The sequence below is a fragment of the Dipodomys merriami genome, unplaced genomic scaffold (assembly GCF_024711535.1).
Source record: "Dipodomys merriami isolate MVZ:Mamm:240054 unplaced genomic scaffold, mDipMer1.0.p SCAF_1, whole genome shotgun sequence".
Lineage (NCBI taxonomy): Eukaryota > Metazoa > Chordata > Mammalia > Rodentia > Heteromyidae > Dipodomys > Dipodomys merriami.
Window position 1 is genome coordinate 117,171,237 of NW_027202270.1, and position 144,179 is coordinate 117,315,415.

General features: G+C 39.4%; 2 protein-coding genes and 1 long non-coding RNA gene across 7 annotated transcripts; 1 reads left to right on the forward strand and 2 right to left on the reverse strand.

The window, feature by feature from the left end:
• Nucleotides 1-10,472: 10,472 nt before the first annotated feature.
• LOC138804810 (uncharacterized) lies at nucleotides 10,473-34,868 on the reverse strand. Of its 3 annotated transcripts, XR_011365368.1 has the most exons (7): nucleotides 34,482-34,868; nucleotides 34,114-34,236; nucleotides 31,711-32,018; nucleotides 17,437-17,540; nucleotides 15,643-15,750; nucleotides 13,109-13,225; nucleotides 10,473-11,081 (listed from the first exon to the last, which is right to left on the reverse strand). It is a non-coding gene; the product is annotated as an uncharacterized lncRNA (long non-coding RNA). The 3 variants fall into 3 exon arrangements; XR_011365353.1 differs by having other exon boundaries at nucleotides 34,114-34,868; XR_011365357.1 differs by lacking the exon at nucleotides 31,711-32,018 and having other exon boundaries at nucleotides 34,114-34,868.
• A 6,198-nt stretch (nucleotides 34,869-41,066) lies between these two features.
• On the reverse strand, nucleotides 41,067-48,520 carry Gpr65 (G protein-coupled receptor 65). Of its 2 annotated transcripts, none has more exons than XM_070028412.1 (2): nucleotides 48,454-48,520; nucleotides 41,067-43,593 (listed from the first exon to the last, which is right to left on the reverse strand). In XM_070028412.1, exon 2 carries the CDS (start codon nucleotides 43,135-43,137, stop codon nucleotides 42,127-42,129), a length of 1,011 nt encoding a protein of 336 aa, XP_069884513.1. In that variant the 5' UTR covers nucleotides 43,138-43,593; nucleotides 48,454-48,520; the 3' UTR covers nucleotides 41,067-42,126. The 2 variants fall into 2 exon arrangements, with proteins under 2 accessions (XP_069884513.1, XP_069884514.1); XM_070028413.1 differs by lacking the exon at nucleotides 48,454-48,520 and adding an exon at nucleotides 44,432-44,525.
• Nucleotides 48,521-56,899: 8,379 nt separating this feature from the next.
• On the forward strand, nucleotides 56,900-96,472 carry Galc (galactosylceramidase). Of its 2 annotated transcripts, none has more exons than XM_070028414.1 (17): nucleotides 56,900-57,094; nucleotides 61,460-61,528; nucleotides 61,768-61,831; nucleotides 63,997-64,110; nucleotides 66,414-66,553; nucleotides 67,978-68,016; nucleotides 70,856-70,986; nucleotides 73,972-74,127; nucleotides 76,168-76,292; nucleotides 78,516-78,643; nucleotides 82,251-82,340; nucleotides 85,150-85,236; nucleotides 87,341-87,491; nucleotides 88,427-88,607; nucleotides 90,783-90,946; nucleotides 92,469-92,545; nucleotides 94,697-96,472. In XM_070028414.1, exons 1-17 carry the CDS (start codon nucleotides 56,900-56,902, stop codon nucleotides 94,841-94,843), a joined length of 2,058 nt encoding a protein of 685 aa, XP_069884515.1. In that variant the 3' UTR covers nucleotides 94,844-96,472. The 2 variants fall into 2 exon arrangements, with proteins under 2 accessions (XP_069884515.1, XP_069884516.1); XM_070028415.1 differs by lacking the exon at nucleotides 56,900-57,094 and adding an exon at nucleotides 57,568-57,755.
• The last annotated feature ends 47,707 nt before the right edge of the window (nucleotides 96,473-144,179 follow it).

The following is a 144,179-nucleotide window of genomic DNA, read 5'->3' on the forward strand; positions in this document are numbered from 1 at the left end:
GCTTGTGAAATACACACTTATTACTATGAAACAAAGTCCATGGCATGTCATGTAATTCATAATTTTGTCCCTAAGCTCTTTCAGTTTTAATAATCTGTGTCTATACAGGATGTTGGCTACTCCGGGCTGCTGAGTGAAACATGAAAAAGTGCATGACAGAATTCAAATTTCACTGCTTTGTTGAGTCTGAAATCACATTTTGATGCCATATTCAGTATCTGTGTAAAATGTCGGCTATTTCAACAAAGAGGGCGATTATTCTGCATTTGCTATCTTTTCCCTCTACTACTAAATCGCATTTCTCCCATTGGTCCACCTTTTCTTTTTGTTCTTCAGAGCTTTTCTCAATTTGTAGATACTTTTATCCACTCCAGACCAACAAAGTGTGATTCTTCAAGCGAACATCGTGTTTCTTTTAGCACCATTAAAGCATTATCTATGCTGCTTTTCTGAGCAATATCCTGTTGTATTCAGAGCCACCTGCACTCAGCCTTCAGGGAACTGGGCTGCTTTGCTGCTGATTGAGCTATCACCAGGAGGTATAAACAACGCAGGTTGTGTGTATGCTTGGGAAGACGGCTAATTATGCTAACATGAATATTAATGCACGATGCACAAACAAATCTACTCTTGCCAATTCCACGACTTGCTTGTTCCTTTCCTTTGCTATCTCCCTTGCTCCTCACATCCAAAAAGCCTTGTAGCAGACGAAGGCACATCTCCTCCAGCAATTCTGGGATCCTGAAAAGTCAAGAGAAGAACATTGACAATAGCATTATCTTCCTGAGGGCTGGGAAGGTGGCTTAGTGGTAGAGTGCTTGCCTTGCATGCATGAGGCCCTGGGTTCAATTCCTCAGCACCACCTAAGCAGAAAAAGCTGGAAGTGGCGCTTTGGCTCAAGTGGTAGAGTGCTCGCCTTGAGCTGAAGAGCTGAGGGACAGTGCTCAGGCCAAGAGTTCAGGCCCCATGACCGACAAAAAAAAAAAAAAAGCATTATCTTCCTGAGATGTCTTGGAATTGGATTTTCTGGAAGAGTTTTGAAACAGTGGTAGTGCAGGCAGAGATTTGGAGAAGAAAACAACAAAACAACTGAAGAGTCCCTAACCCATTTAAGGTTAGGGCAGGATCTCATCAAATATGTTTGAAGTCACTCCTCTTTAGACAAAAGGAAAGGAAGTCTTGGTGTGTGAGCAGGGCAGGGTTACATCCATTGGAAAGGCCAAGCTCCGCTTTTCTGCCATTGTAAGATCACATATCTGTTTTCAGGTGCTCCTGTCATCTGACATAAAAGAAGCCTAAAGCCCTTAAACAACTTTGACTCCATCATTGGCAGGTTTTCTGGTTAATTATTGTTGCACACCAAATAATCCCCAACGAGTATTTCAAATAAGTGTTATTTGTCATGGTTCTACAGGTTGGTGGATCTTGGATGAGCAGTGACAGTGACAGAGCTAGACCAGAGAAGCACACAGACTGGACAGGTGAGCTGGCCTCACAGGACAGGTCCTTCGGGACTTTTCCACACTGTGTATGAGGCACAGTACCACCCTGTCACATCTGAAGACCACCTCAATCTATCCAGAGAATGGAGTGGCAGGCGGGTAACCAGGAGAAAGGCATTGATGGGAGACCTCTTTGAAGACAAGCTATTACCACTGTAGATTTTTCCCTCTGGGCCTTGCAGGAATTCCTTGCTAGTGAACTTCCTTGCATTGGTTCGCCGCTGACACATCACTTTCCCCGGGTCTCCTTTCTAAGGCTTCATCATGAAATTGTGTTCTATTGCATTTTGCTTCCCTTCCTAGCATTTACCAAATAACAGAATTAATATACATCCTCAACACGTAAGGGCAGATACTGCCGCTGGCCGACTTTCCATAAGGTTCATTCTGCTTAACAAAAGGCTGCCTCTCAGGAAACAGTTATATGGTGTGAATGGGTGGAGGAATGGCGAAAATGAACACAAATGACCTTTCCAGTTGGCTTCCTTGATGCACAGAAGTTCCACCAAGAAGGGCAAGAGTTCTGTTTTATTTTCTCAAAATCAGCGTGCCAAGTGGAGAAATAAGGACAAGTTGGCAGAAATAAACCTCACAGTCTCAAGTCTACATGGAAAGAGAGGTAAGTAAACACACCGCTACAGGCCTGAGTGGAAAGGCAGAGGCAGTGCAGAGGGACCTGGGCTCATTGTGTGTATGCTCTCTCTCTCCCTCGCTCTGCCTCTCTCCCTCCCCCTCTCTGTCACACACCACATACACACACACACACACACACACACACACACACACACACACAGACATTTCATATATAACATAACGTATTCCAGAGTAAGAAGTCTGGTTTAAATTCTGTAGCATAGAACAGAATTTAGGTTTGTGGTTATATTTTATGTGGAAAGACTCAAGAATGTCCTCCTTTGATAAGAAGAGACATAATGGAAAAATCTAGTGTTTGTATCCCAAGAGCTGGGATTTATCAGAGGTAGAAAAATTCTCAAAACATTGTGTCAGAGGTAAAGTTGTTTTGCTTTTGGAAATGGCTGCAGTTACAATTGTATAATTAAAACATAGCATTGAATCTCCTCTGGGTGTGGTCCACACACGTATTTATCAAAACGTGGTAACTATACAGAATGGTTATCCAGCAATGTAAAGATTTTATTGTTCATTATACTCTGAGAATAAGACAGCTCATCAATCATGTAAGGCCTGAGAATTTTATTGTAAATATGAAGTTCTTGAAGAACTGTAAGTGAATGAAAACATGATATCTTTAAACATGGAAATCTGAGATGAGTGGGGTTTAGATTATAGTTTATGAGTGAAGCAAGACCAGTCAAAAAGCTCTTGCAATTGGCTAAGATCCAGAAGTAGCCAGGACTCAACTAATAAAAGCATTTAAAGTCATGTCACATTTGTCAATTAAAAAAGTAGGAGATGCTCAGTTGGGAAATGCCTTCAAATCTGGGACAGGCTGTCATGGGAAAGATGGACTAAAATTATTCTGAGCCCCAAATGGCAGAATCATGGAAAGCAAAAAATCCTGAGGTCTGTGCTCAGGGAAGCATTTGTTCTGAGCTGCGTGTGAATGAAAAGGGCTTCCGGGTGCGACAGCAAGTTCCCACCCCCAAGTGTGTTCCAGGAGAGGCCTGAGACACAGAGCCTGTGAAGCGATCCTGTGTCCAGATGATACTGAGAGAAGATCTCCTCAGAGATCCACCAATTTGGGGAATTCATGCGTTGTACAGCACTGGGTCTCCACAGATCTTCGCAAGTTGGCGTAACACCACAAAAATAGAGAGCATTCGTAATTATGTTGCTCATCTTAGGACTTGTATAGTGAAGTCCTGAGCATGTAATAAACAGTCCGTCCGTCCTACAGGCATTGCTGCTTTGGTGGCAGGACGTAAGTTTTATTTCCACTTTTCCTTCCTACATTGGATTGTAGAATGCTAACTTGGAACACTTTGTCTATACTTTCTAATTGCATCCATGCAGGCAAATTATTTTCTGAACCTTACGCATTAAATGGAGATGACATCTCCTATATTTAGATAATGCTGTGAAAATAATTCATATCATAATAATTTTATAAGAAATAATATGTAAATATATCCCAGCACCTTGTAAGATTTCAGTATATAGGGACCATGCCTGAGGGGTGGGGAATTGTTTTTGAAACAGGGTCTCACTCTGTAGTCTGATCTGACCTTTAACACACTGCATAGCACAGCTGCCCTTGAGCTAACGATGTCCTTGCCTTAGCCTCCTGAGTGCTGAGATTGCAGGCATGCCCGACAATACCCAGAACCACATGCAAAAAATGTTCTTGTGCAATTAAATAGAACCTACTCTTCGTGTATGTGAATTGGGTGGTATGAATCACAATAATTGAAGAGTTAACCAGCAAAAAGGAAATGCTCACTAATTGGACCAATGGTGTCCTAACTCCAGGATATCATTCATTTCCCCTCTCATTTGATTCATCATCAAAGATAATCATTTGCATGAGTTCCTTGAAACTCAGGGAAGTTACCCATATTTCAGAGTAGTTATATATGATGCTTGAAGCTTTCTCCAAATTAAGATTGAGACGAAGGAATGAATAATCTAGCCTCTAAGAAGAGTGCAATTCTTCCTGTGGATACTGGATGGGATGAAATTGGTGCTCAAATGAACATGATTCATAGTTTATTGGAAAAACTGCAAATTTCTCCATGAAAACTGAGTAGATTGTCAGTTCATTATACTGTAGTTATTGATATTGCAATCTGTTCTCAGTGAATGAACTCACAAATCCACTTAATGTTTGACTGAGGATTTTTATAAGTGTTTATTTAACCTTTAGCTATCTGAGCACTACTTTATAAATGAACGGACTTCAACTCTCTGGATTCGATATCCATATCACCATTGCCTGCCCTGGTGTCTGGCATACTGATAGACTTTGCTAATATTTGCTTGATGACTGATAATGTCCTCTTGTCTGACCTCTGTTATGTGTCTACCCCTACAAGAATGATCAGAAGTGGCTTAGAGAGTTGTCTTTATGTGAATATCCATTACAAATGCCCCTAACTCCAGTAACCTTGGTTCAGGTACTGTGAGTTAACCTTGCTAGCCTGGCCAAAAAGTGAATCCCTATCTCAAAAATAACCAGAGGAACAAAAAAGCTAGAAGCATGCTTCAAGCAGCAGAGTTCATGCCTAGCAAGCTCAAACCCCAGTACTTTAAAAATTAGAACATCATGGAAGTGGCACTGTGGCTCAAGGGACAGAGTGCTCACCTTGAGCTGAAGAGCGCAGGGACAGCACCCAAGCCCAGAGTTCAAGCCCCACGACTGACCCCCCCCCAAAAAAATTAGAACATCAGATTGGTATTTCATTGCCCTTTTATGAATTTATTGTAGTCCTCATGTCGCTGAGATCTGCTGATTTTTTCTAGTCATTGTCTATTGTTCAAATTTAGTACCTTCAGTGATTTTTCTATTCATTCATACTTCCACTGAGTACATACATGTAATATATTTTGATTTTCATATATTTTGTTTCCAATATCTATATTTTTTGTTTCTACCTTCTATTTAATCACAGATGCATTCTTTTCCCCTTTGTCTTGCTTGTTGAAGCATTTTTGCACTGGCTGATAAATAATACTAATATCCATGTCATTGGAATTAGTGTCTGTTGCTAGTCTTATTCAATCTGAAATCCTCCTTAGTCTTAGTTAAGTGATTTTCAGTTGAAACCTGGATGTTCTGGTTTTTATGTTATAAGAATTATTATTTAAATTTTTAACTTCATCTGGCTTCTATTGGACTGATGGCTTCAAACTATTCCTACCAAACATTATCTGTGGACATTCCCAAATGACCCCTCACATGTGTGTATGTGGGAGGGGGAGGGGACGATCACAGTGGAGAACTTGCTAGCTGATTTCACTCAACCTCCAGAATAATGACTAAATACATGATTCTTACCACTTTTAAACATTGTTTCAGTATCATTTATCATATATCAGTCAATAGTCTAGCCCTCAGAACATCGCCATCTCCTTCACATGTCTACTTGATGTTAGCTCAGTAGCAGTATTAGCTCAAGAGATCTCACCGAAAAGTTTGTCTCTACCACCTCTGGATTTTTCAATGGTGAGAATCTGCTACCTCTGGTATCTAGATTTGTCTTTACGTATCATTTATAGAAGGATGTGTAAATGATTGTAATATAAATATAGGCATGCCATAGAAACATATGTCTTACATGTAAAATGTGAATAAGCAAATTAACTAAAAACAAAAGGAAAATTAGAAATCACTTGAGAGAATGGGCAAACAATTATTTTTAGTAGGAAATGCTTACTGAATTTTTTTATCTTCCTAAAAACTAAGCAAAGGGGTGACAATGCCCAAAAAGAAGTGTACTCTTCAGATGTACAAAACGTTATGTCGAAAAATGAACTTTACAACTTTGGTGGGGGTGGTGAGGGGGAAGGGGGAACGGAGTAGGGGAGGAGATGGGAAGGGATGGGAAGGGGAAACAAAGGAGGAGGCAACAATGCTTGATAAGAAATGTACTCATTACCTTGCTCATGTAATTGTAACCCCTCTGTATAAAAAAAAGAAATTAGTCAGGAAAAAAAAAAGAAGTGTACTTGTTACCTGATTTATGTAACTGGAACCCTTCTGTACATTACCTTTACAATAACAATTTAAAAAAGGAAAGAGAACTAATCAGAGCACTTTGGTCTTATTATAAACACATTTATGAGTGCTATATGTTTTCTTGTCTCTAAATCTTAAGTCAAGATCTGAAATAAAGGATGGATATTGAATATGTTGTCAACAACAATTTTAGTTTTTTATTTTTTTACAGGTAGAAGGGAAATGCTATGCTCAAGGACCTCATCTGAATCATAGCACAAAAGGAGGAATTTCTGTCAGGGTGAAGCTGATACAGCCCAGGTATTTTGATGACTTAGCAAGCCATGAGGAAAGTAGTTAAAGGAGTTGCTCAACCAAGTAATAGAATTCAAAGATGGGCCAGATGATCAGCAGTTCTATTTCCAGCAAATACAATCTCTTGAGATCATCTGTTAGTTTAAGGCCACATGGTAAGATGCATAGTTCTTCAAAATGATATCATGTATCTATGAAGAAATGCTTACATTTCCTTATATTGTTCTTAGAAAATGGTAAATAAATGAATAGGATCATGATAGTAGTCAAGCATTTTAAAAGGAAAACTAGATTTGCACAATGACTTGCTCATGTGTTTGAGGTTTCATCCAAAGTCCTTTAACTCTTGCAATCAGGTTTGTGGTACAAGACTTCTATTAAAATTTCTAGTAGCTTGACATCAAATCTTTCTGGACATTTTACATGTTCCAAATTCAGTATCAGTGGCTTAGCACTGATAATATGGAAAGTGGATTTTGGTATTATACACTTGCAGCTAAACTGTAGAGAAATACCTAAAGAATAAATCATGTATTTTCTAAGGATGCCAATCACTTAAAACACCAAAGAAACATTTTTTAACTAAAAAAATGTTTATTAGTGATTTCAAGGAAAGTTATCTTGGTCATTAAATTTTAAATTCTTATCCTTGGAGTAATAGTAACCCACATATTTGTTTTTGCAAGAGGTGCATTTTTGACAAAGTTACACGTGAACAGATATTTTTTGCTGGTCGTAGGACTTGAAATCAGGGCCTGAACTCTGTCCCTGAGCTATTTTTGCTCACAGCTATCTGTACCCCTTGAGCCACAGTTCCACTTCCAGATTTTGGTGGTTAATTGGGTATAAGAATTTTATGGACTTTCCTGCCTCGGATGGCTTTGACTCATGATCCTCAGATCTCAGCATCTTCAATAGGAAGGAATATAAATGTGAGGCACCAATGCCTGGAGATTAGATGTTATTAGATCTTACATGTGATTAGATCTTTCAAAATCATTTTCCAAGCTGGGTGCTGGTGGCTCACGCCTGTAATCCTAGCTAGTCAAGAGGCTGAGATCTGAGGATGGCAGTTCAAAGCCAGCCCTGGCAGGAAAGTCTGTGAGACTCTTATCTCCAATGAACCACCAGAAAACCCGAAGTGGCTCTGTGGCTCAAGAGGTTGAGTGCTCGCCTTGAGCTGAAGAGCACAGGGACATCACCCAGGCCTAGAGTTCAAGTCCCATGACCAACAAAAAAAATTCTATTTGATCAATTCTGAGATATATTTTCTATTTTCCACTAAGCCAGTGATGTTATCATATAATTTAAAATGTTTTGATAAAAATAGAATCTTTAATAGCTAAAGGTAAGTATAAACTAAAAATCTTATACATTTACAGCTATTTTCTCCTGAAGGTAAGATAGACATAAATCTAGACTCTAGCACAAGAGTCTGGGATAGTCTTTCTGATTTTAGAGACAAAATGGCAATTGAGGTACCCTATCCTCATTGCCATGTGTGTGTGTGTGTGTGTGTGTGTGTGTGTGTGTGTGTTACTGAAATTTGAACTCAAGGCCTTGTACTTTCTAGACTAGTTCTTTGCCACTTGAGTAATGCTTCCAGTGCAGAATGGCCTTTGAACTATTTCTTTGTCACCACAGAACCAATAAGACTATGGAATAGATAAATCCTGGGATATTGCTATTAGAGAAATCAGAAATCCACTTACATTAAGACTCTGGAGGGCTGGGAAGTTGGCTCAGTGGTAGAGCGCTTGCCTTGCATGACTGAGGCCCTGGGTTCGATTCCTCAGTACCACATAAGCAAAAAGAAAAAAGCTGGAAGTGGCGCTGTGGCTCAAGTGGTAGAGCACTAGCCTTGAGCTGAAGAGCTGAGGGTCAGTGCTCAGGCCCAGAGTTCAGGCCCCATGACCGGACCAAAAAAAAAAAAAGACTCTGGACAGCCAGGTATCCCAGACAAGGGCTCTCTCATCTCTGACTGAGGACAGCCAAGGAAGGATGGGTGGGAGCATGTGTTATTATTTTGGTGTCATGCTTGCATAACAATACTCTGGGGTATCAGCATTACTTCTGGCACAAATGAAGCAGAATAAATTCTACATTAGAAGTCCTTTGCTAAATTATTACTTCTGCCTTACAGGATGACTATAATGAGTGACCTGAGTGAGTCTTAGTTTCTCTTGTTGCTCAATGGGAGACAAATCTGATTGCTCTGCGGATATATTTTGATGATGGTTAAAGATAAAGGACTTTTCCAAGGACCCCTTCCCACAGGTGTTGGAAAGGCCAAGAACCATCAGTGCTTACATATTATGATGTTACAGTGGATTTGAAGATGCAGAGAAATTGGCTCTCTAGACGTATTCCACCCTTTTACTTGCTGAAGGTTGGCAATCTATTTGCCTTCGTGTGGACAAAACTTTGAGAAAGCTTTTGTTATTGCTCTTAAACAGGGTTTTTATTTTAAAATAAGATTTGTCCTCTGAAATATGTAAGTGGCTACCATGGTATGGGTGAGTTTTATTGGGGGAAGTAGAGAGGGGAGAAATGTTTATTTACCAGATGACTCAAAAAAGGGAGGGGGGGCGTGGTTTAAATAGAAGCCCTCTAGTGGAGGCATCCAGAACTACTTGTGTGGTGACTGAAATTTCCAGGAAGAAAAATTGACCAAATGTGAAATGTAGTTCCTATCAGAGGATTAGGCTGGATCAAGGATCTGTATTATGAACACACTAACTGTTAAAAATCTTGTGTTTCTAATTCTTCAAGTTTTCACCAACCTACCTGAAGTAACAATTAGTAATCTCTATGTTTGAGATGGACCAAGGATGTGATGTTCAGTACAATCTGTTTCTAGGTCCTAACATCTAGAGTCACCTTTCATACTGGACCAGCACAGGATCACTGGTTGTGCAGCATTTTTTTTTGTCTGTTATGGGGCTTGAACTCTGGGCCTGGGTGCTGTCCCTCAGCTGTTCAGCTCAAGGCTAGCACTCTACCGCTCAAGGTGTAGCACCATTTCCAGTTTTCTAGTGGTTCATTGGAGATAAGAGTCTCATGGCCTTTCCTACCTGGGCTAGCTTTGAACCATGATCCTCAGATCTCAGCCTCCTGAGTAGCTAGGATTACAGGCATGAGCCACTGGCGCCCAGCTGTGCAGCATTTGTGTGTGTGTGTGTGTGTGTGTGTGTGTGTGTGTGTGTGTGTGTGTGTGTGTGTGTGTGTGTGTGTGACTTCCTATTTTACGAATGAATCCTGTTTCTGGTTTGTTGTTTGACTCCCGGTGATGGTGTTCACCATCTGAAGCAACTTAGCCTGTAAACCACAGTGATGAAGAATGACTCTCTGGAGAGCCTGTTCCTCAGAGCAGGTTGATCAGATGTCACCTGCAAAAGGATTTTTAACATTCAAACCTCAATAACACATTGGTATGCACTAATCCATCTTGATTTCAGCCATTTTGGAATCGGGATATTTAGTCCACACAGAAATAACACTGAGTCAAAAAACAAATCCTTTCAAGCTATAGCCTCAGCGAATCATATTTTGAGTCTTGACTCTTCACACAGTAGCTAAATGACACTGTGTAAGATTTTAATCTCTTTGGTTCAGAGTTCCCTTTTTGCACAATGAGGATAAAAATAGTACTTTCCTTTCAGGACTGTTACAGGAATTAACTAGGTTAGAGTTCTTAGCTCAGTTCCTGGCAACAAGCTCTTGAAAAATATCAGCTATTGTGATTATAAATAATATCGAGGGAGTTGGTAGTAGTCAAATTCAGTTTCCTGTAGCACAAAGATCTGGTAAATTTTCCTATTGTACACAATGGAATCAATGTAAATGATTTGGAATAATAAAAGAATTATGGAGTTTGCAATAATGCATCGTCTTTACTTGAAACACTTCAGATGATAATTTGTAAGGTCAAGTAAAAAACTGAATTAATATGAGGGGCTTTTATTCTCATATTTCCATACCTGCATACAGTATACTTTGAACAAATTCACCTCCTCCACCATATTCGCATTGCTTAGGTCCCTTTAATTTTCTAAGAATGATTCCACATTCACATATACTATTAAGTATAAGCTTTCTAAAGGTAGAACACAATAATAATGCATACACACCTGTGTTTCAGACTGTAAGCATAACCACTTCAATGTGTCTAGTATGTCCATTTTATGAAGGATTTCAGTCTGTAATTGAAGTTCTTCCTCTCATAAACCACTATAAGTTGAAACAAAATCCCTTCATCTGGTTAAATATCAGACAGCATGTTTTGACACAAGCAGAGTCCTACGCTTTTTTTTTTTTCTTGAATTTTAGGTGGTGACTCATCATTGTTCCTTAAAATTATTGTCTCTGGGTTAGATTTCCTGTGAACTTTTCTCACTTGGGCTGAGTGGTAATCATCTTCTCAGTTCCTGTGAAGAACTATGATTTATTTATTATGTTTGAATCACAGACGTAGACAGTCACTTCTAGAGAAACATGAGTTACAATGAAAAGATTCCTCTGGTGGAAAGGCAAGGGCTTTGGGGTCAGCCAGGTCTGGGTTCTGATTCTTTGTGCAGGCTGTGAGGTCAAGGTCAAGTCCTTTGCCATCTCCAAATGTATTTCCTCAGCTGTAAAACAGAAAGATGCCGAATATATAACGATCTCAGAAAATATCGTCCCCTCTCCTCTCCCCCTGCCGTTTGTAGAAGTCTCACAGCTTGTTATCCATTATTAATAGGATTATAATTGCACTTCCAGTCATTGAATTCTGGTGAGGTCATCACAGCAACATTGTGCTACAAACATGCATACAAAGCAAATAATCCTGGTGTCCGGATGCAGAGCAAGCCCTCAGCAAATGAAATACATTAATGCTATCAATAATTGACTTCTTGGAAGAAAGATATGGAAAGAGTAAGTCTGGGATGTTAATATTGCCTCTCAGGATTTTTGAACAAGTCTAGTCTCAGCTGTCTTCACCAGAAGACAAACATAATGGTCATGATGGTGCCCACAATGATAATGGTAATAGCAGACATTTACTGAACACTTACTCTTAACCATATGTGGTTCTTGGTAGTTTCTTGTTTGTTTCTAAACATGTGATGGGAGCATTAGAAGCACTTCCATACCTTAGTTTAGATATCCCTTAGATATACAAAGACGTAAGTTATGGTTCAAGGAGTTCCCTGAGATGTTATCTCAGGAACATGGTAGATACAAGATTAGGAAGTGGTACAGGGGAGGAACAAGAAAGGGGAAGAGAATGAATGAGTCCTACTGTCTTGGGTAACTGAAGCTTAGCAATGCAAATATTCCAGTGTGTCACTACCTGTTATAGTATCAGCCACTGGGTATTAGAGTCTCAGCTTATGGTGAAGAAGGCTACTTGTATCTCTCTTTCTTAATATACAAACCTATGCACTTCAAGTTCTGGGTAAATGGTGCTATATCATGGCCAAGGATTTAAGGACCATCTATCCCAAAGAATGCCTCCAATTTTTGCAATCTGGTGTCTCTACCATCCATTCAAAGCCTGTCCTATTGTTCCAAGTGGCATGATACATGATAGGACCAGTGGGTCCCAGCTCAACATTCACTGTCAAAGGCTGTAAAGTAACTTTGTTGGCTGGACATGAAAAACAAAGTCCACTCTATTTGAAAACTTTCTTAGCTGGAACTATTCTATTCTAATTTGATGTTCATTCTACTTGAAAACTTTCTTGGCTGGAAATGAAAACTAAGTCCACTCTATTTCTCTTGAAATAGAGAGTCCAAATACTATGAGGACATATTATCTATTTCCATCTCCAAATAAGAATTCATTTTCACCAGACTTAAGCAGTGGGCAGACAAGATCTCAGATGGTGGGAAGAGTTATGAATGCAAAGGACAGTGAAAAATAGTGCAGTAGTTCAAGGGGCTGGTTGCTCCTTCTGGTGGTAGAGGTTCCCAGTATAAGAAGTCCAGGAACTGGAGGCATGGTTCAAATGGTAGATCTCCAGCCCTGAGCAGGAGACAGTGAATGAGCAAAGCTCAGCACAGGAATCTTGGTCAAGGCAAAATAAAGAATCCTGGAACTCCAAGAATGGCAAAACAAAGATCATGTCAAAGCTGGGTGCTATGCCCAGGAGCGCCTCACAATATTTTCTCTTTGTGCATGTGTAAATTGTTTTCCATAGTGCAAAAGTTTGAAGTCTGGTCCTCCTACTTCCAGCTGAGGCATGTACCTGGGCATGACCCAATGCTTCCAGACAGTTAGGATGGCAGACACTCACCGCTGCATATGACTCTTCACTAAGAAAGGGTGTCATAACATTTTCTCTTGTCAGAATTGGCTCGAAGCCACAATCTCAAGGAGCTAGGATTTCAGGCATGAGTTGGTGGTGGTCCACTGACATTTATAGTAATAGATAGAAATGGTATGTGAGGCTATGGTTTGATGGGCACTATAAAGGCCACTGTGGAAGGTTTACATGCTGGTGAGATTGACAGTCTTGTGGAGCTGTGTTGTTAAGGGTGAATATCTCAGGCTTGTGTTTGGAAGCACTACTTGCTAAGTGGATTCTCTCTGAACTGCACAATTAAAAAATGAACGTAGGACTGAATGCAGCAGGAACTTCAAGTGTAGGTGGCTCTGTAGGTGTAGACTTACAGTGACTCCGGGAAGATGCAGAAAACATGTAGCTTGCCTGGGTGTCTGACATTGCACCATTGTGACGTTAGCCTTTTCAATGAAGAATGCGTCTCTCACTTACAAAGGTCAGTATGCCTACAGAGACAAAGATAAGCTGTGTTTCCACTTACCAGTCCTTTAGGGTTCATTCATACCTTCATTCATTCACTCACATCTAGTAGTTACTAAGCTGCTGTCACGGGTAAATCCTAAGTGCTGAAAGAAATAGGAAAAGCACCAGCCATAATACTTCCTCTGTAGCAAGCGCTGCTCTGCATGTTCATTGAGTGCACATTATAATATTGACTATTGGAGAATACAGCGACACATAAGAACCAGCTCAAGGCTGTAATGGCTAAATGGGAGAAATGCCTGCCTTACTATAAAAGGAGAATAAAGTAATAGGAGGTTCACACTGAGTTATCTGCCCGGAGCATGAGGGAAGCTCCAGAGCAAGTCTGCAGTCAGAGAAGGTAGAGCATCCCTTCCAGGGGTGGTTAGGGACAGAGGTGAAGATTGGGTCTTGGAAATCAAGATGGCAGAACAACTAGCGAGTGGATAGGGCTCAGCTCAAAATCTTTGCCTCACTATTTAATCCTGCCTGTGTGGTTCATTGATCATGAAGTAAGTCAATCCCATTTTCCCCCTCAGCCTCTGACATTTCCTGGGTTGATCTGGGGTAGGACAAGCCATATCTCCTGATATGGAGGTAGATGAGCTGGAGGATACAAGTGTGATCTGGAAAAGCCTCATCAGGGTCTCCTCACCAAGGTAAAAGTGTTGCTATGGTTCATGATTTTTGTGAAGATATCAGGTTCCATCTTTGTGTGTGCTCATTTCTGCTTCTGCTCAGGGCAAACCACATCTACAAGCAAAGAGATCATCTTCCTGGAACTGGAGAGAGAGAGAGAGAGAGAGAGAGAGAGAGAGAGAGAGAGAGAGAGAGAGAGAGAGAGAGAGAGAGAGAGAGAGAGAGAGAGAGAGAGAGAGAGAGAGAGAGAGAGAGAGAGAGAGAGAGAGAGATCCAGCAACATTGTGTCACTGCAGCACAGTATTACAAGCAAGAAGTGCTGACTTGGTTCTCTAAGGCAATTAGAAACTATCATAATGACTAGCGGGATTAAATTAACTCAGGGGAAATAAAAGGCAACCCTGGGCAGTGATGATTTCTCCTCCAAAGAAACTAAGAGGAGATAAAATCTTGTCAGAAAGCATTTTAACTTGCACATTCATTTTGCAAAACATAGCCTCTGCTTCACAGAGAGGTCTAATCTGATTTAGATAATGGTAGAACATTGAACTGGGGGACTTTCTTGGCTTTACAACAGTCCCAACACGTAGTGGAGATGAAGAACATGTCTCTGTAGCCCTTGGTGTGTGGAATGGGCAGAGGCTAGAATAAGATCCTGTGTCTCCCATTATTTTTCTTTATGGAAAGTCTCCCACATTCAACACATAATAAGACAATGATTTGTGAGAGACAGAATTCAAACTGATAGGTTCCTACGCCACCTTAGTATATGGGTGTAGAGCACATGTTCTGTCTGATCACAGTAAGCACGCATCCATTCATCTCTGAAGCTCCAGATGCTGGCAATTCAATTTTGAACACAATTCCATCCCTATCTTCATTGCTAGCACTTTGCTTTGTAGTGTATATACGTTACACCCATTGGTTTATTGTCTTTCTCCCTAGTCAGACTTTTTGTTGGTGGTGGTGGTCGAGGGGCTTGAGTTCTGGGCCTGGGCACTGTCCCTGAGTCCCTTTGCTCAAGGCTAGGGTTCTACCACTTTGAGTCACAGCACCATTTAAGTTTTGTGGTGGTTAACCATTTAAGTTTTTTGAGGTAAGAGTCTTACAGACTTTCCTGTCTGGGATAGCTTTGAACTATGATACTCAGATCTCAGCCTCCTGAGTAACTAGGATTACAAGCATGAGCCACCAGCTCCAGCAATTTTAATAGCCCTAGTCAGACTTTAATATCCCAAAGGACAGAGAACAGAACACTCACACTTCTGCTTACTGCTGTGAATTCAGTGCCTAGAACATTATTCCTAGATACATTTTTATTGCATTTGATTTTTCTAAATGAATAAAGAAATATATAAGATTATTTCATAATCACTCTTAATTCTTGGATAAAGTCCATGATCTCCATTCAGAACTGTTTTTGTCTCCACTTTCTAAGAATTGGGTTTTGAAAGCATTTATAAAGACAGGATAAACTCAACATGGAAACACTAACATTCTTCGTGTGTGTGTGTGTGTGTGTGTGTGTGTGTGTGTGTGTGTGTGTGTGTGTGTGTGTGTGTCTGTGTGTCTGTGTGTGTCTGTGTGTCTGTGTGTGTGTGTGTGTCTGTGTATAATCTCTACATAAATATGTAATGGGCTACTGAGCTCCATATAAACATTTTATGAGCTTTTCACTTTGAACTTCACTTGAACTGACAATGGTTTACATTTATGTCTTTAGGAAGTTGCAAAAACTTGTCAGCTAAATAAGGTGATTTACCTTTTAATTTTATGAAATAGCTCCTCATCCAAGAGTAGATTCTTTCTGAAGTAAGATGAATCTGTTTGCAATAAACTCCACACATGTTTGAAGCTTGGCTGGCCTATACTGACATTTCAAAAGAAAAAGATGTGAATTCTGAACCATACCAAATAATTGTCCACCTATGAACCATGTGGGCTTAGAAAATAATGTGGTGGTGAAGTTCAGCCTTAGGAACACTGGATATAGAAAGTTATTATGTGGAATGATTGTCTCTTGATGGATGGCATTCCATACTGAAGAATCATTCCTTTGGGTCTCAAATGCTTTGATCTTTTGAGTTTTTCCTTGTATATTTGGGTGTATTAAAATATTTTACATCATTGGTTACTAATTATCTGTCTTTCAGAATTAGATAGGTATTATAATTACTAAAAGAATTAAGGATATGACAAGGAGTTGGGCAAGGTATCCTAGTTGTTGCAAGTAGCAGCTTTAATCTTTTATTTAGAAGGACCATGTAGCTGGATGGGGGTGGAAGTGGATAGGTGAAGAGGTATGGGAAAGAAGAGATGGCCAGGATGGGAAGGTGGCTCAGTGTTAGAGTGCTTGCCTAGCATGCATGAAGCCCTGGGTTCGATTCCTCAGTAACACATAAACAGAAAAGGCCAGAAGTGGTGCTGTGGCTCAAGTGGTAGAGCGCTAGCCTTGAGCAAAAGAAGCTCAGGGACAGAGCCTAGGCCCTGAGTTCAAGACCCAGAACTGGCAAAAAAAAAAAAAAAAAAAAAAAGCAGTGGTGGTATTTCAAGATAAGTTTCTTTAGCAGTTTACATGAAACACCACATCCTCTGTCTAGAAATGGAGATAGGGCCCTGAAGGAAATTATCTGGGAAAGGAAACAAGCAGAAGCTGCCCTAAGACCCACCTTCGTGCTATTACACACTTAGGTGTATTATTAACCATTAAGGTAGTGTTTTGCAAAAGAAAGAAAGAAAGAGAGAGAGAAAGAAAGAAAAAAAAGAGAGAGAGAAAGAAAGAAAGAAAGAGAGAAAGAAAGAAAGAAAGAAAAAGAAAGAAAGAAAGGGAGCAGGGGAAAAGAAGGAGGAGGGAGGGAGGAAGGACTTAACAGTTGTGTTCAGGAAGTTATCTATAAAAACTATCAAATTGGGTGGGAGTTGAAAGATAACATGGTGTCAAAATTTTTATTTTTTTTCTCTTAAAGATGGCAAGTATTGCAAGATGTTCTGCGTATGGATGGGAAGGATCCAGTATAGAGAGAAATTCTGATGGTGCAGGAGAAAGCAGTTGGGGTAAAAATCCTTAAGTAGATGAGAGGAAATGGTGCCCAGTGCACATATGGAGGTTTTGGCTTTAGAAAGCAGCACAGACAATTCACCCAGGAGGGAAGGCAAATTGCATAGGAACAGATGCAGGTGGGCAGTAGAAGAGTTGGTGGGAGCTAATCGAAAGTCTCTCTGATTGCTTCTACTAAAGTAGAATGAAAACTTATTCACCGAGAGGAAGGGGAAGCGGGAAGAACTGGAGATTCGTGGAGACGCGAAAGCATGAGATGACTGGATGGGAGTGTATGAATGGATGCGCTATGTAAATTGGATGCAATTGCTAGGCTATACTATGGCGCTCTATTTTCACACCAGCAGTCAGTTGTGAATTCCAAGTGAAAGAAGTCACAGGAAGCTTGTGTGTCTGTCAGGGGGAAAAGCAGAGTTGGATAAAACCCAAGCTGCCATGAGAAGGGCATGGGAGAGAGACAAGAGAAAGGAGGAGGAGAACAGAGAGATCAAAACTTACTTATGCAAAAGACTCAGCAGAAGGGACTAGTCAATCAAATCTGGCTAAAGGTCTTACAATTAGTGTGGTTCCATTCTAGCCATTCTTGAAAAGTGGGTTCAATTCTGCAAAAGAAACAAAAGAAGCAATGTAACTTTATAATGTGATTAATTCGAGTATTCTAAACTATAGCTAAAATCCAAATTACTGTGACTTAATAAAACACAAAGTTATCATGGCAGTTGTTGAACTGATGGCACATCTTGCTCTCTTCCAGTCATTTAAGGAGCTAGGAGATGATGGTTGCTCTTGCCATCTCAGCGTATGACATCTACAGGTCATCCATGGCTTTACCGCGTCAGTCAGTCAATAGGAAGAAAAGGCATGCTGGGAAAAATGCTCAATGCTTTTATAAGCTAATGTGGAGGTGGCATTTATCACTACAAGAATAGTCTACTGAAGAAAACAGAGCCACGTCCTTGTAGGAGAGGCTGAGAAATATAGTCTGTGTGCCCAGATTCTTGGCAGATAGGTAGTATGGCTATTATACTTCATATAGCCACCATACTTCTTTATGCAAAATGTGTTCAAATACTTCTGGGAAGAGAAAAAAAATAATTAATTTTATTGCATCAATTTCAGGGTCTAGGGTTTCCAAATGCTACTTAGAAATAGCAAAAGCAGGTGCTGGTGGCTCACACTTGTAATCCTAGCTACTCTGGAGGCTGAGATCTGAGGATTGCAGTTTGAAGCCACCCTGGGCAGAAAAGTCCTTATGAGATTCTTATCTCCAATTAACCACTCAGAAAACTGAAAGTGGTGCTGTGGCCACTACCACAAGAGGTAGAGAGCTAGCCTTGAGCACAAAGAGGCACTGAGTTCAAGCCCCACAATCAACAAAAAACAAAAGCAAAAACAAAAAACCTCAAAGGCTAGATTTTATTCTTTAAGATTAAACACCCTTTTAACTAAAAGACAAGTTATTTGATCCTAACTGCCCACCTGGTATGCAAAACTGAACAAGACACAACAATAAGAGCTCTGAAGCAGTCCCTGCTCCTGCCAATGATGGAATTATGTTGCTATAACCAGGCAGTGTCCTCTGCGAGATACTACCTTGCCTATTCCCCGCCCCCTCCCCCCCAGTGGCCTTTGGCTCTTCCTGCTGCAGAATATTCTCACCCATTTTGTTCAATGGCTGCATACATGGTGACTCTGAAGAGCATGGTATGAGGAGTTTTGGAACCCACTTTCTGCTGGTGCATGAGAATAATTCTTGAGGATTGCAGCATTCTCAAAAACCCAGTAGGCTCCTGATCTCCTTGTTCCCAATTTCATGCACTGGTAAGTAAATGGTGAATTATTTGCTAGACCTTTCATAAGCTTTACCTTTCTTCATCTACTTCACCATCCTAGACTCTTCGTCGAAGCCTGTAACAGGCTTGGGTACCAAAGCAACATCACTGATATTATCTGTGCCATTGGGCTGGGTTTCCTTTCCTTAAAAAAAAAACATTTATGAAGCTTATTTTCTAGTACAAATGCCATTGGCTTCCAAGCTCTGGAAAGCCTGGGTTTTTCTTTTTGTGGTTATTTTGCTTCAGCTGGCCAATTCTTGCCTGAGTTTCTCTTTCCTGTAATATCTGGCTAAAAGTAACAAATAGTGACCAGAACACACACTCATATCCTTACTCTTTTCAGCTATCTGCTCAGGAGCTACAGTCCCAATAAGTTCTTGGTCTTCTTTCCTAGTTAACATATAGAATTGTGTGTGTGTGTGTGTGTGTGTGTGTGTGTGTGTGTGTGTGTGTGTGTGTGTGTGTGTGTGTGTGTGTGTGTGTTGAAGTGTGTATGTATTTTCCATTCTTAAATTGAAGCTCTGGCTTTGACGCACATCTTTCTGCTTCAGTTTGAACACACTAAGAACCTATTTCAAGTATGTGTTATCACACGTATTTTCCACTACCTGTTCCCATATTAGTTAAGGAAGATGGTAAACAGAGATCCCTAACATTTGGTGGCCTAAAACTGTGTTTCTCTTACCAGGAGGGAGTTCAAGTCAGCCTCAGCAATGCCATAGTATTTCAGGGAGACAAGTGGGGTGGGAAATTTTCCATTCGTGACCCCTGGCTGCTAGGTTTCCATAAGGTTACCACCTAAGGTAGCCCCAAAGAGCTGAAGAACCATATGTGGTTTAATGGACAAGGCCTGTAAGTAGAGCCTTTTATTCCTGTTCACATTCTATTGACGAAAACTCTGTCAGGAATGGTTGTATGGGACAACAGAGAAACCTACTGTAGCCAGGGATTCATAAAGGAGAAAAGAGTGGCTGTTATGACCAGCTTGTTGTCCTATCACATTGAATGACAAAGGGTAAGAATAAATAAGAGAAACAAATTCTTCCTCCTGGGTGTCTTCTTATCTTTAAAATGTCAGTATTACATGGGGAGAATCAGAGGAGGTTGTAAAATGCATAGAAGCAAGGGCTAAACGCAGGGGATTTTTCTAATCAGTCACTGAAATTACATATAACCGGCACCTGATAAAGATAAAATTTAGTATTTGATTTAATTTGTCACAATAGGAGTAGTAAGTAATTGTAATAGTAAGGGCTATCTTTTGAGGATTATTGCAGTTTTCCATTTCTAAGAGTTGTGATTTCTTTCATTCTGAGACCTTTATTTTGAAATAATCCCCAAATAGAATTTCAATTAGTATTTAGGGGAAAAATAAATCCCAACAGGGGAGCTATTTTAAAAGAGAATCAGTATGTCATACATCTTTATAACATTTCAGGATACAAAGTTAATGCTTTGAACCAATATTCTGAAAATGGTGATATGGCCAAAAGCAGTCTACATGTTCAATGCAGTTCTGTACAAAATTCTGATGTCAGCCTTCATAGAAATAGAAAAAAATCAGTCCTAAAATGTATAGGGAGGCAAAACAGATACTCCCCCAAAGCCAAAGCAATCCTGAGCAAAAATGTAATACTGGAAGCTTTGTAATACTGACTCCAAACTAAAAAGTAGTCCCAGGAACAAGAGCAACATGCTAGTGGCACAAAACAAACATGTAGGACAATGGAACAATAGACAACTGAGAAATTAAGTCCCGAGTTACAGCCAGTTGAATTTTTTTAAGCACACACAAAAAAAAGTATTCCCAGTAAGTGGTGTTGGGAAAATGGGATATGCATTTGTAGAAGGCTGAAACTAGATCCTCGTCTCTTGCATTGTACTTCAATCAACTCAAACTAGACCAAAAATTAAAACTCTGGCAGGAAAACAGAGGAAACACTTGCAGATACATGCATAGGAAACAACTTTCTGAATAGGGCACAGTATCTTAGCAAATAAGATGAAGAACTGACTAATGGGATTGCATCAGACCAAAAAGCTTCTGCACAACAAAGGGAAGAGTTGGTAGAATAAAGATGCAGCCTCAGGCACCTCTTTGTCTGACAAGGGATTAAAAACTAGAATATAAATAGATTTAAAAGAACATGAAACTTGAAAAGAACCTATAATCCAATTAATTAATGGGCAAGTGAACAAACAATTCTTCAAAGAAGTACAAATGGCCAGTAAATACATGGAGAAATGATCACTATTTCTAGCCATAAAGGAAATGTACAACTCATTTCAGTGAGAATGGCAATCATGAAGAACAGAAACAACAAATTTTCTGGCAAGAGAGAGGGGAAGAAAGGAACCAACTTCTGTTGGTGGGATTGCAAACAAAAGCGATTGCTATGGTGGTTTGTTTACATACCAACATTCATTTTCTAATTTACTCTCCTGGTACGACCTGAGAAACCCAGAAGTGAAGAACAGCCCTAGCCCTATATAGGTGATTATCAGGAAGAACCTTGGTGGTACTTCATGTTACAGAAAAGACAAAGAGAGCTAGGGACCTTGTTGTAATGAACCTTATCAACCCCTACTGGAACTCAGTCAGTTAACTGGGTTAACTCAGAAATTGATAACTCAGTGACTCAGTTAACTCAGGAAAGGAAAATGCCTGAATGTTCAGAGAGACAAGATGCTTTCTCTCCCACTAGCTAGTGTATGCTGGCTTAATCCATGGCCCTGGGGAAGGAAAGGAAATGGGGGAGTTTATCCATTTTATAGACACCAATAGACAGAAGAAAAACTAATCTGTGTGGTTCAATGGAGTAAATAAAGGTGCCCCAGGAGTGACTGGTACATCATGAATTCAGAGGGTAGATATACCTACACATAAATAACCAGGAGTTAACATTTTTATAAACGAGACCATGGAGAATTTGGCCAAGGTCACATAACAAAATGTATAGCATCTCTGGGATTAAAATTCAGCTCTCCTGCCTCTCATGCATTTCCATTTCTAGAAAGATACCTGAAAGGTTAGAAATCTCATCTTTTTAACATTCCGTCATGAAAAATCAACTACTTTTCAGTTTGCCTTCAACCAATAGAATTTGATCACAAATCAACCCAAGAAATGTAGCAGGGTGAATCCTTCCATTTCCAGGTTCTATTCCATCCTCACATACCTTCTCCCAACTCTAGCAGGGAGCAATCATCTCTAGAAGTGAAATAAACCTTGCAACATTCGATTAGGTTAGCAATGGGCTGGGGACAAATAGCCACAGACTGCATAAAAGCTTCTGCAGCAGCAACAGCTAGTTTTTGTTGTTTTTGTTTGTTTGTTTGTTTTTTTAAGGATTTCTTTGTAGGAAATGAGATTCAAAAGGTAAACACATTTTTTATCTAAATATTAGGCCAGCTTAAAAGATACCCATATTTATCTGTATGTATTTGTGTTTCCTGGTTATTTCTTACCAAAAAAAAAAAAAATCACACAGGGCAGCAATACCCAACACATAGACTTGCGGAAGTTTTTCCCAAAGTGACTCTCGAAATGTTGTGGGGTTTTGTTGTTGTTTTTTGGGTTTTTTTTTTTAGACATTTAAGGAAAACATCCAGAGCGCTCCAGTCTATATTTCACCTTTTGGCATGTTACCATCTTATTAAATGCTTTGAAATTCTTCCATTTAACCCATTTTTCTAAATTTCTTTGACCACAGGACCCTTGTTAATTTTTCTTTGCCCATGTACTCTCTTGGAATTGAGTTCAATAACATGCTTCCTGGGCATTCTGGTTTATAATTACTCTTCAGGAACTTAATGTTTATAGGGGGGTTTTGGTCGCAGTGTCTCCATGGAGTCTCATAAATGTGGATCTCATTGTGATTCTCTCACCAGAGTGACCTCTTGACATCAGCACCTTCTCTCAACAGTATTTTGCACATGGTCCCATTCCTGAGTGTCTAATATACTCTCTGTGCATGCTAACGGATACTATGTATTTGACCCAGACATCTTCAGAGACCTTCCTGACCCCTAGTTCCCTCTTCCATAACTTCACACGACCCAGAAAGAAACCTTCCCTTCAAAGCATATATCGACAGGAAGTCTTTAGGGCAATCCCAGGTAGCTCAGGTCCAAGGACATTTCGGGGTGAGGGGATGGGGAGGTCCACAGCAGCTTGTTTTGGACTTCTTTCCCTATCCTTTTTGGTTTTTCATGTTCTTACCCACTCACTCAAAAACTTTCTATTTCCTCTCCTTATCATGCACGCACAATTTGGTAACAACTTCGATTTTGAGGATGCTCTTGGATTTGCCTCTTACCCCATAAAGCTTATTAAAGTATTTCTTTTAATGTAATGTTATTCCAAGAAGAATTCCGCCACATGTTCCCCTGTGATTATTATTAAAAATATTTGTCCTTGCTGGGTGCTGGTGGCTCATGCCTATAATCCTAGCTACTCAGGAGGCTGAGATCTGAGAAGACTCTATGGGCAGGAAATCCAGGAGACTCTTAGCTCCAATAAACTGTTCAGAAAAAGTCAGAAGTAGTGCTATGGCTCAATAGGTAAGCACTATGAAGCTCAGGGACAGTACCCCCAGGCCCTGAGTTCAAGCCCTAGGAGCAGCACACCCACACCCACAAAATTTGTCATAAACCATGTATGTATGTGTTTGTGTGTGTTACATTTATACATCTATATGCAGTCCCTGTTCTTGATTGTCAGTCCATCTCCCCACGTTAGCCTTGAGACCAAGTTACACCTCAGGACTCAGAACAAGTACCACTTCTTCAGGGAAGCCTCCCTGCCTCCCCTCTTGATGGCTCCAATAACACTCCAACTCCACCTCTTCCATTCCATGCATTTTCCTACTGGATTCCAGCTCTCCAGGAGCTGCATCTCCTGTCCTAGCCATCTTTGCATCAACAGAACTTGAAGTAATGCCTGATTTAGAGTGAGCCTTGGACATCTCTTTGATCTTCATTTCCTAATTAGATTGCTATTCACCATCGAGCTCAGAATGAGCTTAAGCAATACAATATCCCTTACAAATCCAGTCACTTAACAGAACTCACTTAATCTTATTGTTGGTATGCAGGCAGTAGACCTGAAGCTCTATTTTGATGACACAGCAATTGTAACTCTTACTTTGCTTTTGGGATATAGGGGAAATGGTTACTGAATTGGAGGTCACCGCTGAGCAAGGAAAGTGACAGGGAAAGAGTCAGGTATTGCATCATTGTGTTTAACCAGAACCAAATGAAACCACTTTACTAAACCAAACAAACTGCTTACAATTACCCCAAACCTTCTCAGAATCCCCTGAAACTATTCAGCACTTTTTTTTTGTTTGTTTGTTTTTTTAAGAGACTACTGCTTTTTCCAATATATCCCAGGGCTCTGGAAATCAATCCTGCTGCGTTCTGTGCATTTGTAATGGAAATCCCACAGGAACACAGAGAAGCAGGCCTTGGCTCACTTTTTCAGGAGGCATGAGTCAGTCCCCTCCACAGCTTCTTACAATCGTTCATTAGGAAAGTTTGCAGCACTACATTCACTATGACTTGTTACCAGGTCATAATCTCAATATTCAGGAACTCTTAAGTCCAAACACCGTTGAGTCAGGCAGGGAAGGAGAATGTGTGGAGTGTGCTGGGGGTTAGAGTAAAATTAGTAGAAGCCATTGCAAATGTATGTGTGTGTGTGTGTGTGTGTGTGTGTGTGTGTGTGTGTGTGTGTGTGTGTGTGTGTATACATACATATATGTAACATTATATATTTATATAGCATATTTATAAATGTATATATAGCATTTATAATATATAGCATATATAATATATACATATATTAGTAGAGGGGCCTGCAAATGAGTATATATATATGCATCTTGCATGCTCTGCCTATAGGCATTCACGTTCAAAACTTTTCACTTGGTTCTGACAATGTACAACGTATTCTGGAGGCCAGAGACACAGAGACATTTGATTTCTCTTGTTCTCCCTCCCCGTATCTCTCTCAGTTCCCTTCCTTAAAGAACCCGCTGTACATAATTTCAGGTCCTCCCAGCCTCTCTCACTGACAACCAATTTTGCACAGGCTCTTGACCAATGGGGCAGTGGCAGTAATGCAGTGTTGTGTGCCATCTCAACACTGGACCAAAAAGAAAACAAAACAAAGCAATCACTCACATCTGGTGAGTGTTAACAATCAGGATTGTTAACAAACCCTCATGTTGGCTAATTTCACTTTGTCTTCCTTCCTGATGTCTGGAATTGTCCTCAAGCCCCATGCTTTCAGATGTATTTTCGTAGAGATCCCAAGGCTAAACCGAGTCATCTCCTGAGCAATGATTAAACACTTTCTTGGTAGTGGCCATCCTGGGCCTGCAGAGGTCTGCAGGGACACTAACAATTACTAACACATTTGCTTGAGGTTAATCGAGGTGAGGGTCAGGCAGTAAATGAGGCATGTAGATAGATCATACTTGAAAGATATAAGGGCAATAACTGCAAGAATTTTTGTCTGGGTTATCTATCTTGACTGTAGACTAAACCCAAGAAACAAGAACAAGAATTTGGTGATGGCCAAATATTAAGTCAAAACACTCTATAAAAAGCCAGAGGGCTGGGTGCTGGTGGCTCACACCTGTAATCCTAGCTACTAAGGAGGCTGAAATCTGAGGATCATGGTTCAAAGCCAGCCAGAACAGAAAAGTCCGTCAGACTCATCTCAAGTGAACCACCAGAAAACCGGAAGTGGCACTGTGGCTCAAGTGGTAGAGCTCTCACCTTGAGCTGAAGAGCTCAGGGACAGCACCCAGGCCCAGAGCTCAAGCCCCATGACCGACAAAAAATCAAAACAAAACAAACAAAAAGCCAAAGTGTTCTATGGTAACTTTGAAGGAGAGTTTTATTTCCTGCAGACAGTCTGAAAATTAAGTGTAGGATCTAATTTTACCAGCAGAGCTGCACAGGGGACACAAGTCATAGCTGCCACAGAAGTTAATGCCCTAATAAGAGAACGTTGGGATCCTATGACTTGTTTCTTTGCTTTATTTTTCAGATAGAGTCTTTTTGTTGTTGTTGTTCATGTCAGCCTTGGACTATGAGCCTTCTCCCGTGTTCTGCATAAGGAGGATTTCAGGCGCGCAATAGGGAGTCTTGCTAACTTCTTGTTGTTCCACTTTACTAATCTCAGCTAAGAGTTTTATTTTATTTTTTTAAGATTTTACTTCTGCTTCTTTCCAGTCTTTATTTTGGCTAGTTCCTCCCTCAGTTCCAATAACCCTGAACTGCTTTCATTTCCTTAAAATGGAGCCACTTCCTTGCACGTGCTGGTGTTGGCCTTCAGCCTGAAACACTGTCCCCCATTTTTTCTATTGTGAAAATACTGTACAGAGGGGTTACAATTACATGAGCAAGGTAGTGAGTACTTTTTTTTTATCAAGCATTGTTGCCTCCTCCTTTGTTTCCCCTTCCTATCCCTTCCCATCTCCCCCCGCGTCCACCAAAGTTGTAAAGTTCATTTTTTTGACATAACGTCTTGTACATCTCATTGTTGCAATGAGTCTACCTGTATCCCTATTTAAACAATTTGTTTTTTCCCTTCCCCTCCACAAAATATACCAAGATCAAACCGGGGTTATACTGTGGGGGAGGGACATACAAAGCAACAAAAAAATCACATGGTATCTTATAAATGACATTAGAAACAATAATAAGCAAAAACCACTTGTGTCCCTATCTTGGGGTTCATTTCACTTGACATCATCTTATCTGATCTTTTCTGCTTGTCCCAGACATATATACTAGTTATTGCAAATAAGGGAAAACATGGGACCTATGTTTCTTTGGGCCTGGCTTACTTCACTTAATATAAGGCTTACTTCACTTAATATAATTTTTTCCAAGTCTTTCCATTTCCTAACAAATGGGGCAATGTCATTCTTTCTGATGGAGGCATAGAATTCCATTGTGTTGTCCCCCATTTCATCAATACCTGGTCAGCCTTGTAGTCTCGAAAGCAGCAGTGAGTTTCCAGAGACATTTTCCTGGACCCTGCAAGCTACTATTGCTCATCCCCACTAACCCTTCGTAGATAACTCTTACTAGAATTATCTTGTATTGTCTGTCTTGGAACCCCCTAACAGACTGTCAGCTCCCCAATACTCCTAGCGTGTAATAAAAATCAAGTACTTGAGAATTTTTTGGAAGAATAAGTGGTGTGTTTATCCTTTCTATTAAATTGCTCACTATCTTTTATAACTTCATTAAAAGAAATGAAAGGGAGGTCAGGTGCCAGTGGCTCACACCTGTAATCCTAGCTATGGAGGAGGCTGAGATCTGAAGATCACGGTTTACAACCAGCTTGCACAGGAAAGTCCATGGTACTCTTTGTCTCCATTGACCACCAGAAAGCTGGAAGTGGTAGAATGCTAGCCTTGAGCCAAAAGAGCTTAGGGACAGCACCCACTCCAGTCTTGAGTTCAAGCCCTAGGGGGTTGAGGGAGAGAGATGGGGAGGGAACTATTTCTCATGTATGTCTCCAATATACCGAAGACATAAAATCAAATGACTTATAAATAGCATGAACTTCATTGGGGATTCAGCCAGGGGTAGTTTAACTGATTGGGCTTAATCTATTGAAGTCATTGACATAAATATGTTTCATGTTACTGTGACAGAATACTGGGTCTCAGTAACTTATGAAGAAGTTTCTTTGGCCCAGGGTTCCGGTGGCTCGAGGGCCTAATCAGCATCCAGGGAAGGATTTCTCCTGGCTGTATCTAGCACAACATGACAACAGAGTGGGAAAGAAGGGAGCCAGCCTTGTGAGCCAAGAAGCAAAGAGCACAAGGGGCCAAGCTCATTCTGTAACAACTCATTCCCATGGGAACAAATCGGTGTTGCTCCATCTGACACATCGCAAGAGACAGCATTCACCTGTGCAGAATGATGGAGTTCTCAATTATTTCCCACAAGGTACCTTCTCTAAACATTACCCTACTTCAACACTGTTACTTTGGGGAACTAAACCCCCAACACACAAATCTTTGTGTGTAACAGCCCATTTCCGATTCATAACAGTCAGACATTTAAGGTTACGAGCTGGGAAGGTGGCTCAGTGATAGAGTGCTTGCCTTGCATGCATGAGGCCCTGGGTTCGATTCCTCAGCACCACATAAGCAGAAAAAACTGAAGTGGTGCTGTGGGTCAAGTGCTAGAGCTGAAGAGCTCAGGGACAGCGCCCAGGCCTAGAGTTCAGGCCCACTACCAACAACAACAACAACAAAAATAGGTTACCTTCCAGACAGAGATTTACAATCATTTGTCTTCCTTCTGCATTTTTAGATTCTTCTTTACAAAACTGAGCATGACTACTCTTGCTCACCTGTCTCACTGATGCCTTTGAATCATATGTGACATTATAATTTGAATTTAGTAGAGAACAATAAAGAGGCTCTTTCTCCTCTTGGCTGTTGAGAATCCTTACCATGAAGTGTCATCTACTTACAATTGTGGGGAGGGGGGAGGGCTATGCGCACAGGATCTCCTGAAAAGGAATACTAAGGGAAAGAGTGCAAGGAAAAGCTCCCTTGGCATTTCAATTAAGACCTTTTCTTCAAAAAGTGATTGGTCATATTATACTATAAAGGAGGAAGAAAGAGAGCCTGCTAGAATTACATGGAAAGATAGATCCTCTGTATGACTAAGGTCACAGGCTTTGGACTCAAGACATTGGGGTTCTAATTCCTACTCCATGCTAAGTTCCTCTAACCTTCAGTCTCTTTGTTTACAAAGGGAAAAATAAGTATCTGCTTCCTAAGATCATTGGGGGAAATGAAGTAAACTATCAGATGTGGAACTCTCTGTATATTGCAAACTCTCAGTCCCTTCACCCCCAATATTGGCATCCATCACTGATGAATTCATGAAAACTTGAGACCAAGAAGATATTGGATCACAAAGAACCCCTTTAAGAAGCAGAATGTTCAGGAAGCAATAAGAGTCCAGGGGAGGCCGTGTATGGTCATTTTCTCCAATGTAGTTTTTATTAAACACTAGTTTCCAATCTGGGGTTCAGAAGTACAGGCAGAAAAGTGGAAATAAATTGCGATAAGCCTACTTTTTTTATTGAAAAGAAAACATTCTCGGCAAGCTGTGAGGGAGAGAGAGCAGGAGATGCACAGCCAATGGGCTGCCTTCATAGGACTTTCATAAGTCACTGAGACACAAAGAGATGTTTGTGCTTTTGCCTGGTCATAAACACATAACGAGCACAATGACTCATTTGTCAGACAGAAGACATGATTGCTTTTTTTTCCTGTTAAACACTAAACAGAATCACAGTAAATCATTTCTTGAATGCCAGCCTTGCATTCACTTTCACTCTCACGTAGTTAAAAAAAATGTGGAATGAGTCCCAGGGTCTGTAGACCTATCCCAACATAAGAACTACCAAAAAAACCCACAAAAAACCTTCCAATCCCATCCATAAAATAACATATTGTATTTCATGTGGTCAAAATAAGTTGAAAACCATTATGTAAGGTTAGTACTTTATCACTTGAAAAACACTTTTCTGTTTTTTTCATTGCATAGAATAATGTTTACATTAGAATTTTTTATTTCCACCATTAACTGGAAGGGAAAATATTGGTCTCATGTTAAAGATGAGAAAATAATCTTCTGAGAAATTATCAAATTTGATTGAGGTCATATAGGTCACAAATGAAAGACAGACAGCTGTAACTGGGCTCATGGTGCTATGTCAAGAATTCCAACTGGACCACACTGAATGCTCCCAATGCCCTGTAGTTTGATGTCTACATAGACTTCTGCATTTGTATATGTGTATATGTGTGTATATATGTGTGTGTGCATACGGGTTTGCAGGTGTGTGTTGCTAGGAGCTGAACCCTGGGCTTCATGCATATTTTAAAAAATGCTGTACTAACCAAGTTACACTCACAGCCTAATGCAGGCCATTTTCAACATAGGTGTTTAGCAGGCAATGTTGATGCATATAAATTTACACAGAGCAAGTGCTCCTGCAGAGATATTCTTCTACTCTGGCCCTTGAGTGGAGTCAAATACGGTCTCCTCGACCCTTTGCTTAGCAGCCCTGTATGCTGAACCCTGGCCAGGTTTTTGAAAAGATTCCTTCAGTAAGCTGTCCTTGGGTTGTCTGAATTAGAATGTGTGCTCTATTGCCTACCAGAATCTCTCCTGATGTTGCTTTCCAGAATGAATACTGTTGTGAGCAACTATGGTCTGTGAAAAGAAGTCCAATCTCTACCCTCCTTATAAGAGGAAATAAACCAACATCTCTTTCAAGTGAAAATCATGTTGAGCAGGTGTTTGGTGATACAGGTGTATCTGGACTGCACAGACTGAAAGAGTCACAGAAACAATATCTCTCCCTGACTTCTCTTGGTATCCGCATCCTGGTTTTCCTTGGATAAATGGTTCTCCCTGTCTGTTCAGTTTCTGCATTTAGGATGTGCCTGGCCTTGCTTCCTGGATCAGGCATAGGTTAAAGATGGGAACAGGGCAGAGACACCAGAACTATGGCTTTTACTAGAAGTACCAGGGGATAGACTTTCTTTCCCCTCTGGATTTTCTAAGCTGTGGAGTCTCAGCTGGGAAATGCTGGTAGCCATCTTGGGCTTTGAATAGCAAGAGTGGCAGGATTCTGACCACATGGATAGAGCGTTGAAATGTAACCAAAATTTCCATTAGAATTCCCCACCCCAGTCCAATACTCTTTTTTTACTTTTCTCCACTGATAGTATGATGTGTCATCATCATCCAGAGAGACTGGGGAGGAAAACATCCTGATGGGGAAACATGCAACACATTCTGATCTCTTTTATTTAGAAGTTGTGTAACTTGTGGTAAAGGATTTTGCTTCTCTGAGCACAGAGCACAGATTCTTTATCTCTAAAAGGAGGGTTTTGTACAGGATGTTTTTCAAATACCTTTGTAGAGCTGACTACCAAGGAAGATAAACAGTTGCCAGTCTTGTAACTCAGCTGAGACTAAGGGGAAGCTATGCCGCAATGTGATCTCATTTTGTATTCCACAAACCTTTGCCAGAGCAGTCATCCAGCCACTGCTGTCCACCCAGGGTAGAGTTTATTATGTCTAATGACCATTCAGCCTGCATCATGCCCATCACTACCACTAGGAGATCTCATCTTGTTTTCCCAACCTTAATCAACCTAGCATGCTTTCTGATTTTCTTGGCCTCTCTCTTCAAATCTAATCAGCATATCAAATATCCAAATAAATATTCAATGGTGACCAGGACTAAAACGTGGTGCTGGCTATTACAATTCTTAATGTTCTATCTTTATGCACACTCTCCTTGGCAAAGATAATTCATTTCCATCCAATGAATGTCCAGGGACACACTGAGTTTTGAAGTAAAGATGGAGGAAATTGAAGAGTCTTTAATCTTCCTTCTTATTCATTCATTGTCCATCTACCACCCAATGCGTAGGGCACTGTTTCTAGTAACTGCTTTCTGCTGTTTACCCATGGATGGGAATTTAAATAGACTCTACTTACATAAAGTAAATATAACAGCATACTCTCCAAAAAGTGGCCAAACACTGAGTTGAGAAGTCGTATATTTACACATGATATTTAGATGTGACAAATACTATTGTACTATTGCTCTGAACATCCCATTACCATACATGATGGGAATAAAGCCCAAACTTATTTATGGAAAGTGTTTTTTCTTCTGCTTAGTAAAATACTCTACTAAATACAGACTTCAGGTCTTTTGGATAACATAATTTCTCTTGTGTATTTTCAAGATGGCGTCTTCCACAAAAGTGGCCTTCCCACATAGACACTTTCATAAGACTGCACCTTAGCGGGGAGGAAAGCTTATCTTCCTTTCTGCAGTGAGGAAAGGGATGATGTTTACCTGCCGACCCCGCTGCTTGTCTTTTGGGAAGGTGTCTGCCTGTCTTTGGGCATTCTCTGTACAGAAGCCGTTGATCTCCACAGCCAGTGTAACTTGTGATCTGGTGGCCTGATGGGTTTAGTTCATCTCCCTTTGTTATGCAGCCAGGCTTTGGGTCCCCATTAGAGCTGCCCATCCTCAGGCTCAGATGTGTGTGTGTCTTACCCTGGGCCTAGGCTGTCCACTTACAGTCTCTGCCACAGGGTCTCATTTCTCTTCCACAGTGATGGGATTGGTGGCTTTCACCTCTGTTCCTTACTCTTCTGTTTCTGGGAGCAAATGAGAATGTTTGGACTCTTGCCCTGCCCCCACTGGAGCTGACTTATTTCACTTACTTTCTTATGCTTAATTCTGCAATTCCACGCTTCCTACTTTTCAAATTGGTTCCAATCTCTCCACTTTGGCGCAGGGGGTTCCACAAGATGTGCTTTCCCCTGGAGCTCCAGACAGGAAATGGATCATGAGCCCTCTCTACTTCTGGGTTTCTTGGCTGACTTCTCTTTTTTGACCCTGGGGAACATGGATTCTCCTTGTTCTTGCTTTTTCTACCTCATGTTTTCCCTCTAGAATCAGAAGGGACATCTGTTTCATCCTGCCCAGTGGGACATCACCAAACAATGTCTTCTTTCTAGAATACACAAAACTCTCCATTAGCTACCTGGAGCAGCTACAGGGAGCAGAAATGAGCTCAGTGAATAAAGTGTGATTTCTGCTCTCACATAGCTTAAATCTTATGGAAGAGATGGATGGGAACACCCTTGGCTAATGTATGACATAGGTGTCGGGGCTGTGAGGATCAGAGGATCAGAGAGTTGAAAGGTCAGACAGCTGCCTTAGAAACCCAGCCGGATTTCAGTCTAACTGCTTCTGCTCAGTTCTGAAGATTAGAAACCACTACTTCAGACTCTGTTGTAGTTGTTGAATCGTGACTGTAGTATAAGAATGTGTTGAGGACTGGGGGGGGGGGAGGATGGGAAGGGATGGGAAGGTTAAACAAAGGAGGAGGCTACAATGCTTGATAAGAATTGTACTCGCTATCTTGCCCATGTAATTGTAACCCCTCTGTACAGTATTTTCACAATAAAAAAAAGGAAAAAAAAAAAAAAGAATGTGTTGCCTTAGCAAACAGCCAGGACTGAGTATGGGGATGAGAATGGTCCACCGATGTGCTCCATTGCCTGCAGGTTGCATGGGAGTTGTACCCTTGCTGGGGTGAAGCAGGAGAAACTCCCTTATCTCTCTGGTTGGTAGTAATTAATGCAAGGGCTTCAGGACATTGTGCTGGGGCAGCAGTTTCCCAACATGTGGTCCACTCACATTCAGTGTCATGAGTGAATATGTCAAAAAATGACAAGTTCTCATTAGGCACTTCCACGTCTACTGAGCCCCTGCTAGGATGAGGACCCAGAACTCAAGCTCTCCAAATGATTAACTTATGAAAAAGTCTGAAGACCACTCTTTAGACTCTGAACCATGAAATGCAATGCCTGGACCCTGAGCCAGAAACTTTGACATTCACCCAGGAATTTCTTAGAAATACAGAAGGTCAGACTTTAGGGTTTCAAGTAGGAACTTTTAAACTAAATTTGGAGGTAATTATTACAAACATTCAATCACTCAGAGAGACATTGATCTGGGTGATCTGAGAGTAGATCATGGATGGACAGGATTAAAGAGAGGTGTTTTCTTCTCTCTCTCTCTCTGTTTCAGGTAGATCACCTCCAATTAAAGTTTGGCCATCTGGGAGACAAGGATTAATGCTACCCATTTACTTGTACGCACAAAAATGTAGCTTCATTTTCTGTTATTGGCCTAGTCTTTCTTCTGGCTTGATAACTTGGCAGGAAGCAGGAGCAAAAATCATTGACATTTTAAGTTAAGGATTCCACTGTTTCCTCCTGCTCAAATGGTCTCACTAGGGTATCTCAGTCTCTTTAAGGTAAATAGTCTTCTTCTGCCTCTGTGCAGAAATACTTCATCTGTCCTAGCTCCCTCCACTATAGCTCTGAGGTGGGAGAGGCTCACCTGATCTTGTAGGGGTCAGAGGGCAGAGGGGGGTTACGCTATACAAATTAGAAAAAGACATGTCTGCCTTAAGGTACTTGCCTGTGGAAAAGTGTCATGCTTAACTTACTTTGTTATCACAGCCACTTTCTATACCTATTAACTCTAAAATTGCCATAAGAAATGCATCTACAGTATCTATGAAATGAGTGATACCTTCTTAGACATGGAGTCCTTTCACAGTGTTCAGTCTGCACAACTGCGCACCAGTCTCATTTTTGTACAAATAGTGAAATGTATCAGACTCATGCAGAGTTTCTCTGAAAGGCTTGAAGCACAGTACTGGCATCAACTACTTACCCTGGGAGTTCCTTTAGCTTCTGGCCATGAGGATCAACATTCCCCTCCGACTTCATCTTAACCCTTCCTTGTTTTTCTCCACTTGTTGTACTCACTTGCTCAGGTGGCCAGCCCAAGTCTTGCCTAAGAGGTGAATTTTGGTTACAACAGGACTGGTCTTCCTTTCCTCAGCATGACAGACTCTAAATTTAAGTCATCCCGACCTTCTTCTAAAGACATGGGGATGCTGGATTGCTATTTTTTTCTTTGTTCTTTTTTCCCCCTGTTCTGATTACTGCTGACCCACAAACAATGCTAGCTTTTCCTTATGAGCTAAAATTCCACCATCTTCCTAAAGCATAAAAACACACTTGCTTTGGTGGACTGACCTCTTGAGACAGCAGTAGTTTTCTGAACTTGAAAATAGGAAATCAGAAAGCTCTTCCCCAAATTGCATTATTTTGTCTTCAGATCTTATGGGGGATCTTATTGTAGGCTGTAAGAGGAGATCAAAAGAGTCTAACATTCCTGATTCCCTCCTTCCAAAATAACAAACAAGCCAACCAAAAACTCCCCAACGAAAGTATAGGCATTGCCTAGGTTTCCAGATGTAACAGGAAAATGCTCAAGGTAAGATGTTGCTCCTGTGTAGTGATGGCTGCTAGAGTTGTCTTTACTACCCTCTCAATTGTACTCTCCAACCCTGCTGTTCAACAAGGAGGTCTGTGACATCACCCTCAACTCCATGTCCAAAATTCCATTAGAACCCCTCAGGATTCATTGACAAAAAACAACCCAAACAAACAAATCTGACCCAGACTGAATTAAATAATGAGGTTTTGGTTCATGTGGCAGGGAATATAGCATTTCGTCCTATCATTAGGAAGTGGCTCCAGTGTCTATACTTCACAGAGTTCTTCTTCCTGCGCTGTTTAGTTCATGATAACATAAGGATCACGGCTGAAAAGCACATCCCCTCTGCAGATCACACCATTATGGGCTAAAGGAAGAGCCTTTGTTCCAGCCACTATACCAGTCAGATCACATGTGTACATAAGTCCTCATGGCCAGGAGACTAGTATGCCTTGATTCCTTTAATTTAGCTGCGAATTTACTTACTCCATTCCTGAGACCAACGACCATCGGCATGTGGAAGTTAGGCATCACCAAAAAAGACGCAGCTCTGGAAGCCATAGGAATATTTTTAAAGAATGTGTGCCTGATACACAGGATTCGGTGTCACTTCTCAGACTTGTCAGTGAGCTCCTTGTGGTGTTCAGGAAGGCAACATAGAACCACCCAGATTCAAGGGGCCACTGAAAACCTAGGCAATGGGACTGCCATTGGTGATTGTTAGAGACCATACATTAAAACTCTTCTGCCATTATTTTTTGTTTAGCATCATGTAAATCTCCCCAATTCTGAAGGAGAAGGCAACTCAGTAACGACTGAGCTGGAATTTCCTGTAGCGTGGTGACTTTGTCTATGAGCTGGGAGTTGCAATTAAGTTGGCAAAGAAAATGCAGCAGTATTTGTTGTAGCATTATGTCATCAGAGATAGATGCATATAACAAATTAGGTCAATTTGTGACAATGAGGGAAGAAAATATCCTTAAAAAACATTTCTAAGAGTAAGGAATGGCAGGCGGAAATCATCTTCAGAATTTCTATTACTACCAAGTTATGATAGAAATAATTCATTGATAATAACTGTTTCTACTCTACTTCTACTTTATCAAATGTAAAAGCTACTAATCAAGATACTCCAAAGGGACTTTTTTCTGTAAATCCCATATAATCTTAAAAAAATTTAACGCAAAAATACAAAAAAGGGTTTCTCGAACTGAACCCTGAAGTGGTTAAAAATGGCTCATTCTCAACTGGTTCCATTAATATGCTATTTATTCATTTGACAAATAATTATGCTTAGTAGTGAGAATATACTTAAGAACAGTCCTTTTGGAAGTCAGAACAAAAATTTATAAAATTTACAAATTATAAATGTCCAGTGAAATTTCCAAGTTAAATCATTTTTGAGCATGGATAGATGTTAAGGCAGGGCCAGAAATTTTAGGGTAACTCTGCAAAGAATACTCTCTCAGGATGTTTACAAGATCAATCAAATATACAAGAAGTTTCAAAGAAATGCTGAGAACTCAAGTTTAACATTTCCATAGTGCTGATTAGTCAAGCCATTATAAAATTTCTTGTTTATATTAGACATGAAACTGAGCACATATTTCCCAGACATCAATCTATAATTTTATCCTAGATTGTTCTGAATAATCCTGAGACTTCTCTAGCTCATTCCTCTACTTGTTGTATCCATATGGTTTGCTTTTGGAATCGCTAATTTCCACATTATTTGGGGAATTGAAACCTAGTTTTTAAATGTGCAAATATCCTCTGGTGATTCATAAAAACTTCAGAAAATTATAAGCAAAAAAGAAGATTACAAGACATTATGTTTAGGATATAAGTGATGTCAAATTAGAACATGATTATATTACTATTCTTTGAGAGAGAACAAATTAAAATTAGTAAAAAATAATGTGTAATTTTCATTGGTGTTAAGAGCAAACAATAAATTTGAAAATGAAAACTTTTCATATATTGAATTATATCTTGCAACACTGCTTACAGCTTTAAAGAAAATATCTTATATATTAGCTTGACTCTTATGTAGTTTTGTTTATATGAAAGGTATTTTCATATATACTTTCTCAAATGGGTAAGACAATTAAATAAAGCCAAGTCCCCAAGCTAGTTCCACAATCCAGCAGAAATTATGCAATATAGCCTGCATTTGTGTGAACTGAGTTTTATCTAGCTTGCAGAAAGAAATTCTGGATTGAAATTTAAAGCTTAAAGTAATGACAATGGCTGAGCTTCTATGAAGGTAGACCAATTAACGATGCTAGGGAATTTCTGCCTTCCCCTGCCTTTAATTTCCAGTTCTTTTTTTTTGGGGGGGGCACTGGGGGGAGCTACACCAACAGCCACTCTCGGCTCTTCTGAGAGTAATGAATAAGGTTCTGTGACAGGACATGATTGCCACCTAGTGGCTTCAGCCAGGACATCGGCATATTATTATTATTATTATTATTATTATTATTATTATTATTATTATTATTGTGTATACATATATTTATATATACGTATATATTTGTATACATGCATACATATGCATATATACATATATATGTGGTCAACGACAAGTTATCTAGCAAAAATAGGATCTCTGGAGTAGAAAAACACAATCTCCATCCCACATCATTTCTTTATCCCAACTTTGACCTACTTTTGCCTTTGTTAGACTAGTTCTTTAAGCCAGGTGCATCCAACTAAAGTAACCAAGAACACACACTAATGTCAATGTGCTCCATCATTAAGCTGTTTGAAATGCTGGAAGGTAAGAGCCAATAGTGCTCAAGTATCTTTTCTACTTGAATTGGATCAAGCACTTAAAATATGAATGAAAACCTGTTTGGACAACCCTTTTGCTTTCTTATAATTAAATATTTATTAGCCTCCCCCAGGTGTCTATCTAATAAATGTAAACAATCTTGATCTGAGATAATTTTTCCCAGAATAACACAATAATGATACAAAGTAGATAGGAGTCTTCTTACCACAACTCCTCTAGCAGCCCCTTTCAGAAACAAAGAATGAGAGATGGGAAAAGAATCTCAAAAATGTCCTCCACTCAGGGCCAGAAAAGGTAGTGAGCACCTGTAATCTGAGCTACTAGGAGTTGGAGATCAGGAGGAATACAGATTTAGGCTCTAGGCCTTTATCTTCACCAACAAGCCACACAGGGTAGTGGTACATGTCTATAGCTATAACTGTGCAGGAAATGTAGATAAGAATATCTTGGTCTGAAGCCAGCCTAGGCAAAAACAGAAGCCATTATCTGAAGAACTAAAGCAAAAGGGGCTGAGGGTGTGGCTCAAGTAGTAGGGCACTTGCCTGGAAGGCTCAAAGCCCTGAGTTCAAAGCCCACTATTGGAAAAATTCTTCTGAAGAATTATTTGTTGGTAACAATAAATAAAATCAGATGGTGCATTATTTTAAATACCAAGAAGGTAATCTCTATTCTAGTTAATAATTGTTGATACCTTACAAAACATTCCAGGCATGTGCTCAAAGGGCACAGAGATTTAAAGGAATGTGTGTGTGTGTGTGTGTGTGTGTGTGTGTGTGTGTGTGTGTGTGTGAGAGAGAGAGAGAGAGAGAGAGAGAGAGAGAGAGAGAGTTGAGGCAAATTGTGAGTGTATGTTATGTTTGCTTGTTTCCATTTAAGAAAATCTTCTGATTTCCTGACATGGGCACCTGATAGACAAAGAAGTCTATTGTCACAAAAGCCTGCTTGGGTCAGGATGTTATAGTAGAAGTTGTGTTGCCATAGCAACTAGTGGATGGGATGGGTTTTACCAGAAAAGAACAGGGCCCCACACATGGATGGCAGAATTGTGACTGTGGTTACTGGGTAGAAAGCAGCATTGAAGAAGATGAAAGTGCTGTAAAAAGAAATGGCTACATACACTCTATCAGACACTATTTTAAAATCAAAACCACCAAGCTAAAAATAAGTGAACTGAGTTAACAAAGTGACAACAGGCAAATGGTAAGTAATTATTTATCTAATTATTCCTTTAAAGAATAGATAATATCCTGGAGAAAAACATCAGTCAGTTTAACTTGAAAAAGAAAATAAAAGGAATAAATAAGTTTGGGTAAATAGATTTACTTCAGATGATCCCAGAGATAATATTATCTAATTTAGACAGAAAAAGTTGTTTTTTTTTTAAATGTCTTTTAAATTCCCCTCCATCCATAAATATTTCCCAGACAAGGTAAGAAAACTAGAGTTTTAAAAATCTATATCTAATGTCTTCCTGGATTGTCTGTATAATTAGTATTTGTTACATGCTGAATAACAAATTTCATAGTCAAATGTTTTAAAACATTCCTTTTTTAATATGAATCACCATGTCGTGATAAACATCCAAGTGGATGTTTATCCATGTGCTGAAGTTCACAGTGTGTCTCCTCTCAGAGCAGATGCTACTGAAAAGAGACCCACAGCACCACAAACCATGACAGTCCTTGAGTAAGTTGAATGAATATAGTTAACCTTCTGGAAGGAGTCACTCAAAATAATGTCCTGGGCCAGCTTCTCATAGTTCCTGTCTCTTGGGCAGCTGTCCGACATGCTGATGAAGATAGAGCAATTAAGTAATACTGAGACAGCTCACCACAGGCACAAAGCATTTCTACATCAACTGGTTACAGAAGCAGGTATCCTGCAGCTTACAGAAACTGAGCCGTGAGAAAAATCATGAAACATTTTCAAACTGCTACTAAAGTAAAGGGCCTGCTGCTCCAATTTAGGTCTTCTGACACCAAGATTCCGCATATTACAGCTAGAAGGTGTTTTCTCTTCCAGAAATACCTTCTGTTTCAGGGGGCTATCTATTTATTTACTTATTTTGGGGAACCCTAAGGCACTGTGGAAACTGTGGATGAATGCATGGAGAATGAATGAGGCCATTTGAAAACTTCTGGTTGTGGGATGGCTTTGGCAGAGTGTGTCTGACCTTCTGCAGTAATCCTGTCAAAAGACAGGAATGTGTGCCTCTGTATATTTTACCGATTCCTGGTATTCTGGATTTGTTACTGAAGCTTCTTATCTTACTGCTTCCTGATACCCTGATACCACACAGAATGTACCTTTTTGATCTGTTCCCTTAAACTAGCCCCAGAACAATGTGGCACTATAAAAGCAAGGGTAGAGGCGACATCTTGGGTTTAATCATGCCTGTCCATTAAAATTATTCCTTGTTCATGTTATTACTGTCCATTTAAATTAGTCCTTGTTCCATGTTATTAAAAGATTATGAGATGATAATGCATGGACATCTTTTCATCTGTCACCCCAGTGTATGCTCCTTGGAACTGGAATTTATTAATTTTAAATTTATTTTTTATAAATTTTAATTTGTTGTGTAAAGGGGCTTCATTTCAACATATCAATTATGAATATGATATCTCTTGATCATTATCACCCTTTCTATCTCCCCCGACATTTATTCCAGCTTCCCACCCCCATTTCCTCAAATTACCTGGTTCCATTACTTGGCTGTACATGTACTATTATGACTATGGTCACCCACCATTCCTGTCTCCATTGGTCCTTCTTTCTTCATAAAAGGACATTTTAATGAAGAATCTAAAAGTTTTTTTTTATAATGAAAGAGCTAACTGTCCAATGTTAGTCATTTTAGATATGCCTACCATGTTCTGTCCTGAACGCTATGGATATCCTGTCATATTAGTTCTTCCATGACTGACTCTATTCTGAGAGAAAAGACAGGCTGCTAGAAGTTTTGGTGACTGACTCAATTGGACACTAATCCTGTAACAACTAAATCAATGTTTTGCTGCTGTCACTGATGAGAACATGGGTGTTAAATGGCCCAGATTTGTACTGGCCATGTCTGTTTTCATAGCCAATCAAAACAATTGAATCAGCTTATTATTATCTATATTATTAATTATATTCCCAGAGGGGTTGGTTAAAGAAATAACTCCCTGACAAGTCCAGCAGTTATACTGAACAACTCTTCATGAATATGTTTTTGTTAAGCATATTCTTAAAAAGTCATTTCTGGAGGGAATTCAGGATTCTTGGCTTCAAGATCTCTTCCCTTTCAGCCAGTGGTGCATCCTGGGGTTGCGCTCTTAATCTGACTTTCCATATGTGGGCCCAGTCATTTCTGAATCTTTTACGTTTAAACATATCCAACTTACATGCTGCCGATATTTTACCAGTAATTAATCAAATAGCTCATATTATTTTAATTACTCTGCATTTGCATGCTATATCTCTAGTACCTAAGTGTTGTGTGGGTATGTCTCAGAATGTAGACAGCCTATTAACTTTCTAAAGACGTCATGAACAACAGCATGTGGAGAATAAAGAATGCACCAAAGCAAAGTGGCTTTTTATTGTATACACATTGTCCCAGAAGACCTAAGTGGAAAATTCCTATCATTTATTCATGAACTGATTTTTCACTAGTGAAAGGATATTAATGTTTCTTCTTATCAGGGTTCTCAGGAGCACACCAGTCAGCATCAAGATATTTGTTATCTGATCATTTGTGGCGGAGTTAAAAGGATAAGAAAGAGGTGAGATGGAAGGAAAAAGAGGAAAGATTAGGATAAAAATCTTAAGAAAAATGTTTATCTGGTTCCTATTTAATGAGGCTGGACAATTTCTACAATGAAGAAACAAATAGTATACTTATACTTCCCAACATCTCTACGTTCAAAATTAAACCTCTGAAGATAAATTTTGCTATCACTATTTATCTGAATATGTCTGATAATTTCAACTTTCATATACTCAACTATAATTTAAAACCAAAACAAAGCTCAGAGCTTATTCACATTTTTCATCTTATATAGAAATCTCCCAAGCTTGGTGGCAAAGGTTCTGAATGAGTGGAAACTTCATGAAGGTACCAGAGACAATGCCTTTTGTAAAACTTGTTGTTAATGCAACCCTTTGTATGAGGAGTAGGTTCAATAAACATTAGTGAATGATAATCTTAGAAGTATTTAGTAACTCAGGTTTCTGGACACAGATAAATATCAGTGATAGAACTGATAGGTGACAACCTGAAATACAGAAGCTAACCATAAAGAGAAAGCAAGAAACATCATAAAACCAGAGATGCTACTGATTTAAAAATGAACAATCCTATACAGCTTACTAGCTCAGAAGAATTGTACCACAGATTCAATGATGGATAACATTAATGGCACTGATTCAAAGCCACTAAGAAAATACTAAATTTTGCTTCATATACCTCATTAATAAGTGAAAGAAGTAACTGTACAATATACATTACAAATATTTCCATTGAACAAGACTGAAACATTGACTTAGAACACCTAATCCTTTTCAAAATGGGATTTTGATTACATCACACCCTTAATCTCTCCCACCCCTCAAAATCCTTTATTCTATTCTAGGACTTCTAATTGCATGGTATCTCTTGTAGATGTAGAAAGCATGTGTTTCCTTTGTCTTTGTGCTCTACTATGTCTACAAGCACAGGACTTTAATATATTCCACATATCTGATCTTCCTGTTTCTGTGACAAAACAGTACAGGATTGGATCAGCAACACAGTTTAAACTAGTTAATGCTACAGTGATTCTGTACATTGTAAAAGTCTGCTTTCCAGACTTGTGGTCATCAAAATTCACTTCCCGTTCCAAAATGCAGCGAATCAGCACCATCACATGAAAGGGAGTAAAGCACAGGACAAAGGTCAGTGTGATGCTAATAAGCAGTTTTATGATTCTTACTTTTTCACTGTTTTCTGTGGCTTGATTGTGCCGCACAGCTTGGTAGACTTTCTGGTTGCAAACCATGATGGTAGCCAAAGGTATTACATACCCCGTGCATGTCCTGAACAGGTTGAGGTTGATCTGCCACTTCTCCAGTGGATATTTGTCATAACATAAAGTGAAGTTAGACTTCTCGGCATCGCAATATTCAACAGTTGTCTCATCTTTCCATAAAATGACTGCATTAAAGATGGACTCTAATATCCAGACAGACAGGCTGACCATGAAGGCAAACCTTCTCGTCCGTAGAAAAGTAAACTTCAGAGGGTAGACGACTGCTAAGTAACGATCGATGGCGATGCAGGTGAGAAAAGCTGTGCTGCTGTAAAAATTCAAGTACATCAAAAAGGCACTGCCTTTGCACAGGGCAGGGGAGAAAGTCCAGTTGTCTTTATTCCAAGTATAATCAATCCACAGAGGCAGAGTTAATGCATAGAGCAAATCTGACAGTGATAAACTGAAGAGGTAAATTCCTAGTTCATTTGCCTTCTTTGCCTGCAGGAAAGACACACCAAGAGACCCAATATTGGCAGGAATGCCAACTATAATCACAAATGTGTAAACAATTGGGAACAAGTAGTGATCTAGTTCATGTTGTTCTTCAACACACGTGCTGTTCATGGCTTCTTTTTGTGGTGGCAATTTACATTGGTTCTTAGAAGGTACCCAGGAAAGCAAGGCTTACCTTGTTATCATTTGATAACCTCAATTTCTGATTTACTGAGATTTCTTTTTATTATTATTCAATTTTCTTTTGGTTTCTAATGTTCTAGTCAATTCATCAACACTTTTAAAGGGTGGGCAAAGGGAAGTTTTCTCCAAATCAGTCTTGTGGATGTGACAATCCAGGCTCCGGGCAGTTGGCTAAAGTGAATTCAATGAGCAGGATTCTGCATGTTCGTTGTCACTGAATGCTGACAAATCGCCAGGGTCAGCTGGGGTACCCCTTAGCTTCCATAGAGAATTGGGCCAATTTCTCTTCTTCAGTCTCACAGGAGATTGGGAAATTCATGTAAATATGGATAGGTAAGACTTTATCTTCAGAGTTTGACACAACATTTTCAGGTGTCTTTATTTCTGTAATGAGAGATGAGCTAGAATAGGTTAGATGTTTTCAAGACACAGAATCTCATAACAATTAAGATTTTGGAGCAGTGTTTTATTAAATATGTTGAAAATGTTTTAAGTTACAATAAAGGTATGTAAAGTGGAGAAAATTACTTAGTTGACTTCAGTAAATAAAAATCAAGGTGAGATATTTCACCTAACTCAAAGAAGAATTTCCCCCTGGATGTTGGATTAGAGAGGATATTTCTCACCAGGCAAAGCTATTCTAGCAGTTAAGGTAGAAAATTCAAGTGGGGCCTCCTCATGATGTGGGTGGTTTATTGAGTAGGGATCTTCAAGGAAAAAATTGGTAAGAGCATGAGGAAGGGCATCAGAACTGCTCCCTTTAAGTTCTGTTGAACTCCAAGCACAGAAGACCTGCCTGCACAGAACATGAGAACTATGTCCAGAATCTAGCTCATTCTTAAAACAAAATAGAGAACTAGAAGGTCTCTAATGTTATTGCACCTAGAGATATGAATAAGGTGTGAGAGCCTTTTAAAGTGAAAGACCACGTTCTAAAGAAGAAAAGAAGTGTGATGGAAAAAGGAAGTGTTAGATGAAGGGGATAAGCAGAAAAGCTGTGCTCATTCAGGAGGCACTTGGCTGGCCCACAGGAAAGGGAACTTCTGGATCACAGAACTGAGGCACAAAGTTGGATCTATACAGGTAGGAAGGGGTCATTTGCTATCACATACACACTGGGATTCAGGATCTTCTGTCTCCTAGGAAGAAGCAAATCGGAAGATAACATAAAAATCTTGACAGATGTTAGCAGACAGCAGAGAAAAGTTAGCCAGTTCCTTACATAGTTCTGCCCACTTCAAGGAAACGAATGTGCTCAACTTCATTAGTCATCAAGGAAATGCACAACCACAATGAAATACCATCACACACCCTAGAAGACCTAAAATGGAGGAAAGGCAAAAAATACCAAATGTTGGTAAGAATGCAGACTACTGGGGCTCAGAGATACTGTTGATTGGGAAAGTATTTATGCTTATGCATATCATATGATATAACAATTTTACTTCTAGGTATATGCTTTCTAAAAATATTTACATATGTTTGTTAAACAACACATACAAGAATCAGAATGTCCACGGTAGCAGTATTTGCAGTATCCACTATCTCTAATGCCCCTTAGCAGTAGAAAAGATAAGTAAATTGTGGTATATGAATGTAAGTGAACTCTAGACATCAATGAAAATGAACACATTATCGCCACATGCACTGACCTATTTAGAAGCTCATAGATGTAAAGCTGAGTGAAAGAAATCATATGAAGCTAATCTGAGTATGCTCTGCTTGCTGAAATTTATCAAGTTGTATGTTTAGCACGAATATACTCCATTTGTATATGATGACCAAAATATACAAAGAGTATATACATTCATCTGCATAAATATTACAACTATAAAGTAAAAAACTGGAGTTAAAAGATTGTATGGGTTAGGATGCAAAGCATCTTGGCAAAGAAACAGAATCTATTTGATATTCAGATAGAGTACATATGCCTTGCCTAGAAGTATGACTTTACTTCTCCCCTCATATAAAAGTCAACTCAGAAAACCCAAATAAGCAAATGATTTAATTATTAAATCATCATATAATTAAATCTATTAGTTAAATTTAATCATTAAATTATTTATTTATTTAATGATTACAGAGATACATTTACCAAAGATATAAGTTTATTGCCTAAAGCAATATGCACCTGGAAGAAAGAAATACAAATTTTCCCTTCAGGAAGCATTCCTCAGCTTAGGTTGCAAAGGATCCCAAGAAGTATGACCTTCTTAAAAGAGAGAGAGAGAGAGGAGGGAGGGAGGGAGGGAGAGAGAGAGGGAGAAAGAGAGAGAGAGAGAGAGAGAGAGAGAGAGAGAGAGAGAGAGAGAGAGAGAGAGAGAGAGAGAGAGAGAGAGAGAGAGGGAGAGATAATACAACATGGGAGCTTGAGAAGAAATAAGAAATTTTAAAAAACTAGATCCAGATAGATTTTGAGATTAAATATAGTAGATATGGAACATAAAAGAAGTGTGCTTAGTATGTTTAAAGAAAAAGAATAGGGAATGTGAGCAGAAGAGGAAGGAGCAAGAGAATATAAAAAAGTGATCATGCATATTTAAAAAATATTAACATATACTTTCTAGAAGTAAAAAAAATGCAATAAATGCTTTGGAAATAAACAGATTAGTTCCAACTGACGAGAGACTTGGTGTGCTACAAAATAGAATTAAAGAAATAACCAAATATCAATGTTAACTATATGGGAAAGCCAAGCTCAAATTTCATATCAAAAGTGCACTTAGCTGGGTGCACTTGACTCATGATCATAATTCTAAAAGCTCAGAGAAGTCCACTAGAGTCCATCTCCAAACTAAGCAGCAAGAAAAGCATGGGTGGAGGCTGTGTCTGCCTCAGAGGGATTCATAAATCCTTACATTTATGAAGCCCATCAGTCCTAGATGGGGTTAACAGCAAATTAAAATAGACATGTTTACAACCAAACAGAAACTAAGCAAAAAAGACTTGGAAATGATGGATTGCCTACAAAAGATAAATCTTAAAGTGATAAAAGTCTATCAACAGCAGAAGGCAGAAGATTACTATTTCCAAGTTGCTAAGAAAATATGTCATCCTAGGATTATTCCCAAATAGAACTAAATTGTAAGGACCAGAGGAAAAAAAAAACTAGACATTTTCATACAAATCACTACTGAGAAAATTCTTGATTTAACACAAAGGGTCAAAGTTAGATCTAATTTATAAATATAGATGCAAACATATGCAGTTTATATGCATATATAATACAAACATTAACTGAAGTATGGTAAATGCAGGGGAGTATTCCAATGGCCTAACTCCTTTAAACAAGTTGTTATTACAATGTAACAAAATGCATAACAGGAAGCTGTAATTTGAGGTTCAGAAGTGAAGTCAAGGAGAGTGGGTAGATGAATGAAGAGAGAAAGGGGTGGAGAATTCAGTCACAATATTCAATGTATCTATATCTATATATCTATATCTATATACATATAGATAATGGAACTAGGAAAATTGAGGGGATGGATGGGGTTGGGAGAGATAGAGGAGAATAATAAAAAGATATTTTACTCATCAGCTGATTTGTTGAATTGAAATCCTTTGTACAACTACGTAAAGACAATTTCAAAAATAAATAAAAAGCAACATCTCATCTGAAGGCTGTAACAAAACAGGTAAAGAATGCTATGGCAAAGTGTGAGATACACAAAGAAAGCTTCTGAGGATGGATGGACTCCTCTCATAAATGCTCAACATCACCTCTACAACAAGGCTTATGCAGCTAGCGACAACACCGAACAGCGACAATGAACTGAGAGAATGAACAAGCAGGTGCCACTTCCTCCTTTGCCCGTGTTTAGCACTACGTGTGCTTTTTAAAATCTCTAACAAAGTAAGAGAGAAAAATGATTTTAGGAAGGATGTTTAAAGTTCTCAGTGGAATGAATTTCTTTAGCTGCTGAGATCATCTCCTGCCTTGCCCAAAACAACCACGGACTGAATGGTTTGGTGAAGCAGGGTCCTGGCTGTTGCATCACAGGGTCAGTAGAAGCTTGCAATTATGAGCCTGGATTCTGTCAACAATGATAAAGGCTCTCAATAGCTACTGAGGGATCTATGACCCCGTATGTTTCTTCTCTTCAGTTCCAGTTTCCACATGTGTAGGTTAGCACCCACGTCATAGGGTTGATGTGGAGGTTAAAGAAGACGACCCACACAGCAAAGAATCCAGCACAGGGAAAACTTTTACCATAGAGTAGCAGTTCCTGTTGAGTCAATGACAGTCAGTAATGTGTTGTTCTGTGGCTGTCTGTTACATTTCCTGGAAGGAGATTATCTTTGACCATTTGGGCAGAGCACTCAGTGTGATTTCTGTAGTAACACACTGATACTACTGGTTATATATAATACTCCATAATTTAATGGACATGGATCTTAAAATTCAGAGGAACAGGTAACAACTCCTATTATACATGCTATCTTTTCAAATATCACTTTGGTGACTTTAATCAAATTTTAATAAAAAATGTATTTAAAACCAGCACTAAGAAATTTGGATCCTTTCTATGCTTCTTGTAATTTTTATTAACCAAATGTCCTCCATCAAAGATATTCTATAGTATCTTAAAGCATCTCTAATCTTAGCCAGCTCTAAAAAATAATACAAATCACTGATGACACACAAAAACGGCCTTCCTATACTGTTCTAAAAAAGAAAAATGCTAACTTTCATTTACCAGTTTATTAGCTGCTTATCAAGCCTCTCTGTTTCAGACACTGTGATAGTGACTTAGAAACTTATGATCACAATCAGTACTTATTGATATTGGAAACATCGTTTCCAATTTTACATTTCTTGATGGGTATAAAAAGTATTTTTGTAGATTACTGTACCGAAGAGCAAAACAGTGCTAGAGAGCTTTGTAGCCAGGAGATGGTTGATTTCTTCCTAAATCACGCAGCTTGCCAATTATACCATTTCCTGAGAAGGATGTGGAGGACAAGCATCCTCCTTTTGTATATCCATAGTTTTACCTAACTTGCTCTAAATTTAAATTTTGACATCCTTTTACCACTGACAAAGTGGAGGAAACCATGTGTCTTCCTCATTTCTTTTCCTTTCTCATCAGGCGCGGTATTTCAACACACAGCCTAAACCAGCGAAGATGCCATGATCATTCTCTTCAATTCTAGTTTCCACATGGGTATGTTAGCAACCATAAGCATGGCAAAGAAGCCTCTCCACTTTTAAACCTTATTGAATGTTTCTAATCTTCTACTTACCTGTTTCTTGGAGTGATGGTTTTGTTGAGCGGGGAGCCTGATAAATCGGCTTGCATCAAGAAAAGGAACCAGCATTGTGAAGGGGGCAGGAAATTGCACTCACACTTCGTCACGAACCAATGAAGAAGCTGAGCCTTCGTGAGAAGCCTCCCATTGACCAAGTTTGAAGGAAAGGGAGTCTCTTAAATTATTTGTAACCCTTTTAATTGGTCATTTACTGCAGTACTTTTTATGTCCTTTTTCTCTTTACATCTTTATTACAAATACATTAGACATGTTTTTCTTAACAGAATCTAGACTCAATCATTGTGTATCATATCATCAGGACATTATAGAGGGAAATGGATAGGACTTGGCTATTACTCAAAGAGGAAACTATCAAGTAAAGGAGGGCTATTCAATTATGAGCAGGATGCAATGGAAATGCAGATAAGGACTCTAAAAAATGTAATGTACAAGTAGAGTAAGATGAGTTTGCTTGGATATGTGAGATAGGGCAGGATATTGTAGATGAAGTCAAGGTGATCAGTTTCCTGGGAACAAGACATAAGAGGAAGAACGGGGGTTGGGTGATTTATAGTGGATATTGTGTGGTTTAATAGCAGTATGAGAATGGAGTTTGAAGGAGGTTAAGGTGACCAACTTTGTAGTCCTATGGTTTTTCCTTTTGAGGGATTATTTGGCTCAGCTATATAATATTGGAGAACCATTTTCTCTTTTATTTTGCCCTAAAGCCCGTTGAACAAGTTGGCTTAGGCAAATAATTGTATGAACCTTGAAATTTCACTTGAGAATAACATAGGTATTTAAAAAAAAACCCTGCAGTGATTTGACAAGTTAAAATTTATTGCTAGGTCTATAAGTGGTTTAATACAAAGTGAAATGAGCTCCTAGAACTTCATACTTTTGAAATGTAAAAAGGTAGACATTAGTCTTCAAATGTGTCATCACAAATTTTTATTTAAATTGAGAGGAGACTATTACTTTACAAGGCAGGAATTGACTTGGGATGGATTGTTTTTTTTTTTTTGTGGGGTCCGGTCGTGGGTCTGAACTCTGGGCCTGGGCGCTGTCCCACAGCTCTTCAGCTCAAGGCTAGCATTCTACCACTTGAGCCACAGCGCCACTTCCGGCTTTTTTTCCCCTTGCATATGTGATGGTGAGGAATCAAACCCAGGGCCTGATGCATGCAAGGCAAGTGCTCTACCACTGAGCCACCTTCCCAGCCCATTGGGATGGAAATTTTAAGCTTAATTTTAGACTTAATTGGCTGTGTGTTTGTAAAGAGAGTAAGGCTGTGTGTTTGTAAAGAGAGTAAAGGTTGATACTGGTGGTTTGGCTTTACCCAGGAATAGGAAAGGAGAACTTGTGATATAACCAAGATCTTTCCATTTTGGAGTTAGTCAGGCTATGAAGAATATCAACGTTTCTGAACTTTAAAAATTTTTTTTATTTTATTGTAAAGACACTGTACATTAGTAAGGTAATGAGTACATTTCTTGTTGGGCTTTGCTACCCACTCCTGAAACTCTTTTTTGTAGGTCTTTCTTGACAAGAATAAAATGTAACACATTTAACCAGGTGCTGGTGGCTTGTGCCTGTAAACTTAGCTACTAAAGAGGTTGAGATCTGAGGACTGTAGTTCAAAACCAGCCCAGCCAGAAGCATAGTATGGCTCAAGTGGTAGAGTGCCACTTGAGCAAAAAGGACAAGTGAGAGTCTTGGGTTCAATGGCAGAAAGGAAGTGTAAAGCGCCCAAGAGTTTGCAAAGTATACAGTGACTTAAAATTCAAAATAGGGTATTATTGAAATGATGAAGAATTAATACACAATATGCAAGTTTAGTAACAAAACTTCTAAACATTTACAAACATGAAAGTAATGGCTTTTAGTTTACTCATGACTACAATCCAAACTTTTCATTTTTTACTTGTTTTTTTTTTCACATCTGCTTCCCTGTAGTTTCTATTTATGGGTATTTTATGACTCACACAGCATCGTGTTTTATCTAAATAGACTCTACTTCTGCTTTTAGGGAAAAAAGTATTTTTATACTAATAGGAAATACCTATGTATTTTGCTGTCCAAAAAAAAAAGGATGTAGTTAAAGAACACAAGAAATACAACTAAACTTTAACTTCCCTTTATTAAACAGGAGAAAAATTATGACTAACCTACTATAAAAATGTGATAATTTCACACCATAAGAAATCTAGCAGCTGGTTTCAAATTGGCTTCTTGGGTAGCCCAGAAAAAATTCGTAGTGCTACATCTTTTTTTAAATTTTTAATTATAACATTGATGAATAGAGCCCAGAGGCCCAGTGACATCTGATCAGGTTAAAGGTAAGACCAGACTAATTTTCAGCTGTTCAGATCATGGGCATTATGGAGTCTATCTTCTTGTCCATTCAGTTTTCTGGTAGGCATCAGACTTTGGTCATCAGCAGGGCACTGGGCTGCACACAGGAACAGAGAAAAAGAGTGTGGATCTGCCTGGTTCCAACTTCTCCCCAGGGCAGACAGTGCTGGGGTCCCGTTCTGCTGATGAACGGTCCTTTGTGTGGTCACATCCTCTGTCTGGCGCAATTTCACTTGTGAAAGCATCTAAATAGGAGAGATTTTGAAATACTACATTCTTCTCAGCCTCATTTCTTTGTACCCAGCCCTCACATTCAATGAATCATTTTGTATTAAGAGAGGACATTCTTGACCAGAAGTTAGGAAAAGGGAAAAGAGCATTATGTGAGTTTAGAGTTGCAAAAATTGGAAGCAACCGAGTGGAATAGAAAAGTCTGAGGCAAGTTGGGTGCCAGTGACTCATGCCTGTAATCCTAGCTACGCAGGAGGCTGAGATCTGAGGATCACGGTTCAAAGTCACCAGGCAGGAATGGCCGTGAAACTCTTATCTCTAATAAACCACCAGAAAACGGGAAGTGGCACTGTATCTCAAGTGGTAGAGTGCTAGCCTTGAGCTGACGAGCTGAGGGACAGTGCCCAGGCCCAGAGTTCAAGCCCCATGACCCACCAAAAAACAAACAAACAAAGAATAAAGAAAGAAAATCCTCAACAAAATGCAGTAAATAAAATTCAAGAAGAAATAAAATTCAAGAAGAAATTAAAAGGATCATTTACTGTGATCATGTGAGATTTATTCTGGAAATACAAATGTAGTTTGATAGACAGAAATCTATGAATGTAATCTGCCACATTCTATTGCCCCAAGAGATGTAGGAACTTATATGATAGATTCACATTCTTTTGTGATAAAACTTTCAATTAATTAGGTGTAGAATGAATGTTCTTTAATATGACAAAGGCCATATATAATAAGCCTACCGCAGCAGCACTGTAAGTGGTAAAAATTTGAAAATTTCTCAATAAAATAAAAATGCCTACTATTGTCAGTTCTATTCAACATAGTAGTGCAGTGCTGACCAGAGCAACGAGGCAAGAGAAAAACACATAAAAGGCATCCAACTGGAATTGATGACTTAAATTGTCCCTTTTGGCAGATAACATGGCCATCCATATAAGAAACTCTAAAAAATTCTCCACAAACCTGTTAGAACCAGTAAATAAGTTTAGTAAAGTAATAGAACATAAAAACAACAACAAAAAACCATAGAGCATCTATGTACTAACAATAAACTATCTGCAAAAAGGTTAAGTGAATAATTCCATTTACAATAGCAGCAAATACATTCTAAATAAACTAAATGTAGGAATAAAGTAAAAACAAATGATAAAAGAACTGAACATGGAAAATGATGAAACATTAATGACACTATTGAAGGCATAAATAAATGAAAAATATCCTATTGGTGGGTTGAAATATTATTTCTTTGTGAAAATGTCCAAATCACCCCAAACTATCTACAGATGTAATGCCACTCAAAATCCTGATAACATTTTTTTCACAGACATTTAAAAAAAAATCCTAAAATGTGTATGGGACCACAAAAGACTCTAAACAGCAAAGGCAATCTTGAGCAAAGAGAACAAAGCCTGAAGAATCACACTATCTTACTTCAAAATCGACTGTAAATTTGTAATAATCAAAATGACTTGAAACTAACTTTATAGAAACACACAGAGACCAGTATAGCAGATTGGAGTGCCCAGAAATAAGTTGCTGCATTTCCTATCAGTTGATTTTTGACAAATGTACCATGGGCATACAATGACAAGGACAATGTCTTGAATCTAGGTATTTACATGCATAAAAATTAAACCTTTTTCTCATACCTTATAAAGATAAATCTAAAATGAAGTGAAACTTAAATGAAATACTTGAATTTATATAACTACTAGAAGACTTGGAGGAAAAATTTGCTGACAACAGAACGGACAATATGTTTTTGACCATGATCTTAAAGATGCACAGACAGGAGAAATGAAACAAGGCAGATGGGATCAGCTTAACTAAAAAGCTAAAAAGCATATGTGTGGCTGGGTGCCGGTGGTTCATGCCTATAATCCTAGCTACTCAAGAGGATGAGATATGAGGATTGCAGTTCAAAGCCAGCCTGGGCAGGAAAGTCTGTGAAATTCTTATCTTGAATAAAGCCCTAGAAAACTGGAAGTGGCACTGTGGCTCAAGGGGTAGAGCGCTAGCCTTGAGCTCAAGGACAGCACCCAGGCCCAGAGTTCAAGCGCCATGACTGACCAAAAAAAAAAGCATATGCTTATCCAAGGAAGTTATCAACAGAATAAAGAGACAACTTATAGAATGAGAGAAAATAACCATATATCTAAGAGACTAACATCTATCTATACACACACACACACACACACACACACACATATATATATATATACACACATCTATACATACATATACATATTTCAACATCACATGTCACCAGGGACATGCAAATTAGAATTGCAATTTTTTGAGGTATGATTTCATGTCTGATGGAATGGCTATTATCAAAGAGAAGGAAGATATAAATTGATACAGCCATAAGAAAAACTACAAAGAATTCTCAAAACAAATTGACAATGGAACTGCCATATGATACAGCAGCACTTCTACTGGGAATGTATCCAAATGAAGTGGAATCAGCTTTGTGAGAAAAGCTCTTTTCTGCCAAAGTAGTGTGCTTCTTTTTGTTAATCTTGAGAAAACTGTTTTTCTGACAGGCTCCGCTTTGGCTAGGTGGATTGGCTCTTCTTAATTACATTTTAGTTACATCCTTTTCCTGAGTACTTTAATTAAGACATCTTGTTAGAAGCTCCTAGAATTTTAATTGCATCCTATTAATTAAGACACATCTTTTATTTTGCAGATTGTGAACCCGAGCTCAGCCAATAAGAGCAGAGGGGCAGGGTCTGTTGGGTTAGGGATAAAAACGTTCCCTCCCTGTTCTGTGTGTTGGCTTGACAGATTTTTAGTTGATAGTGCACCCTTCTGCAGAGGTAAATTTTACTCTGTCAAGCTCATTTCCAGCTGTCCTTATTCCTGTGTGACACTCCAACATCCCATGCTATTTCTAACAATTTGTTAAAGAGATATTTGCACCACCACGCTCATTGCTGCAATATCCAGAGCTATTAGTATATCATTGGATGAATAAATAAATAGAACGTGGTATATATATATAAAATGAATGCTATTTGGATTTAAGAAATCAGGGGGGCTGGAAAGGTAGTCCAGTGGTAGAGCACTTGCCTTGCATGCCTGAGGCCCTGGGTTCAATTCCCCAGCACCACATAAGCAAAAAGAAAAAAAGCCGGAAGTGGCACTGTGGCTCAAGTGGTAGAGCACTAGCCTTGAGCTGACGAGGCAAGGGACAATGCCCAGGCCCAGAGTTCAGGCCCCATGTCCGGACCCCCCCCCAAAAAAAAAAAAAGAAATCAGGGAACTTTTCCCTCTGTGATAACATAGACAGATCTGGTGGACATCAAAAACAAGGCACAGAAAGACAAATGCTGCAGTTATATGAAGAATCTAAAATAGTTGAACACACAAAAGTAGAAATTAAGATTTGTGGTTATCAGCAATTGGGTGTAAAGATGTTTTGGGGAGATAAGATCAAAAGATACAAACGTTGTTACATGGGAGAATTAAGTTCAAGAGAACTATTGTATAGCAGGGTGATGGCTAAAAGTTATTGTATTCTTGAAAATCACTGAGAGTAGACTTTTAAGTGTTCTTACTACAAAAATAGTGGGAACAATTCCTATGTTAAGTATTCCAATTTAGCCATTCCATAATGTATATATGCTATTGGGTCATGCATGACCCAATATTTGTCAATTAAAGATTAACTTAAGAAAGAAGAAAATTGGACATACAAAGAGACATCAGTTATCTGCACAGAAGAAAGTTATCTGCACATCTATAAACTAAGGAGAGAGACTTCAGGAGACACCAAACTTACACTCTCTTCTTGGACTTCTAGCTTTCGTTGAGAAATGCCATTCAGTCTGTGGTATGTTGTCATACAGCTATAGCAAACTACAGAGACACTTATCTGTCACTGAAATCATGTGATCTTTGCATACTGAAAACAGTTAATCCAAATTCAGCTATTTCATATGCACAAAATACACTCAAGAAATATGAAGAGCACAAAATGAATGTTTATGTTGAATACAGTAAAATGACGTTTTAGATATTTGTGGTTAAATAAAATATACATAAAAGTTAACTACATGTTTCCTACTTTTATGTAGTTACTAGAAAATTTAAATTGGTTATGCATTTTGCATTATATTTCTGTTGTACAGGATTGTACTAGGTATTTAAAAAAAGATCTTCAGGGCTGAGATTGTAGCTCACTGGTAGATTGCTAGCTTAGCAAGTGTAGACTCTGGGTTCTGTCTCCAGCACCACTCACACCAGACCCACACACAAAATTGTCTTAAACTGTCAGTTTCTTTATGCCTAGGACCTTGGAAGCTAGGTGGACTCCTAAAATTCTTTTTAAAAATGGGTATGGAGAATCCAAAGGGGAATGAACATCTCACAAGTACAATAGAGGAGGATAGCAAACTTTTTTTGCAGTTACATCCTTCAAGTAAATCCATGCTGTAACAATTACTGATAGGTTTTAAAGTGGGGAGAATGCACACACAGAGGCTGAAAATTCTTTGCTATGATCTCATTAGCAAATGAGTGGTTAGAACTATGTAGGTGTGAATGTCTCAAGGTTCTTTGCTGTAGGCAACAGAAACTATCTGTGGTTACCCTGGACAGAAAATGAATGACTTGGTGAGCATTCAGGAGATGACACAGGACTGACGAAGCAGCATCAAGCATTGGAACCAGGATTATTGAATTGGTTAGAGTCAGGATCAAAAGACAGCTAGGTCACCCTGCTTGGGCCTTCAGACTGGGATGATACTGTTGACTCTGCTGTGCTGGGCTCTTGAGGTCGCCTCTGATGGGTTTTCTGTGTGGCTGCCTCCTCTCCATTCTGTTAGGGTTCCATCTCAGCTTCTAGTACATTGGTTACCTTTCCAAGTTGAAGATGCAGATTCAAGGAACTGGCTGATAGAGATAGTCACTGTCAAAACTTTTGCTGCTTGATAGTAAAAGAGGGAGGGTCTGGCTCCTTTATTCATGAAGGAGGCAGACTTGCTGAAGGGGAATCAGCTGCATTAGATCTGGGTTTGGGTGATTATAGACCAAAAACAAAAGAGCAAGCAAGCAAACAAACAAACAAAAACAACCCAAATCTCCAAAGCAAAACCAACAAAAAAAATTCTTATAAAACCCCGAAACATACACTAAAAAGTTTATACAGATTCATACTTTAAATAACAAAAAATATAGACTAACACAAAGAGAAGAATAATCCATTTTTTGTGTGTGTTCCTGATGGCCTTACATGTGGAAAGAGAAGTACGTTCAAAGCTTTATTTTATGTGTCCTGCCTTCTGCTCCTTTGCTAGGTGGGGGGGTCCCCGGAATGGGTGGCTGTCAATGTTGCCCTGGTACAGCCGGTCACTTACTGTGTGGGGTTGGGTACTCTGAGCGAGGAATGACTAAAACTTGACTGCCTATGATGCACTGCATCGGTCTCAACTCCAGAGGTGAAACGCCTCAGTCATAATTGCCTGGTAGGTGGTGGGGAGAAGTTCGCCTTGCTCTGCACGTGGTGGGTGCACCCCAAGACTGGAGTAGATCATGGTGGGGCCACGCATGGCTCTCGTCCTCAGGGGGACCTTGGCTATTTATCATGTTCCATGTTCCATCAGGTGAAGACCAACGGAGTGGCTTAGAAACCGAGTGAAGGCCACGTCAACCCAATCACTGGCAACCCAACTAAAGGAAAAACCAGATTCCACCCCCCGCTCCGCCCCTCCCCATACATCCTCGGGCTAAACGGGGCCCGTAGTCAAAATGGCGGCGTGGGCGTCAGCCACCTCCTGCCCTTTTCCATCATGGCGGCGGCCTGACCCGCCTCCCCAGGCGCTGGAGTCATGTGACCCACACAATGGCTGTGAGCCCACGGGAGGCTTCCCGGCAACGCCGAATCCAAGACATGACAGCCGCCGCGGGTTCGGCGGGCCGCGCCGCGGTGCCTCTGCTGCTGTGCGCGCTGCTGGCGCCCGGCGGCGCGTACGTGCTGGACGACTCCGACGGGCTGGGCCTGGAGTTCGATGGCATCGGCGCGATCAGCGGCGGCGGGGTGAGCGGCGGGACGCGCGAGCGCGCGGGGAGCGCCGGGGCTGCGGAGGAGCGGGCCGGGGGACGCGGCGCGAGGGAGGGCCGCCGAGCCCGCTCGCCCCGCCCCGTCCCGTCCCGTCGGCCCCCGCGGCGGGCCGGGGGGCTCCATCCCTCCCCTCTCTGCTCGCGGGCGCCTCGCGGCTTGCGGTGGGCGCGTTCCGCCGCGCCCCGCGGCATCGAGGGTTCTAGATAGCTCCAGAGGACGTTAGGACGGAACACACGAGCGTCCCGGGGCTGGGAGGTAGAGGATGGGGGGAATGCATGGGGGCCGGGACGCGGGGAAGGGGCGCGGCGTCTCCCCTCCGCGGGACAGGCTCCATCTGGGGTGCTGGTGGCTGGGTCCCGCGTGGCCGGAGGAAGGAGGCCGGGGTACCCCGAGCCCTCCCGTCCCCGGCCCCGCCGCCGGCGCCGCCCCGACGGCCGAGGTCGTGGGAACTGCCGGCTGCAGGTGTGGCCCCTCTGGGAAGGCCCCGCGGGCCCGCCAGTGCAGGTGTCCGCCTCCCACCTCCCGTGTGTACTCGGGGAGTCGGTCCTGTTCCCGAAGACTCCAGATGCTTCTTCGAGACTCAGAGACACGCTCAGATTTTCCCTCCCTGATTTTACATCCACAGAGACATAACCAGGTGGCAGTGCTTTGGTCTGGATCCTCTCATCCCATGCTACAAAGCCACAGCCCACACTACTAGCCAGCCTCTAGGTTATGGGATCTCCTTCGTTCATAATCCCTGGTGGGAGGCGGGGGGTTCTGTTCTAATAGTTAACTAGGGTAACTGGGCAGTTAGCTGGCCTGTGTTCCTGGTCTTGGTTATGGCACTTGGGATTAAATATGGCTTATTTGAAAAGGAAATTGGAAGGTTATTGTAGCTTTGGATGTAAATATTTCCTTAATTTTACCCAGTGTGGCCTCTGGAACTTTTTTTTAAATAGCTTTAATTCATAGTTATGAGCAGTGAACTAATAATCATTGGTTCCTCAGTATTAACATTCATCTATATGTAAATGTGTATTAATAAATGTGAATATATGCTATCTCTGAAATAGTTAACTCTTTCATATAACTGAAACTGGGACCCCAGGCCCACACTCCAGGAGTTTCACATGTCAGGGTCTCCACTTGCCATATACCTCAAATAAAGAGAGAGGGTGAAGGGTCAAGAGGTTTATTACATGACAAGAAGTTCATGGAAGGATAGTATGTCATTAAGTCTTAGTCCAGACATTTGCCTTTATTGTTCTTGGAGTATTTACTTTCTCCTTATCTTTGTTACCCTTATCTTTGTTTTGCTACTTTATTTGCAACTTCTTTTGCCCCATGAGATTTATGTTGTCAAATACTTGGACAAGGTTTTCTTTGTTTTGTACATCATATCACATGTAGTGCTAATTTTGATTGAGCACGTTAAGGCTCAACTCTTAAAAGTTGCTGGTTTTATTGGGTTCAATGAGAGGGACCTTACATCTTTCAAGTCAACTCAGAACAAACCTGAAGGCTATGTGCTGCAATTCAGCCTGCAGCTGGATCACAGATAACCTCTTGGGGGGAAAATAATTTGATGGTGCTTTCTTGATTTTTTTTAAACTAGCTTCAATTTCTAGTTATAAGCAGTGAGCTAATGCATTGGTTTTTCAGTATTAGCATTCATATACATGCAAGTATATATGAATATATGAATATATATTCTATCTCTGAACTAGTTAAATCTTTCATATAGCTGAAACTGGGACCCAAGGCCCACACTCCAGGAGTTTCACGTGTCAGGGTCTCCACTTGCCTCTATACCTCAAATAAAGAGATGTGGTGAAGGGTCAAGAGATGTATTACATGACAAGAAGTTCACTGACAGTATGTCAGTAAGTCTCCATGCAGACATTTGCCTTAGGTTGAATAGAATTGGTGGTAGGTAGGGGGTGAGGAGGTATGCAAAGATCAAATAGTTTCAAGTCACAGATGGATTCTGAGGTGGTCAGAGTTGGCCTCAGAAGTGCTCTGATGGTCCATCCTCCCAGGATTGGTCAGATAGACATTACCAGAGTCTTTGATCCTGAAAGCTAGTTTTCTTCTTGGATTTTAAAATGGCAGCAAAAAGTTACTGCAAGAGAAAAAGGAAAGAGATGGAATTTAAAAAAAAAAAAGTTTAGTGTACCTAGTTTGTCCTGCTCTGTTAATTTGTGGGAGTTAATGTTTCTTAACAAAAAGCAGCTTTTAAGCATCTCTTAGATAATGAGGTTCAACCTTTCTGATCTTTACTGTGATATATTTGATATATAAGTCAAATTTGTATTTATTTAGCTCAACTTGATTCTTAAAATAAAAAATCATAATAAGAGTAGGAAAGCCAGGAGACCAATAAATAATGAGAATGATGGCAGCATTGTGTTTGCATACCAGTTAAAATGAATGTCCATGGCTTATGCCTGTGATTCTAGTTACTCAAGAGGCTAAGATCTGGTGATTGTAGTTCAAAGCCAGCCAGGCTAGAAAGTCCCTGAGACTCTGATCTGCACTGAACTACTGAAAAAGCCTGAAGCAGAATGGTGCTTCAAGTAGTGGAGCCAAAAGCCTTGAGCCAAATAAGATTAGGGACAACACCCAGATTTTGAGTTCAAGCCCAGGACTAGCACCCCTCCTCCCCAAACAAAACATTTTTGTTAGTCTCTGACCCTAATGCAGTATGTAATATAGTGTTATAAAAAGCTCTCATTTAATTGCCAGTATCATAGGGAAACATTTTGATAGTAATGAAGAATTCAGGCCCAGAAATTATTGTGTACATTTTATCACCTGCCACTTTATGGAAGCTTACTTAAAATACTTGGCAGGTTACTTAATTTCTCTACTTACCTGGTAGAGCTTTGCAAAGGGTAAATATAAGTGAGTATAATTTCTGGCCCAGTAATTTTGGAGATTAGGGAAGAGGAAGTTAACAAAAGTTGAGAGAGAAGGGTGGAGAAAGTAATTTTGAAATCTTTCAATGAAGAAATGTTTTCAAGGCTTACCAGGTTTAAGAAGAGGGTTTAATGATTATTATTGCTTTGGGAATATTAATGTGATAAACAGTTTTGAGGGAAGTGTATCAGACAGTGACAGTACCCTATTCTACTAAGAGGGGAGCGCCTAAATTACATCAGTGGAGTTGAAGAGTCAAAATGAATTTGAGATGATTATTTAGGATCATTGTTAACTGAGGGAGATGAGAAATTTGATGAGATGGAGAACTCAGGCCAATGTTACTTCTTTTTCTTCGTTATGATGATCTCAGGGGCTACAGTCTGTTCCTGTGCTTTTTTGTTCAAGGCTAACACACTATAACTTAAGCCACACAGCTCCATTTCTGGATTTTGTTGGTTAATTGGAGTTTCACAGACTTTCCTGCGTGGCTGGCTTCCAACAGTGACCCTCAGTTCGTGACTTTCTGAGTCACTAATGTTACAGAAGTGAGCCACTGCTTCCCAGCTGCAATGATATTTATTGTTTTAGTAAGATAGCAAAAGCAGGAGCAGGAGCAGAAGTGCTCCTACAGGAGCACTGCAGGATGTGTTGAGCTACATGAGGTGAGTCTGTGACTCAGTGTCAGGGACTTGAGAAGTTCTGAGTGTGAAAGACTAGATATGGGCAGTACTCATGTCTAGGTATGGCAGTGTAGAATGGAAGGTTGAGTCCATAAACATTAAGTACCTGGCTCCTGGCATTCACCTGGCAAGTCAGTAGTTTGAACATAGGGCCCTATCTGGTTTCCAAGTGTAGGATAGGCTTCTGTTCCCTGTTGAAAATCTACCTCTTATTTCCCTTATCTTGCCCACCAAAAAGGACGGATTTTTGCTAGTTTTGTGATTTCTTTCTGTAAAACTGTCATCTGTCATAGTCTAGGTATGAATGGGTATTGCCCCAAGGCTTGTAGTATATGTTTTTCCATTCTTCCTGGTGCTGATCTTGTTTGCGATTTCCTTAGTGCATGCTGCCTGGCTGTAGGGATCATTCTTAACAATAATAGCTAGAGAAGAAGGGACAAGTTTCCTTTGAGCATTGCTGCTTGTAGAATTTGTTTCAGCCCCAAGCTATTATTGACAAATGATCCTAGCATAGAATGTCTTAAGTTTCAAGCCAAGTTTATAGTAATGATGTTCAAGACTCTCAGGCCAGAACAATTAGCTGCTAGAAAAACAAGGACTGGCAAAGCAAATTCTGCCCAGCAACTTTGGAAATGAACTGTACTTGTCTAAGAGGTAGCCAGGTATGAATGTTCCAGATAGTATGTATGAAAATTTTAGACAACTATTTATGACTTGATTTTATTTATTTATACTTTTGATTTTTTTCTTTTTTTAGGCAACCTCCCGACTTTTAGTAAGTTACCCAGAGCCCTTTCGTTCTGAAATATTGGATTATCTCTTTAAGGTAATTAAAAATAATTATTTGATCAAATGTGATAATGTAGACAGTTTATGGTGAATTTCAGCTTTAAAATTGATCAGCATTACATTTGAGAAAAATATGGCAAATAACTTCTGGAATAGGCTGCCATTGCAAGTTTTGCTTTTGTTTTCTCACTTGTAAAGCCCAAGGCAGTTACTGATAATTGTCTGGAAGTTTCATCCGATGTAGCACAGTGACAGTACTGTTACTTCTTTCCACAGCCAAATTTTGGTGCCTCTTTGCATATTCTGAAAGTGGAAATAGGCGGTGATGGGCAAACAACAGGTAGGAGCTTTTGGGAAATAAGAGTTCTTCCCCCAGCATTTTCATCCACCCTGAACCTGTGGAATAAGATATCAGCCTTGTAATAATACCAGTTCTTTTGAGGTTGATTGCTGCTTAGCAGGTTCTTATGTTTTCCTTTCCCTCTTGTTACTCAAAAATTTTATTAAATTATGAATTTTCCAAAAGTATTCAGACTTCAGGTTGCATATTTAGTTTGGGTAATCAGGAATCAACACCTGCATAGTTTTCTAGAAACTTTATACAACAGAGTAGAGGGACAATTTGAGATGTTTATGGAGAAGTTAAAAAATGATTTGAATTTAGTATAGAGCATGTAGTGTTGTTAACTTTAAAAGTACATCGTAAAAATGTAAGTTGTCTGTATTTTAGAGTTACAGCTTTAACAATATTATTTTTTAACCATAAATCTTCAGTCTTTATGGCCACCATGTTGAGGGTAGTACCTGTTACCACTTAGTAGTTCATTGGTCCCTGTTTGTCCAGAAGAAAATAAAATAATTTAATAATTAGATATAGCTTAATATTTGTAGGTCAGATTCCCTTATATCTACCTTAACTATAGAGTATCTTCTGTCTACTTCTGTGTTGGTATTCAGTAGACTTTTAGGGTGAAGGGCTTGGCTTTCAAAGGCCCAATGGAATAGGCTCAGTCACCTGCCATATTATGTCAAAGAGTGAGGCCATACTAGGAAGAACAGGAAAGGTGAAGCAGAAACTGTTTTTGAGGGATTGACAGGGAATTTAAGATTTTATTAAAAGGAGAACAAAGTAAGAGTTGAGGGTAATTGTATAGCTAGAGGCTTTTTTTGCAAAGCTGGGAGAACAGTTGGTCAGACTATGGGTGGGTTCACACTAACTCAGGATTGATTCTACAAAGCTGTGAAGAAGTGCTCATGAGAAGCCGAATTGAGTTCCTCCCACCATCTGTTCTGCAGGGTTCATTGTTCCTTGGGGGAAGTTTTGGCCCCTCGTCATAAAAATGTTTATTTTTAAGATTTTCATAGTTGCAAGTAATCTATTTTGATGGTATTGTTTCATCCTCTTTATTAGCCCAACCCTCTTCTGTTAGTAGCCAATCTCCTGCTACTGATGTTTATTAATTATATACTTGTTCTTAGAATCCAAGGTAACTAGCCGCAGGAGACATGACTGAGGAGAGAACTCAGAAGCAAAAAAAGGGGAAGAGGCAGAATGGAGTCAGAAAGGGACAAAATGAAGTTAGTTAGGTCAGTGACTGGTCTCACCTCCAGAATTGAGTGTTTATGTTGGAAGAAAAAAAAATGTAAATCAGAATTAAAGGAAGCTCCTATAATAGAAACTTTTCATTAGCTCCTCTAAGAAGTCTGGCCAGCTTCTTCTGCTGAAATTATTTAGAAGTAGATATCCCTAAGCAAAAGCAGTTCTTGTCTATTCTGATATTTACCTTTAAGAAGAAATGTATCAGTTTTTTGGTAAAGCCAAGGACAGAGGTTTGTGAAGTATGAAAACATATGAAGACTTTGATGTCAGTTATCTGTCTCTGAGCTTAATGATGTTGCATGTACTATGGATGTTAGCTTGGAATTTTGTTATTGTTGTAGTTGACATGTGTACTAGTTCCTTTTTTCTGGAAATTTATTATATCAAGGTAGTCTATAGATTTTATGTTATAAGGTGTAATAAGAATAAGATTTCAGAGAATAGGATCTCAGAAGTTCAGGGATTCATATTTGGAATGTCTTTTAAAGGTCAAGGTCCAGCTGAATCTCTATCTCTATCTCTATCTTTATCTCTATCTTTATCTCTATCTCTATCTCTATCTCCTTTGGTTATTTGAGGTGATCTCCGTTTTCTTAATGCTACTTTTAATGTAAAGTTGTAATTCTGTTATTTAAGACCTTTAATGTGCTTTGAAAATGAAGGAAATAATATATCATTCGCATAAGATTATTCTTACTTGTCTAGTATTAGGATTGGAACCTGAACACTGCTGTGTGTGTGTGTGTGTGTGTGTGTGTGTGTGTGTGTGTGTGTGTGTGTGTGTGTGTGTGTGTGTGTGTGTGTGTGTGTGTGTGTGTGTGTGTGTGTGTGTGTGTGTGTGTGTGTGTGTGTGTGTGTGTGACCATTATAAACTATTTCCTTTCTCTCTGTTCCTCCACATTCAGATGGAACTGAGCCCTCTCACATGCACTACACATTAGATGAGAATTATTTTCGAGGCTATGAATGGTGGTTAATGAAGGAAGCTAAGAAGAGGAACCCTGATATTATACTTATGGGTAAGAAGAGAAGCTCATGTTTCTTCAGTCTCTTTCACTTTTTGTGAATCTAGTCTGTTGACAATGAAATAATAATAGTGTTTTCAAGGCCGTGGGCTATCAGCTATAAAACAGGAATTTGTGTCTGGAGTGACTTTTTGTTGCTCTTGCCATATTATGTTTTATCTTTATGATGCCTCCACAGTGAAGTGTTACTCTTCTTGTTTTACAATAGAGGCATGGCCAGGGCTAGAGAGATTGTGTAACTGATCTAAGGTCACAAGTAATAAAGTTCAAAATCAGGTTTAGAACCTGATTCCTTTGCTGCTGTTATTATTGTCTGGTATGTGTGATATGTTCCTTAATTCAACACCTCAACACAATCTCGCTAATTTGTAGAAGTATACTACTACTTGTAATACTAAATTATGCACTAGCAGGCTCCAATTTTAGAAGAGATACACATGAGATCATGTATTTGCTTTATTTATTTTTTTGTATTTGAACTTAGAGCCTCAAACTTGCTGTCATTTGCTATCACTTGCTACCACTTAGTCTTGCTCTACCACTGCAGCTATACTTCTAGCTCTTTAGTTACTTTTCAGATAGGATGTCATGCTTTTTACCTAGGCCAGCCTTGGACAGTGATCCCGCTTTTGTCTCCCCTGTTAATGTGTTCAACCCTCACAGATGTAAGCCTACTCTTCCATGGGTTGAGCAATACCCATGGGTTGAGCAATACTGTTCTCAATTCCTATGTATATTGGATGCAATTTCTTTGGATAATTGCTCAAGTAAGATTGGATTCATTTCTTGGTTAATTATAGAGCATTACTTACAGAGCCTGTAAAGTATTTCAAACATCCAGAGTAGTAGGATGGTTTCATTGTTTGAAATTTTGCTATTTTGAAACAGGTTTATGAACATTCAGCTTAAGTAATCATCTCTTAAATATTTAACTTCAAGTTATTTAAAAATAATTTTCTCAAAAATCAAAGGAAAATAACACTTTGTAAAACGAACAAAAAACAAAACAATGAGTGAGTTTGTTCTTTCAAATGGGCTTTTGTGAGAAGTTACAGAAATGTTTTGAACAATAAAAGCATCACTGGATAGAGCTGTTTTCAAGGCCAAACCGCATTTCAGTATAGAAAGTCAAGCATGTCTAACAAAAACATTCAGTAGCTGAGCATTAAGGTGGTATTTACCATTTCATTGTTTTCAAATGTTCCATTAATTTATTTTTTTAAATTTGGGGCTCCTGGCATTTAAATTCAGGGCGTCTTACTTGCTAGGCTGGTTTTCAGCTCTGTTATTCACTAGTTATTTTTAGGATAGGACCTTACTTCTTACCTAGACACATGCCTGAGTCATGACCTTCCTAGTTTCAGCTTCCTGTTGTAGCTGGAATCACAGGCATGCACCCCTGAATCCAGCTCCTCTCTGTGGAAATCCAGCTTTAGGACGTTTAGTACTCAGCTATGGGTGAGAAGAGGTCTTCTGAGCTTTGGTGCCTGTGTTGGAATTGCATTTCAGTCCTCCCATCCTCAGCCTCCCAAATAGCTAGGAGTACTGTCCTCTGGTACTCAGCTAAGGTCACACACGTTTTAATGTAGTGTAGTTAGTTATTTAGAAAAATAAGGATTTCGTTGTTTGGATTTTTTTCAGTAGTGAACTAGATTGAAAATATATTTAATACCTCAAGAACTTACCTGTTGAGCTCCTTTTACTATATTATAAATAATATATATTAATATAAGTAATATATTATAAATTATTTAGGATTTGAAATAATAATTAGTGCCTTTCTACTATGGCTATTTTTAAACTTAATCAGTTATTTGAAGAATATGGATTTATTTGATTTATATAATTTGATATATATTTTCCTGTTGAGTCATTAGCATTTATATTGGTATAGTTAGGTTTGCCAAATTTGATTGCTCAACCTATTAATATTTTAAGTAGCCTGAAATTATAAGATGTACGTGTGAATGAGAAATTGCATCATTTGAAATTACATCATAGAGGTAGGGCTGTCCTCTGAGAACAGGAATTCAATATTCAACATCTCTACAGGCAGTAGAAATGTTAAGCGAAAAATGTACTATTTTTCTATTAGTAAATGTCTTTGAGAGCATGATTTATTTTTATTTCATCTTCGTGAAGGGATGTTTGGAATTTGACTCTGGGGATCAGTGCCCATAACAGAGAGGGATTTTAAGGATGTGTATGTTTGGTCTCTGGCCTCATTGAGTGTTTTTTGGTTGGTTTGTTTCTGAAGTGCCAACATTTCTCACTCACCTCTTTTCCTCTGTGTACAGGGTTGCCATGGTCATTCCCTGGATGGCTGGGCAAAGGCTTTAACTGGCCTTACAAAAATATTCAGCTGACTGCCTACTATATCGTGAGCTGGATTGTGGGTGCCAAGCATTACCATAATTTAGACATTGATTATATTGGAGTAAGTAATGTATTTAAGATACAATTTGTTTTTAGACTTTTATTTAAAATAATTTTTAAAAGTAATTTGATTCTATGGTACTTTGTTGGTTGACTGTTTTGTGTCATGTGGCTAATTAGTTTCACTAGTGTCTGCTAATAACACAAATTAACCACATATGACCTTTGATTATTCTCTACCCATCCAACTTCTTTCCCACCTTAAAAAGACAAACTGTATAGAGAATATATCTTCTGAACTAGTTTTTAATTTTTTTAAATGCCAATATTATGTTTAAATATTTAAACATAATATTGTGTCTTTCCAGAGCTGCTCTATTGGCAGGCTGAAGTATGTTTTAGACTGCATTGTACCTATAGAGTCTCACACATAGTAGATTTCTGCCAAAATTGACCTTGAAGTTTTTCATGCAGTCATGACTTAGATTATCAGCAAGCACATACTGATGAGTTCCTACTGGTGTTGCACGAGTATAACTATAATATTCTGGGAATAACAAAATAAGCCCTTGAGCTTAGTGAGAGAGATAGACATTGGAACAGATGTACTCAACTATCACAAGAAGATTTAGGACAGGAGGAAGAATAGTGCTGTAGGAAGTCAGCAATGTGAACGCATTTGATTTTGTTCTCCTTTTTCAGAATATAATTGAAAATTACGCTGAGAATTCTCTTAAATGTCATAACATCTTTAATTCATAGTGAGACTGAATGTAGGATTGCATTACAATAGTTTTTTATGATGTTAGATATTTAAAAAATGTTACTTGTAAATAATGGGTGAGTCATATCTCAAACTCTAGAAGATCACTTGCTGTAGAGAAGGACTTTGATATGAAACTTACTGTAGCACTTGGACTCAAGGCTCATCTCTGTTGCTGATTGTCTTTGACTACAAAAGCTATAGTTAGAGCTCTAAGTTCCCTTTTAAGTCTAAAGCCCCATGCTCTTAAGAGATTTGATACGTTTCCTTTTATTCTTCCTTTTTTATGAAGAGTTTTCTTTGCATATTCTACCACATCTTTGAGATTCTGTGTCCTTCAAAATTGTTCTGTACAGTATCCTTACTAAGATTCAGCTTTTAAGTATACCTTTAGAGGTCAGGTTGGAATTGGTATAGCAATCCTTATATCGATTAGTTCTCCAGTGCTCAACATAGTCCTAGTACAAAAAAAACTACCATCCTTTCTTGGATGAATGTATATTTCATTGTTGGAAATCCCTGTATTTAGAAAACATCCACAAAATATTTTAAGGATTTTTAAAGAATAATAATTTAGAAAGATAAGTGCTGTCTGATTTGTATCTGTAAATTCTATGAAAACATATCCTGTAAGGTGGGAAAATGGCTTATTAGATACAATAAGAAGTGGAACGAGAAGACAAATATCTTAACTCTGAATTTTCTGACTATTTGTTTTACAGATTTGGAATGAAAGGTCATTTGATGTCAATTATATCAAGGTTTGTACAACTTCATTATTTTACATATTATTTTGTTACTTGTGAATAATTCTTTATGTTTCCATACATAGAAATAATAAGAAATTAATAGTAGAAACACTACACTTTTTCATAGAACAATTATTATTTTGGTAGTTTTGATATTAAACTGTAATCCTCTGCTAGGATTATTCTAGACATATACTAATTATTACAAATGAGAGAAACCATGGAGCCTATGTTTCTTTGGGTCTGGCTTACTTCACTTAATATGATTTTTTTCCCAAGTCTTTCCATTTCCTTACAAATGGAGTGATGCCATTTTTTCTAATGAAAGCATAGAATTCCATTGTGTATATATATTGCATTTTTTTGATCCATTCATCTACTGAGGGCATCTGGGTTGGTTCCCTATCTTAGCTATTGTAAATAATACTGCAGTGAACATGGTTGTGCTGGTGGCTTTATTATGGCCTTGTTTGTGGTCACTTGGGTAAATGCCCAGGAGTGGGATTGCTGGGTCGTAGGGGAACTCTATGTTTAGTCTTTTGAGGAATCTCCATACTGCTTTCCCGAACAAGTTTACACTCTCACCAACAATGTAGTAGCATTCCCTTTTGGTCACATCCCTACCAGCATCTGGTGTTGATTTCTTGATAATGGCTATTTTACCTGGGGAGCTATATACATATGACCATATAAAATGATGCTTATTGAAATGAACTCCAAGATATAGAAACAAGAGTTTTTTCTTTGTTGTTGTTGTTGATTTTAATGTGCTGTGTGAAGCTATTTCTTTTTTTTCTTTCTTCCCTTTGGTTTATCCCCTGTTGTCACTGTATTTGATTTTGGTACCCTGTGTCTTGTACACACATTTATCTGATTTGGGAAAGGGAAGTGCAACAACAAAATGGTGAGACAGAGGACAAATGGTGAACCAATACAGCAGTGATACTCACAAGACACTATGTTGGAAATGAATTTTACAACTTTGTGAAGGGAAGTTGGCGGGGGGAGGGAAAGTGGGAGGAAAATGAGGGAGAGTTAACAATGTTTGACAAGAAATGTACTCGTTACCTTACATATGTTTACGGTAACCCCTCTATATATCACTTTGACAATAAAATTAAATTAAAAAATAAAATTGCAGTAAAATCTTAAAATTAAAGCACATGTAATCCTCTGATATTTCTGTATCTTAAGAGTTTGATTGAGTTTCCCTATTTTAAAATTCACTAGCTTAATGGGGTTGAGGGATTGTAGCTCAGGGTGAAGTATACTTAACATGAAAAAGCAAATACTAGTTTTAGACGGATAGATATAAAGCAGTGTAACAATTTTGAATGGACTCTTACTTATAAATTAAAACTTATAACTTGTACATTTTGAAATGTTCTAATATATTGTGTATAGAGTACAGGATCTTAATGGTGATTATCTAGGAGAGCTAGAAAAATCTAGAAATAGTTATGGTTCCAAGTGCACAACTTGACCAAGTTATTCTTTTTCAGCTCTTCTTGCTGAATGGATACAAACAAGTCACTTTGCTTTAAATTCAGTGTTTGAAAATGCTAGTGCACAGTAGCAGATGCTCAACATTATTGATCAAATTAATAAAAATAATCAAAAATAATTTTACAAGCTCTCTTTTTACATTTGATTTTTTCTGAATGACGGAAATTTCCAAATAACAACAAATAACAAAATATCTAATTAAATCTGTGGTGTATTTTACAATAGTTTCTAAAAACTGATATATTGTTACATATTTAGAAAATGTGAGAATAAGAGTGACAAGCCAAATTTATCTTCAACAAGCTCATTTGAGTCCAAGGGTATCCTGAAAACAATTGACTATCAAGCAGTTCCTTAGAGTAAATACAAACTCATGCTCAGAGTTACTCTGAGTTACAGTAGATGGGGAATCCCTATCTCTCTATAAGGAGATACATGCATTATGATCTCCATTACAAGTTCTTTTTGCACAGTCAGGGGGATCTACTACTTGAGTCTGACTTCTAGTTCTAGTTCTTTTGTTGGGTTAATTGGTGATGAGAGCCTCAAGGATTAGATTATTTGGCTGGCTCCAAACCACAATCCTCAGGTTGTGGAGGCTGAGGCCTCCAAGAAGCAAGGATTATAGGCATAAATCACCCTGGTGCCTAACTGTTTTGGTGTTCAGATGTGTGTTTGCACCAGACCCTGTTTTATGCTTCTTTTATAGTTCTTGTGGGACTCAAGAATAGTATTCAGTGCCGATGAAGGGCTCAGTACTCTTTGTTGATTTATTTCCTGTTAAGCTTCTTTTAATTTTTGTAGATAAATGGTACTATAGATAGATTTTATTTTCCTATCTTTTTTAACCATGAAAGTCTTGATATAGTAAGAATGGAATATTTCTTATTTATACTGGTGTAGTCTAAAATATTAAGGATTATGATGTTCTGTTGTTATATAAATTATTAAGCACTTTAAGACCTTGAAAAATACTTAAATAGAATGATAGGCTAAAATATTTTACCAAATTGTGTGACTAGGAGCCCAATTTTATTGTTAAGTCTGCATAGGAAATTCCTAGAAGGAAGCATACCAAAATAATAGTAATTACATCTGGGCTTACTTCCTACCATTTGATTATTTTTACTTATGTTGCTCCCTTTCTATACTCCAATTTCTATGGTTCAACATACTTTTAAAGTCAGAAGGGAAATCTCTCTAAAACTTCTTTTCCCTATGAACAGTTGAGAAACAATATTGAAACTGTCATCCTGAGTGCTGAGCTTTTGAAGCTACTTCGTTAGCTATTTTTTGTTATAATTCAATAGCTACAAACCCTTCCTTTGATCTTATCTCTCAAAAGGTATTAAGAAGGATGCTGAACTACCAGGGTTTCCAGCAAGTGAAAATCATAGCAAGTGATAATCTTTGGGAGCCTATTTCTTCTTCTATGCTGTTTGACCCTGAACTCTTGAAGGTGATTGATGTAATAGGGTAAGGCCTGTTTTCCACTGGTTGATTGCTCTAGGTGTGACTGTGATTTTCCTCCCTCCTATTTGATTATATTCTGGGTAGGTAATTGTTTACTTAAGGGAAATGTGACAGCCCATACTTTATCTTATTCTCTTTGAGATTTAGGTATTTGAGGAAATCTTTCTACAACATACACTTAAAAAAATGTTGATATTTGGAGTCATAAAATGAGGCCCTTATTTTGAGTAAGTGGTAGTATTTAATTTTAGGAATTATGAAAGCAGTGTTGTAAAGTTAGTTCCTTAGGTTTCCTGCAGCTGGGAGGCCTTATATTTGTAAATGGTTTGGCATGTGTGCTGACTAACTTTTATCATAAATCCTTAGTAATGTAGCTCTGATCCCATTCTTTATTCCATTTCTACTTTATAGCCCTGTTTTCTCTCATCTTATTAAGGTACCACAGTATTTTTTAAAAGTAAATTTGTATTTTACCTATCATGAGATAGTTCATAGCATTTAAAAAATAGAATATATATTTGTGGATTTGCTAATCTGTTATGAAGACTGTGACTCTGCTTGATGTCTTTTTAAAAAATGTAGTTTTTTGTTGTTGTTGGTAATGCTATTCTTCTCCTTTCCCTTTTCCTTTTTTCCTTTCTCGTTCCCTTTTCCATGCCCTCTCTCTCTCCTTCCTTTCCTCTCCCTTGTTTTTAGTGCTAGGGATCAAACCTATGACCATGTACATGGTAGGCAAGTCCTCTAGTACTAAGTTATACCCCCAGCTTAAGAATTTTGAATGTACACAAAAGCAAGCAGGCTAGTATAACAAATATCTTAAGTTCCAATCACTTGGCATCAAAAACAGAGAAGCCATGGCCAACTCTTTTCCTAACTGCCTATTCATTTCTTTTTACTTCTTCCTCACATTATTTTCAAATAAATGTTATTTTCAAATAACATTTCAAAGAAATGTTATTTCTTCTTTAAAAATTTTCCATGTCCCTGTAAATATAACGACTTTTTTCTCCCCCACCACAAATAATATCTAAGTGATATTGTCTGCTTTAGCTATCTGGAGTTACCAAGGATGTTTGTTTCCTCCTCTTAGTGGATTTTTGTTTCAGTCATAGGAAGTCTTGGCTGTATGATAGTTACCACTTTGTTAATTGGTACTATGATTTGTAACTGTTATCAATAGAAAATACCATTCTCTTGTCTCATTACATTTTCTTGACGACATGGTATAATGAAGAAATTCCTGCTTCCTTTACTTGTATGTTTCTGTTTTTTGCCTTTCAAGCTAATTTTGTTTGAGTGTTGTAGAATGCTGTTATGTTTTTTGTTTTCTTCCTAATTTGTAATTTTTGTATTGTTGTTCTTTACACCTGTTCTGAAAATCTTGATATTTTGATGAGTTAACTAAACACATGATATTTTTTGGTATAACTGATATTTGTGTTCTTCATGTTGCAATAATGTCTTGCCTACTGAGTGATTTATACCTTTAGCAGTGCAAAATCTTTTACTGTGAGGTTTGCTTTCTTTATTCTTGCTTAAGAATAAAGAATAAAGATTTCTCTATTCAAGCTTAAGAATAAAGATTTTTCCTTTTTTATCTTTTGCTTTTAGGAAGACTTATTTTTTGATTCCAGAGATTGAGTTATATGAAGTTGTAGCTATATTTGTTGCTTTATAATGAGTTGTTCTCAGCTAGAGGTAATTTTGTCTTCCAGGCGACATTTGGCAATATCTGAAGCTTTTTCTGGCATCCAACTACTGATTCTACCTTTCTTTGCTAAATTACTTGCTCTGATTTTGAACATAGTTAAGTTTCATCATTTTTTGAATTGAGGGATATACCTCCTATAACTATAGTGTAGAGTATTTTTCAAGTTACTAAAGTAATACATGCTTATTACAGCAGAGTAGGACAATGTAGAAAACTGTGAAGATATAGTTAGAATTTACTCAGAATTGACTCAGAATCTAAACATGTTCATCACTGGTAGCATGATAGTGTATACTTTCTAGGATTTATTTTTGTATGTGTGTGTATGTGTGTATATGTGTCTGTGTGAGTGTTTGTACTAGGTGTTGAACTCAGGATCTGGGCCCCCTATCCCTTGGCTTTTCACTCAAGGTTGGTGCTTTACCACTGTATTCAACCGGTGCTCAACTGCTATACTCTATTTTCCCCCTATAAATCTTTGTTTCAATGGTCTGTTCCTGTGCATTGTAGAATGTATAGCAACATTTTTCCTCTGATTACTACATACAGTTATCAAACTTCCCTTCTCTAGAATAGGACATTAGGAAAAATGTCTCTGGATTTTGCCAAATATCCTTTTCAGGGTCAGATCATTCAGGTTGAGAACCATTAATGCTTTGAGATAGTAACTGTGTTTTCCCATTTGTATTTTTTGTTGTTTTGTTTTCTTTTTGCTTTTATTATATTATTATTATTATTATTATTTTGCATGGAAGTTAATGCCAAATTTATGTCTACTAGTGGTAGAAATATGGAAAAAAGTGTTTCTTCATATAATAGGTGTTTGTGTCTTATTTTTGGCATCTTCTTTGCTTATTCCCTATTCCTGTTCCTAGCTCTCTAGCTCCCCCTGGGATGTCCAAATCCTAATTCGATCTTGCTGTCTTCCTACATACAGTGTTCTAGGCTCTGGCCTCTTCTTCCATTAGTCAATATGGTTTTATCCACTTATGACTTCAAGAATCTTCTTGTCCATTAATGATCTGTGTGACTGAATCTACTCCTAGATTCAGTGTGTGGCTGTAATGCTATCCCTTTTTGTTTTCTTTGTTGTCATGTCATGGTTACTGAAAGTAGGCAGCAAATGCTGGCATTCTGTCTTTCATCTATTTGGAAACTGCTCAGTTGTTTTAAAGTAGAAAACTGGAGAACACTTATATCTTAATTCAGTTAACACATATTCATGAAACTGTTTTATCCTGACCATTATTTACTTACGGTTATACTTTCTTTCCTAGGGCTCATTATCCTGGAACCCTTTCAGTACACAATGCACAGTTGACTGGGAAGAAACTTTGGTCTTCTGAAGATTTTAGTACATTAAATAGTGATGTGGGCGCAGGCTGTTGGGCTCGAATATTAAATCAGAATTATATTAATGGCTATATGACTTCGTAAGTTATTAAGAACCTTTTAAGAATTTTATTATAAAAAATTCTGAAAACAAGTAGAAAATGCTACTCTTGTATTCTTATGGTCTCTATTTGATGATCTTAAATCATCATTTGCTTTATTGGCTTCATTTACACCTAATTTACATCTAACCTGAACTCATTTTCCTATATATGCGTATAGCTTATATTAAGAAAAGTTAGTTTGTTGAGGCATAGTTAATGGGTAGTAAAATTTATAAAAAATGTTAATTTGTATAAAAATTATAAATTGCTTTATGTGCTTTGCCACTGTATACCTACATAGTTCTGTCTGTGTTTCCCAAACGTAAGGATATTTTTACATGACTACACTATAATTTCTATGCATATTGATATTTAAAAAATACTTTGTCAGTACTGGGGTTTGAACTTAGGTCTTATGCTTTCCAGGTACATACACTACTACTTGAGTCCCACCCTACCTTTCTTGCTTTTGTTAATTTTTGAGTAGTGTCTGACATAGTATGCCGGTCTGGGCTGTACTAAGGTCTTCCTGTATATGCTTTCTGTGTAGCTGGACTAGTAGGCTTGTACTACCATACATGGATTTTGTTGGTGAAAATGAAGTCTCAAAAACTTTTTCCCTGGGCTGACTTCAAATTGTAACCCTCCTGATCTCCATCTCCTGAATAGCTAGGATTATTGATGTGAACCCAAACTTGCCTTGTCTGAAGAAGCACCTGGGATCCTAGTTACATTGATTGCTAGGTTGCTGTGAGGCCTCACTGAATCCGGGTCTACAAGGAGGGATCTTGGGATATTGTTTGTCTAGTCCAGGAGATTTTGATTCTGCACAAGTTTGGGAAACACCAGTGTTGAGAATGTATTATGTCTCATTGAATATTTTTCTCTTCCTAGAAAAATGCAAGTTATTTTAATCCATAGCTTCATACAAATTGAAATGATTAGCCACATATAAATATATTTGTGCAAACCTGTAAATATTTTCTTAGGGTGTATCCTTAGATATGATATATATAGGTGAGAGGTAATAGAGTTTGAAGGCTTTTGTACATCTTTTACAAAATGCCTTCCAGAAAGTTTATCTGATTGATCTATCTCTAATCAGAGAAGATACCAGGACTTACGAAAACTCTGAGCAAAATCATGTAATGTTCACTGATAGAATTTTCAAAGTCAAGAGTATTATTTCTACTTTGTTTTGAAATAATTAGAAAGATTTTATTGCCTAAGTATGGCAGTCTGACATTTTGTGATAGGTTCCAGCTTGATCAGAAAAATAAAATTCTATAAGTAAACTATTATTATTATCATTAATATTACTACTACTACTATTTAGGTGTGAGAAACTCAGACTGGTATAAGAACTTCTCTTCTGTGTTTGGCTTTTCTGAGTCACAATTTTAGGGTTCAGTATTTTCTGTGGACTTTTCGGACTAATCAATTGAAAGAATAAGCTATAAAGCACACCAGCTAGCTGAAACAAAATGCTATATCAGTAGTAAAGCTCAGACTTTGATCTTGATTCTTTTTTATATGCTTTAATATGTTTAATATTCCCAACCAACTTGTAATTTAAGTACACATACTATCCTTATTTTATAGATGAGAGTACTGAGATCCAGAGAGGTTAAATGTTAGAGTCAGCGTCTGAACCCAGACAGTCTGACACTTCAGAGTTCTCCATTGTAAAACTTTGCAATAGCAAGTTCATAAAAAATTATGTCATAAGATGGGGACATTATTGAAGGCTGACTGTTGAAAGGAAAGCAGGTATAGACAGCTTTCATTTACATTTGGCACTAGTCAGGAATGTGTTATTGTTGGCTGTGAATTTGTACATCCCATATGCATTGTATTTTTTATGATGTGATTCATCATTAAAATGTTTAATTATTTCAAAGTGTGAGTAAAGTTAAGCAATTTTTATTTTCTTGGTTTGGGTGATCATTTTATATTCATTTACATGATAATTATGATAAGTATTCTTTACTCCATGTTTTTATCACATGCTTTTATTTTTTTAATCAAATACTTTAGGACAATCGCTTGGAATTTGGTGGCTAGTTACTATGAAGAATTGCCTTATGGGCGATGTGGACTGATGACTGCCCAGGAGCCGTGGAGTGGCCACTATGTAGTGGAATCTCCCATTTGGGTGTCAGGTATGGTTCACATTCTTTTTTTTTTTTTTTTTTTTTTTTTGGTCCAACCGTGGGGCCTGAACTCTGGGCCTGGGCGCTGTCTCTCACCTCTTCAGCTCAAGGCTAGCGCTCTACCACTTGAGCCACTTCCGGCTTTTTTCTTTTTGCTTATGTGGTGCTGAGGAATCGAACCCAGGGCCTCATGCATGCAAGGCAAGCGCTCTACCACTGAGCCACCTTCCCAGCCCCTTCACATTCTATCTTACCCTAAATTCCTGTCTACAAGGCAAAGCAGAAAAAACCTACAGGAGATGCTGTACACTCCATGTATCACAAAATCTCTGTCCATGTTTTGTGTGTCTCCATTTTAAAAGAGATTTGTCAGTGTTTCAATAAAATTATTTTGAGAAATTAGACTACTTTCTGTATTCTGTATTTGATTTTCCATGGAAAAATCTTAGAAATGACACAAAGAAGGGAAAGGAGCAGGGGAAGAAGGAATGTTAGTGATGGAGACAGAAATAATCACCTAGAACATATAATCACAAATCATAATGGCTAATAAAGTGAGATATTGATAAAGATTTATTTCAGTTAACAGTATCTAAATTAGGTCTTGAGACACTTTATTCTTTTAGATTAACTCAGTTTTGTAATCATTGTGCTAAGAAAATACTAATTTACAACAATTATATTTATTGAATTGTTGAGTAAGTAAAATACCATGACTGTTCCCCAAATCTGTAAGTATGCATTGTTAAAAGGTAATTTTCAGAAAAAGACACAATCTTGTCTTGAATATAAATAGGCGCACATGCTAAAGATTTTGTGTTACTTGTGTGAAGAAAATGTTAGAACCAGTTCAGAGGAAAAATCAACACAGCACAAATTTGAGATGAATTATAAATGGAGATAAGTTGAGTTTTCTGCAGCTGAGTTAAATGTCTTTTAGAGAAAAAAACATAACATAGTTCAAAGGCAGGCCTATTGATCCAGCCATTTCTTTCTTTTTTTTAGTTCTTTCATTCTTTCTTTCTTTCTTTCTTTCTTTTTTTTTTTTTTTTTGCTAGTCATGGGGCTTGAAATCTGGGCATGTGTGTTGTTCCTGAGTTTTTGTGTTTAAGGCTAGTTAACTCTACCACTTGAGCTACAGCTCCATTTTCCAGTTTTTAATTTTAATTTTTTTATTTTCCTGCCTGGACTGGCTTTAAATTGCGATCATCAGATCTCAGCCTCTTGAGTAGCTCTGATTATAGGCATGAGCCACTAGCACTGGCTCAGATCCAGCCACTTCTGTTGAATCACAAAACAACATTATAGTGTCATTCATTAGCCACAAAGAAAGTTGAGGTCATATAGATGATGAATGGTGTGTTCCACTTTTTCATTGAGGGTTGCAATTATATTAATGACAAAATGAATGTAACTTAAATTTAAAAATCTGTTGTTTAATAAAATTTTGGGTTTCTAAAATCATAACTACTCACTGTACTTAAAAAAAAAGATTTCTCCAAATGTAAGATGCTTTCAGAGAAGAATTATAAATCAAAGTGAACCTGCTCAAATCTTAAACCTTTATTTTCTTGATTATCTCTTTTAGTTGATATGCTGTCCTCAGAAATTTTTAATCATGACCTTAGTAGTTATATTGTGATATTATTCTAAATTACTTGACTTGTTCTTCTGAATATGTGAAAAATTAAGCTAGACTTACATGTCTTTTTTGATGAACTAGTTAAGTTGTTTAAATTGTTGTTTCCACTTTCCTAGGCAATACATGCTTCTAGTCTGGGTGTGGGGGTGGGGATGTGAAATACTGTTTATTAGTACAATAACAAATTTGGAGGTGACAACAAAACATATATTGTAAGACAATTGAGGCCATAAAAGCAGTTTTTGAAATGCATTATTATAATTCTTTGTTAGTTCTGTTAGGTTGGGTTAATGGAGATAAGCAAAGAGAGGTGTAGCTAGAGGAATAACTTAACTTTGCTCTTGGTGAAAAATAACCACCAATGTATACTAATGTAAGTTTATTTTTACCACTCTGTAATTCCAAGAATCTTTGTGCAGTTATACCATTTAAGTGGATTAGTTAAATGTGATTGGCATATATTTTCCTCTAAAGTAGAAAATAGCTTGCTAGAATAAATCAGACTCCAATTGGTTAAACTGCCATATTGTTTTTTAAAGAAACTCTGTCATCACCATTTTTATCTTACTTGCATTTCTGCTTTCCTCCAGCACATACATCTCAGTTTACTCAACCAGGTTGGTACTACTTGAAGACAGTTGGCCATTTAAAAGAAGGAGGAAGCTATGTAGCTCTGACTGATGGCTTAGGTAACCTCACCATCGTCATTGAAACTATGGTAATTGTTTTGTTGTTGATACTGGATTACTTCATTTGTTTAGTGTTGGAAAAGTAGTATGATACAAAATTGAACACACATATACACCCTGCATATATTCACATATACAGAAAGCTGCCAAGGTTTTATAGCTTTCATTTAAAAATTTAGTCACGAGTCAATAAAACAGCAGCACAACTCACTAGTTTTACCTGTTTATTAACCTCCAAGACTTTCCGTTGTCCTGATATGTTAGGACAGGGAAGCTGTGGCTCTTGCATTGTCTATCTTAGATGGGCTGTTTGAGGGATATTTTTAGTCTATTGAGAGAATGGTTTTAAGTGTCTGGGAGGCTGTACTGGGGAGAAGGGATGGCAGGGATGAACAGAAGGATGGAGAAGACAGGGCCTGGAAATGAGTGGAAGACTGAAGGATGAAAAGAAGCAAATGGAAAGATTAAGTTATACAGGTGCCAGATTGGAGAGATCTTAAGCTTCCCAAAACACTAGTGAAATTCCAACTAGGAGGCAGCAGGCATTACTGGTATTCAGCAGAGGTTTGAGCAGAGGGTTTCAGTTTACTAAGAAGTTGGCATGGGAAAAGAAGGATCTGAGTGAGAGAGCAGAGCATCCATAAAAAAATATGTGTTGTGTAGCGACTATGATTGGGTTTCTAGTGTCAGTTTACCATTTGGCCATCACCTGGTCAATATTTAAGAAGATCCTTTAAAGGTATATTATTTACCAGGTTCCAGAGGACAAACAGTAAATATTATAGGCAATTGTGATTCTTTTTAAACCAAAGTTGTCTGTTGAATGACTCAATTGAACCAAAAATTGGCAAGCCCTTCATGACTTGAGCTTCTCATGGACCAAAGAGGACTTCTCAAAGAAGGGCACAAACAGCCCTTTACCAAGATCCAGAACCATTCCCAAAGACAGCCCAAAGAAAGAAGGACAGATGTTCCCTCCAACCCTATAGCTGGAAACAGAATGCTACTTGCAAATGGGATACAGTCTACATTTGGTATAGCCATATTCTTGGAGCTTCCTGCCCCCAAAAGATGAAGTTGTGTGCTTGCACAGAGAAAACTGACAGTCCACCTGTTGTCAGACTAGATTGAGCTGTTGACAGCTGAGACTGAGGGTATTAGTCAAGCCAGTCATAGGACTTAAATTGGGACAAATATAAAAGTGAAATTTAGATGTCCTTTGGGAAGAAAGGACCAAATTCATATAAGAATCACAAACCAAACAATTGTCTCCTGATAATCTGAATTTGGAAGGGGAGGATAAGAAGGACTTTTTAAAAGTCTTCTTCTCTTGCCAGTTGGTAGCATCATGTAGCATCACGCAACAGGCTGCTCCAAATGTAGCTTGTCTTCCACCTGTTCCTTTGTGTTGTTCCTGACAAATGTATTACATTTCTGTCTATTGTAAGTTAAACAGTACAATTATATGCATATTGTATAAAATACTTTTAAACTAAGTTACAAGAAAAAAGGATAAAAACTACATGTTTATTGTCTTTAATATGATTGTTGTATTTTATGAAAGCTGTACCTGTTGCCAGCACATTCAGTTTTTGTATATCTGAGATGTGTTTTGCCCTCATTTTGTGAAAGATATTTTTGGATGGATATAAGGTTTTTGATTGACAGCTTCTTTGGCATTTTGACATATTGCTTTCACACATGAAAAAAAATCAGCTGCTAATCTTATAAAGTTCTTCTTATAAGATTATAAAGATGATCAGTCATTTCCAGTCTTGCTCTTAAAATCTTTTTATCTTCGATTTTTTGCATTTATTATGATGTGTCTGTGTGTATATCTCCTTGCATTTATTTTCATAGTTTGTTGAAATTAATGAATATGTAGACTAATTTTTAAAGTCATACTTTTAAAGTTTTAAGGCTTTATTTATTTGAGGATTTTTTGTCATCTTTTTTCTTATGGCCCATAGATTATTTAGAAATTTATTTGTTTTCTGAATATTTTAGAATGATTCTGAAGTTTTTTTCAGTTATTCTCATTTTAATTATATGGTGGGAAATGTTATACTTTGTGTGACTAGAACCTTTCAAATTTATTATGATTTGTGTTTTGGTTAGGATGTGGGAGACCTTGGTCAGTTCTCCATGTACAATTGAAGGGGATATGCATTCTGCTGTCACTGGATGGAGTGACTTACAGATCTCAGTCAAAGCAAGCTGCTTGACACTGTTGAAATAGTGTTGAAATCTCCTATATATGCTTACTGATTTTCTATTTGTACTCTCAGTTACTGAGCGTGGAGCACTGAGGTTTCTATTTATTTTCTTTATTTTTAAATTATATTTTTATTATCTCTTAAGTAGTTGTTTAAAGGGGTTATTGTTACATGTTAATGTATGAGTATGCATATTAATCAACATCACCCCTTTCACCAATCTCCCTCCTTCATTCCTCCAATCCAACACATCCCCTCAATTTTCCTAGTTGAAGTGTCTATTTATGATGATTTTTAATTTTTTTTTTTTTTTGGTTGTGGGGCTTGAACTCTGGGCATGGGCTGCTATCCCTCAGCTCTTCAGCTCAAGGCCAGTGTTCTACTGCTTGAGCCACAGCACCACTTCCTGTTTTCTAGTGGTTTATTGGAGATAAGAGTCTCATGGACTTTCCTGCCCAGGCTGGCTTTGAACTGTGACCCTCAGATCTCAGCCTCCTGAGTAGCTAGGATTATAGGCATGAGCCTATAATCGTCTGTTAAGCCTGGGACAGAACCTTTTTTAAAAAAAAATAAGTTTTTTTTATTGTGAAAATACTGTACCAGAGGGGTTACAGTTACGTGAGCAAGGTAATGAGTACATTGTTGCATCCTCCTTTGTTTTTCCCCTACCATCCCTTCCCTCCCATCTCCACGATTACTTCCCTCCTCCCACCTAAATAGCTGAGTCCTGTAATTGTTGAATCCTCTAAAGTAGAATTTATGTCTCAGCTTTTTTTGTTTCCAGCTCATAATCGTGACTTGTGAAAGATGACAGCAATATGAGAGCTATTCGTTGTATCTATTAAGCTGACCTTTGTGTGCATTTGAAAGATATAGTTATATGGTATATCTTTTCAGTGAAACCTTCAAAAAACAGTTTTTTTGTAGGTCCTGCAGCTTAAACTCAGAGCCTGGGCACTGTCCCTGAGCTCTTTTGCTCAAAGTTAGCACTTCTTATCATTTTGAGTGGTAGCACCACTTCCAGTTTTTGGGTGGATAATTGGAGATTAGTCTCCAATTGGTCTCACAGACTTTACTGTCTGGGCTGGCTTCAAACCACGGTCTTCAGATCTCTGCCTCCTGAGTACTTAGTAGGGTTATAGGTCTGAGCCTCTGGTTCCTGGCTAAAGCTTTTTTTTTTTTTCCACTTGATATATTTTACTTGGAAAGTGTTTATAACAAAAAATTGAACAGTTGAAGTGTAATTGCTTTGTCTAGTCACACAAAACACACATTCATTAAGAGTACAGCAGAAAAATTGTTAACATTTGAGATAAATTCATAGCTATGTAATGTGTGCTACTTATATTAATCTTGGGATACTAGTTATTTATAGCTTGTATAATATCATGTGGATAACTTAACTTCGTTTTATCTTCAGAGTCACAAACATTCTATGTGTATCCGGCCATTTCTTCCCTATTACAATGTTTCACAACAATTGGCTACCTTTTTTCTTCAGGGAACTCTTGTAAGTACATATGTATCACATGATTACTTCTATCACAGTCCAGCAGTTCTTATGTGATAAGTCATACATATGAGTTAATAATTTGCATTTAAAGAAATAGGACAGAAGCCAGTACATGTCAAAGGTCTTTGTGGCTTTGAGGAACTCTTACAAAAGTCACTTGTAAGAAAATTATCCTTGGAGCTGGATGCCAGTGGCTCATGCCTGTAATCCTTGCTACTCAGGAGGCTGAAATCTGAGGATCCCAGTTCAAAGCCAGCCCAGGCAGGAACATCTGTGAGACTCTTATCTTCAATTAACCACTAGAAAACCAGAAATGGTGCTGTGGCTGAGAGTGCTAGCCTTGAGCTGAGGAGCTGAGGGACAGCACCCATGCTCAGAGTTCAAGCCCCATGACTGACCAAAAAAAAAAAAAAAATTATCCTTGCTGGCTTGAGCATCAGTTATATACTATAAAATTATGCTTAGGGCTGGGAAGGTGGCTCAGTGGTAGAGCGCTTGCCTTGCATACCTGAGGCCCTGGGTTTGATTCCTCAGCACCACATAAGCAAAAAGAAAAAAGCTGGAAGTGGAGCTGTGGCTCAAGTGGTAGAGCCCTATCCTTGAGCTGAAGAACTGAGGGACAGTGCCCAGGCCCAGAGTTCAGGCCCCATGACCGGGCCAAAAAACAAAAAAAACAAAAAAACAAAACTATGCTTAAACAGTGATCTTTGGAATACTCTAAAATACTCAGTACTCTATACCAAAACAACAATACAAATCACCAAAGGCACTATTTTTTACTTTATACTGAAAAGCGGGTAAAAAGGGGTGCCATATTTCTACTTCTTCTCAACAAAATTTTGGCCAATCGACTTCAACAATCCATCCAAAAATCATACATCATGATCAAACAGGATTCATTTCAGGGATGCAAAGCTGGTTCAATATACCCAAATCAATTAATATAATTAATCACATCAACAGGAGCAAGGATAAGAACCACATGGTTATCTTAATAGATGCAGAAAAAGCATTCGACAAGATCCAACACCCCTTTATGATGAAGGTCTTGGAAAAATTAGGAACCCATGGAACATTCCTCAATACAATAAAGGCTGTATATGACAAACCTACAGCCAGCATTATACTTAATGGTGAAAAACTAAAGCCATTTCCTCTTAACTCAGGAACAAGACAAGGATGTCCACTCTCTCTACTTCTCTTCAATCTAGTATTAGAATGCCTAGCTACAGCAATAAGACAAGATACAAACATAAAGGGGATCCAAATAGGGAAAGAAGAAGTAAAACTCTCCCTCTTTGCAGATGACATGATCTTGTATTTGAAGAATCCCGTAGACTCCACTCCCAAATTACTCAAGTTGATTCAAAACTTTGGCAAAGTAGCAGGGTATAAAATTAACCCTCAAAAATCAATGGCTTTTCTGTATGCCAACAATGAGAAAAGTGTGGCTGAAATTAGGAAAGCAACTCCATTCGTAATAGCCCCACAAAAAATAAAATACCTAGGAATTCACTTAACCAAAGAAGTGAAGGACCTCTATGATGAAAACTTCAAAAACTTGAAAAAGGAAATCAAAACAGAACTTAGAAAGTGGCAAAAACTCCCATGCTCCTGGATTGGAAAGATCAGCATCGTGAAAATTGTTAGATTTTTTTTTTTTTAACCAGCGATTGAATTTAGGATCCTGTGCTTGCTTGGCTTACTTGCTCACAGTGGGTGTTCTACTGCTTGACCTTGCTTCTAGTTGAGCTTTTCTCTGGCTTCAAGATAAAAGGTTTTGCTTGTTTTCAAGATAGACTTTCTTGGGTTTTTCTGTCCTGGCTGGCTTTGAAGCTCATTCTTCCAGATCTTGGCCTCCTGAGAAGCTAGAATTATAGGTGTGAGCCACTGGCACCTAGTTCTTTTGTTAGATTTGAATTGAGAACGTTCAGTACCTTTTAAATTAATGCATATAAAATTATTTTAATACTAGAAGATTCTTAAAAAGGTTTTTATGCAGATACAATAGTGAGTACTTTTGAAGCAAAGGCTTTTTTTTTTTTTTTTAACATTTGGCAGAGTTCTTTAGTATTCCTATCTTGGTTAATACAATACCAAAGATCATAACCAGGAGATAAAGATGGAGATTTATTGTCTGTGACAGGTAAGAAGAGCACTGTAGGCTTCCCCGCCCCCCCCCCAAAGCAATGATCTTCTCCTGAAAAAGCAGCAGGGGGATTTTATTCAGGGAGCCTGTGCATGTTGATATACAAAAGCACACTGGAGATGGGTACATCAGAGCATGATGTATATGGTGGATATTTCTCAGCATGCTCAGTTTAAAGTCACAATTCAAGAACAAAAGATGATAAGGCACACTTCTGAGCATGCTTAAATTAGCTCAAGGCCATAGAGCAGGTGTTCATACAGGAAAGATGGTAGACAAGATTGCTTCTGTGTGTGCTCTATTCATTGTTACCACAAGCTAAGTTTACTCTGGGTCTAGGTCACCTAAAAGAATAGTGGTTAGCATGTTCTCTGAAAGTTTCTCTGAAGAGTCTTATCTGAAACAAAAGTAAGGGCCCTTCTGAAAGTCTATTAATGCAGGGGTTTGTTCTTGAAAATGCCTGGCTATCTTGCTTAATAGCTGAAATTTATGAGAAATAAAGTATTAGCTTAAACAATGTCTTACTAATTTAAAAATATAACTACTTAATAGTTGATTTTTTTTGTAAATAGCACATTATCATTGTGTTTATTTTTTAACTAGTATGTATTTGGGAAATGAAATATTAACCCATGCTTTGTTTTTTTTTTTCTCTAGAGTGATATACCAGAGCTACAGGTGTGGTATACTAAGCTTGGAGTACCATCTGAGAGATTCCTTTTTAAACGACTGGATTCTATATGGGTAGTTTTAAAGTCCTTTATTTTAATTTGTTTATTTATTTTAATTTTTGTCAGTTGTGAATCTGGGTGCTGTCTCTGTGCTCTTCAGCTCAAGGCTAGTGCTCTACCATGTTAGCTACTGTGCCACTTCCTTTTATTTTAATTTATTACAGTAAGACAGTTTAAAAAGTGCCAGGAATTGTCTAATGAATGTAGAATTTGAAAGTTTGTAACTGATTTTATGTTTTATTTTTAAATTTTCTTTTATTGTAAAGGTGCTGTACAGAGGAGTTAGTTACTTGAGTATGGCTGAAGCAAATGAGTGTTTTCTGTTTCTTAACTAGAAATCCTGTTTAAGGAATTGTAGATGTCTGTGTTTATAGATGTTTTTGGCTCTTTAGTCCTAGTTTGCCTCAGTTGCTCCCCAGGTGAGAAATTCAACTCTTATTGGAGATTTTTTCCCCTCTCTATCCCACTATGATCACATAAAGACCATTCTGTCATCTATATATTTTTCTCATTTCCAATTTCTACTGCTATGGCAAGTTTAACTTGCTCATTATTGCTCGCATGGATTTCAGATTTTGCCTCCTGGTTTTCTAGCCCCAGTGTTGACTTCCTCAAGGATAGCTTACCACACTGCCACCAGAGGGGGGCATGTTTGTAATGTGGGTCTGATTTGTGTCTGTGCCTTGTTCAAAATATGTCAGTGATTTTTCACTGTCATATTCATTCCTTAGTGTAGCATCTGACCTTCATTGGCTCATCAGAGGTGAAAGATGGCTTTTTTTTCTTATTAAATTGTCCACTCTTTACTAAACTTCTATAGTTTTCAAAGCACGTATAAGTGTTTACTTACTTCTGTGACTGAACAGGCTTTTTCTTCTCCCAGGATGGCTTCTCCTGTCTGTTATCTTTCCAAGTGTAGCTCATCTGACACTTGAGCTTTCTCTATCAGTCATCCTACAGCTACCTAGGACTGTGTGCTGACCGACTTAAACATGGGTCTTAATACAGTGTTCTTACTACTGTGCTGAGCATAGGCTGTTTTTTCATGAAAGGTTTCAAAGAATGAATTGGCCCAAGCAAGCATATTACTTCACTTAATTGACATGATTGGCTACATTTCTGATAATTACTAATGTTTTAATAATTGGTCATTATTAATTATTAAACACCCATTGAAAAAGAACATTGTACATTTTGCCTAATCAGTTGCTAGAAATAGTATAATGAACTATGATTTTCTCCTATTGGAAAAAAGATAATCTAGAGCCCAAATTTGGCATCTGATATTTTATATCTGGCCATCAACTAACTACTAAGGGTATATGAACCATTTAACTTCTAAGTATAAAGAGAATTTTTCACAATTGTATAAAATGAGCATAAATGTGCTTCCTACCTTAATAGTATATGAAAGGGTTGGTAGTGCCTTTGGAGGGTTATAGTTAACAAACAGCAGTAATACAGGCAGTTATGTTTCCTGTCAGTCCCTCATTGAGATAAGCATTTCATAATCATTGTCTGCCTTCATCCTTACAACGCCCCTTTCAGGTATAAATTTTTCCCCTTTATTTTATGTGAGGGGAAAAAACTTGAAAACATTGTTGTCAAAGTCATAAACATTACATAAACTTACCTTGCTTATTAAAATTTATATTGAATTTATAATGATCAGAACTTCTCTTTCTTGAGAACCATTTTCTGTGATTAACAGTTGAGTGACTAGTGAGGTTTTAGTGAGTTCTTCTCCCTTCTAAAAGTCTTAAGGGAGAAATGGGCAGAGCCTTCAGTTGCATGTATTAAATATATACAAGTTCTAAGGAGCTTACTGTACAATTGAAAAGAATAGGCTAATAGATATGTTTGGGCGCCATTTATTCCTTTCTCCATGCAATGACATTCTTTTTTTTTCTATGAAGTATAGAAGGAAATCTTCTAAAATCGATTCAACTATAAAGTCCTTGTAAATAGGCATAGAATATTACCAAGGGCCTCACGAGGATTGAGGCAATCCTGACAGGAATGAGTTGGTCTTTGTGTTAAGATTATTTTTCTCAAGGTGTTTTGAGGCAGTGATGTGAGCTACCCTTGGCCTTGAATGTAGGCATTTTCTCTTCCAGCTCCTTGACAGTGGTGGCACTTTCACATTGGAACTGCAAGAGGATGAGATATTCACGCTCACCACTCTCACCACAGGTCGGAAAGGCCAGTTCCCATTTCCTCCCAAATCCCGGCCCTTCCCATCTATCTATGATGATGATTTCAATGTTGGTAAGTTTTTTTTAATGTTTCTTTTTGTGATACTGGGTTTGATGGTTCATTCAGCTCTCAGGTCTCTGTGTGGCAAGAGGAGGCATAGCTTTATGTTTTTCAGTGCTAGAAGAAAGTTACAATTGTAGGTTGCTTCTGGTGTGACTGAAGATTTGAAACTTTTATGCCTCATTAACTATCACTGACATTTTTCTTCTGTTGAAGGTTAAGCCATGTTAATGTGTGTCTTTCCATGGTGCTGGTGAATTTATTAATTAGAAATAATTGTGTTATCCTTGGGTAACCCAACTTACCACATACCCTCTAGCTATGCCTTTGAGTTTTCTATTATAATTCTCCTTCTGGTGTTTACGAGGATCTGGCCTAAAGCCAATAGAGAAGCCCTTGATTGGTCATTTGGCAAAAGTTAGGACATGGTCATTGTCATATTCATAGATCACTAAGCAAGCAACACAACTTTTTGACTAAGAAATAATATTGTATAGGATTATAGGTGTCACTGATGGATCATGTGGGTCTATAATCTCCTAAAATTGGTGCCAATAGAAGAATAGCAGGGAGGAAATTAACATTACTGGGGAGTGACTTGAATCTCCTATTGGCTTCAGGGCTACTTAGAGACTCTTCCCCCTACTAGTCACTGCTGTAGGAACTCAGCTCACTCTCCTAGGAAAAACCATCTTCCAGCTGATTGGCATATGTAGCTCTGAGGACTGTTTGTACTGGAGTCTGCCCAACCATTTGGATAATATAAACGTTGGATGATATGAACATCAGTATCCCCTAGACCTAAATTGTAAGCTTTGGTTATAAGTACTATTTTGTTTATAAAACTTCCCAAAGTACTTGAAAATGTACTATTTCAGAGAGGAGAGATTTTGTAAAGACTCAAGTTATTAAGATACTAAGTGGATAATTTATTATGTTCTGAACAGAGTACCCATTTTTTAGTGAAGCTCCATTTTTTGCTGATCAGACGGGTGTATTTGAGTACTACATGAACACTGAAGACCCAAGAGAGCATCAATTCACTCTACGACAAGTTCTCAATCAACGCCCGATTACTTGGGCTGCTGATGCTTTCAGTCCAATCAGCATTATAGGAGATTACCAATGGTATGTAAGATCTGGATGAAATAACCTTAGAATGTTGGGTACATTCTGAAATGAGGCGTTTTCAACTGTTTTCCTTTTGCCAAGAACCCAATAGGTATGTAATTATTAAATATCATGATGAGTACAAATCATCAATTTGTGTGTGTGTGTGTGTGTGTGTGTGTGTGTGTGTGTGTGTGTGTGTGTGTGTGTGTGTGTGTGTGTGTGTGTGTGTGTGTGTGTGTGTGTGTGTGTGTGTGTGTGTGTGTGTGTGTGTGTGTGTGTGTCCTTCCTTCAAATTAGCCTAATTTAATAGTGACTCTTGTAGGGGAGGTTTTATTTTAGTATAAAAATTGAGGGCTTTGGGGCCTAATTATAATTTAATGTTGATTTACAGCTTTTGAGATTTTGAGTGTTTTTTTTTTTATTTACTAATCTCATGTTTCCACCTGCTGGATCAGTAGTAGAATTACATGGTCTTAACTTGAAAATAAAATTACCAACTTTATCTTCTCTAGTACTGTAGTTCAGTGTGCTGGCTTATTATACCTAGTTATTTTCAGAAAATTCCTATTACTAGTATAATTCTACTGTAGAAACACACACACACACACACACACACAGCAGTATATCCAAAGTGTGAAAATTAGACAGGGAAGAAAAGATAAATCTGAAAAATCCTTGAATTGTTTAGCTGTAGGCTGCAGAAAATCCTTTGTATTCCTCAACCATGGTTATAAATTGTGATTCTAGTCCTGAGCTCTGACATAAGTCTTAAGAATTTTGTTCTCCAGAGTCTATGGAACCTTTATAGTACATGGTGTCCTTAAGAGTTACTGATATATAATGAAGATTTCTTCCCCAATTTGGACGAATGATCTTGGTGGCTTGTTTTTTTGAACAATACAAAAACTATTTCTTAAATTGTCGCTGAGGTAGACACTACATGTGGATTTTTTGAGAGTGGTGGTAGAGTTTATGTCTTCTTCATTTGTTTTGTAAGTCAGGTGACTAGGTTTAAATGTCCAAAGCATGGGCCCCATTATTTAGATAGATCGCTTGTTTTACTGCTTGGTTGTATGCCTTCCCCCACCATTTGCTGTTAGACATTGAATAGCAAGTGAATTAAAAAATGTCATGTTGGTTGGGATGATTGTATTGTCTCTGAAAGGGAAAGTGTTGTGTTTCCTAGCATGCTGAAAAGGAAACCTGCAAGAGAACTCATTGTAAAAACTATAGTTCCTGGCTAGCTGAATCTTTCCTCTCCTTTAATATCCTCTTAATGGATCCAGGCTCTTAGAACTAAGGTTTTGTTCCTCTGTTTAGATAGATGCTCTGTAGGGTACAATGGTTCAGAAAGTGGGATTCCTGAACCAGTAGCATTAGCATCACCTGGACAATTCTTACTTGAGTACTTCCAAAGAGTCTACCCAAGACTTAATCAGATGCCGAGGGGATGGGGCCATCAGCTTAAGTTTAACCAGCCCTCGAAAGCTGCTCCAATTTGAGAAGCCCTGTAGCAGTGAGCACAGAGGTGACTGCCTTTGAAGGTGTTGTTAAATCTTGATAGATTTAAATTTAAAAACTGGCTTTGAAATTGTTTATGTTCTCCCTGAGGCTTCTCCCATTTCCTTCATTGATTCTCCTTGATGATGGAAATGTGAATAAGTCTTTTTTAAAAATGATATTTTTATTTAAGTAGTTGTACAAAGGAGTTACCATTTGACAAAATGTTAATGAATGCAATAAGTCTTGAATGACATCACCCCTTCCAACATTCTCCCTCCTCCCTCCTAATCCTACCCTTCCCCTAAATTTTTGTAGGGTATGCATTTAATTTTATGACTATAGTCTACCTACTTCCTTTCTTCATTTGTCTTTTGTTCAGAATTATGTGGAAAATTTTATCTTTATAGTGTTAAAAGAAAAAAGTAGCTTCTCAAAATTTGGATAATGAGTTTTATTATAGAAAGCAAAAAATAATATCTACTCCCCATTTAACTAGCAATAAAAGGCATGATTTGCATATATAAAGTTTAAAAGACTTTTCAAGCCTATCCATGCTACAAGCTCAGACTTAGTAAGTCATTTTCTCCTCTCATTACAAGATTAAAACCATCCATTATGAAATATCCTATTTGTGTTATATCAGAATGGCATAATTTAAGAATACTAGTCAACTGTTTTATTCTGCAGGACCAATCTCACTATTGAGTGTGATGTTTACATAGAGACCCCAGAGAAGGGAGGTGTATTCATTGCAGGAAGAGTAAACAAAGGTGGTATTTTGATCAGAAGTGCCACAGGAGTTTTCTTCTGGATTTTTGCAAGTGGATTTTACAGACTTACAGCTGATCTAGGTAAGTGACATTTTTTTACATGACTTACTTGGTGGTATTTTATTTGAGCATCCACTTGTTATTTGTGGAAGCAGTAAAGATCCCCCCACCCCAAGATGCTGTGTATCTGATTGGTTAGATTTAACTCATGGAAGCACATAGCAAACAATTCATAATAACAGTTACTTAATTTGTATGGAGGTGGGCAGCTCACTGCTGAGAATATAGTTATGCAAGGCTCCTTAGGGCATTGTGGGGATGGGCTGAGCTGTGAGGGTCAGACTTGTGTAGGCTGGGGTGAAGTAGTTATAGGAGGAAGTGATACAGAGATTTTAAGAATGCTGCTGTTGGGCTTATGGAAATTAGGGATGGGATTGATCTACTTAAAGTGGAGGAATTCTATTTCCTAATTTACTTAACACTTGGAAACATCTTTACTTTTCTTATTGATCTTAACTATGCTTGTCCTATGTAGAATAATACTTGGAAGAATAGGGGCTTAGAATAAGTTGGGTGTTGAACTTTATACAGTTCATACATCTGCTTTATTGACATTAGACCTTTGTGATGTTGACCTTTCTTGGTTTTGTTTCTTGACTTTCCTCTTGAGTTGATTAACATGTCTTTTATAGCTTTCTGTTTTTTACCTTGGCTCTATAAATAAATAAAGGAGTGGGTGGTAAAGACATTGGTATAAGGACTTATTATAACATATCTAATCTGGAAGTTCTGCATGGATTTTCTAAACTATACAGAAAGCCACAGATGTTAATTGATTTGCCCCAAGTCTCAAAAACTAGTTAATTGGAACCATTGCAACTAGGAACTAAATCTTCATCTAATGTCCTCAAGTTCTAGGTTTACTTAGGCATTCAAATGTAATAAGTTTAACTTACTCTTTTCTCCCTGTAATTCCAAGTTAGTGCTGTTAACATGTAAGTAATTCTACTAGCTAGAAATCTGATTGGAGTTTGGGACTACTTCTGTTCTCTGTATTCAGTCCTTTCAAGTACAAATGTCTATCTAAATGGTGTGTGTAACTCTTTGTATTGTGGTTGTTTCTCAGTTTAATTTTAGTAATTCTTTTGTGAGCTTACCTATAGTTTATGGCTTGAATAAGTGCTTATTGAATGTATGACAGAAGGAGGGATATTTTGTGTTAAATCGGTTGTAAAATGAAGGTGTTTAGATGTTTATGAAGACTGACCAGCTGGGAACCTTTGATTTTGTGATTATAGGAGTCTCTGATTCTGGGTTTTGTTTTTTGTTTTTGTGCTGGTCCTAGTGCTTAACTGAGGGTCTGGGAGCTGTCCCTGGACTTCTTTTGCTCAAGGCTAGCGCAGCTCCACTTCCAGCTTCTTTGTAGTTAATTGAAGATAAAAGTTTCATGGACTTTAATACCTGGGCTGGTTTCAAATCAAGATCTTCAGATCTCAGCCTCCTGAGTAGCAAGGATTACAGATGTGAGCACAGTGCCTGGCTCTGTGAATTAAATCTTAATGTGTCCATTAGGCTAATTTTTTTTTGTGTGTGTGTGTTACAGCTGGGTGGATGATGTATACTTCAGGACATGCTGAAATTAGAGCACAACAATGGTATACACTCACCTTAATAATTAAGGCAAGTATTCCTAACCAGAATGCCTAGAGGTAAAATATTCTTTTAACTTTCTAGAGTTTTCAGTTAATAAAATGAATGGAGGAAAGTAAGATAAATAATGAAGAGTAAAGGAACCAGAAAAACATCTGCTGTCATAGGATGAAACTATTTACAGAGTAAACCCACATAGTAACAAACAGTTGACTCTGCCTCTTTTCAGTTGCTTTATTTTTACCCATTGCTTCTATCAGCACTTGAAACCACATATATTCATTCCACTCTGTGCTCTATGTGTTTCCTACAGCTGCACCTGTGTTAGTTGTTTCTTCTGATATTCTTTTCATATAATATAATTTCCTTTAGACATTAGAATATCAAGATAGATAGTGATTTGGAAGACTTACACCCATCCTACCACTCAGCCAAACCAATTATTGTTCTATCATCTGTGTATATTCCGTTTTGTCCTTGTGGCTTAGCTTTATGCTGTATGCTGTCAGTGTCTTTCTCCAGTTATCCAGTCTAGAGATAGACAAGAAGTAAATGAACGGATATGCCTATATTTTGATAAAATTTTACTTTAAAAAATGTATCTGATCTCAGGGCTAGAGTTTGCAGACCCTTGTTCTAAGGCAGTAATTGAGTACAAATGGGGTAACTCCTCTACTCTTTATTTTGTAACTGGGGTGGGGGTGGTGGTGGTCAGGATGGTGTTTGAGCTTAGATCTGAATGGCTAGAACAACAACAAGAGTTAGGCCACACAGCTGGTGCTAAGGGCAAACAGGGCTGGTCTGGGATAGCAAGCAGTTGGGTAAGGTAGGATGGCCGGAGCAAGTAAGGGGGTTAGGAGGAGGTTAGCCACTGTTAAGCTTAGTATTTAGTCTGTGTTAATTCACTATCCTAAAAGTAACAGTAGATCTTAGAATGTATTTGTAGAACTGAAGGTGGTGGTTCATACTAAGACTGTGGCTGTTGTTGGAATTGGATGTCTTGGATTCCATTCCTAGCTTTGCTGGTAGATATGTGACTTTAGGTTTTAATTTTATTGAACCTCAGTGTCTTCATTCATAAAATGACAGCCAAACTATGGCTTGTTGGATTATAATTTTAAGAAAAAAAAACAATTTATTTTTGTTTTTGGCTTAAGGCTTTTATGTATCAGCACTTCACCTTTTGAGAGTAGTTACTTTCCCATGCTTAGCTGTGAGGGTATGCATTGAGTTTAGTGCTCTAGAATAATGGTAGTAAGAGACAGTATCTGTTGTTCACTGTGTGCCAAGCACTGAGCAACCTTCTGAGGAAGACATAATTTTTTCTTTCTCTGTCAGTGACCAGTAAAGCACACTGGATACTTCCCTTTTTCTATCCCATTTCTCTACCCTATCATCAGCTTAGCCAGTGATTACTATGATTCTCAGGTAAGAAAAGGAGTTGCTTATATATTTGCATATATATATGTTAATTTTTTTTTTCTGGTCATGGGGCTTGAACTCTGGGCTTGGGCACTATCCCTGAGCTCTTCAGCTCAAGGCAAGCACTTTATGGCTTGAGCCACAGCACCACTTCTGGTTTTCTGGTGATTTATTGGAGGTAAGAGTCTCATGGACTTTCCTGCCCGGGCTGGCAAACCATGATCCTCAGATCTCAGCCTCCTGAGTAGCTAGGATTACAGGAGTGAGCCACCGGCTCCAGGCTTGCTTGCATATGCTTTTACAGTGATATTCTCTAAACTAAGGCTAGAAGTTAAGGTTTCCCTCCTGCCTGGGCAGAGAAAATGAAGGCCTTAAATAGAGAGATAGTGGCAGATGTTTGGGCTCAGGCAACGCCGTATCTGAAGAGGTGCTGCTTATTTCTCACCAGGCTGTATGTGCACCTACAGTAAAGAAAATTTTAATTTCATATTCACCAAACCTTAGTGTCTAAAACCTTATAATAATGTTATGGATAGTATTATTCTTTTGTTGGCTTTATATTTTGTTGGAGGATCGGGAACTGTTCACACAGTCCTAGAAATATTTTCCTGTATTTGAGATTTTTGCTCATATATGAGGAACTATGTTTTGTAGTACTAAGTCTAGAGTGAGACCAAGACAGGCTATACACGATCATGACACAGGCTTGAGGGGATTCTGTCCATGTGTTTTCAAGGGCCGTCGTTCTCTCTATTCCAGGGTCCTCTTTCCTCTGGCATGTTGAATGGCCAATTTTTGTGGAAAAATGTCCAGGTACATTACCCAAGGAATGGCTGGGCTGCGATTGGAACTCACTCCTTTGAATTTGCACAGTTTGACAACTTTCATGTGGAAGCTGAACATTAGTTCATACAGAGCATGATTTGGATTTTGGATTTTCTTCTTTTTGATTTTGGTTCCAGAGCTAATCATTGTTTCGGTGGACCAACGTGTAAGCCCTTTGAGGCTAAACTAATGGAGACTAAGTGGGGAGAGAGATACAAATTTTTGCTTGATCTGGTGAAAACTTTTTATTAGAAATAATTCCAACAGGAAAGTAAGCAAATCTTCGGCATTTTTTGATGGTTCAGATCGTGAAGCCTTGGTGCTGATACTGAGGCAGCTCTCTTCATCTCATTTTCAAGTGATCATCCAGATGGCCAGGACTCTGTAACCACGGAGATATATTGGAGTGCCAATCATATGTACAAGTAAGCTGATCATCATACGATGACGCTCCGTGAAAGAAGCTGAAGGCCACTTGAGCATGCGGTCGTCACTCCCAGAAGTACTTCTTTCTCTGTCTTCTTTGGAAAGGAGCTACTTTGGAATTGCAGAATATGATGAGTGGGATGATTTTAAAAAGATCTCATTAATAAACTAAAGCTATTTCTGAAATAATAAATATTAGCAGGTTAAATGGGTCCATTTGCATTCTCTCATTCTTTGAATTCCAACTCTGAATCTTGTAACTTTTCTAATTCTCTGAGAACGTTATCTCAGATGACTGGAGAGAAAGATACCCAGCTCAAGCTAGTGCTTTGAGTGGGTCTAGAGATGGTTGTAGCAGCATGTCTATATGTCATTTGACTGTGCCTTTTGTAGTTTATCCTGTCTACCACAGATGAAATGCTAATGAATGTTTTCATCTCCTTACATGGAGAAAGCAGAGAACACATACTTTTATTAGCTCATCGAAATGGATCATTTCCTACAGCTTTGTATGATGAGATGCATTTACTATGCTTCTCAGTGTGTTTATATATAAATATGGGTGAGCCTGTTTCTCATTAGTAATGATTTATATCTAAGCACTAATGTAGTTCTTAGTAGCAACTCAATTATTCATGTGGGTGAAGTAAATTGTAGAACTTTTTTTTTAAGGAATGAATTACTCATTGAACTAATTCTACTGCTCAGGAATTTATAATAGTCTAACATAGGCTAAGCTCAAATACAATTTTGCATTATTTTTTAAGACAAGCTAATGACTAGAATAAATCATATTACAAAGAAAATTCAAAAATTAAGGTCGTGATTTCAAGTTTATATCTAAATATTTTTGAAAACTAACATATAGGATTAATTTTTATATACAGTAAAAGGTTCCCATTTTAAGCCGGGCTTGAACTCTGGGCCTGGGCGCTGTCCTTCGGCTCTTCAGCTCAAGGTGAGCACTCTACCACTTGAGCCAGAGCGCCACTTCCAGTTTTCTAGTGGTTTACTGGAGATAAGAGTCTCATGGACTTTCCTGCCTGGGCTGGCTTTAAACCGCAATCCTCAGATCTCAGCCCCCTGAGTAGCTAGGATTACATGCATGAGCCACCAGTGCCTGGCTAATTCAGTGAGTTTTGATAAATAGTTCTACCTATGTAACCAACTCTCCAGTCAAGCTCATGATTTTTTTATCACTTCAAAAAAAATCATTGATATGATTTCTGTTACTATGGATTGTCTTTTCTCACAAATAAAAAATGTATTATAATTTTCTCTTTATTTTTGTGAATGGTTCTTTCAGTCAGCATCATGCTTTTGAAATTTGTCCATGTTGTTAGGTTGCTTCTTCTTATTACTGAAAATTAATAGTGTAGAGATACTACCTTGATCTTTCCTTCTCTCAGTTTTCAGCATTGCAAATAAGACTGCTATCAGCATTTATATTTTGTGTGGCTATATGTTTTTATTTTTTCTTAGGTTAAATACATGTTTAACTTTATAAGAAACCACCAAACAGTTTCCAAAGTGATTGTATAACTTTGTACTCCCATCAGGAATTTTTGAGAATTTTAATTATACTGTGTGTGTGTGTGTGTGTGTGTGTGTGTGTGTGTGTGTGTGTGTGTGTGTGTGTGTGTGTGTGTGTGTGTGTGTGTGTGTGTGTGTGTGTGTGTGTGCACGCATGTGTGTGTGCACAGAATGCATGTGCCAGCTATGGGGCTTGAACTCAGGGCCTGAACATTGTCACATAGCAAGGCTGGCACTTTACCACTCTGCTTGAGCCACAGCTTGACTTCCAATTTTTTGTTTTTTGGTTAATTGGAGATAGGTAAGAGTACAAACCACGATGCTCAGTTCTCAGCCTGACTAGCTAGGATTACAGGTGTGAGCTCCCAGTGTCTAGCTTATTCTATATTCTTGCCAGAAGTTCATTTCATTTTAAAAAATTTTAATCCCTTGTTGTGGTGTATAATATGTACATTTCTCTAGTGACTAGAGGGTGTTGAATATCTTTCAAGGGACTTATTGTCCAATCATACGTTTTTATCTTATGAAATACTTGTCTAAATATTTTTCTCCTTGAAAAATTGTATTATCTTTTCATTGATTTCACTATAAAGAGTACTTAATATATTCCATGTAATTTTCTCTATATCTGCAAGAAATCAGATGGAATTTTGATTTTATGTGTGTTTAAACCATAAATCCATTTCGGGAAAATCAGTGGTTAAAATATATGGACCCTTCAGTCTATGAGCAGTATGTCTCAATGCATTTAGGCTATAATTTATAGTTTTAGACATTTATTAATTTATCCTTAAATATTTTGTTTTTTAATGTAATTTTAAATTTTGTGTCATTGGCTTTTTCAGTTACTTGTTTGCTCATACATGGAAATATTGTCAATTTTTATATATTGACCTGCAATCCTATATCCTTGAAAATTCATTTTACTTTTTGAAAATTTATTCTAAAATTATTTTTCAGTAGTACAAAGGGGTTTCCATTCAATATGTCAGTTTATGAGTACAGTGCATTTTGATCAGCGTTGTCATTAGAGAATATGCTATGTTCATTTCAACTATTTGAAGTGTACTAATATGATCTTGTTTATCTTTTTTCTATTTTTTATTATCTTTAAGTAATTGTCCAATGGGGTTCAACAATTTATTGTACCTTGAAAATAATTTCCCTTCAGTGATTGACTATAATCTTTAAAACTGTTGTAAGACTTTTATGCACTTAATTGTTTTCTGTCAATTCTTCTACCATTTGCTAATTGAGAAGTAGTAAAGTCTTCAGATACAAAGCTAGGCATGGTAGCCTGTTCCTGCAAACCCAGCTAGCTACTTGGGAGTCAAAGGCATTGTGAAATTAGGGTGGCTTGTCATGCTCTCTTAATAACTCCCCCTCCCCAGTTAAACAGAAGAAAACAAAATGTCTTCAGACACAATTGTGTGTTCAGTTTCCTAGTTCATCTGACCCGTTGATTATGGGATGCTTTCTAAACCTGGTATAGCCCAGGCATATAGGCATGGGGATTGCCTGTGAGTTGATCTGACTGTAGTTGTTTACATCTTTAATATCTTCCAGCCTTGTAAAAAATGTTGTAGTTTTTCATCCAGTAGGTTCCTGTTAACGCTTCCTTTTCTGGCCAGTGGGGTTTCATGCTGGGAACATACTGCTTAGTCTAGAGCCGTAGATGTAAGTTGACCCCAGCAGAGCTTTCTGGCTGCTTCTCCTGCACAGTCCCTTCCCTTGGGTACTTGGCACTGTGAATTTCAGGTGCTTTGACCCAATTTACTTTTTTTTTTTTTGCTTGTCATGGGGCTTGAACTCAGGGCTGGGCACTGTCTCTGAGCTTCTTTGGCTCAAAGCTAGCACTCTACCACTTGAGCCACAGTGCTACTTCAGGCTTTTTTTTTTTTCTGTTTATGTGGTACTGAGGAATTGAACCCAGGGCTTCAATGCATGCTAGCCAAGCACTCTTACCACTAAGCCACATTCCCAGCCTGACCCCATTTACTTTTGATGTTTCTGTCTTCAGTTCTACAATATCCTTACACTCTGGATAAGGTTATAATTCCTCTTCATGAATTGCTTCTAGACAGAAGCTGGAGATAACAGCTTATTTGTTCCCTTTCTTTCAGGAAGGGTTCATTGTCCTGGGCTAGCTGTTGTCTACTCTCTGACACAATTGTTTCAGTGGAAGGATCAGGTTAGTTTCAGTTACTACTCAAGGCTGTAACAGGCTGGGCTGTGCAGGAATGATTTTCTGGCAAAGTGATGGTACACCTCAAAGTGCGTGCATTAGGGCTGATTGCCTGAAGTTGTTGTCAGGGTTTGGAGATTTTACCATCTTAACAAGATGAAGTTGCTAAGTGGCTTGAAAAGGAGGCCTTCTCCTTATGGATGTGGGAGGTCGTGTAACTATGCTTTTGAGGAGGTGAAGACAGGCACCTGTGTATTTATTTTTGCCCTTTCCTGTTTAGTGCCCAAAGTGAAAAGTTATATAGAGAACGTTACACACTCAGAGCACATTGTATGACTTTTATATGAGGCTTGTGTTTTTAATCATTGGACCAGGGGTGAGCCCATTAGGGTTTTGTGATTCTGCCTCTGGGAAGGGGAATAGACTCTTGGAGTCTGGGATATTTCCTTGTTCCTGTTTCTGTCTATTTAGCTGCCTACATGAACACAAACCAAAGCCCAGAGAGGGACAGTAAATCCTAGAGGGAAGTTCAGGATACTTGTGAGATTTCCTGGAAGCAGGAATATGGTCATCTCATACTGTATGTACTAACCCATAATTCTTATTTCAAGTTTAATCAAAGACAGGGTATTATCTAGCCCTGTGGTGGTATGTTATTTCTTTTCATAAAGTATAACTACCTGCCATTTGGGAATCAGCATGCTCAAGTAAGAGTTTTCAAATTCTTGCTGTTCCACATTATTTTGAGGAGTGAATGGATTGTTCCCATTCTTAGCATCTTGAAATAATAACAGTAGGAATTTATTGTGACTTAGTTTGCAAGATCCATGGAAGCTGGGATCAGGTTTGATTTCATGTGCCACTGTATCAAGTGCCTAATGTAGCCCTTGATGCTCAACATGAAATGCAACAAATAAATAGCTGTTCGCTGAGGAGACCTAGCGTTTATGAGGTGGCAGACATCCTGCTAAGCACTTACAATGACTTGTTGCATTTCAACCTTGTAACCAGCCCCCGGGGTATATAATGTTTGAAACTAAAATTTCAAAACATAACCCAGTGATTCAAACAAATGGAGTATGGGCATCTGCATTAACCTCCCTGAACTCTTCCAGAGTCATTAGGGCAGTTGGATGATTGAAGATGGCTATTGAGCACCATATAAAATGAATAAAACTATCGTTAAACTAAATAGGAATTTAAAAAGCCTGGTGAGTTAGCATGTTATCAGCAAGATGACTTAAACAAAAAAAAATGGAAGAAAAAAAAGGTTATAACCTTTTAATTCAAGACACTTCAAGTTTTTGGGAGAAATGGAGAGGGATTGGGTGGTGATACAAATAATAGTTTCCACCCTATCCTGTTTTAGATGTTGAGAGGCTCTCTTCTGAGCCTTGCATGCTAACTGAAAATGTTTCACGTGTTAGGACATGTAGAGAGTGAATGGGAGACATGGCTGACATCGTTCTGTGTCTTCCAAAGGAGCAGTGGCTGTGGGGAATCGTCTCTTTGTACCTCCAGCCCCCCTCCTCACCTCCACTGTGGGAACATGTTGGTATGTGTAGCTGTCCATGTCTTCATTTATGGTTCCCCTGAGATTTTCAATGCTAGCAATCTATCTTAGGTGCTGCTGCTGATACAGTCCTGTGCCTCAGAACCCCTAGTGATCCAAACCTTCATATCTAGAACAGAATCTCTACATCAGACCCGTGGGTCTGACTGAGCCTAGTTGTCCTTGGATTCAGATTCAGATCTTTTGAGAGGTGGTACTGAAGTCTGAACTTCAGGCCTTGTTCTTGGTAGGCAGGTGCTCTATCACTTGAGTTATGCGCCCAGCCCTTTTTCTTTCTTTTCTTTTTTGGGGGGGATGCTGGATAGGCTTTCTCATTTTCCCCATGGCCAGGCTTTGGCCCACTTCTTCCCCCTCCCCCCCAGCCTTTCCCTTCTTTCTTTTTCTACTTCTGCCTACTGTATCTCTGGGCTTACTTATTTTAGGATGGGGGATCTCGTTAACATTTTTTCTTTGAATGTCCTCGAAGCAGTCCTCCTGATCTCTTCCTGAGCCAGTGGCATTCCTTTAAAGGCATTGTTTTTTTTTTTTTCCTTCTCACTGTATTTCCAGAGTTGAATTGCTCTCAACTCTAGGTGCATATTAGGGACATCTAAGGTGATTTAAAACACTGATGTCTGGTTTTGATCCCAAAGAGTCTGATTTGATTGGCTTGCGGAAGTTTGTGGACATTGGTATTTATGTTATAGATGGTCCCATCTGATGCTGAATGTATAGTCAGGGTGGAGAGACCATTATTAGTTTTGTTTGTTTTTCCCCCTATCCTGTGTCCTGTCTCATGTAGCATGTCAGCTTCTCTGGGATGGCATGTTCAGGTTCATCAAAGACTGTAGTGTACTGGGGTCAGATGGGTGTCAGGTAAGGCCACCGTGATAAGCACAGTTAAGTGGTATGTTCAGTGAATGAACTTCCTTGAATTTCAATCATACTAAACATGTATGAACTGGAAAAGTTTTAATAATTTTTCTGTAGCCAATAAATTAAAATGCAGATAATATCCTAACAGATGGAAATGATCATGGAAAAGCTGAATCATTTTCCATAAAAGTGGAGGAGGTGCAGTTTCCATTTGTGCAAATTTAAATGATGGAGGACCCACAGTGAAATTTATCAATGGTCTTTAGAAAGCAAGCATGACACTGGTTTTAAAAATGGGAAAACACTCAAAGGTAACTAGCTACTCTAATGAGTCTTTCCTAAGAATATTGAGTACAAACCCCAAATAAAATGCAGGGAAATAGAATTGACAGTGAGTGAGAAGATGATGCCATGGCCGAATGGGATACCTTTGGACAAATCCAAGGTGGGTCAATAGTGGAAGCCTGCTGAGTGATTCTCTATATTAATTGGTAAAGAAAGGGAGAGTGCTGATTTCCGTCGATGTGGCAGAGGCAATTGGTGTAAGTCAAATAGTAAAATAACAATAGATCATATTAGTGAAAATTCATTATGCTTAATGGTGAAACACTAGAACTATCTTGTTTTCCTTTCCTTCCTTCCTTCCTTCCTTCCTCCCTCCCTCCCTCTATCCCTCCCTCCCTATGTCCCTCCTTCCCTTCCTCCCTCCCTCCTTTCCTCCCTAGCTCCCTACCTCCCTACCTCCATTTCTTTCCTTCCTTCCACTCTCTCTTTCTGTTATAATAGTTCATAGTAATTTGTCAAGTGTACATCCTGTAAGTTTTGAAAAGTTCAGTTCAGAACCATATGGTGGGGCTGGGAAGGTTTCGATTCCTCAGCATCACATAAGCAGAAAAAAAAAGTGGCGCTGTGGCTCTTCACCCTTGAGCTGAAGAGCTGAGGGACAGCACCCAGGCCCAGAGTTCAGGCCCCACGACCAGACACAAAAAAAACCAAAAAAACAAAACAAAAAAACAAAACATATGCTTGGGCTGGGAAGTTGGCTTAGTGGTAGAGTGTTTGCCTCGCATGCATGAGGCCCTGGATTCACTTCCTCAGCACCACATAAGCAGAAAAAAGCCAGAAAGTGGTACTGTGGCTCTAATGGTAGAGTGGTAGCCTTGAGCTGAAGAGCTGAGGGACAGCGCCCAGGCCCAGAGTTCAAGCCACATAACAAACACAAAAACAAAACAACCCAAAACAACAACAAAAAATACCATACGCTTCTTACTCATGTTACATGGATATAATAAATGTGGGATAAAGAAAATAATGAATAGGGACCAATTTGCCACTGTTAAGTTTCTGAATATGACTCTGTGTGTGTGTGTGTGTGTGTGTGTGTGTGTGTGTGTGTGTGTGTATGTTTGTTTTGGTGGTACTGGAGTTTGAATTTAGGGATGGGCAGGTACTCTACTGCTGAGCTATATCCTGAGCCCTTTGCTCATTGTTAGTGAGACTATGTTTCATTTCCTGACCCAGGTTCATGTTACCTGGACTCTGGTCAACCTATTTTCAGCTAGGATCCACCTTTCAGAACCAGAATTAGGGGAGTGTACCACTATGCTCAGCTAGAACCATTTTCTAAAGCTAGAGACAAGGATACTACTATCCAAGTACACTCTCCAGAAGTGAAAGAACTGGTATTTGAATAATGGGTGATTTGAATGAAGGGAATGAAGGGAAATTGGAAGACATTTTTGGAAAGGTGACATTTTCTCTGAATTTGTGAATTACTCTCCAACTGTAATACTAAAAGATTATTCTTGAGACAGTGTCTAACATTTTTCCAAAGGAATAAATTCAAGAATAGCCAGAAGTAGTAAAATTAAAAGGGAGATAAAAGTTCAGAGTTAGATGTTTTAGATTAATTATATAAAGATTCAGAGTCAAGTTTTGCAACCAAAAAATACCTACTTATAGCCTAGTACTGGTGGCTTGCACCTGTAATCCTAGCTACTTAGGAATGCTGAGATCTGAGGATCACAGTTCAAAGCCAGCCTGGGCAAGAAAGTCTGTGAGACTCTTATCTCCAGTTAACCATTAGAAAACAGGAAGTGGTTTTGTGGCTCAAAGTGGTAGAGTGCTAGCCTTGAGCAAAAGAGCTCAGGAACAGTTATCCAGGCCCCACAACAGACCACAGAAATCTACTTACTAAAAGTATGTTAATGCTTAACTATACAAAAATGATGAAATGAGTACATTTATAGAACATTTATCTGGTAGGCCAGATCATTTGGAGGGAATTCCCAACATGACCTCTAACATCTCTGAGGAGACAGAGAAATCCTTATTTAGATATACATGTTTTTCTTGTCCAGGATGGTGAGCTCTCCACTCTTGGTGGTTTCCGAGAAGGGACTTAACATAGTGGTAGTGTAGTAAGCATGGGAACAGGCCATGGATGAACACAAAACTAGGTGCAGACCATGGGCCAGCAAACCTAGGCTAGCATGTCAAATATTGACCCCATGTGACATTTATTTTCATCCTATCTGTGACCACTTTCACATTACCAATGCAGAGATGGGGAGTTGTGAGCAGAGACTGCATGGATGGCAAAGCCCTAAATGCACTCTGCTTCTTAATGGAGCTCACCGATCTCCAGGACAGAAAAAGTCTAGCTCCCATTGACGGGGGTGTGGTGGGGGTGGAGGTGTGGGGGTAGAGGGGTGCTGAAAAATCAGGGAGATCATTGGTGATGGTTACCTTACGTTACAACACACAAATAGTAATGAAAGTAGTTCTAAAAACTGTATAAAAGAGGTATAAAGACAGTTTCAAAATAGGATCACAAATAGAAATTTAAGTGGCAAGGGGACACTTTTGCAAACAGTATTGGAAGAGAAATAGCAAACTTGGAATGAGGTTTCTAGGACCTGTTTAGCAGGGTGTAACATTTAATAATCTGAGTTCATTTACAGATGGTAGAACTCATAAGTTTTAAATTAAGGATTTAATGCACAGAATTAGGTGATTACTAAATCATTGGAAGGGTTGAGGAGAAGAATTCCAGAGCCAGCTGGCTAAGGACACTGCTACTCCAAAGTAGCATTTTGTTGCAGAAGCTGCTGTCCAATGTGCTGGCCATGGGGTCACATGGTCAAGCATCAGGAAGTTGTGGCGAGAACTGCTGGCTCATAGGTCCCGCTGAGTCCATTTACCCCACAGAGCAGCAAACACAAATATTATACATACCCCCACAGGCCTCCTGAATGTCTTCCATTTCTCCTATTAGTGTGGCCAAGTGGTGGGATGACATCACATTTGAAAGTTAGCTGGACGGGAATCTTGACTATCTGAACATTTAAAAAGGTTTCTTGGAACAGGAGGAGGGTAGTAGGGCTGTGCTAAAAGAGTCACACGGTATCACCTATTGTGCATACTGGCATGTATGTAGGGAGACAAGTGAAAAGTGAACCAGGAAAAGATGAGCACCCTGATGAAAGAGCAGCAAAAGGAAAAGACAGGAAAAAATGCAAGAAGTCAAGGAGAAATCACCTAGGACAAACCTGATGGCCCTCTCCCCCTGAAGAAAAAAGGTCAGCCTTTGTGATCCTCTGACTCAACAGTTCTGTATCAAGGAGTGTCTACTGAGAAAGGTGATGGCTTCATTAAGCCAGCAAGGGATATATCCAAACATGTCTGTCACATGTTGCTCATAATTGCCAAGTGTTAGTGACAGTCTAATCTAGTAGGAGTTGAAATAATTAATGGTGACATGTTGCCTTTTCACGGTGCGGCATTGCCTGGAGAGGGCGCTGTGTGGCCACTAAGTGGACGCAGGCTTTGGAAACAGGGCCCGATTTGAATCATGATTGCACCGCTCTGTGTGGTGTGACAGTGGAACTTTCTTTTTCAAGGCATCCTTTTATCTGTCAAATAGAGATAATACCAGTCAAGTAGCCATCATAACAGGCAACTTATGTGGCTGGTGTGTTGTGAGAGTTAAGTGAATTAATACAATACTTCCTTTATAGTTCTCACAGTAAATGAGAGACACAGCAACAGAAGTTTCCAGTAGGATTGATAGTTAAGCTCCTATTCAAATGACATTTCAGATGATTTTGCCTTATTTGCATTGTACAGTATTTGTGTCTGTAAGACAGACATGTATTTATAAGGTACAGGTTGTATTTTTTAAGCTATTAAAATTTATTAAGAACAACAACAACCAGGGCCAGGGTTTAAATCCTTTTCTTTTATTATATTAGTGAAAGTCAGACATAATTCACTCCTGACAGATGGGCTGTGAGGTCACTGAAGAGAATCTTAGAGTGTCAATCAAGCTTGGAAGCTCACTGTCCCCCAGCAGGGCCCACGGGGCACCCACTGGGCATCAGGCACCAGTTCAGATCACCATGGCAACTACAACCAACCATTAACTACGGATCTTTGAAGGAAGAAACTGCTTTTCTGTATCATCCCGAAAAAAAATAAGAAGTCTTTAATTTTATTTATTATTGACAGTAATCTTCTTTCCTCTATCATCAAAGTCCTAGAGCAAGACTTCCAATCCTTTGACCATACAGCTGAACAACAAAATGGGATGAACTGCATAGAAGCTGTTTTCATCAACACAGCTATTTTTTTTGACAGCATTTTCTTCTAATGGCCTGTGGTCTTATGGAAATGATTGTTTCACAAGCATACAAATGAGTGGTATCCTCTTCAAAATAGGATCAAGTAAATCCATTAGTTATTTGGCAGTAGCTTGGGAAGTTGATGGGGCTCCCCCAGGTGATGGTTTGGTTTGTTTGATCCCTCCTGCGACAGGCACCCCAACCCCTCCGTAGAGATGTTTTCATTGCAAGAGTTATACTTATTAGAAATAATTGATATTGAGCACACAAATTAGCCTTTTTGGAACTTCCATAAACAGACTCAAGTTCTAGATCACAATCAAACTCTGAGAAAGTCTAATCCTTCAAAGCTTTTCAAGTACATAAAGGCCACTACTACTGACCATCCTGGGGTATGACATTTACTATCTCTAACATATTTTAGGATGCCTTAAGTAACAGGGGCCTAAGGATGAATCATATCTCCATTTTGTAGGACTGTTTGTTTTTCCTTGACTTTCTCTAATGTTACCTTTTGATCTGGTTATCCTTTCAAAAATCACAGTAAGTAATGTTGGTCTGAGTGTCCTGATTTGAGAATTGCTGTCTGTACTGCTGCTTCTGCCCTATGTGATGTGAGGGTCTGTTTTCACACCCCTATCTCCTTCAGCTATATCACTGTATGGAGGTATGGACAGGGTGCCTTTCAAACCCCCATCTTACTCCAGGAATCCATGGCAGTCTAGCTGGCACAGATGTCAGGGGACTTGACCCCTTGCTTCTGATGGATGTGCTAGTGCAGTCTACGAGGTTGTTACTTTATTCATTGTTAGTGTTTAACCAGTTTGACTTGCCATAACAGAACACCACAGTCTGAATGGCTTGAAGAACAAATACATATGTCTCACGGTTCTGGAGGCTGGAAGTCCAAGATCAAAGCGTGAGTAGATCTGTGTCTGATGAGGGCTCCCTTCCTGACTTGTACAGAGAGGTGTGCAGAGAGAGCCATAACTGCTGTCTGTCTTACTACAGTGCTCATCTTACCATGGGGGCCCCATTCTCTGCCTCCTAACACCATCACTTTCGGTGGGGGGCGATATTCAGTGTTGGAATTTGGGGAAACATTTAGGTCATAACAGTGACTGTGTGGTTCAGCTGCTAACAGACTTGAATGATCCTGTTCTACAAAGTGAGATGTCACAGAACTTTGAGAACTCCAGTGAGGGGCACAGAGCAGTTGGGGTGACACAGCCTTTCAGTGTGACATTTTTGAATTGTCTATCTTGGATCTGAGCACATAAGTTGGTGTAACAGTTGGGTGTGGAGTTAGGTATGGGATGTTCTGGTCCTAGAATTGTCTGCACAGCTGACAAGAAATTGCGGCCTGAATTGTCTACATGGCTTTGTGAGGCACACTAGCCGTCTTCTTGTTGAATCACCTCTCCAGGGATAGATGGCTGATCCACCCAGCTGAGAAGCAGCAGTCTCTCAGGGAAGGAAACCCTTCGGATCCCAACAGATGGTATGAGCATTCCAGTCTCATTTGCTGTCCATTCTATCTACCTCCCTAATGCTGCTGGGACCAGGAGAGAAGGTAGAGCCCAGAGGCAGCCCCGTGAAGCTGTCTGTACTACTTCCCCACGTGTGGCAGGAACAAATGGCAGCCTATGGTTCTAGAGAGAGAGTGCTTCAGAAGGGGGGGGCTTTCTCTCCTTAAAGAGTGGCCTACACGGAGGGAGGACCCTGGAAGCCCCCGCAGAGGTGCTGAGGAAGCAGGAGGAGGTAGGTGTGGCAAGGAGACTACACTGTACTCTCGTGAGAATCCCGAGTGTTCCTAAGATTCCTATGAACTCCGGTCACACACAGGGGACTGATCCAGGCTAGGATAGACAGAGAAAGGGGCAGGCCGTCTTGGCCTGGTGGGTGCCTGGGCCACTTCCTCCTCTTGCCTCATCGCCATGGCAGTAAGTGGTGAAAGACAGAGAAGTCCATGGAAGCAGCCCAGCCAATGATCTAGGGATCCAACAAGCCCTGTAATGAACTGGATGAACCCGAGAGTACGGGAAAATCAGAAAACCCACTCATCCATCCATCATCCGTGTGTCTTCCTGCATGTCTCCCGTGTAGAATTTATAACAAGTTACAACTCTCTGTTTAACTTTGGTATTTTATTTTTCTCCTCCAGTACACTCTTTATTTTTTGAAGCCTGCCCTGCGGCTTTAACTCAGGGTCTGGGTGCTGTCCCTGAGCCTCTTTGTACTCAAGGATAGTGCTCTACCACTTGAGTCACTGTGCCACTTCAGGCTCTTTCTGAGTTGTTTATTGGAGACTTTTTTTTTTGTTTATTGTGGACTTTTCTGCCTGAGCTGCCTTTGAATCAAGATCCTTAGATTTCCTCCTGAGTAGCTAGGATTACAGGTGTGAGCCACTGGTACCTGGCTCCACTATACTCTAAGTTTCTGAGAACACAGCCATATCTGTTGCATTCATCACTCTGTCTCCATTACCAGCTCAATTATGGGCATGTGGCAGGCATTCAATCAATATTTATTAAATAGATGACTAAATGAACACTCTATTATCTTAACAATGTGTTATATTGTTAACAATATTACAATTGGATTGTTTAAATTGTAAAATTGTTTAAATTCTTTGCTTCTGTGTCTGCTAAATAGTTAGGTCTTAGTAAATTGTGATCCAAAAGTTTACATTTCTCTTTTAGGTATCCATGTTATAACATGGATACACAGTTTTGAACACAATTTTTTTTTTTTTGTTGTTGGTCATGGGGCCTGAACTCTGGGCCTGGGTGTTATCCCTCAGCTCTTCAGCTATAGACTAGCACTCTACCACTTGAACCTCAGCCGCATTTCTGGCTTTTTCTGCTTATGTGGTGCTGAGGAATCGAACCCAGGTCCTCATGCATACAAGGCAAGCACTACCACTGAGCCACCTAACCAGCCCCTAAAAATCTTCATTCTATTTTTTGTTAGTTGTGGGGCTTGAACTCTGGGCTTGGGCATTGTCCCTGAGCTTTTCAGCTCAAGGCTAGTGTTCTACCACTTGAACTACAGCGCCACTTCCCAACACAGAAATTTCCCTACAATAATTCTGTTTGAGTGCCCTTCAAAGGGCTACCTCTCAACCCTGCTAAGAGCCATTTATTTCTGTTGTCCATCTTCCATGATTTGTCCATGCTGTTGCACCTCAAATAGACTTTCTGGATTGTCCAGATGTGAGACATACTAAAAAGAAGCAAAGTTCAAGAATAACGTTTTAAGATTTTTTCACTTAACAGTTGGAAGAATGGCTTTTCCATCTATTGATGATCAAGAGAGGAGCAGGTATTAATTGGGTAGAAGACCAAGAATTGTCTTTGGGGCTTGGGAGGTTTGTGATCAGATACTCAGATAAAGATGCTTCCTAGGCAGTTGGATCTATTAATCTGGATTGAGAGATCTGGTGCTACCAATCTCAGAGTCATTAGCATATGTTCCTGAGGTATGGCTGAGATCATCTAGGGAGTCATACTTGATATACTGTAGATGAGAGCTGCAGTGATTAAATCCTGGAATGCTCCTGTGCTTGGAGGTAGGGAAACAGGCAAGGATACAGACAAGTGGCCAGCATGGTTAAGACAGAAGCAAAAGAGAACAGTATCAGGAGTGAGCAGAAGGCTGAGAATGTCTATCTGCATCTTATTATACTGTGCAGTCTGAGCTTTTTGCCATGAGAGGCTAGAGGTCTGCAGGAGAGTGGTCAACACTCCTTAAGAAGATGAGAACTCACTTCCTCCTGTTGTTAACTTGTTGCTGCTGCCGCCAGAGATCTCCTATGCCATTGCTTTTCTCAGGTATTTTTCACGGGATAGTTCCATTTCCTTCATGACCTGGTGTCTTGCCAGGGCTGCCATCCTTACCACATGGCTATGCTGCACCCTTTGTACTGTGACGAGGCAGCCAGCATGCTCGGAGACTGATTTCTGAAATCAACGTTAAAATACTTGGACAAAAATACAGGTACATCATACACCTGCACCTTAGCTCTTCGTTCCCTGGAGCAAGATGGATGAAATCTTGAAATCGTGGCGTCACCAAGGCAGCATTTCTCCTCTCATGGGGTAAGGGTGCCGAGAGGTACAGGAAGCGTTTGGGCTATTACATGGAGATGAAAAGCAGCAGGGATGGTCGTTCATGAGTAAGTGCATGTGGGCAAATGTGCGTGAGCATCAGGAGAGTAGAGGTGGACAGGAGGAGGAAGTAGTGCTTTGTTTGTGTGTGCATCTTCAGTGCACAAAAATCATGCACAATTTTTGATCCAGAATTGCTCCAGTGTTTAAGGTCATGGATACTTTCCTCTCTCTTCTCTCTTTTGGCCATGAAAAGGTAATACCTGGTGCTCTGAGCTTGTACCTGCTGACAACTTTGTTCTATTTTTTTCCCCCTCCTCTGCTCAATTTGGGTGTTTGGCATGATCCCAGTGAGGTTTGCAAAGCAACATGCCAGCTGTCCCCTCTGCCCACTCCTACCAAATCATCTTGAAATCCATCCTTCTTGGCAAGGCTTCCTTTAGTTTTCACTAAACAGAGTGTTCTGCTGGCCTTTGTTCTGACACAGAATCGTGCACTGGGCCATTACCACCAGCAGTCACCTTGTGTTATTGAGCATCTGCCTTCTAGGCCTCAAATCTTTTGGTTCATGGACAACCAGCTGTCACTGAGAGGAGCTAGGGCCTTTCACATATTTAGGTTCTAAGCCAAGGCGCACACAGGATCCTTGTGCTAACATAGCTTCTGCCAGCCAAGCCTTTCATATGAGGGAGATACCCATAATAATGGAATCGTCTTAAAGTTCTTCAATGATTCCTTATGTTACTGGGCTTTTAAGAATCCTGACAGCATTTCTTTTTAAAATTGTTGTTGTAAAGGTGATGTACAGAGAGGTTAGCAGTTCATAAGTCAGGTAATGAGTACATTTCTTTTTGGACAGTGTCATCCCTTCCACTGTTCTCTCCCAGGTTTTCCCTCCTGTCCATGCCTACAAATTGTATAGTTCATTTTCAACTGTCTACTGAGTACCTCTGCCTCATTTGTTCACCATTTCTGTGCCCCACTTTGCCCTCCCCCCAAGACAGATAAAGAAACAAACATGACAAAAAGAAACAAAGGAACTCTTGTTTTAATTTTCTGGCTCTCATTTTGATAAATATTATTTTATATGATCAGAGGCGCAGAAATATTGTGCCTTTGGGTTTCTCCCCTAAGAGTATCTTCCTCTGGTCTCGTTGTGTATGAATGCCTGGAGTCCTGTACAAATGATCATGTCCTGGTGTATTTCAGATCTAGCTTCCACATATGAGAGCAAACATGTATGTTTGCCTCTCTGAGCTTAGCGGTCTCACTTAACATGATTTGTTCTAGGTCTGTCCATTTCTCTGCTTTGAGGGGTTAATTTCTCGAACTCCTTGTATATTTTGGACATTAAGCCTTTGTTGGATGTATTGCTAGTAAAGATTTTCTCCCAGTTGGTTGGCTGTCTTTCTAGTTTGGTAACTGTCCTTTGCTGTGCAGAAACTTCTTAGTTTGATGTAATCCCATCTGTCAAGTCTCTCGCCTATCTGCTGTGCCCTTGAGACTCTTCAAAAAACTTCTGCCTACTGATAGCGTTTATTTTCCTACAACCAGTTATTGAATCACAAAGAAGTAGGATGGAGAACAAGAGGAATGAAGCTTGTAGGATGTCTTATTTTGATGTCTGCTACCAGAATTATTCCAGAAAGGTGCTGTTTTAGGAAAGTATCTCAGAAATCATTTGGGGATAAACAGAGAACACTGGGGGCTTGAAAGAGTCAACACAACCGAAGGAGTTTTGAATTTTCCCCACAAGAGATATGGAGACTGATGGGGGAGAAGGACAACACAAAGGGGTGATATCGATTGAGATGCATTGTACTTAAAAACTGACATGTTGAATGCTAACCCTTTCATATAACTAAAAGATAATTTTTAAAAGATAGGGATTCTAAGAAACAGGGAGAGACGCTGGGGTGGCAAACAAGAGGCTGCTCTTGGTAAAGAGGCCAAAGGAATGTCATATAGAGATGATAAATGTACCTGGAGAAGGCTATATTTTAGTAATGTAATCCTCCTCCTGTTTGCTGGTCCTTAGCCCAAAGTATTGTGCATAAAAGTGTGTGTATGTACTATAGATGTCAGTATAGATGCGGGCAGATATGAGTGTGTATATGTGAATGTGCATATGTGTGTATGTGTGTGCGTGAAAGAGATACATAAACAAACCGAGGCAGAGAGACAGAGAAAGAGAGAAAAAGTTTGTATGGATAAAAGAATCAGTTTTAGGAGGGTTGCTATTATAAAACAGGGCTTCATTGTATGGTGATGTGATCTAGAAACATAGTGAGTGTAACAGAAACAGGATTCTAAGTCTGAGGGGGTGTACATTTGTGAACAGAGACCTTTGGAATGAAACAGGAGTTACAGCCAAGCTATGGAGATTATAAAGAACACAGGGATGTAATTGACTCCTTTAGAGGCTCACTTCAACCCCTGGATGCGGGGGAGGAATGCCCACAGATAATATCTTTACTATCCAACTATCTGCTTTTAACAAAGTAAATAATCTGGACTTTTCCTTTACCTCTTTGTTCCTTTCTGGCTTGCCATTTTGGAAAAAGCCTCTCATATTCCTTGTTAACAAGGGCAGATTAGCCAAATTTTAGGAAAGAAAGTTGTTTGAACAAAGGTATGATTTTCTTTTTTTCTGGCCCATTTGAATTGGATTCTCATTCAGGGAATTACAAGTATAATTTGTACTATGGTGATATAGACAGGTAATCCTAACCTCTGTAGGTGGAGGTAGGAGGAGCAGGAATTTAGGTCAGCCTGTGCTAACACAGCAAGTTCAAGGCCACACCTGGACTGTATAGGATGACCTAGTTTAAAAAAACCATAATACAATAAAAGCGACTTGATTTACAAGGATTTAGTTATATGGATTGTGAGTTCCTGAATGGCTAAATTACAAAACGTGAGTACCTATTTACCCAAGTCTCAGATGGTTTTATAGAAGTGGATAACTCTTACAACACAGCAAGGACTGTTTGGAAAGGGTCAACAGCACCCTTCCCTAGTCTTAGTCATAAACAAGCATTACTGGTTTATGTCAGCTGCTGATTAAGTCATTGAATGCTAATCAGGTAAGACATATATTAAGGAGAAATCATATAAATTGTCTTTCCAGAGTTAAAATAAATGCATTGCAAATTTAAAATTCAGAGCCTAGCTATCAAAGCTATTTAGGTTGCAATAAAAGTCCATTTTAATAAGTATCACATAGTTTACCTGTAGCCTATTAAAGGCATTTTAGAGATGGGCAAAGTAAAAAGTGCAATTTGGTTTTAAGCCTTTGTCACTAATATAAATTGTCCAAATGAAGTATTGGAGCATGCTTGTACTGCTCAATGAGGCAGAAAACTTCACCAAAGTTTTATGCTTCTAATATGTTTATGTGTTGGGCTGTGTGTCTGTATGTCAAAACTCTCCCATGGGCAGTGGAAGCTGGGTAAATTTCCCTGCCTTTTCTGTCTCGTTAGCTTTCTGGTCTTGGACAGATGGCATAACTTCTGTGTGTTGTGGGTTCCTCCTGCTTGCAAGTAGTAGGCGAATTACTCTATGACTAACTGTTTTTGGATTAAATGGGATAATGCATGTGAAGTACTTGTAGTTCAAGTCTGGCATATACTATGTACTCAATAAATTATAGCTATTATCATCTTGTAATATTTAACTCAATACGACTATTTTTTAGACTCAAAGCTCGATGTATTTTAACTATTTGAGATGGAAAATTTAAATAATTATGCTTGTCCTGCCTATTAAGCCAAATGTTGTTTGCTATAAGAACCATTACCACAATATAAAGGAACATTAAAAAATATATTATTGTCAGGCACTGGTGTCTCACGTATATGATCCTAGCTATTTAGCCGGGTGAGATCTGTGGATTGTGGTTTGAAGCCAGCCCAGCTAGGAAAGGCCGCGAGACTCATCTCCAGTTAACTACTAAAAAGCTAGAAGTGGTGCTGTGGCTCAAAGTGACAGAGCTCTAGCCTTGAGCAAAAGAGCTCAGGGACAGAGCCTAGACCTTGAATTCTAGCCTCATGGCTGACAAAAAATAAAAATAAACAACAAAATAAGAAGTCCATAATGTCCTAAAAAAAAACCCCAAACCACTGTTTTTTGTCTTTCTGGATTTCCTTTCAATTCTTTCAGAAAATATATATACTTTAACATCAGAGTAATCAGCAATAGACACATTATTGATAGCTGTATTTAACTTTCCTGCCTCTGAGACCAATACTTGAGAGGAACAAAGAGGAGGAGATAAGATTTCTTTTGGCTCACAGTGTTCAGTCTGGATTTGTTGCTTTGAGCCTGAAGTGAGACATCATGACGGTGATGGGAAAATGTGATGGAGTCTGTTCTCCTCATGGTGACTAGGAAGCAGAGACAAAGGAGTGAGGGAAAAGATACATCCTTCAAAACATGCCCCTAGCTAGGTCCCACTTCTCAGAATAGTACCACTAGCCAGAGACTGAGCCTTCAGCACCTGAGCCCTTGGAGACATTTCACGTGCAAACCATAACTTCCTGGTTCCCCAGGACACACATGCCACCTCATAATACACAACTCAGCAACTTGTCTCTGAGAGTCCCAGAAATTCTAGTTGTTACCGAATGGCTCAAAAGTCCAAGTCAAAAGTGACTCAAGGCAAACTCTTAGTGAGCCATTGTATAACTAAAAATATAAAAGTTAGGCGCTTCATTAGAAGTACACAAGCATTCCTGTTTGCATTTCTATCAGCATTCCGGTCTACTCACCTCTTACCGGAATCACCCATTCAGCTCTGGTTACATCATTCCAGGCTTTCTTCAGACTTTTCCCCAGTTCTGACCCCTTGGTCAGGTAGTCAGGGCTTGCTTCTCTGGTGCCCATTGTTCCATGGCAGGCAGATATTCCCATTGCTATGACAGCTACCTGAGATAAACAATAAAAAAGATCTTTATTTTGGCTCTCAGCTTCAGTGCTTTCAGCCGATGGTGTTTGGGATCATTGTGGTCTGAGGTGAGGTCGACCCTCATGACAGCTAATAGAAGCATGGGACAAGGGCTGCTCACCTCATCATGGCTAGAGGACAGAGAGGGAAAAGGGACATAGGAAAAGGCACACACTCCAAAGGCCCATGGTGACTGGCCTTCTCTCGCTAGGCCCCAACTCCTAAAGCTCCAGATAACTGCACTGGCTGTGGGCGAAACCTTTAACACCTAAGACCTCTGTGTGTGTGTGTGTGTGTGTGTGTGTGTGTGTGTGTGTGTGTGTGTGTGTGTGTGTGTGTGTGTGTGTGTGTGTGTGTGTGTGTGTGTGTGTGTGTGTGTGGTGTTTCATCATGAAACCATAACAACATTATTCTATATCCTGTGTTTTCACAGAGTACACTATAAATTTGTTATTAATTGATGGGTTGACTTCTATGGTACTGGGAATGAACTGAGGGCCTTGTACATGGTGGACAAGCATTCAACTACTGAACTAAACCTTCAGCCTCCATAAAGTATATTTATATGGTCTGCTTTATTATAATTTTGGTGGGCAGGTAACATTTAATTGAGTTTCACAGTCACATTTTGAGTCATTTTTGTTGCTTTTATATTTTCCTATATATCTGAGATGAATAGCTTATTTTTTTTTCATGGTGCCAGTCATGGGGCTTGAATTCAAGGCCTTGGCTCTGTTTCTGAGTTACTTGGAGAAATGGACTTTCCTATCCTGGCTAGCTTTGAACCATAATGTTCAGATCTCAGCCTCATGAGTAGCTAGGATTACAGGTGTGGGCCATCAGTACTTGGCTATGAATAGCTCTTGTGGGATGAAGGATGGGATTATACATTTGGAGAAGAAAGAGGTATGCCCTTTTGCTTGCAGACAAGTGGGGAGAACTTTGCAGGTAGTTGAGGTGTTTGGAGCTTGAGGTTAGGGGGTTCTGTAATTCTAGAGGACCAGCATTGGGTGGGCTCTCAGTGATGCTGAACCAGCTATACAGACCGAGGGACTTTCTAGAGTGAGGTGGAAAGGACTTTGAAGTGTCCTTCTCATTTCTCTGCTTAGTTTCCTCGGGAAAGGGAAGTGAGGGAGCAGCAATCGCTCACAGGGGAAAGGCAGTAAGCCTGTGTCTCTGCAATCTAGCCTCCTACCTCATAACTCTGTAAACAGGTGGGGAAAGGGATGGGTGAGGGGGATGGAGGAAGAGGCCCAGGTCAACAGCTGGCACCTTGAGGTGGGTCATCCTGGGCTGCTTTGAATTTTCCTGTGCAGACAAACATGTAAGCTTATGGGGTGCTCATGAAGGGTCCTCCCTCCAGCAGGGTTGTAAGAAGAGCTGTGAGATGCATTGCTTTGTAAGGTTGTGGTCTAGGTGGGTCCTGTGGGCAGTTCAGGGAAGCCAAGGCATCATGGAGGGAGGACGGTAAAGCTGGTATGACTTGCTCATACCTAGGAGCTGGACTCCGTATGTACAGAGGAGCTAGAAGTGCCTAGGTTCAAATTCTATGTTAATCTCACAAAGTCTCCACATGGGGGTAAAGTGGCCATGCCATAGAAATAATTGTGAAGACTTAATGATAAGATGTGTATAAAGGCGGCGACCAGCAATCTAGCTTTGACAGAGCCTGTAACAGCCCATCTCCAGCTATTGATCTTCCCTGGTTTACATCTTTGTCAAGTCAAGGACTTGGTAGAGATGATCTTTAAACTCTCTTTTCCCTTTAAAACCTCTACAGGACTTAAAAAGACTTGAATAACGAAGAACTTAATATTCCCATTAGCTCTTATTTTCTTCCTTCAACGAAGAATGAGTTATGGCCACATACCTAGGCACATACACTAAGGAACCAAATAACAGTGCTTAAGATTTACAAGTGGGAGCAGAGAGGCTCTCAGGAAACTGGGAGAGGATCACTGGTCTCAAGATGAGGAATGATGAGCGACAAAGGAGCTGGGTACAGGTGCCTCATACTTCTGCCATTTCTAAGGGAAGATTAGTTTCACTCTCCAAGGGTTCTTGTGTTTTATTTTCTCTAGAGCATTGGTCTAGGATGTAGATATGTGGCTCAAGTGATAAGAGCCTTGAGTAAAAACACCAAGGTAGAGTACAAGGCCCTGAGTTCAAATCCCAGCACGAGCATGCGTGCGCGGGCACGCATGCACGCATGCACGCAGACACACACACACACACACACACACACACACACACACACACACACACACACACACACACAGAGTTAAAACAGCAGTCCTTAAGCAAACTGCAAATTATAACCACCAGGAGATTTTGAGAATGTTCTTAGTAGCATCCAGGCTTTCAAACATTCCAGATGATTCAAATATGTACCCTAAGATCCATGTTCTATGGTACATGTGGGGTTCAGAAACCAGAACGAACTCCCAGTGAGTGAACTGAAGCACCCTACCTTTTAGAGAGCAGTGGGAGCCTTATCAACCTCCGAGGGTAAGGTGGGAGAAGTCTTGCAACTGTCTTTTATATTTATAATGGCTAGCTTAGTGCTCCCTTTGTTTTTAGGGTTATCCAACTCACATATCTTTTTGTTATTTTGATGTGCTGTTTTTTTTTTTGGAGTTAGGCTCTCCCTGTGTAGACCAGATAGTCTCCCCTCAAGTCACAAGTGTGAACTTACTTTTGAGTGAGAAGGTACTTTCCCTATTATCTGGACTTTCCCTAATATCTGTTGTTGCTCATATAGGTCCTCTGGTGAATAAGGAGCCCGACTTCGGCTTTCTCCTCTACTTCCTATTGTCTTAATGTGAAGAGGATAAATGGAAATGCCCTTTTCCAAACAGTGCCACGATCGTCACACGATTGAATACCATAGTAGCAATCGTCTCAGGACAAAAAAGAAAAAAGAAAAAGAAAAAGTAAAGGAAGTATTCTGAGTTTGCATTTGCGGCCCCTTTCCTCAGTGGCAGAACACAGTGCTAAGCCAAAGCATCGAGCTGTGGCTCATCTGATGGCATTTCTTTCTAGGGGGACATTTTTTTTTTTCCTCTTGAGAATTGTATCTTTTGTCTAAAAGACAAAAGCAAAAACACAGGGATTTTATTCCAGCTCACTGGGTGTCACAGACACATTTGAAAACACCTCTCTACTAATACAGGAGAGAGGGAGTTAGTGTGAAAAAAATACTTGTATCTGCTCTCAGAAAAATCTATAGAGGATATCCTAAACGGTAGTTCCCTAAAAGAAAATAGAGGTCTCATGTTTGAGGACAGATCGTCAGTTCTAAAATATGTCCACTAGATGGCAGTGTGACTACAGTTAAAGCAGCCCTTTGGCTTTCTTAGGCATAGCAAAAGGGTTTTATTCTACGGAACTGAAGTTGGAATGCGAAAGGTTTTATGGATATAAATCTGCTATTAAAGTATTCTAAACCATAGGATGTGTATGTAAATACACACAAAAAAGAGAGAGGTATTAAATGAATAGGAGAATTGTTATTACTATTGTGCAAAGTATCATAGACCTTCTATAATTCTTGGTATGAGCTCTTAGATCATGTGTGATTTAAGCAGGTTTAATCTTATAGGTGAAAGTCATTGTAGTCTACCTACACCTTCTCTTGGCCAATCTCAGCATTTGCCTGGCCACTGCCACCTTCTTCAAAGGGTGGGGTGTGTTTGTTTATTAAATGGTTCCATTCTAAAGCAAGCCACAGCTACAATCCTACTAATTACTGTTAGCTTTTATAATTTCTCTCTGTTGTAGGACCTGGGTTATTTATTCCTTTTCTACTATAATTTCATATTAACTACAACCCAATTTTTGACATTTTACAGTTGCAGTATATTAAATAATGTTGTTTTGATTGGGTGCCAGACCCTGTGTGAGCTCTTAGTGGTGTAAAACATTTAGAGATTTTATTCTAGAGGAATATGTAACTCACCTATAAATTCATTCTTTAGTGAGAAGCAAATTTCTTCAATGAGCAAATCAAGGTAAGGTCAAAATACTCATTCTATTGATTATGGAAAATTCTTTCGTAAGTAATTGGTAATGAGGAAAACATAAAAAAAGAGTTCAGAAGCATCAATGGTAGTTATCCAAATTCAAGGATTAATAGAAATTTGACACTGGTTGAATTTGTGAGGGACCAGGCCCCCACCGCAGCTGTCTGCACTTGTCACCATCTGTCATCTTTAGGAAGAAAACATCCATGTGGCCAACACAAAGAAATCTGTATACAGTCTGGTTAATTTAGTGACTCAAAATAAGTGAGCTCGCATTCACATAGGTCAATTAAGACTCTGTGCTAGGTTAGGCAAAATAATTTTTCTTTCTTTAAAACACTTGATGGTTGATAAAACATGTTTACACATATCAGAAGTGAGTTTTGAAAACCCATGCTTAAGAAAAGAAGCTCCTATAGTTGGTCAGTACACAGAACTCAGAAATAAAATGATAAACCAGCTGTTCAAGAGGCTGAGATCTGAGGATCATCAAGCCACCCTAGGCAGTAAAGTCCCCAAGACTGAGATCTTGAATTAATTGCTAAAAAACAATGCTGGACATGGAGCTGTGGCTCAATTGGTGGAGCTAAGAGACAGCACTCAGGCCTTGAAATGAAAAATCATGTATTGAGTCCATAGGAGGAATCTAGTAATTTTCTATTTTATTCTAGAGATGGTTTTATGAGAATCCCATTCTTTGCTACCAGACATCATAATAGTCTCAAATGGTGCTCTTTTCAGTTCAAGAATTTATGATGAGGTCTTCAGATGCTTCTTTAAGTTTCTTCTTTGTCTGGATAGGCCTGATCTTCAGATTCCGGTCTCTGCATGTGTGTGTATCTGCGGGTTTTGGTGAGAGAAGGGCCTTGTTGATCATTGGCAGGCAGGATCTTAAACCAGACCAGCTTTGTGACTTGGCAGAGTGTCTGCCAATTAAGTGTCGATTAGCAGGCATTTGCAAGGATGTACTGTGAAAAAGATGACATCTCATGCCACCAGCCTGCAAAAGGCCTCTTTTATGGCAGTGCTGTTATTGGAGAGCTATGTCTCTCTAACCTGAGCAACAGGAGCTCTCACTGGTGCAAAGACTGTTAAAGGAACACCAAAATATTAAGAGGGAAAAGCTGTAGGTTGCAACCTTTTCAAATGGGCTTGCTATTTCCAACAACCACAAAAACAGGCGAACAGAAAAAGAAAATTGCAAAAGAGTAAACACAGCAGAATGATGGAAACGTGAATCAGCGCAGAGGGGAGAAAAGGTACCAGGGTTTCAAAGGCCTGAATTTCCCATCAAGAAACAAATGTCTATGGGAAGTGGTGGCACCTTGTGACATTTGCTAAGTGATTTTGATGATTGACTTTTCAATTGAGTTTCTGTAGTAAGCAAGGGGGAGGCGTGAAGAAAAAGCAATTTTCCCAATGGGAATATAAAATCCTTCAGCTTAATGAAATGTTTTTCTTCTGGTCTAGAGATAACAACCCACTTTTGGGTTTATGCCTAATATTGATTCTTTGTGTATGTTTTTTTTTTCTTTTTATAGACGTCTTGGTGAAATTCAGTTAATTGTATTTTATGGGTCCAGGAGATTGTCTTTTTTTTTTTTTTCTAAGCCTCTACATTTATGGTTCTTCATTCTTCTCCCTTTTACTTTCTCCTTAATAATAGTTTAGCTTTGATGGATGGTTTGTAGCAGTTAAAAAAAATCAGAACTCACTCTACCTTTTTGATCTCCTTCCAGTTTGAATAATTGCACAAAAGAAAAATGCTGAAAAAGCCAAGTTCTGTTAAGTAGTAAGATGCTGAAATATGCCATTACATCCTGATGGGTTTTTCATTCTACATCCTGTAATTTTAAAGAGAACCACTTTCTGAGATGTTTGGATACATGTGCAAAAAAAAAAAAAAGTAGAAGTAAGGTCTGAAATTACTTTTCAGTTTGAGGATTTTTTGTTTTTGTTTTTGTTTGAAAACCCCATAAGAATTCCTCTTAACTGTGTGAATTCTTATATTTGTCCTCCCTAAGCAAAGATGATCTAGAAATAACATGGGCCAGGTTGGGGGAGTCTGTGGTTTGGTAGCTGCTGGTGGAAGCTGTTGAGTTTTCTCTCTTTTTATGTCTTTGGTGTTTTATTTAGTGACAGCATTATCTTGACAGAACTGCTTTGCTGTTAGACAATAAAATGAGTTACTTCTTGAGATAAAGGTTCTCATAAAAAGAATTTGAACAAGATGTGATGGTTTATAGAAACTGTAATTTTTATCGAATGAGTGGGGGTGGGCATGGAAAACAGAATTCATCGGACAACTGCTTAAAGGACAAAAGGTTCAGATTGCGCCCAATGCAAGACACTCAAACATTACGCAAATCAAAGGTAACAGCCTGGATATTATAGTACAAATAGTTCAGCCACAGGATTTGGAAGAAGATCTGTATTTTAGTTGTGGGTTTGCTTAGGAGCAAAAATACCTATATGTAATTCTCTTCTAAATGTTTTTTTTTCTCCCTCTGTGTAAAATAGGGTCTACTGGAGGCTTATAGGGAGCTTGGCTAAGAACTTCAAAGTAGTTTAACTATTCCAGTAACACCATGAGTATCTTCATGTGGTGGCTCAAGCCTGTGTTCCCAGCTACTTGAGAGGCAGAGATCCAGAGACTGAGGTTTGAGGCCAGCTGTAGAGTGAGGTGGGGTTGGAAGGGTGGGGAAGAAACTTGAGAGGCTTCATCTCCACCAATGGATAAGCACTGGGATGGGTGCCTATCATCTCTATGATGGATGGGGAGCACAATTAGGAAGCTCACAGCTCAGGCTGTCCTGGCATAAAGAAGGATTCTAGCTTAAAGATAATGAATGCACAAAGGACCTGAAGGCATAGCTCAGGTAGTAGAATACCTGCTCAGCAAGCTCAAGCTCTTGAATTCACTCCCCAGTGCTGCCAAAAACAAAATGAGGAAAATACTACTATTACTATTTACTCCTCCTATTCAGATGAAGAAAATTAAGGCACATTGAAAAATAGTAACTTTCTGAGTTGTTAAGAACAGAATAATTTAGATACAGACAGTCTAAGACTGGTGTGTGAGACTACCATATCCCTACCCTAGTGGTAGGGATGGCTGTGCAAGTATTTCTGATGTCAAAGTCAAGTCTGTGTGTTCTATTACCTGAGAAGCCAGTGGAACTTTACCTACCTGATGGATGAATGAGGGGTGGGGTGGCTTCAGCCTCATTTTCTATGTCCACATTTCAGTCTGTCTCTTTCATTCTTGAGTCAAGTGCACTTGCCTAGGGATCATGTTTGGGACACAGTCAATTGGCTTTGGAGGTCTTTGTATAGTTAAGCATTCCATTTTGAGATGCCTTCATATCTCAGGCATTTTAATGGACGCTGTAACACTCATTCTATCACCGTGCAATCCCTAGTCTCATGTTAAATCTTTTCAGTGTTTAATGTATGCTATATAAGCAGCCTAGTGTGGTGCCAAGAGAATGGAATAATAAAAATGATTGTCTTTTACAACTACAATAACAATGTAAATAATTGAAGAACACTTTATCAGTTTACCAAGGACTTTCTCACAGACTATCAAATAAATGACTGATTTGATGTTTGTGCAAGCATTCTGGTGACCAGAAGCTCTGCCATAGTCCTGGCATCAGACTGGTCTGCTTTCAAATCCTTTCATTGTTTCCTATGGACTCTGTGACCCAAGACCAGTCTCCACCCCCAGGTCCAGTTTTCACATGTCTTCAGTAGGGAAAAATCATCACAATTTCCTCATAGGGCTTGGGAGAAGATTCAATAAGAAAACACTCATTAAATAATCACTGTAGTGCTAGAAGCATCTTCGTGGTCCATAAATACTGTCCACTATTATTTTCATAGTTACATTGATTATAAAGAGACACTGGAACAAACGGGCTGGAAAGTCCCAGTTTCAGCTGTGCACTCAAGTTAATAGAAGCCACAGTCCAAAGTGAGTAAAACCATAAGTAAGACATGCAAAACTTGTGTACTGACTCAGCACTCACCACTTCCCTCCAGCATTGGATGGGTTGCGTTGAGGGACAAAAGAGTGGGAGATGGAATGAAATGTGCAGAGGTTGTGGTCAGTGTATGGTAAGTCTCTCCCATTGGTAGAAAGGAGTGTGGGGTACTTCCCCTCAGCTCTAGAAAGAAGGGCTATGGAGAATTTACCCAGATACAACACTAAGTGGTGGTGGAGACATTGCCATAGATTTCCAGGGGCTAAAGAGGACTCTTGTATCAGTCAAAAGAGAAGCACAAACTGAAGTCTACAGAGCCCCCAGCACTGGAGTGAGGGAGGGTGAGAGATTCAAGGAAGGGTTCAGGGAAAGAACACAAGGGCTACAGGCTGCGTCACCTCTCCCCCTCACAGGCTGACCCAGACCATGTTGAAGAAGTGTGAAAAAGTTGAAATGTAGAGAAAGAAAAGTCAAACACTGCCTTCGCCTAGCCAGACTGCCATTCTATGCCAATAGATTGGCAATATGGAGAGGCTGTGAGAATAAGCAGGGAAAGAATTTTGTGGATTCCACTGGTTAGGGGAGATAGGAATTCCTATCTCCAACAACTGACACTTGAAAGTGTCCAAGTGATTTATGAAACTTGCTCTGTATCTGATCCAAGGGCAAGAAAAAGCCAGTCTCGTGGAATGACCTGGAAAGGTCTGACAGGAAGAAATGAAGGAGTTCCACATCCTCATAGTTCTGCTCATGCTATGCAGTGGTTGGCACATCATTGCTCTTAGTAACCTGGGACGAGTAATAGCTGTCCCCTAGTGGTGGGCACCAAAGCTCAGAAGAACGAGGGTTTGAGCAAAACCCAAGACTGAAGGCCAGAGAGGCCTGGTTTTCTGACACTTGTTCAGCTGGAATATCCCACACCCACAGTGTGGTCAAAAATGGCAATGGTACCCAAATCTGTGAGGACTCCTGAACTCCAGACCTGTTCTCAGAAAGTCCTAGATTGAATTTCTTGTCAGGAGCTTTGCTTCTGGCTAGCCAAGTGTTGTTACTCTTTATCCTGGGTTTCCATGTTCTTAAAGAAGTTACGCTATGATTTGGATTTGAAGTGACTGCCCCCTTGGGCCAAGTGTTGAAGGTTTGGTTGGCAGCTTGTGGCGCTCACTGGGTGGTGGGACAACAGTTAGTTCACTGGGACTGTGGGATGTTGAGGCCTTGGTTCCTCTTCTTCCCTTTTTGTTGCATGTTGGCTGCCATGAGGTTGAGAAGCTTTCTTCTCCCACCTGCTTCCTCACATGATGTTCTGCTTTGCCACAGGTCCAAAGCAATGAGACTCAAATGACTATGGATGGAAACCTCTGAAACCATGGACCAACACAAACCTTTGCTTCCTTTAAGTTGTTCTGTCTCAGGTATTTTGTTCAAGCAACGGAAAGCTGGCCAACATGTGGTTTTGTGGTAAAAAGGCCGATTAAGCCTAGGCTGTATGATTTAAAAGACTATGGCAAGGGGGATGATATCTTTCTGCTGTGCTTTCTTAGGGAAGAGGGTGCCATCTTGATTTTATAGATTTGAGGATCAGGCTATTCTAAGAGGGAATTAAGTAGAGGAGAACCAAGACAGTGCAGATAGAAACTACCACAGAGTGCATTGGTCAAATTTCTTCTGGAGTTTGGGTTCACCTGAAGTGTCCAGGCCTTCATTTTCATGAGCACAAACTCTCCTGGCTAAGTATAGCTGTGTCTGTGTGCTCATCATGCTCACAACAAAACCTGTGTCCCCTTTGCCCATGCATACTCCTGCTCCTGGCCTAGAAATGATGCTTGGAGGGAATCTTCCTCTTAATGTGCCTTCAATGAAAGGAATGTTTCTGACCCAGGGGAAGAAATAAAAGAGGACTCTTCCCTCCCATTGAATCTGCTACTTGCTTGTGTCCACTTGGCTGGCAGTGGAGTTTGGTCCACCACTCTGTCACTACTGGTTTGGTGTGCCAGAGAGAAGTACTAATTTATTAGCCATGATTTCCCTGCATTCAAATTTGAATTGGTGACAGGAAAAGCTAAATAGTACATTGTATACCCTTAAGAGCAACTAAGGGAAAATAAAAACAAAACCCAAATTTCTAAATCAGTCTCAGTGTCTATCAGTCTCTCTCTGTCTCCTTGGCTCTGTCTCTGTCTCTTTCTGTCTCTGTCTGTCTGTCTGTCTGATGTTGTAAGTCTTCCGTCTTTTAGAGATGACAAAACTAAAATAAAGATCATGGCCAGTTGGGGAATGGGAATTAGCTGTTTTTTTTTTTCAGATCCTAAAACAAAGTTTATCATACTAGGCTGAAACCAAGCTCCCCCCTCGCTCCTCCCCCCCCCCCAGCTGAAACTCAGTAAGGCACAAAAGGTCTGTTTGGCTGGAAGGAGACTTGATCTCCAATAGACCCAGCCAGAAAGCCAGGCTGGAGGCATGGCTTAAGTGGTAAGAGTGCCAGCTATGAGCAAGCAAGCTGACAGAAAGCTCAAGGGTCCAGAAACAAACCTTGCCACAACAGCAACAAAAATTCCTCCCACTCAAACAAAAAATCCCCAAACAAAAGAGCCCAATGGTTGTTATATTTTTCATAAGACATTATCCGTATCAGGGCTACATTTTGTAGGTGCAAAGTTAGAGAACAATCCTGTCAAAAGAAGTCACAACTGTGTCCTGGTCCATATTCATTTCCCATTGTTGAAGTATCATGAACCACTAGCATGCTGATAATACAGATGGATTCTCTTACAGTGTTGGAGGTCTGAATCACAATTCAGTCTTACTGGGATAAATTCAAGATGTTGGCAAGGCTGGTTCCTTTTGAAGCATCTTGAGAAAAAGCCATTCTGTCATCACTCTGGTCCTCTGGGTCCCACATTCCTTGGCTTGTCGCCCCGTCCTCTCCTCACCCCCACTCCTACTCTTAATTTTGTAGTAGAGTCTTTCCTGATTTCTTTTTTATGACACTTGTGATTACAGTTAGGGGTTACAGAATAAGCCAAGATGATCCTTCCTTCTCAAAGTCCTTAACTTAATCACACCCACAAAGTCCTTTTTGCTGTAGGAGGTGACAGGCATGGTTTCTGGGAATTAGGGTGTGACCTTCTTGGGGAAGGCATCATAATTTTACCTACCACGTGGGCTGTTTGGGGGAAACAGAAGCCTACCCTTTATTTGAGTCGCTGAAGCCTATGCTGGGACCAAGTCTTTTGTCAGAAGTGGGGGAGAGGGTGATTCCTGTACTCATTGGGGACATTTTTGAGTAGAAGATGATTGCTTTCACCCAGGATGAAAGTATTTCTCTCTGTCTCTCCGCACAGTACTGTAATGTTTCATCTCAACTAGGAAAATCTTTTATCTAGAGATGTATTTTTCTTGGAGGTTATGTTTTATTCAATTTTCACTAACTGATGGACTGGTTGGGTCCCTCTCTCAGTTGGTAGGGGATCCCCCAAATCTTCTGATATTCTCCTCTTTAGTACTCTCTTACTCCAAACTGGCAAGTCCTTCTGATTTTTACAGCACGTTTTGCTAACATGATTCTGAACATTGTATAAATGTTAACTCATTTATTCAATATGACATGTATATAATATTAAAATACTCTGTTATGACTGTATCCCATGTTACAGGTGAGCCAACAGCATAAAAAACACATGATTAACAAATCACACATATAAGGCCCTAAAGCTCACATTTTAAACCACTATTCAATAGGTCCTTAGCAATTGTCATTATTATTATTATTATTATTATTATACTATGGAATACAGAATTAAGTATTTGAGAACCTTCTCCCTACATTCTGGTCTCTCCATCCTTCTACTTTCTCAGAAAAAGAGAAAATAAATGTGACAAGAAAAGACAAAGAAAGTGAGAGATGTTCTCATGGATTCAGGATAGAAGTGGCAGCTGCCCGTGGATGGCAGGGTGTGGGTAAGTCCACATGAGAACAATTAGCAGATTTTGTAGTTTTAGTATTTAAGTCAGTGCCAAGCAGATGTTGATATATTTCAGAGAAACATCATAAAATGATGATTAAGTGAAAAAGAATTTGAATGGTAAAAACTTTAGAGTCTTAAATTTATAGATTTATGACTGCTCTGCGCATGTATGTAAAATCTCAAGTCTTAAATCTATAGCTGGGTCATGAATTTGTAAAGTGAGGGAGATGGAGCAGATTGATGAGAGGTGGCCAGGTAATTTAGGACAGTAGCCTCTCCGCTGGCAGACCCTCGCCTTGTTCACAGAGGGTGATGGAAAGTACCTAATGGTACTGGTCTGGGGGTCAGATGATCTGTGTTCCAGTTCTGGTGATGCCACTTCCTGACTGTATAACGTTGACCTACTTTACTTAGCCTTCTTTTGTGCCTAATTCTTTTTTCAGGAGAAGTGGGCATAGTAAATCTACCTATCCTACAGGGTTATTATGTTAGTTGGTTTAATACCTGTAAGGCCATTATGCTTCTTTCAGAGGTGTTAATAGTTATTATTATCCTCTTGTATTTAACAGACGTGGGGACTCAAAATACAATTTGAGAAGGAGAGGCCTTTCTTCAGGTAGAAATTGTACAGGTGGTGCTCTTTGTTTGAGAGACTAGAGAGAGCTGTTTCATTCTGCCCAGGATGCTGCTGTAACAAACTACCAAGGGCTGGGTGGCATAAAGAACGGATATTGATTCCTCGCCACTTGAAAGATCAATATACAGGAACTGGTTTATTCAGTTCTTGCTGGGGACACTCTTCTGTGCTTGTAGATGCTGCTGCTTTCTTACTGCAGCCTCACATGGCAGGTGGAGAGGAGACAGGGAGCTCTGGTGGTCTGCTTTCTTGGAGGGCACTAATCCTATTTGAAAGCCCCACTCTGAAGACCCTCATCTGAAGATAGTGTCTTCCCAGGGGCTTCACTTCCAAATGCTATCATGTGGGAGGTAATGGTACAGTATTGGAATTAGAGGAAGACAACAACTGTTTCAGTCCATAACATTAGTAATTGAAAAATTAGGAAATCGTGTGGTAAAGGATATGAAGAAAATGTTTTGTGAGAGTGGGGCTGATGGTGCCCAGGAGTGGGGGAGGGGCACACACATCTATGCCACTTGGAGGGGTCAGGTCGCTCCTTTCCAAGTGGGATCTGAGCATCAGCAGAGATCGAAAAGCAGTAGGAAGAGGGAGAAGAAAGGTCAGAGACCCTGAGATAGGAAAGAGCTTAGGGTGTTGGAGAAATAACATTATAAAATACTAGTGTGGCTGGAGGAAATGCAAGAGGAGCAAATGGGGAGATAAAGTTTGAAAAGAAAAGAGCAAGGGTTGGAGTATGAATGACTAGGGACTTTCATCCCAAGTAGAGCAGGAAACCATTGGAAGACTTCTACTAGAGAGACAGCTCTGATTGGTTTTCCAAAGGTGACTACTGTGCTTTCTTGGGGGGAAGTAATTTTTAAATTTTTGGTGGTACAAGGTTGAATTGAGAGCCATGAGACTGCTAAGCAGGTGCTCTACCATGTGAGCCATGCCCCCAACTCATTTTGCTTTATATTTCAATGTGATCACATGTTTTTCTGTCTAGAGGAATCTTGGACAGTGATCCCCTACCTATACCTCCTATGTAGTTGAAATTCTAGATATGATCACCATACATGGCTTATTTGTTGAAATAAGTTCCTATTAACCTTTATGTCTGGCTATCTTCAAACCACAATCCTCTTCATTTCTAACTACAGAATAGCTGGGAATATAATAAACCACCATTCCCGACTGGTCTAAGTGTTATACTTTGTGATTTGTGTTGTTACTCTGTAAAGCTATACAGTGTGTGTGTGTGTGTGTGTGTGTGAGAGAGAGAGAGAGAGAGAGAGAGAGAGAGAGAGAGAGAGAGAGAGAGAGAGAGAGAGAGAGAGAGAGAGAGAGAGAGAGAGAGAGGAGAGAAAGAGGAGAGAAAGAGTATCCTGGGGCTTGAACTTAGGACCTGGGTGCTATCCCTTAGATTTGTTTTACTCAAGACTAGCCCTCTACCACTTGAGCCACAGTTGTACTTCTGGCCTTTTAGTGGTGAGTTGAAGATAAGAGCCTATCCAGGCTAGCTTCACAATCCTTAGATCTTAGCCTCCTGAATAATAGCTAAGATTATAGGCATGAGCCACTGATGCCCAGCTAAAATGTACTTTAAAAGTATTTATATCAGGCATGTGCTAGGCACTGTGCAAACCTTTGATAGGAAGTAAAGTGGGCATTTAGACAGAATGCTGAGTCTGGAGCACCTTTAAAGAGTCTTTGCCCAAGAGGATAGTCAGTCTAGAAGATTCACATTCTCTGTGGAATGGATGGATCCTGGTCTGCTGAGGGGGAGAAAAGTTAAAGTTGACTCAAATTTGCTGGAACTGGACCTTCTAATTGGGGGAATTGAGGCTATATTTGAAATATGATTCAACAGCATTCCATTGTTGAATGGAATCTCCTGCAGCCATCTTCCCCTGTGGGGGCGTGTTCCCCACACACAGTTGCACAGAGGTCTCGGGCTGTTGGTAGCAACCAGTCCTATGGGCTGTGGTTATTTACCAGGGCCTTCAACTTGAGTCCAGTTTACTGAGCTTTGCTGGGCTGGAGGCAGTTTTAAAATCTGCAGAGGTAAGAAATGAGAATTTCAGAGGGTCCCTCAGGCATCCCTGAAACATAGCCTTTCAACCTCCTCCCCTTCTGCTCCATGACTTTATTCAGGGTGTACCTTAAAATCAGCTTTGTTTGTAAGCCACCACCTCTGGTCTAAAGCCATTGTTAAACACCCATCGTTAGAATCACAGCTATTAGATAAATAAAATACTGCTGTATATTCAAACATGGCCTTTACAGCATTATATTAAAACAATAAATCAGGTATCACAGACTCAGCGTTTGAGCCAGCTTTTATTGCATTATTCCATTCTCTCCATTACCTCGCTTTAGAATCCCTCCTCCTGCATTTATGATTTTGAAACATTACATCAGTTATGTCCCCACGGCACTTTAATCTAATTCAACACTTTAAGGGCTAGGTAAGTGTTTAGGACACTGGGCCAGGCTCTGATCATTTTATGAAACTGTTGTTTTATAGAAGAACATTACCTTTATTACCAGATTCTGTAGTGTGTTTGGCGGGGGTAGGGGGGGGGACACAATCTGGTTACAATTACAAACAGCATTTTTTTAAGAGCTGCCGTAGAGAGCGCAGCTATTTGAAGATGAGATACGGCTTTCTCAATTGACCATGGCATATGGGTACAAGATGTGGAGGGGATGCCCATCCAGCCTCAGCCCAGGGCTTTGGCTATAAGGATTTTGAGTTCATTCTTGGTACAGGTGGTTCCAATGGAAACGTTTAATGTGATTCTGTGTCCTGAAGCAACTGTGTGTGTGTTGTGTGTGTGTGTGTGTGTATGTGGAGGGGGTGTGGCTGTTCCTAGTACAACCATCACCTGTATCAAAGGAGAACCTTTATGGACTGGCCAGTACAGTGTGTTAAATCCACCCCAAAATGAACTGAATGCCATTAAACCTTCAGAGCAGGGAGCGGGTCAGCCTCCCAGAGGAGGAATTCCCTCCCAGTGCTGTTTGCCCCATTTCACTGGGAAGAATTTGGGTGTCTATCTCTATCCACCCTTTAATTGACTTGCGGGGGGTGGGGAGTGTTGGAGGATAGTTCAGAGATGAGCTACCTTTAAACAATAACCCAGAACTATGTTGGTAGGATACTATTTACAATTCAAGTGCCCTCTTTTGTATACCATAAGCCTCTGGGAAGCCAATAAATATCAAAGAAATGTCAAATTATTTATGCACTTATTATTTACGTCCAATGACTCCGTGCATTGCTGAGGAAGCCTGTGGCATTTGGACATTGGCTGTATTGAAGTCATCCCACAGAACAGGTGCCATAAAGACGTTCGGTAGACGTCGGCATTCACCTCTGCACAAGCAACTGCTCAGCATTAAGAGAATTCTCACTGGATGCCGGTGGCTCACACCTATAATCTCAGCTACTCAGGAGACTGAGATCTGAGGATCACGGTTCAAAGCCAGCCCGGGCAGGAAAGTCCGTGAGATTCCTATCTCCAACAGACCACTCAGAAAACTGGAAATGGCACTGTGGCTCAAAGTGGTAGAGCTCTTGCCTTGAGCTGAAGAGCTGAAGGACAGCACCCAGGCTCTGAGTTCAAGCCCCATGATGGAAGGGGGGATTCACAAGGTGCTTCCCTCCCAGGGATTCTTCTTGCTAGACGATTCTTTGTGCTCTCATGTCTGAAGTAGGTGTGTAGCATTGCATAGCAATCAGCAGGGGTCCAAATTTGGCTGAGCTTCTATGTGCCTACCCCTTTCGGCAGAAGCCTTGAAGTGCCCCACAGTACTGGGCTTTTTTGCAATTCTGTGTGAAAGAAGGAAGTAATTGACATGAAGGAGGTGGGTGTCCTGGAAAACTGGAAGAGTTAACTATTGGCAGCCAGCACTAACAAGGACTTTCCAAAACCACCCTGACTCCTTTCTGGGATAGTGTGTGCATCTTTCTCTTTACTTGGGGTTCCTCGGGTCTTTCTGCATGAGCATGGCTCAGCTTTTCAGGGACTGAGCTGAGCTGAGCCGAATGCTAGGCAGCCAGCTGAGGGTCTGTCTTCTCTTTATTAAAACTGCAAGCGGAGGTGTCACATGTCTCATAAAAAATACATCAATAAGGGAAATACATTATTTGCTTTTCTTTTTAATATCTCTTCCTACAGCCATTCTTGGAAACTCCTTGATTCTATAGCCAGCATTTTTTCCCCCTTTACTATTTAGAAGGTTTACAGAACACCTACTATGTGTCAGATACCACAAAGTTGAGCTGGAGTAAAATGCAGCTTCCGTTTTACTAGTGTGGGCACTGAAGCTTGGTTTGTTCTAGTAACTGAATCTATGAAGTGCCAAAACAAAGGTTTGAAATCTAGCCTTCCAATCTGCTTCTCAAGATTTCTGCTCTTTTGGGACTCTCAAGAAATGCCTTCTTCTTAATTTGAGGGCCATTTCGGAGCAACTATAAATGCCTGTACAATACAATTGAAGGCATTTCACTTGGAACCGGTCCCAGAGGTGGAGTCCCATGAAGAGTGAAACCATAAACCCTGTGTATCTGGTTCCCTAGCTCTCACTAGCACAAGTCAGAAGGGCTAAATGGATCAATATCCAACATTGCAGTTCAAGAGAAAAAGGATGAAGACTGGCCTGGGCAAATTGAGGAATGCAGCTTTCTATAATGAGTGTATGCTACTTAAAGCATCTTATTTATTGATTTTCTTACTATTTGGGTGTTATTATATTGCCCATGATGGCCTTGAGGTCATATTCTTCTTCTCTCAGCCTCTAGAGTGTTATGATCATAGGCATGTATAACCAACCATTCCTGGCTTGTAGCATTAAAAAAAAAAAGGATGTCTTAAATTGAAGATGAGTGCATACTAGGGAAAAGCATTGTTTTGATGGTGCAGAAAAGTAAGACGGACATGAACTGTATGTATATAAAATGCCCCCAAATTCAAACCGTTTTTCATTTCACTATCTCTCTGTTAGCCCAAAGTGAAAACCTCTGAACTACACGTGAATAGAGTCATCTTTGTGGGAGAATTTGGAACTTCCAACATAAATCTTCTGTATAGGAAGATCCTCTCAGTCTAGTTGTATGGTGATGATAATACCTCACGTGCCAAATTTCTCATTCCACTAACCCCTCTCCTACTGTGTCCTGGCTGTTTGGAGGCTATAAGGAAACACTTTGCCCTTGACTCAATCTACATGTTGTTCCTCATCTGGACCATATATGACATCCATATTGTCTTGCAGGAAGCATTTGCTCAAATCCCATGCTGAGCTTTTGTTCACCTGTCCTTCTGAACTCTTCTGCCCTTCAGAGCTGCTATTGGCCACAGGAAAGGGTTTATCCTTTACTGTGGAAGACAAGGACATTTTCTAGCCTATTCTTTAGGATTAAGGTAATGCAGAGGTCTAAAAAAGATACATCATCAACAACAAAAAGAGTTCAACAGCACAAGAAATGGTTAGACAAACCTTATTTGGAAGAACCTTGGTGATTTGAAAGTCATTAATGTAAAATCTATTCCAAGAGAGATACAAGCTTAAAAAATTACTGTCATTAATAATAAACATGAGGCTGTATGAGATAGGCTTCATTGCCCCAGAGAACATGTGATTTGAAAGTCCATTTGGCGTTATTATTATTATTATTTTAATTATTGATGTGCAGCTTACTAATTATTTAAAATCTGATTATTAAAGTAGATTAGAAAGGAAATTGACTTGTTAATTCCTGGTATCCTGTTTTGGCTAAAATATGTAGCTGTACTTGCTAAGCGTATATATCTTGTGAGGAATTACACAGGGAATTGAAAGCATTAATAAATGGGAGAGACATAAGGGCTTAGTGAGGGGAGGTATAGATGCTTCATTTCATAACTTTGGCTGGCACCATGCTGTGATGATTAATTTTCTATGTCCAGTTGCTTGGCTGGGTCTTGGTACTCATATATTTGGTCCAACATTTTCTGGATGTAACTATGAAGGTGGCTTTTTTCTTTTTTTGGAGGAGGGGAATGAGATTAACATTTAAATTGGCAGGCTTTTAATAAAGCAGATTACCTTTTATAATGTGGATGGGCCTCACCCAAACAGTTGGAGGCTTTAACCGAACAAAGACTGACTTCCCCTAAGCAAGGGGGAATTTGGCTACTGGTAGCTTTTAGACTCAGAGTTAATTCTTTTCTAGGCTTTATCTTGCAGGTTGCTTCACAGGTGTTAACTTGCAGCTCCGGGATTGTGCAAATAAATTCTTTAAATTTCCTCTTCCTCTTCCTCTCCTCATCTTCCCTTCTCCTTTCATCCTGTGTTGGCTAGATTAAAAAAAATAAGTGTGTGTGCTGTTCTTAGGGCTTAACTCAGAGCCTGGAAATGGCTCTTAGTTTTTTTCACTTAATGCTAGAGTTCTACCATTTGAGCTACAGCTCCACTTCAGGCTTTTTAGCAGTTAATTGGAGTTAAGAGTCTCATAGACTTTCCTACCTTGTCTGGTCACACCTTGATCTTCAGATCTTAGTCTCCAGAGTAGGTAGGATTACAGGCATGAACAACCAGTGCCCTGTAGGAATTGGCTTTTTAAAACTTTCTAATATAATGAGTTGGTCAGCTTTTTGGTCTGATGCAGAATAACCCTCAGTGTAATTTGTCTTTATTTCCAATTTGTTGTTTGCATAGGATAGCATTTAGCATAATGATATTCGTTAGTATACATTTGCAAGAATTTTCTTGAACATCTGAAAACAGGGCACATGGTACAATGGCATAAAAGTGAGGAAAAAAAATAAACTTTTACCTTTTGGCAGGACTCCTTTCACAGAAATGCTTTTAGCAGTTTCTAAATTTCAGGTTCAAACTAATGCACATGTAGAGTAAAGAGAATTGGCTACTGAGTCTAAATGGGAGAAAGGGTTAATTTTTTTTTTTTGTATTTAAGAGAAGTTTGAACTATTTAGACAAGTGCAATAGGCCTCTGCTGTGTAATTTAGATAATAAAAGACATGCTGGTTTTGTGTTAAAAAAATCCCTAATAAAAATGTATAGTATTTGTTTTAGGAAATATCTATTTTCCTCAAAAGAAAAAAAGGATTTATAGAAAAAGACAGAAAATTTGGAAAGCTAGAAAGCAGGTAGAAAGCAAGAACACATATTTACATATGATTATAATTATGCATTTAACGACTTTCTTTTGGGTGTTCTGTGCCCTTAGTATTTGCTTTTTACATAATTGTGTCATAGGGTAATACACAAAATAACTTAAATTAATCAGTTTTTTTTCTCTGTATGAAATGAGTATTTACTGATAGTTTATGGAAATGTGACCAAATTATTTAAGGAGAGCTAACTTTCCTTGAAACCAGAGGAAAAGACTTTAAAATGTAGAAGGGAAATCTGTTTTTGCTGTTAGAGTAGTTTTTGCTCCCTGATTGACTGCAAGCATCTCTGGACTATAAAACCATGGAATTTCAAAGCTGAGTGCCTCAGGGCAGTGGTCAGGTACCTCAGTTCTGCAACCAGGCATCCTGGCTCAGATCCTAGCTCTTCTGCTCATTCCAGGAGGATCCTTGGGCCAAATTCCTCATCTGTGCAGTGAGGAATATCAAACTTCTCCTATTGCAAGGATACCATGGAAACATGGAACAATTACTTAGGACAGGACATAGCACATATGAGCTCTCAGTCAAGGCTAGAAATTATTTGATTAGTCTGCTTCTAAAACTGCATCATTAACATAACTTGTAATGACAGCAAGCCTTTCATCAATAAGTGTCCTGTGTACATTACATATACACATATGTGTATATATATATACACACACACATATATATGCATCTATATATATTAGTTCATTATGCATGTTCATTACAGCAGTTCTGTGATATTGGCATTGCCATTCACATTTTGCTAATGAGGAAACTGAAGCTTGGGGAAGACAAACACCTTCCTCAAATCCCCCTATTTGGTCAATGGTACCATAAACCAGTAAGCTTTCAGGACTTATTTGTGCTCTTTCAATAAATAATGAACCACAGGTCTTCTATGCTCCTTGTATCGGCTGGGAGTTGCCACCCCTAGAGACATAAATAGATTGGAAAAGAAGATTTTCAAGAAATTGTCAGGGGTCTGGAAATGTGCATCAAGAATGAGAATTAATTTGAAATCTTTTAGTGGCTCTCCTTACCACATAGTTCCTGAGATAGATTTTGTGTCACTGTGACAACATATCTGATGTGAACAGGGCATGAAAGGTGTAGTTTAAGTTCACAGAGTCAGAGGTTTCAGTCCTTAGCACTATTGATTCTGGGCCTGGGATGAAACAGAACATCATGGTGGTGGCAGAGGTCGCTCACTCATGGAGGACAGGAAGTCATTTTAAGACTTACCCTCGAGCCCATTTCCACCAGGTAGGGCCTGTCTCCTAAAGTTTCTGCCAACTCCCCCAAATAGCACCACCAGTTGGGGACCTAGTGCCCAGCACCTGAGCCTATGGGAAACATTTCATATTCAAATCATAACAGTCTAGAAACTGTAAGACCAGACAGTGTGAGTTACAACTTTGTGCTTGCTGTGTTCGACATCTTTTTCATTAAAAAACTACAGTGACAACAACAGCAGAATGCCTCGACACCATGAGGGATTATAGAAGAGAATGGAACACATTTTCCTTCTTCAATTTTCTCTGGGAAATAAGTCATTGTATCTGAGAATGATAGCCGGAGAATATGAGGCTGTTTTTATGTACGATTATGTCATCTGCAGACTGCCTGTGAAAGAAACACCCATGGTAATTTATCAAGGAAACAGCTTTTGACTCTATCCTTTTCCCTGGGGTTTATGAAACTTCAGCAGGTGGCATTTTGGTGTTTAGCATGACAAGCTTGTGAAACTAAAACAGCCAGCCAGCACGGAGAGGGGCAAGTGGATGCTGCCTCCATCTTAGAGGAGGGAAATGAACATGTATTTTTGCCTTTTGAATGCTCTACATCCTGGGCGAGGGGCTTTACTTTATGTCCAATCTCACACAAACTTCCATTTAATCACCACGGGCTTCATTTATTCATACAACTAGTATTTATGGAGATTACCTCAACGTGTGCATGCTAGCTAATCTTTTCTGGGTATACAGGTATGTATATGATGACGGTTAATATCATTACAATGATTATTCTTAAGGATGTGCTTAAATAACATGGCCAGAATGTCTTGTTGTTTGTGTTATTCTGCCATATTTCTCAGTAAAGGTCCAGGAAATCCATTAAAAGTATTCTATTTCTTTTTTCTATTTTTTTTTTTTTTTGTTGATCATGGATCTTGAACTCTGGGCCTGTGCGCTGTCCCTCACTTCTTCAGCTCAAGGCGAGTGCTCTACCACTTGAGCCACAGCGACACTTCCGGTTTTCTGGTGGTTATTTGGAGATAAGAGTCTCTCGGGGTTTCCTGCCCGGGCTGGCTTTGAACCACATCCTCAGATCTCAGCCTCCTGAGTAGCTAGGATGACAGGCTAAAAAGTATTCTATTTCTTAACTCTCTTCTTCATTCCTCTGGCTCATGAGATGTTTGCCTCATCCCTTCCCATTCCTGAAAGGTGACCTATTTGTATCCTGTGTACTTCCCTCTCTAGCTCTGCTTCTACTTCTCTTCCTCCTAACTTCCTCACTAAGGATGAAGATATGGTAATAAGAACTGAAGTAGTGGAGCTGGGTGTAGTGGAGCATGCCTGGAATTCTAGCGACTTGGGAGGCAGAGGCAGGAGGATTGTGGCTAGAATCCAGCCTAGGCAAAAGTAATGCAAAACCCTGTTTAATAAACCAAATTAAAATAGAGTCTAGCCTTGCCCCAAATGAAGCTTCTTTTGCCTTTGTTCCCTTTCATTTTTCACACATTAGGAAACTGGTTCCTAGGCAGTTTGGTAGGACACAAGGTTGTGAGTGCATTGTTGTAAACATAATCTACCTGTTGGATTATCTATCTTTGAATATATCCACCCTACATAACTAGTCAGTGTATTCTGGGGAGGTGTGGAAAAGTGGTCTGTTTATTTGCTATCATTGGTATCTTCTTTGCCTGCCCAATTTTCTGCTAAGTCCTGAATTCTTCTATGACTTCAAGTAAATCTCTGTAGCAGATAGTTTTGGTGACTTGCACAGATGCTATTCTGAGGCGCTGATGCAGAGAAAAATCAACTAATGACCTTAACTGAGGGGACTTTCACCTTCACAGAGAGCCTCTCATTCCACAGGCTACTCTAGACAGTGATTTACGTATGTATGTATGTATGTATGTATGTATGTAATTATGTATGTATATATGTATGTTTGTATGTATGTAGTGACTAATATTGAAATATGTTGGCTTGAGACTCTCCGTTGTCTCTCAGACCGGCTGCAATCCGAGACTTCATCTTTAAACCTCTCCTTTACAAAGCCCAGGACTGCACTGCCATCTCTTGGCTTCCCCTCCTTTCTTTGGTTCCCTTCCCATGTTCCTCACAAACATCTTCCGTACTAAGTGTCTTGGTTTTTGCCTGTTGGAAAACCTGAGCTAACACAAGTGGTTCCAAGAGTGGTTTGAGGATACAGAGGACATGATATTCTAGAATGGTTTCATTTACTGCCTGGTGGGAGTACAGGAGGCTTTCCTAAGGAGATCGTGGATCACAGATAGTCCCTTGAAAAATATCAAGGCCCAATGACTAAAGGCTTCACTAATATGACCTGGGAAGATACCTTGATGGAGAACTTCCTTCTCGTATATGATGTAGGTACTTGGAAGATAAAGGGAAAACGTCTATAAAGAAAGGAAAGCATCTACAAAGGTGTTAAGTCAGTTTCATCCCTGAATGAGAATGAGGAATAGCAGGGTGTATGTGAGAGTCAGAAGAAGAGCTCCTGATATTTTATGAGAAAACTTTTACTTCTCACAGGAGAGGATTGGACAGAGCAGTGCAGCAGACTGGGCAGAGTCATGAGGAATTTGCTTGGGTGATGGACAAACTCCAACATTGCTAAGTGCAGTGGTGGCGCCCATGCAGGGTGGGTAGATAGCAGGAGAGATGACCGTGGAGATGGGTTTGCTAATCTCCATGAGGATAGTGAAGCCCTTGAATAAGACAGGTCAGGAGACTCTGGAGCCAAAAAGTCACCATTGCATGGCAGGGTCAGAGGGTGGTTATAGGGCTTGATTCTCAGGGGGCTGTGGAGGTGGGAAATAAAACTTGGTGTTCACAGGGCAAAATAAACAAAGAAGCTATTTAGCATCATCAAGAGCAAATGGCAGAAAGGCTGCAGAATTCCTTGCATTATGGAAGTGTGCACCATGATGATTTCTCCAACCCTTTTTTAACCAGCTATTGAGTCATTTCCCTGGGCAACTCTAGATGGGAATGGAAGATGACCAACAGTTTGAGAACAAGTCAAGTCCTAAGTTGACATTACTTCCCAGAGGCCACATATACTATCTTGAGTCCCTGTTAAAGTGAGATTCTGAGGGATCTGAGCCACAGATAATACCCTGGATAAAGTCTGAGTCCTGGTGGATTCACAGGCTCTGGATTCCCTCAGTGATCATTCCCTCATGTTTGCTCTGTGTTTCCCTTTGCTGGTGGCTGAGCAGAGCAGGACCACAGATACAATCATAGTCCTGCAAGATATAGGGCCTCTCTAATAGCAGATTTGCCCAAGCCAGTGGACAGGCCAGTGGAAACTTCCTTGACCTGCATGGAAATCGAAAGCATTTCATCTAGATTTTCTTCCTTCTCACTCTCCCCTTCAAATGGGTGAGATGTAGGTTGAAGAATGACAGTCCTCCATTTTCCATTCTCCCCTTACAACTTTTCCCACAATCAATGTCTTACATGCCCAACCCCTTCTTGGCATTTGCTTCTTGGAGAACCCAAACTAATCCAACAGGAAGTGCCTTGCTCTGTAACAGGTAGGTCACGTCATTTCTATTAATATAAAGCAGTTGAATATAATATATTTATTAGGTGGCAAGTGTGTGATCACAACAGGAGGTGATAGAATGCCATTTTTAATCTGTAACTTTTCAAATATTTGCTTCATGGTGGCTTGACTCAAGAGTTTGAGCCTACTCTTCAGCTCTGTTAGATTTTTACCAGTGAGAACTCTCAATCTCTAAGAATATAAACTCTATACATGGATGTTGCTTTTCCTGAAGATCAACATCATTCCCAGGGACTCAGAATTGTTCCATTTCCTTTGGGAAACAATTTAAGGTCTTTTATTTCTCCTTCTGACAATGTAACAACAAGTGCAGAGTTCATAAAGTAGTTTATGAAGAGATTGGCTGCATCCCTTGCCCCCAATGATTTTTCTAGTGTCAGAATATAGAGCTGTTATTACCTGGGCCACTAGCTGGGCTCTGTCTTGTAATAGCTATTTCTGTACTGCTTTTTGGAATGTTTTTTTTTTCATTTAAGTTTAAAAGGAGTCACAAAGAAAAGGTTAAGAGGAAGAGGGCCTAGAGACAAAGTAACGTTGTCGTGTTTTGAGGACATAAGTCCTATTACCTGTTCACTCTTGAAAAACATATACCCTCTTGTAAGTTCTACACGGGCCATGTTCTTTAGCTTGATTATCCTGATAAGAAAATGATAATGTTGTATGTTAAGGAGATTTTTGTTTTTTGCTGTAAACACCCCATTGACAAAAGAACGCTGGAAGTAGTAGTGATCAGGAGACAAGGACTACCTGCTTGGAGCCACCTTGGACCACCTTGATCACAGTGGCTGGCAAGGCTTGGGAGATAGACAAGTGAAGGTGACCTCAGAGACTTGGAGGGATATATTAAGTAAATGGGAACTAACAGCTAAGGCCTGCATGAGTCTTTATTGTTGAGGGGAGCAGGACACTGTTCACAAGTTATATACCAGCCGAACACTCCCCCCCAAATAAGAGAGATGAACGTTGTAGGAAATGTAGTAGCTTGGGTGAGAATACCATTACTTTTATCAACAAAGTGTCAGATGAAATTCTTGGGTTGGACCACGCGTCACATGCAGTTGGGAGTTTGAGCATCCTCATGTCCATCCAAAGCGATACTTAGCACTTGGTAGAGTGCAGCTAGTGTCTTTGAGGTGACTGTCAGAAGGGCATTATATCTCCAGAGTCTCTCTTCAAATGTAGTTTGGACTTAATAGGATTCATTTTCCCACAGGATGTGGGTTTCATTCCCCAGTGGTACAGTGAGCAGGTAGCCATTCCATTCTCTGGGTGGGAATCATGCCTTTTAAAAACACTTTTTTTGTGTGGGCTGTGGGGCTTGAACTCTAGACCTGGGTGCTGTCCCTCAGCTCTTTAGCTTAAGGCTAGCACTCCACCACTTGAGCCATTGCACCACTTCTGGCTTTTTCTGCTTATGTGGTGCTAAGGAATTAAACCCAGGGCCTCATGCATGTAAGGCAAGTACTCTACCACTGAGCTACCTTCCCACCTCTAAAAACACTTTTCTATCAACATGCTCTCTCTTTAATGTGTCTTGTGTCCATCCCTTTCTGTGCTACTCCTGGACCTTGTCAAGATTCACTTTCTAAACTGAGCACAACAGTATACTCCATTTAATATTCTATCTTGCCTGCCATTGTATTAACAAATGCTATGAATGAGTTTCACATTGTATTTCTAGTGCTCATCTCCACTACTTCATTGTTGGCTGTCTGCCCTTCCCCATCTCATTCTGTCTTTGGCTGTAATCTTTTTTCCTTAATAGGGATTCATTATTATTTCCCTGAGTTGTTTTTATTTACTCTGTAATCCATTTCTCCAGCAATTAATTAATACTCTACTTCCACCCTCTCTCCCTCCCTTCCTCCCTCCCCTCCCTCCTTTCCTTCCTCCCTCCCTCCCTCCTTACCTCCCTCCCTCCCTTCCTTCCTCCCTCCCTCCCTCCCTCCCTCCCTCCCTCCCTCCCTTCCTTCCTTCCTTCCTTCCTTCCTTCCTTCCTTCCTTCCTTCCTTCCTTCCTTCCTTCCTTCCTTCCTTCCTTTCTTCTTTGCTTCCTTCTTAACTTCCTTCCTTCCTTTCTCCCTATTCAGTGCTTTCAATGTGCTTTCTGTCACTCATCTAAAGACTGTTATTAAGTAGTGTAGTAACAGTGTCACATCTTCAGAGAAGGTTCCACACTGATTGGGCTCCAGAGGGACTTACCAGTATTGCTTCTGTGTTGCCAGCCCTATTTGTCTACACAGAGACCCAGTGGTGTAAATTCCAGCTCTCTTGATGCCATATAAACACAAGCTTTCCCCGTCTGCCCTCCTGGGCCTTCATGCTTGGCTTGGTCTGCTGTGTGCTCTCAGTTGTCATCTTTATTGGATCCAGGAGGAATAACTTGAAGGCAGTGAAGGCTGCTGAGCTTAGATGGCTATGAACTTTATTCTACAGGCCATCTTCAGTGCAACGAAATGGCCAAGCCAACCTGTGGATAATCACAGGGCATTATTTTTTGGTTGTTCTCTGCTGCGCTATGGCTCACAGTTGAATTACAGTCATGTATCAACCTGTGGCCTTCACAGACCTCAATGTGAGCCCACTGCTGTGGCTCTAACTTAGATTTACTTCATCTATTAGCATCCCTACAGTGTTTGCTTTTTAACATTTTCTAATATCCAAGGCAACACATGGGCATTGTATAAAAATGATAAAATATAGATAATTGCAAAAAGAAAACAAGCTGCACCTCAATTCTACCACTCAGAGATAACTACCTTGGTGTTTTACCTATAATTGTAGCTATGTACACAAGGACACCTAGTGGTATTGTGTATGTGTGTGTCACACCCATCTGATTGCAAGTTAGAACTATATATACATTATGGAAGATGCTTAATATGTCAAGGGCATCTTTTATGGCTATGCCTAATTATTTTAGTTGTGATAATCAAACAATATCTCACTATTATTTATATGGCATCATTTTCTATGACTGGTTTCTTGTTCTTTGTTATTTCAATTGTCTCCAACTTTATAATATATCTACAAAAATAGAGGCCAATCTTTATTCACACCCTTAGATTTCCCCTAACGCTTATTTCAAGTGCAATTGTTGGATCAAAAAGATCCAGCAGGGTGCTGGTAGCTCATGCCTGTAGTCTTAGCTACTGAGGAGGCTGAGCTCTGAAGATCATGGCTTGAAGCCAGTCTGGGCAGGAAAGTCCATGAGACTCTTATCTCCAATAAACCACTCAAAAAAGGCTAGCAGTGATGCTGTAGCTCAAGTGCTAGAGCATTAGCCTTGAGCCAAAGAGGCTCAAGGACTGTGTCCAGGTCCTAAGTTCAAGCCCCAGGTCTGACACACATGAATGCATGCATATGCACGCGCGCACACACACACACACACACACACACACACACACACACACACACACACGTTTCAGCTTCCAAACATTCTACCTAATTACTCTCCCCATTTTCCACTACCTCAGGTATATTTTTTAACCAGTGTGAAAATATCTTGTTTGTGAGTGTGCCCATTTTCTTTACCTTTAGATTTTTGGTTAAGTAGGAGTTTGTAATCAGGAGATGGACCTTGGCAGGTTCTTGGAACAAGAGCACATCAGGTCTGCATCTCATTCTGTGTGATAGCAGAGACACAACTGTACCATGCAGGATATGAAGCTTCCGAATAGTGCCTAGACTTCCCCCAGCAGAGCACTATCCATTCTCCGGAGCCTATCTAGACTTTGCCTGCGGCCTCCCTTCTTTCCTGACTAGCTTCATCTTCACTATAAGGGCTGGTATTATTCTGTGTGTCCCAGTGTCAGAGTCTGTGTTATCTCTTTTAACCTCTGCATTACATTCATATATGTTGCTTCTCCTTCAGTCTTAATCTTTATGGAGAAGAACATTTCAGGGTCTTCTGTCAACTCAACCTTGCCTGGCAGCTGACAATGTAGACAGTAATGATAACTACCCGCTGACCCAACTCACAGACTCGACTTATCCTGTAGGCATTACTTAGTGGGCATTTTCAGGAAGCTGCCTAAGTTGTAGAAAAATAATGACCCAGATGGAAAGGCTGCCTTGTCACAATTTCTAGAAAATAGATCTATGTGCTGTGCTGCAAGGAGCCTTTCTGCTTAGCCTTCAGAGAAATGCATCAAGTGTTTATTATCCCCTCAAGGAGTCATAGAGCTTGCTATTTTCAAGCTGTGTTACATGGAAAAATCAAAGCTTAAATCAAGTTTGCCTTGTGTTTTTGCTCAGTTCCAATCACTTGATTTTATTTCCCGAGCCAGAATTAGTAGGAGAAAGGAAGTATGCATAGTCTTGAGTGAAAACAATGGGCTGTTTATCCCGGAACTGCTGTACAAGGAGGCAGTGACTCTTCCAAACCCCTCTTGAGCTTCTCAGGTTAGATTCCTCTTCCCACAGTTTTGAATAAGTTATAACGATTTCTTTACCTTAATGGCAGGTCTGAGATTGCTTGGAATTATCTTGAAACAGATTTCCCTAACTTTCTCTAACAGTGAATTAGTCTTTCTGTTGATGTCTTAGTTGAGAATGTAGAGTATAAAGGATATTGCTAAATTGGGAT

Coding starts and splice junctions, on each gene's coding strand:
- Gpr65 (XM_070028412.1), bottom strand. CDS start 43,137: ATGAACAGCACGTGTGTTGAAGAACAACATGAACTAGATCACTACTTG.
- Galc (XM_070028414.1), top strand. CDS start 56,900: ATGGCTGTGAGCCCACGGGAGGCTTCCCGGCAACGCCGAATCCAAGAC. Junction 74,128..76,167: donor ATTAATGGCTATATGACTTC/GTAAGTTATTAA, acceptor CAAATACTTTAG/GACAATCGCTTGGAATTTGG. Junction 88,608..90,782: donor ATTATAGGAGATTACCAATG/GTATGTAAGATC, acceptor TTTATTCTGCAG/GACCAATCTCACTATTGAGT.